The sequence below is a fragment of the Perca fluviatilis genome, chromosome 1 (genome assembly GCF_010015445.1).
Source record: "Perca fluviatilis chromosome 1, GENO_Pfluv_1.0, whole genome shotgun sequence".
Classification (NCBI taxonomy): Eukaryota; Metazoa; Chordata; class Actinopteri; order Perciformes; family Percidae; genus Perca; species Perca fluviatilis.
The window spans coordinates 3,766,661-3,910,839 of NC_053112.1; the positions used below are offsets into that span (position 1 = coordinate 3,766,661).

Sequence of the window (144,179 nt, forward strand, 5' to 3'; positions counted from 1 at the left end):
TTTGGCCTTTTCTTGCTTAGATTTTGTAAAAAGTATCGAGAAATAAACCCAGTAAAATCCATTGACCTTGTGAGTGCAGCAAGCTGACTGACTAGCCTAGGACCTCAAAGTTCTTTTGTACTCAACACAAAGCGTCAGTAAATAAAAGTCTTGAATCCAGAGTTCTTTGTTTGACTGTTTACTTAGGATCTTTACTTTTCTTACAAAATAACTGCAGTTCCATGTAGGTCAAAAGACTGTGTTGCTCCAAAGTCCAGTGGCGTCTGGCTGTTTCACTGGGTTCAATTTATTTTATACTAAATCTAACAGGCAATCAAATTACATTATTCTAGATCACTGGTCAACTGCTTACATTCACATTTCTACGTTCCATTTTGCAACACAGGTTTTCTCAGGTCTTAATAAATTCAAAATATTATTACTTCCATAGAAATGGCTTCAACATATCCCGGTCCCTAATTGACTAGGCCTTAACGTATCAATTATCAACTTAAACTTAAACTTAAACTGAAGCCATTTACACTCCAACATTTCACAATTTCTCAATTCCTTTTAGCAAGAATATTCTTCTCTTCTCAGGAAAGTATTTAAAGGTAAACATTAACTGGTAAGTATTAACAACTAAATACTTTTCACAGACTATTCAAAACTGGTAATTTCTATTCTATTCAATATTCAATCCAGTCTGGTAAGTATTTCTAGTTTATTCAAGTCTTTTTCCTATATCTTCAGTCTTCTCCCTGCAATAAACAAAGTTTAGTTATGGGTCTTTGAATGATGCTAGTCTTTGTCCGAACTTCAGCACTTCGGACAATGCCTTTGGAGTCGGGCATCACCCTCATGATTCTGCCTAACATCCAGGAGTTTCAGTGGCAGGAACAAATCTGCGACGAGGATGACATCTCCAACCTTGAAACTTCTCTTTAGGCCAAGCCATTTTTGCCGTTCTTGCAGAAGCGGTAGGTATTCGTGAATCCACCTTCGCCAGAATAGATCCGCCCGCGGCTCGAGGTCATTGGGGTTATCTGTGTTTTTGGTTAAGGGTCTCCCATTGATGCTCTCAACTTTGCATAGGAGAGTATGTAGTCCATCTTCTAAGAGCTGTTGCTTCACAACAGAGCTTTTCTCACTGAGCGGATTTGACACTCCCAGATGCCGCCGTGGTGGGACACAGCAGGCGGGTTGAAAGTCCATTGCACACCCTTTCTCATCATGACTTCATTGATACGAGACTGATCCAGCTCTGCTAATGCCTCACGCAGCTCTCGTTCAGCGCCGACAAAGTTCGTGCCATTGTCGGAACGAAGGATTGACACTTGGCCTCTTCTGGCTTGAAAACGCCGTATGGCATTAATACATGAATCGGTGTCAAGAGAATGTGCTACTCTTTAATGTTGTTATGCAGCAGTTTCCCTTCCACTTTGTCTTTTTAGTCCACCGTTGCCTGATTCAGTGTCCTCTTCAGCTCATGCTGTACCCCTCTGAGCCTCTCTCTGTCTCCATCCCTGAACGCCTGCTTTTTCGGATTCAGGAGCTGTTTGAAGTTACTGGTAATTCACGGTTTGTTATTAGCAAAGCAGCGTACAGTCTTTACAGGTATCACAGTGTCCCTACAGAAGTTAATGTAGTATGTGATGGTGTCCACCCTCCCATCAATGTCAAGTCCCTCAGAGCATCACTGTCCTCCGGTGACCATTTCCTAAAAGAACAGGTAGTAATTGGCAGCTTCTGTACACAACGTTTGTACGTGGGCTGGGGAAAGACTAAACTATGATCTGATCTGCCAAGTGGTGGTAGGTACAGCACTATAGGCCTCCTTGACATTTGCATAGAACAGATCTTGGGCCCTATCTTGCACTCAGCGCATTTGCCTTTGTACACCGACGCATGTATCATTCCTATTTTGCACCCAGTCGCAGCATTCTTTGTGGCTTGTTGTGTTTTACACAACAGTTCCATGAATCATGGATGTGTTGATGACATAAATGAAGAAATATTAGAGGACTTAAGGAGACGTGATGTTGAACTACGGCGGGATAGAACACTCCGGCGGGATCTGGTCCGGGAGTAATGCGCGATGTGCTCCTGGTGGAGCGGGTGGACAGAGATGGAGTGGGGGGAGGTGGAAGGGGCACAACAGGAGCAGGTGGTGCGTTTGGAGGCCCACGCTCCATGGCTGCAGCAATCCTCTCCAGACTTGAGGAGACGCGTCCTAGAGGCCGCAGCAATATCGCCACCCGGACAAGACGGGCATTACTTTGCCGCATCCTGGACAGCTCCCGCAAATCCGCCGTCATAATAGCAATCCGCCACGGTACAAGCGCGCCTGCTCTTAAAGGGAATGTGAGATGACGCTCTGATTGGTTATTTTCACGTTACGCCCAAACCACACCTAGCTACTTCAGACCAACCCATTTTAGATTTGCGTCGGGCGCAAGACTCATTTATCCCGCCGGAAAGCAGCAACAGCGCCCGAGATCCGCCCACAAAGCTACTTGCGTTTTGCGTTTCACACTTGCGTTTCAGATCCTTAAAATAGGGCCCCTAGTGTATTATTCTCTTGTGTGGGACAGTCCACATACTGCACAAAACCAGTCAGATAGGAGGTGAGGGTAACATGATTAAAATCCCCTGTGATTGCAATAAAAGGGATGCCGGGTCTGTAGTCGAGCAATGGCCTCGTGGATGACGTCACACGCAGCGGCAGCCCCCGCCCTCGCCCTCGAGGGAATGTAAACAACAATGGTAACTACGTGTGAGAACTCCCTCGGAACGTAGCAGGTCTAAGACCGACAGCCAATCAGATCATCTCATACACTGTAACATGACGGGAGTTACACCATCTGCTGTTCACAAACAGAACCAGTCCCCCACCTTTATTCTTGCCTCTTGCCTTCACGTCTGTCAGCTTGCACAGCAGAGAAGCCGGGTAAGTCCACACATGAGTCCGGCATGTTGTTGTTCAGCCAGGTATTGGTAAAACACACTAGACTGCACTCATGATACAGTCGCTGGTTCCTCACGATTGCCTCCAACTCATCGCACTTTAGTACACGATTAGTAAGCGAGTTTACGTTACCCGTGAGGACCGAAGGCAGAAAGGGCTCGTATCTCCACCTCCTAGCTCTTAGCTTAGCCCCGGCTCTACATCCTCGGTACGGCTTCCACAGTACTGTAGTACCAGCAGTTCCTCTCTTGTGTACACTACTCTTCCCAAAGTAGTATTTATCATGTGCCGATCATACAACACAAGGAAACTCACGCAAAAGACAGTATCTTTAAACACCTCTAAAGCTCACTAATAATTTAAAAGTTGTTTCTTGTTTGTTTTCATCTGTACATAAAATGATGGCAATAAATCCTAAATTGTGTTTTAATGTGTGTGACGATTTGTGCCAATGAATCTCCAGGAGATCCCTGCACCCAAACAAGAAAAGACTCTTCAGTATTAAAATAAACCAGATATGAAAATGCTAATTAGTGAGCTCATTTTAGGTCAGAGCCAGGCTATCTGTTTCCAGTCTCTATGCTAAGCTAAGCTAACCTGCTGCTGACTGTAACTTATTAATTGATGGACAGTATATTTGAGTGGTATCGATACTCTCATCTAACTGAGAAAGAAAGCAAATGAGTGTATTTCCCAAAACAATTGCTTGAATGTGACTTTAATATTGGTTGCATGGTTTACTGCTGCGTATGCCTCATTATCTTGCTTTCCTACTTCTGGAAATCTTGCCTGGAAAGTGCTCTATCATTATTACCTATGGCACTAATGCTCTGTAGTTCTCTAACTCTAACTGTATTTATCTTGTCCTTTGTCTCCCTTTATTCCTTCAACAAGGTGATGGGAGATTGTCTTTGGAGGTGAGGCCTGTCCCATTTAACTCATCGATCCCCTCCTCTGGAGACCGCTGGAGACCCTGTACTACAATGCACTCATAGAGTACATACAATTCTTTTTATTCATTTTATTAATAGAGAATGTTTTGAAATGTGAATCTGTATCTGCATTAGATACAGCTGCAGAAGTGTAAGTATGTAATGTGACTGCAGTAGTTTATTAGAACATACAGTGTCTGTTTAGATTTTTGAATGTATATGATTGTATCAGTGGTTCAGGGAAGCCATTGGTTTTCCATTCACTTCTGAATGATATGAAAATATATTAATAGACTCTGCATGATACATTTTTGAATTATGAATTGAATGGCACCCAATGGCAGCCTACAACGGCAGAAAAATACATACAATCAAAGCACACAAGCGTGGTTTAAAAAAAAAAAGATTCCCTGTGATTTAAGGTGTTTGTGATTTGTAATAAATGGGATGAAACAGTGGTTACCAATGTGGCGTGGTGGGAAGTAACTACATTTACTCAAATACCGTACTTTTTGCTACTTCATACTTCTACTCCACTACACTTTGGAAGCAAATATTGTACTTTTCTTCACTACATTTATGTGACACATTATTTACTAGTTACTTTGCAGATTGTTATTATTAATACAAAATATAACTCAACTGGGCGCCTGGGCAGCTCATCTAGTTGAGCGGGCGCCCATATGCAGAGGCTCAGTCCTCGATGTAGAGGCTCAGGGTTCGAGTCCGTCCTGGGACCATTTTTGCATGTCTTCCCCTCTTTCTCCCCGCTGTCCTGTCTATTAAAGGATAACATGCCCCCGAAAAAACTAAAATAAGCTCAACTAATACATTATAATATATTAGTATTGATTTAGCTACCCATCAGTTTATACATTAGTTAAAATTAGCTCCACCTTTACCAGCTGCAGCATTAAAGTGATGAACACATTAATGCATCAATAATTATAATCCAATGATTTAATTTACATACATGTAATTATGAAAAGGGCCATTCTGCACAGTGAGTCCTTTTGGTACTGTAAGTATATGTTGAAACAATACTTATGACTTTTACTTGTAACAGAATATTTACTGTAGTATTGCTAATTTTAGTAAAAGATCTGAGTACTTCTTCCACCACTACCGATATGGGCTTTCGGAACCCCCCCACAAAAAAAATAAAATTACTGCCACACACAAATGTATTAATTTTATTCTGTCTGAAAGGTATGACGAGTTCACATTTCATGTTCACAAGTTCACAAGTGTTGCGAGTTCACATTTCATGGCTATAAAAGGGTCAAAGCCAAAGCGGTTAGGAAAAAGTGTACCTCCTTTCATCTTCCAGAAGAGCTGGTTGAACGGCTAACGTGACGTTACACCCACCGTTCTGCGAGCAAAACAGGGATTCAATACAGCTATGTCCGAGGAGGACAGTTCATGCTTTCACGGCGAAATATTGAAGTTTATTCCCCCCTCATAAATAGGTAATTGAGCACTGATAGGATTATCAGTGACTATGTAACTACATGAAAACAGACCAAATGATGCCTGTTTCTTGTAATACTATTACGAATAGCGTTACTGAAGGCTAGCTCTAGCTCCATAGTTACGTTACTCCAAGCTTCTTCCCTTGTGAACACCTCCGTTCTTCACTCTTCACACACTACGCTCCGTTGTTTTCCTTTTCCTGCTACAACTGAATTCCCACGGGGCTTCAGCGCAAGGCTACAGCCTTCTGTAATGCTAGTTACTTTACAAGAAACAGGCATCATTTGGTCTGTTTCCATGTAGTTACATAGTTTCTGATATGATCATAACCACTACAGTGCTCACTTACCTATTTATGAGGGGGGAATAAACTTCAATATTTCGCCGTGAAAGCATGAACTGTCCTCTGGAGGACCCCCACCAGACCAGCGGGCGCCTGTGGATTGTTGTCGGCAGCGGCAGGCGAGGGAGGCGGGGAGGAAGTAGAAGGATGCCCGGTCGGGGCTGCTAGCCTGGCTAAGGAAACTACCACACAATTCGCCACTGCAGAGACTCATATTCACTAACGACAGCACACAAAATGGATATATATGCTACAATACACATGGAACTGCTGCGTGATGATTATTACCGGAGCCTGGCTGAACACACTCCCTCATCCCAGACGGCAGCTAGCAGCTAAGAGGGTAGGTGAATTTAAACAATGGCTAAGTTGCTAAACGCATCTTGTTGTCATGTAAGGGCCCTGTTCATGTTGCACAGACATTTTAATTGCATTTTGTGTCTGTTAAGAGGCACAAAGACACTCTTTATCTTATGCCCCCATAACTGCCGTTTAGCTGAGTGTGAGCTCTCGGCATTAGCTGCAGCAGCTCCGTGTTGCTAGCACCGATTCGGCTCGTTTTTTTTGCTATTGACAGTACTCATATACATATAGCGATCAAGATTAACGTAAAAATTGCCCGGAGTTCTCCTTTAATGTGATCTGATTTAATCATGTACTGATCCATATGTGATTATTAATCTGTTCTGTGAATGTATAAATTGATCATTATACTCGTTGATTTATGTCGTGTTAAGTAGCTGGGTTAAAACCGTAATTGCTATCTGCTAACTCCTTTCAGGAGTTTTAATTACTGTCTGCGATAGAATCGCGAAAATCAGCTGTGAGCTACTGGAGTGGGTATAGTGACGTTTTCCTCAGCAAAACCAGAAGTCTCAGTCTGTCCTAACTAAACGTTAGCCCAGACCTGAGTAGCTGAGGGGAACTGGGTCATTATCAATAACGGAGATCATAGTGCCTCTTTTCTTCTCCTCTTTCTTCTTACTAACACACACACACACACACATACACACACATACACACACACACACACACACACACACACACGACACAGGCTAGCCGCGCAATTCCCAAGCTAACGCTGTAGCTTCACACGTGGGATCTCCCTACGTTCGTACAGAGCTAAAACAGGAACTAGCTACCAGATCGGCTAAGCGTTCTCGTTGCCTAGCAACCCCCCCCGGCTTCTTCAGCCCTGTCCGCGCACGCAGCACCACTACCGCCCTCTTGAGGCTAAATAGTTTTGTGCAGCTCACAGGAGTAGCCATCTTTGGAGTTGTTTTGGTGTTTAGAACTACACTCCGACACCGCCCCCTCCTTTGTCACTCACTCTCTCTCACACACACACACACACACACAGACACAGACGTGTCCATGACACATGCTGCTTTGTTTTTGCTTTGTTTTTGGTTGCGATATTATAAAAAGGTATATGAGTTTATTATTGAAGGATTATTGTTTAGCTACTGATAATTGTGAAGTTAATAAATCTTATTATACTTAATTAGCAGTTGCTTGTGATTATTTGTGTACTTGTTGTAATAATTGCTGGTCGATCAGGTCCGTGCTTGGATTCACCCCTTCCTTTATTTCCTTTTGAAAGGATTTACACAGAAATGAGACTGTTCCACAGTTTGATTATTGGTCCCTGACTAGCAGGGTGGTGCCCCGTTTTGATTGTTTGTCGATTTGATAAAGTTATTAATAACCATATTCATAACTTTATTAATATTGATAAAACATCTTTGATAATTTGCCAATGATCAAATCTGTACCCTAAGGGAATCCTACACTCCTCCCAAAGTTATCAAAAGGGACGTACTATATGTACTTCCCTATCCTTGTAAGGTAATGTACGAAACACTTCACAAATAACGTTACAGTAATGAACTTCATGAACTCTACAGCTCGTGTGCTGTGTATGGCCACACATGTGCCTTCAAGACGCACACACACACACACACACACACACACACACACACACACACACACACACACACAGCTGCATGCACCGGTCAAGGCCGCAGCTCCTGCCTGTGCTCTTATCTGTCTAGGTGCTTTCCTACACTTTACTGTTTCTCAAAGAAAACTCTTTCTGTCATAAAATGCAAAACAGATCAGTATGTAAGCAAAAGACAGATTAATATATGAGCAAAAACAGATTAATATATAAGCAAGATATATGTTATTTTTTGGGGGGTTTCAACACACACTCTAAGCAATGATATAGTTTGCTTTTCAAAACACATCCATCTAAGTGATTATATGGTTATCTTGTTAATACTGACAACGCTATATATGTTGTAAAGCAAGAAATGACATGGATTCTGCTATTTCTTTGTTTTTGAGTTTTCATCTGGCCTCGCGGACAACAGTAGAGAGTGCTATTTTCCACCCGTAGTCCCTTGGCATGTCAGTAAAACAATAAAAATTCCATGCAAGTGAAATACAAAACATCAAAATATACAATTTTACAACCACATTCACACCTAATTTACAATAAAAACTATAATGTGCTCAATCGTTCCCCCTTCCTAAAACCAAACCCCCCACCCCTTCCCAACAAAGCTATGCAATCAAAATCCTTACCTCTCCCAATACAAACGCACACACACACACACTTCATAAATGTATAAAATTTTGTTGTGACAGTAACCATTTTTTTGTCAAACTCAGACAGGTTTGAGGATGTGTACATGTATTAAGGTGTGTGGTTGAGTGAGTATTCCACTGACTTATGGCCTCAAAAGAGAAGGATTATTTGCCAAATGAATTTTTGAGATTGGGAATACTGCACTCTCCTCTAGTGGCTGACCAAGTAGCTCTTTTTTTACTGAGTTGAGCGTAATACATTTTTTTAGAGGAGGAGCAACAGCATTATGGATGATTTTAAAAAGTAAGTAAACATTCGAATGCATTATCAAATTTTGAAAAATTTAAAATATTGTATTTAGTGATTATTTTGCAGTGGTGATATTGACGTGTTTTTTTTATCATGGATCTTCACCAATCTTATGATGGTTTATTTGTATTTCTTTTAATGTTATTATTTCGGTCTATTTTGATTACATTATTTCTCAATTTTTTTCAACTTTGTACGGGGTGCTTTTGTGCGCCTATTCCCGAAATCCTTAAAATACGTTATTTTGGTGAGTTTTTGAATATGGTAAGCCCCTCAAAAAGGCAATTCATTTGCAGAAATGAACAATGATTCCTTCAGTTTCAACAGGGCCTTCCCCGCTGTCGGTGCTCGGGCCCTAATAATATCTGTAAGTGCACAAATCAACCCAGTACATGAAAAGCATTTGCGAACATCTTCGGAACATTTACAACTTTCAAACGGACATTTGTGAATCCAGTTTTTATCCGTGAATCCAAAAGGCCACACACACACACACACACACACACACACACACACACACACACACACACACACACACACACACACACACACAAAGAAACAGACACACACACACAGAGACACACTCCACTTCCAGGTGTGGATCTAAATTGTTAGTTTTGATACAAGTTTTCTGCCAGTCTGAACTAGTTGGTTATAACAACATCTGGATGTTATAACAACATCTGGATGTTACACACCTGTAGAAATATATTGTGTTAAGAATAGAATGTCTTGGGCTACCTCAAATCTTAATGCCTAATTCTGATTCCAATGTGAACTGTTTGAGGTTTTGAAATGACCCGCATGCACAAAAGACCAATAACAATGACATCAGACGCAGCACGCTGTTGAACTAAAGTTAGGGAGGTCATGGAGGAAGTCAACATTTTCGCTTTTATTTCAACATGTTTGTGTAATGGCAGCTGTAACATTAATGAGCAGGTGCTGAGGAGGAGAAGAATGAAGAGAGAGAAAAATTGGCTATTTTAGGCTTTTGTGGGGTTATGGCTGCAAATTAACTACAGAGGTCTGTGTGACCAGACGACAGATTTGTACGTCAGGACCGCTACGGGCCTCCACCAGAGTTTCCTCTGGCTTCGCCCTCGCACGCGCTCACGCTCCACCTCCCCAACGGTGCGGGCGAGACCCCGAGGGACTTGGGCCACTTTTGCCTGCAGTCTGAACGTAGCCTTGAAGCCTGGGATTTACTAAAGCTTAGCTCAAATCAAAGACAGACAGTGTTCCTAACCATACGTTCAGTTCAGTTTGTCAAGATGGCTGCAGATACTGTCGCTGCGCATGAAATACATTTTCAGTGCTTGTGCAAATACATTTGGGTATTTGGAGTGCCTAACAATCCCAACTGTGAAACAAGACTTTTTGTTGGCTGCCTAGATGATAAAACATGTGATTCAACAAGCTATTCACATTTGGCTCCCCTTCCTCTTTCTCATGCAGGCTCATTAGAAAATATCGCCCCCATCTAAGTATCTCCACCCACAGATCAACCACTAACTATTCCTTTTCATAAGCCAATCAGAGCTGTCAAGTGAGTTGAGATCCCTGACATAAGCCTGACACAGAAACCCGGCTCTGACTAGGAAGTCAGGGGACTCTCCACCTGAAATTCACAAAGAATAAGAGACTATGATCCTGATGCTATGCGCACGACATATATGTGATTTAAGAGATAATTATTGTTTGATTATTAAGGATAATATTTATGTGAAATAGGTATTGTGTGTATACTGATTTAAAGAATGACCACTGTTTGATTGAATAAGGTAGGACAAGTGGTATTTGGGAGAGTGTGTTGACGCAGTGAGGCCAATGTTGAAACAATGGGGCCATGTGGTAAAAATCAGATTATGAATGTACTAAGCTGGAGGTGACATGTATTAGTAAATATAGAGAAATGGATGAGTTGAGATGTGGAAATATACAGGCGGCGTGTGTTGTTAGGGACACACGCTCAGGGATACATAATGACACATACAGAGCACACACACATTTTGAAAGGATAAGAAGGGGCACTTCAGGAAGTATCGGGGTTAGTTCTCCTGCCAGCTTCCGGAGTTCAAGACTTGCTGCTCGATCGACCACATCAGAGCAACTAGTTCTTGGACTTAGAAAAGCAACTCAAGAGACAGAGCAACGAACGAAGCCAACATCGCAGAGGAGGATCTCCTATCACTTACGGCCGACACGGGCGTGTTTGGCAATAGGAGAATTAACCAGCCCCACTCGGCCTAAGGATTACAATTTGGATTTAAAGGAGTACTCTTTCGTTCACCCTGCCAATAGTGACTGTTTTGGATAAGAGATTTTGCGGACTTATGAATTGGGTCGGGAGTTTCACCAAAATCCAGCAGTATGGCAGGCTAGGAAGGACTGTACTGACGAGCACATCCCTTCCCTCTCTCTCTCCCTGCAACACTGGACATTTCACCTCCCAGCTACAAGCCTTTACATCAGGGGTTTGGAATTAAATACATTTTTACTTACGAATAATTGGTTAAGCTAATGACTTTGAAATATATAATTAATCAGTGTTTTGAGAATTAAATGCATTACGCAATTACCTTGCTAAAATCTGCAATAAAGCTATCATTGAAGTTAAAGACTGAATTGTGGACATTGGATTCATGATATCTCACTAAAGCAAGAATTCTTAAGAAGTGTGTGTACAACAACAAAGTTAGGTTCTAATCGGTTGCTCTAGCCATAGAAATCAAACAGACCCTTGGGGCTCACTGTACGAGCCACTAAAGCCAATCCTAGCAAATACCAATTGCCCAGATCATTGAGAGGAGAGCTGCCGTTAACGTGCGTGACTGGTGCTGTACCTGGCCCTGGGGCCATTCGGTCAGGTGCGGTGGTAGTGCAAGCAGGGTAGACGTATGGAGGAAGGCAGTTAAAAGCTAGGCAAGTCTCCTCGTCACCAGCTTAAATAGTCCCTTTAACCTAGTAGGGTAATACCCATAGGCTACAGAGGCTCGGACCCTTTAAACGGAGAGCTGGTCCTGTACCTCCCACGGGGGGTAATTCGGGGGATCTAACAGAGCAGACTGTTTTTTTTGGGAGGGGTGTTAAAGTGACAGGCGCTAAAACGGAGCTTGTTTTGGTTCTTTTTCACACTTGATACTGTCATGGTTCTGGTTTTCAGTTTTAGTTTTTCCTGTTTTATATTTTTCCAGTTCATTTATAGTCAAAGTGATATTTAATTGTGTGCAGGATGTTACTTATTTCTGTCTTTAGTTTAAAGCAGAATGATTCAGTGTTGTTGATCTGTTTGTTATTTTGTTGTGGTTTTCACCAGAGTCTTTTTGCTCTTTTATAGTTTTAAATTTGATACAATTCTTATTTTATTATTATCTTTCTCTATGTAACTGTACTTATTTCTGTTGTGTGAATCAATCAATAAAGCCTTAAACCTTATCTTATCTTTCAGTCACTTTGCTGCAGACCAGATATGACCAACTGAGCAGCAACTACAGCCAGATCCAGAGCAACGTTTCTGGTTAGAAAGGTTTTAAATTACCATAACAAACAGGATCAAACTTCACACTGTCTATAAAAAATCTCAAACTGTCTAACTTTCATCTATTGCTGTTTATCTCAAGACATATCCGTCAAAAACAGTCAGTTTACAGAGCAGCTATGAAACACATAAAGTAAATCACAGTCAGTTACAGGATAAAGTAAAGCAGCTGAAGACCAGAATGAAAGGTGAGGAAGTTTAAAGTCAGTAAACACCTGTATTATACACATTTACATCATATAACATGATTGTGTATTTACCGCTGATTAAACAGTTTCATGCTTTTAAACTGTTTTGCTGATGATGTGAATATTTCTGTTAGAGATTGTCAATTACAAATGAGATGTATAAAGTATTTACAGAGTTAACATCCTGACAGGGAAACATGAAAGAGGCAAGACAGATCTTTAAATAGTGAAACCACATTTGTTTGACTTTAAGAGAAGCTGTGTCCTGACGGATGGAAGAGATCTGGATGCAGTTGTTACTTTAAATCTAATGAGATGAAGATTTGGCCTGAAAGCAGAGCTGACTGTCGGCAGAGAGGAGCAGATCTGGTCGTCATGAACAACGAAGAGGAACAGGTTAGTGTGTTTGTTTCTGAGTGATCTTAGAGAAAAATAAATTCAATGGAAATATTTAAATATGAAATATATCAAAATTTTAAATGTTTGAAAAAACCCTTGAAATGTTAACTGTCTTCTGAGCACTAAAGGGGCAGTTCCTCATGCAATCTCTGTTGATTATAAATGTCTTTCTTCACTTCCCTCCGTTACTAATGTGTGTTTCCTGTCATGCTGTTGAGTCCAGTCCTCAGTGTGTGATGGACCGAGGGATCCCTCTTGTGGCTGGTTGTCAAAGTGACAAAAACTAAAACTACAGTCTGTTTGTCAAGATGTTCCATGTTGTTTGTTTGGTTATATTGAAACTATGGTTGGTTATTTGTGTATGATTAGTGTTTCTGATTCATGCATCATGGGGGGATTTTTTTCTTGCAATATATTTTCTCTTTCCTTCAGATGTAGTCACAAGATGGCTTCACTACAACAGAAATGCTGAACTGTGATCAGAGAAATGATTGTTGTCAACTTCTAGAAGTTTGTCACTGAGCTGAGTAAGGATGGAGAGTACTGGATTGGTCTACGGTATGACTGGATACAAGCAGAATGGAAATGGGAATGGGTCAACGGATCACCGCTGACAGAAACGTGAGACATTTTAAAGGTTTTTGTTTTCATCACAATTCCATCAGTCACTGTTTGTCACTAAAATAAGTGTTTTAAATAGAAGGATGCTGAGTTAAAGCTGCTTTTTCCAATTAGTGTTTGAGAAAGAGAGACGGAGGGAGAGATGGAGGGAGGGGGAGATGGAGGGAGTGAGAGACAGAAGGAGGGAGAGAGAGACAGAGGGAGGGAGACAGACAGAGAGAAACATATATACTGAGAGAGACAGAGAGAGAGACAGACAGAGAGAGACAGAGATAGATAGAGAGAGAGAGACAGAGACAGACAGAGAGACAGAAAGAGAGCGATAGCAAGAGATAGACAGAGAGAGACAGACAGAAAGAGAGAGAGAGATACTGAGGGAGAGAGATACAGAGAGACAGAGAGACAGAGAGAGAGACAGAGAGAGGCAGAGAGACAGAGAGAGAGATAGAGAGAGAGAGAGAGAGAGAGCAAGAGAGAGACAGAGAGGTAGATACTGAGGGCTAGATTTACTAACACTAGCGCAGTTTGCGCTGCGTCCGTTTATGCGAGTTCGGTAATAGCGCACGCTATGCTTCCACATTTTGCGTAGTATTTATCAACCCTGACACCCATCAGGCAATCAGCGTCTTTCTCCGCCCACTATACCGTAAATTGCGCTGTAGCAAAGCGGTACTTGTGCTATGATATGGCTGAGTGCAGACTGCGATATTCCCACTGCTGATGCAATGACTGTTTGAAATGATCCTGATGCCAATATTTGTAATGTAGCGAGGAGTTTAACAACTGCTGGAATGGGATGTGAACGCTGAGTGGGAGATTCAATTTCATCTTTGATTTCTTCCAGTAACTCTAATATTGCATGGCTGCTTGATCTGTAACGCAATACGTATGTTGTGTTTCACTGACAAAGTGTGATTCTTGTGTTTAAAATATTTTCAGCCTCCGCCTATGTCTTCGTCTTGCTCAAATTACTGTTGCCATTTCACCAGCGGCATAAAGGTCTACGAGGAAACTTCGATTGCGGCTGGTTTAGACCTGCTTTTAAGAGGCGGAGAATTTCCCCCGCAGAATAGAGGCGCTCTTACTGACCGTCTTTGTAAATACCACGGAATATATAATTAGGTGCACTTTGCGCTTATCCTCCACCTTTTTGGGTGGAACTCCCACTTTCCCCACGACCCTCCCACGAACGCATATTGAAAGCGCAACTTGTCTCTTCTCGCTCATGTGGCAGACAATCTGCGATTTTACCCAAGTGCGCCCTGTTTGTAAATAGCCCGCATCGGTTACGTCCGTCTTTGCGACCAATTAGCGCCTGGAAACAGGCGCAAACGGCTTGAAATATCTAGCCCTGAGAGAGATACAGAGATTTTTTTTTTAAACAGCTTTATTTGCCGCTCTTTTTCATTCTATTTCAAGCCTCAATAAATTACATCAGAACACATTTTCAAAATAAATAAACTACATGAGCACATCACCAAAGGTCAGTTTCTCTTCTGAGACAGAACAGAGAACCTGGTTAAACCCCCAGACCTGCTGGAACCAGTTCAGGTCTCCAGCAGCTTTATAAAAGCTAAAGTCCACCAGCAGTCTGGATTTGATTGCATTTACACACACACAAGGAGAGCTTCAACATTTAAATCATCCTCCACCTTCCTCCTCCGGCTCACATACATCGCCATTTTGGCCTGACCTAAAACAAAATTCAGAACCTGGCACTTGTGCTTGGGATGGCGACTGTAATTAAAACCACAGACAAAAACCTGTTTGCTGAAAGCTTCCCCACATTTGGTAAAAACAGCAGAAAGACGCTGACATTCAGAAAAACAGTGAAATACTGTCTCTCTGAGTCCACAGAAAGGACATTTGTCCTCAACAGCAGTATTTATAATGGACACAAAAGAGTTCACCGCGATAATCCCATGAAGGATCCTCCACTGCAAGTCTGCATGTGTTTTAGACAGTGGAGGTTTATAGAGAGACCTCCATGCAGGTCTAAAACTCAGATCCAGCCCAAGGTGACTCCTACATTGAGTGTCAGTCCGTCCATTCAGCTTGGTCCTATTCAATGTCTTCACCATAAGACCATAAAAACCTTTTCCTGAGGCATTCTCCAAAGACACAGCCTGCACCGGCTCCAACAAAGGGCACCCACAGGCTTTATAATCTGGGAGCAAAACCAGGGAAGGATACGGGTCATTCTCGTTCGGCAGCAGTGACCCATTACTGAAGGAGTCTAGGAGGGACCATTCATGTCCAGTCAACTTGTGTCTCCAGTACTCCAAAAGTTGCCCTGTGACCCAGACTGACCTGAGACCAAGTCGAGCAGCCAGATGGACGGGGTCGTCCAGCCGAGGCCTAGCCAACTCCACCACCTGACCCAGAGTAGAAATCCTGGCAGTTATCAGCACCCTGGACAGAGATGCTCCTCCCCAGCCAGGATAGTCCAGCACCGTCCCAAACAGCACAGGTTCCTGCAGGAGCCAATGCAGAGAGTCCGCCTGCTCCGCTCTCTGTCTCCTCAGTAAGTCCCACATAATAAGAACACTTCTATAAAAACCCAGCAGAGACAACTTGCTCACGTTGTTGGTGTCCATTAAAAACAAATTAAAATCCAGGCTGAGTCCGTTAAAACGCTGCAGAATACAGCGGGATAAAGGCCTCCACAAAATGTCTATCGGTCCAGTGAGCATCCTCTGCAAAAACTGGAGGCGGAACGCAGCACCTCTACTTGCCAGATGGACCAGTCCTTGCCCTCCCTCCTCTTTAGGAAGGAACAGGACGCTCTGAGGGACCCAGTGCATCCGATCCCAAAAGAAATCCACCAAAAGCCTCTGTACCTGGGACAGGAGAGAGGCCGGGGGGGTCAACGCAGGCCATTCGATGCCACAAGGAAGACGAGACCAAGTTATTTAAAATAAGGACGCGGCCTCGGAAGGACATCTTTGGCAGTAGCCACTTCCATCTATTGAGCCGACCTTTAACAGTCTCCAAAAAATTGTCCCAATTCTTTTGAACATACAGTAGGTCTCATCCCCCAAGAAAACTTTTTCCAGGCTAAAGCACCTGGCAGCCTGAGCCGATCCCCCAAACTCTCCCCCACCATCACAGCCTCACTCTTCCCCCAGTTCACTCTTGCAGATGAAATAAAACCAAAATCTTTAAGAATATCTTTTAAAACATCAATATGTCTTTGTGAGTTTATCAAATCAATTAAATCATCTGCATAAACAGAAAACTTAAAAGAGATAAGACACTGAGGGAAACACACACCATTCAACTTGTTCCTTATGTGGAGCAAAGGCTTGAAGGACAATGAAAATAACATTCCTGAGAGAGAGCAGCCCTGCCTCACCCCCCTCTTGATGTTGAAGGGAGCACCCAGCCTGCCATTTATCTTAAGAACACTCACAATGCCACTGTAGAGAACCTGGATCATGGCTATAAAGCCAGGGTTGAACCCAAAAGCAGCCAGAGTCTGCCACAAGTACTGGTGTTCAACCCGGTCAAAAGCCTCCTGGTCTATGGAAATAAGACCAGTTTCAACAGCCAATGAACTAGAGAAGTCCAAAACATCACAAATTAAACTTACATTGTCACTTATGAGCCTGCCGGGCACACAGTAAGTCTGGTCAGGGTGGATAATGGACGCCATCACTTCCCTCAATCTAAGGGCCAGAGCTTTGGACAGGATTTTATAATCCGTGCATAGCAGCAAGACCGGTCTCCAGTTCTTCAGCTCAAGTAGGTCTCCCTTCTTAGGTAGCAGGGTGATGACGGCCCTCCTGCAGCTCAGAGGAAGTCTACCTTTCAGGACTGTCGTTTAGCACCTCGAGCAGGTCCTGTCCTAAGATGGACCAAAAAGACTTAAAAAAGTCCACAGGAAGGCCATCCATCCCCGGAGCTTTGCCGCTCTGCAAACTTCCCATAGCTGTGGTCAGCTCCTGCATAGTCAACTCTGCTGCCAGCTGGGAGTTATCCTCTGGGCTTACCTGAGGGAGACCACTGAAGAAGCTGCTGTACACATCTGGATTATCTGACCACTCACACTTAAAGAGGTCTCTGTAGAAACCGGCAGCAAACTTCCTGATCTCAGACAAGTCTGAGACGTCAGAGCCGCTACCCGTACGTAAAGAATGAATGATCTTCCTTTGTCCATTTTTCTTCTCCAGCCCAAAGAAGAACTTAGCTGGAGCATCCATCTGTGAGATGTTCATGAACCTTGACCTGACCAGAGCTCCTGTGCTGAAACGCTCAGCAGGTTGGCTATAGCCGACTGTTTAGACTTGAGGGAGACTAAATGCCCTCGATCTCCTGTAGAAGCTGCTAAAGACTGCAACTGTTCTACCTGTCTCTCCAGATCCTTCATTGACCGAGACAACTCCCCAGTGACATTACGAGTGAACTGCTGACAAAGTTGTTTTATCTGAACCTTGCCAAAGTCCCACCACTGCTGAATGCAGGAAACAAAAGGCGCCGCTCTCTCTGTGGGAAGACCAAAACAACTTAAAAGCAGACTTAAAAGCCTGGTCATTCAAAAGAACTGAGTTAAAATGCCAATAGGGCTCTTTTAAACGAACATTTGTTATAAAAACGGAGCAGGAGACAAGACAGTGATCAGAAAAACCCACAGGCTGAATAACACACCTTTTAAAGATATTAAAGTGGTGTTTAAAACAATAGAGGCGATCTAATCTAGCCAGGGATAAATCATTGTCTCTTGAGTGACTCCAGGTGTATTGCCTATGGTCACTATTAAAACCCCTCCACAGGTCAGACAGCTCAGGTGTGTCCACTAGCTGTCTGATCCTGTGGGACGATGCAGGATGAGGTTCAGGATGATTCCTATCTAGGGTTGGATCCACCGTACAGTTAAAATCCCTCCCCAAAAAACATATAATCATCCCCACAAGCTTCAATGGCATCAGATAAAATGTTTAAAAATGCTACCCTATCCACCCCATTGGTTGGCGCGTAGACATTTAAAAACACTAACTTCACCTTTTCATATTGAGCTGTGACTTTCAATAAAACATCTGGCAAAATCTCATCCACATCAAAAGAAACTGGTAAAAAACTCCTGGCAAATAAGACCCCCACCCCTCCACTCAGACTGGACTTATGGCTTAAAATCACCTCCCCATTAAAAGCCCTCCTCCAGTCACATTCAATATCTGTGGTGCTGTGGGTTTCCTGTAAAAACATCACATCCAACTTCCTTATCTCCATGAGTTTAAAAAGAGCAGCTCTTTTAAAATCAGCTCTGGCTCCGTTCAGGTTTAAAATCCTGATGTTAAAATCACACATAGATGGATAGAGAGAAAAAACAACAGTAGAAATACACGACAGTAAGTATAGAAAGAACACGTTTAACATTCATCATCATCTGTGATGAGCTGTGCTTTCACTTTAACTATAAGTTTCCTTAGACGGAAGATTTCCTGATCTGTGAGCACTTCTTCACCAGACTTTCTGGTGAGAGGCCGAGCTGACTGGATGAACAGCCTGAGATCAGGGAAGTGCTCCTCTACTATGGGCAGCCTGGCTCCCTTAGTGCTCTCCAGAAACTTGGACAACCGGGCTGAGTTTGATGGCATGACGCCGAGTCAGCTTCTCAAACTCAGCCGCAGCGGCTAGCGCCACCGGCATTGTGCCAGACAAAGACACGCCACCAGTTACACCACCACCAACCCACCAAAACTCTAAACACACCACTAACTAATACAAATAAATAAAACAGACAAAAATAAAGAGAAAATAGAATAAGATAAACTCAAACACGCTGAAACAAATCAGCACACACTACGCTCTCCACACTCAATCTGCCATTCACTCAGAGAGAGAGAGAGAGACAGAGACAGAGACAGAGACAGACAGACAGACAGACAGACAGACAGACAGACAGAGAAAGAGAGACAGACAGACAGACAGGCAGAGAAAGAGAAAGAGAGACAGACAGACAGGCAGAGAGAGAGAGAGAGATAGAGAGAGAGACAGAGAGAGAGACACAGAGAGAGAGAGAGAGAGAGAGACAGGGAGAGAGAGACACTTCTAGTGAGTTATAAGTGATGATTGACAGGGTAACTTTTGTATGAGTCTATCAATAGTTTTTAGTGAAATGCTGACTAGTAGACCTATTAGATAAACCTGACCATCAGTCCCATGGGTGACGTCTGAAGATGAAGCTGGAGAGACGGGGACCAGAGTCAGCTTTGAAACCACCAACAGAGGAGCTCCCTGTAAACATTATAAATGTATAGTGAAGTCTTAAACCTTAAAGATTTAATATCTGTTAAACTTTCACAGACCTGAAAAGCTGCTGTAGTTTAATGTGTGTGACTGAATCAAAATGTAAAGTCTATATGACCGGCTGCTGGGCTTTTAAAAACAGACACTAGCAGCAGAAACCAAAGAAAGGGCGCCATCTTGGTTAGATATCATAAAACCTGTGATAGCTTGTTTTTTGGGGATGATTCCTGTCTATAAAAACCTTCAATGACTGAAAACAGAGATGTGGGAGCACTGGAAAAGGGTTCATTCTGTCAGTGGCAGCCGTTACAGATTACATCGATTTACAAAGCTCAATCTTAAATTAGTTATTGAAATAATTGTATTAATTTAAGTTTACTTTAAATGAATACCAATCAGGAGTTCCAGCCCTGTTTAATAAAAGGAAGTTTTATTTCTCTGACAGGTTCTGGGCAGCAGGACCGAATTTTACAATGACTTGATGATCTTGCGCGAAAATGGGGGAACATATTAAATAACCAGTAAGGCACAAAAAGATTATGTTCATTGATATGTAGTGAGGTAAGAACTTAATTATCTATACAGGAGTAAGATATTACTACAGGTGGAAATTAGCAATTGTTGCTATAACCTGGCCCAAGACATATTCTCTTGTTTAACAAGTTTAATGTTTATTTGTGCACTGTCCCTGTTTCAAATAAATCAATTTCCATTATTACAGCATGTTTAGATAAATATTTGTACAGTCATTCACATAAATTGTGTACAGCACAGTGGCATCCATTGTTGAACCAATGACCATAGTTACTGATATCTTTAGGTATTAATACAATTGTGTACTAATAAAATGATGTATTATATTGATAAGATACATGATAATGTAGGGAAATCACAATAGTGAGTGTAAAAATTAATAAATAAACACCTCAACAGTATCCAATCAAAACTGTTTTTATACTGAAAAGATCTAAGGTCAATATCAACATTAATCAGAAATGAAGTCACCTGTTTAACATCTTTGAGGCTCTCAGATGCCACGGCTGCTTGACCCTCCGTCTCAGTCGAAATCTTGTGTAGACAAACAAGAAAAATATCATTAAATAACCAAACATAACAAGACTTTGCTTGTTGATTAAGTGAGGTAACAACACAATTATCTATACAGGAGAAATTAAGTCAGTACAGCACCGTGACATTATCTGACAGATGATTGGACAGCAAATGAGTGAGGTTACAGATATGTTGAAATAATAATAAAGACATTTACGTACTATGGTAAATATAATGATATAAATGAGATGGTAATGTAGGGTAATGATGACAGTGAGTATGAAAATAAATATTTGCATACACATCAATACAAAACTTAACAGTACCATACAGTCCTTGCAGTGTATACACCTGACCAGTACATACACACTGAAGACTGTGTATGTACAACATTTATCCCTGAAAATCCATTTTCAATAATCTGACTATGGAGTCACAGTATCTAAATACACTGTCCCCAGAGTGTCTATAAATGACCACTTTAGACATACTGAGGAGTGTGTATCTGTACCCTCCAATACAACCCGGTCTCACGTTGATCTATTGATTCGTGTACAGGGACACGATCTTCTTGTTTATTTCGTGGTGGGCACGCAACAACGGGGAAATGAAACAACAATGGGACGGACCGCCACACGCAGGACGCGATCCCGGTCCCGCGCTTCAACAACGGGATGGTTGTGGTTAGGAAAAGAAGAACGGGAAAAGGAACTCCCCACGCGGGACGCGATTCCCGGTATCCGGGTGAAAGTCTGGTGTTGGTTGACCCATCCCCCAACCAACCTCCTTATGCATATTTTTGGCTTTTCAATACTACCGCCACCGTAATCGTTTGTTGTGCGCGAAGATGCTTCCCATTGAAATACATTAGTTTAAAATTCGTGCTCACCGACATAGCGAAGTGTCCCTGTATACCGAATCAATAGATTAAGTAACGTCACCATTTCACGAACTGCCGTGAGACTGGGCTGTCCAATATCCTGTCAAATCTGTTTTACAACTGAAAAAATCTGATGACCATAACAACATTCAATGGACATTAAGTCACCTGTTTAACATATTTGAGCTGCATGGTGACCCTCTGCCTCAGTCAAATGACTGACAGAAATACAGGTGGCAGTGAAAGTATCTCTCTCTTGGAGCTCTTTAATGGATCAGCTGTGTTACATTAAACTCCATCACTACAATCCCTAACATCAGTCACACCTGTAGATCTTCGCCCACTGCTCCCCTTGGTCTACATTGAGAAAGTGACAGACTGACACTGGTCAAAGTGGAAAACATGTTGAATATTTTGTCATTCTCATCTCCCATTACTAGCGTATAGTGGAGAAGCTTGATCCATGACGCAATGTTGCTGTGTAATAGTGTTTAGACTGCTCTAATACAGAGTTGGCCTCATTTCAAATCGACAAAAACATTTATTTTAACGCTTAATGTTAACAGGAACGTAGGACTAATGATTACCGAAATTTGGGTTGTGTTTGTTTACATAATACAAGTCCCTGTCAACAAGATTTTTTGTAATTTGTTGGGGAAAATTGTTGTGGAAAAAAGAGCACTACCTCATGGGTCTGGGCCACTGCACTGAGTGCAGTGCAGAACAGACAGGAGTTAAATGTCACTTTCATTAAATGAAAATGAAGTGTAGGTCAAGCTGAAATGCACAAATAATTCAACAACAACTGTGTGGTAATGATAGCAGAGAGTTCACAATCAAACTCCTTTGCAGAGAGAGTGTAGCCTGACAAGCCAGCCCTTTCTGTACCTTTGATCTCCATGGCCAGTCAGAGTCTCTATAATTGTAGGTGATCTCTTCCCTGGCCTGATGTCCGTGATGGCAAACAAACAGAGATGAGGCTGTCCTTCATCAGTGATTGTCCCTCATTCTGCTGTTTGCTTCTATGTTGTCATCATTGACAAGTTTCCCTAAGGAGTCATCCTCTTTTGCTGCATCAACACTGAAAGGCAAAAATTGGGATGACAAAATGTAAAAGTAGAATGAAAGAAGCAAACTATGCTGAATGAATAAATAAATCACCACCACAACAATAACTACTACTACAACTACTAAAATTGAGTTTGTATAAAAATTTAGAGTTTGTTTTTCTGAGAAAAAATTAAACTTGCAAAAGATGCTACGAATTAGGTATGACAATTTGCATACCATAGTTTTTTTTAACATTTTAGCGAAATTCAAACATGAAAACCTTCAGAGCATCATGGTTATAACAACATCTGGATGTTACACACTGTTATAACAGCATCTGGGGCCAGTTGTTCAAAGGTAATCTGATCGGATTTTGGTTATCGGATTGGATCAAATCTTGAAAATGGGTTGTTCAAAAGGGAAAGAAGGATTCTGAAATCCGATTAGATTACGGAATCCAATCCTAGTTTTAATCTGGATCAAACCTTCAGTTTGTGTTGTTCAAAACTTGTCAGTAGGATTTGGATAACTTTGATCCAAAAAAGAGGATTATCCTGATCCCAACAGGGGTAGGATTTCAAGGTGGATTCCAGGAAGAAAATGTAGTAAAACTTTAAAATTGGTCAAATAATACATTTGTATCATGTAGTGTATATACTTTTATTTATATTTTGCACTTGACTTGTGTAACCCGTTGTAACAGTGATAAAGTAGATGAAGTAGACATAGGCTACCAATTAAGCTATTCAGTATAGTAAAGTAAAATGAAATAAAAAATAGAAATGATCTTGTCCCCATGTCTAAACGAGAAAGTGAAAGAGCAGAAGCACAGACCGTCCTGGCAGAGGAACAAATCAAGCTGACCAAACTGCACCAAACCAGAGCCAGACTTCAGATCTGCCTCCTAAAAGCAGGGTTTGGAAATGCTGCTCTCTCCTCCTCAGATGAAGAAGAACCCTGAACAGTCTTTATTTTGTTAACTATTGGACATTTAGCCTTTGGTTTGTTTTTTAAGACATTTTCAAATCAAACCAAAGTTTATTTATATTTCACAGATAAAAATCAACAAAGCTTTTACAAGGTACATACAAACATACAATGGGGTAAAGAAAATACAGCATGACATGAGGAGAGGGAGGAGAAAAAAATATCTACAATATATTTGTTAATGTATATTTGTTTCTATTTGTTGTAACTCAGATGAGGGGTCCAAAATAAATTATGAATGGAAGTGGATGGTTATGTTATTTTTATGTTTTGTCTCAAAATAAGAAACACTTACAGTGACCCCATGTTGGCTCTCCTACTTGTTCTTTACACAGCTGGTAGCCCACATTGTGATATGTTGTCCCATTTAGAGCACTGGTAATCCGGATTTGGTAATCTTGAAAACTGTCTATCTGGATCAGGGTGATCCAATCCAATGTTGCTTTGGGAAAACTGGCGTATAAAAGTAAGACGGATTACCTGATCCTGGATAGCAAAAATGGGATTTCCAAATCCAGATAATTTTGATCAAGATTAAATGTTTTGAACAACTGGCCCCTGGATGTTAACACATTGTTATAACATCTTATGTTACACACCGTTATAACAACATCTGGATGTTACACATCGTTATAACAACATCTGGATGTTATACACAGTTATAACAACATCTGGATGTTATACAACGTTATAACAACATCTGGATGTTACACACCGTTATAACAACATTCGGATGTTACACCACCAAGCATAACAACATCTGGATGTTATACACAGTTATAACAACATCTGGATGTTACACATTACATCGTTAATAACATCTGATGTTTAACACAGTTATAACAACATCGATGTTACACTCATTATAACAACATCTGGATGTTACACATCGTTATAACAAACATCTGGAGCGTAACACACTGTTATAACAACATCTGGATTGTTACACTGTTATAACAACATATGTCTCTAATTTTTTTTTCTTTAAAATATTTTTATTTTTTTTTTTTTATTTTTTTTTTTTTTTTTTTTTTTTTTTTTTTTTTTTTTTTTAATAATATATGGATTTTATTTTTTTTTATAATAATTTTTTATTTAAATATATTTTTATAATAATATTTTTATTTTATATAATATTAAAATATTATTTTTTTTTTTGTGTTAAGAATAGAACGTCTTGGTGTCAGAGTTCTAGGCTAGGACCCAAAATGCAGGGAGTGCAGCGCAGTTTGAAATAATAGTAATTTAATAAGAACACAAAGAGACTTACAAACGTAAGCAGGAGTAGGTGAGAAAATCCAGAAACACAGGAACTCGGAAGGAAATCAGGTAAAAATCCAGGGAGAACAAAAACACAGAAATCTAGGAACACGGAAAGACAGCTTACGCATTGGGAATAAAACCACAAGGACCGACCGCATGAAATGACACACGACGAAATGATACACGACAAAATGACACACAAACGAAATGACACACAAACGAAATGACACACGATGAAATGACACAGAAAGCACAGGGACTAAATACACAAATAAACAAGGGATAACACAAGTAGGTGAGACAAAGGCTGGTGAACAGGTGAAAGACATCAGACAATCACAAAGGCGGGAAAACCAAGATAACAGATAAGACATTTGCAGACTTACTGGAGCAAAATGGAACCTGTTTGTCATGATGCATGAGTTGTTTTCTGTTTGCAATATCATTTACTAAAGCTTAGTTAAATTTAACTGAGCGAATCCTGAGTATTATTTTCTGGTCTACCAGTCAACGAACACAGAGGTTGCTTGAGAAATGACCAAGTGGAGTCAGAAAACACTGGCCTTTTGAGCCTGAGCAGAATTGGTCATAGCTTGTTATAACAACCTCCAAATGTGGTTATAACCACAACGTCCTGTTGTGTTCTTTAACCCCAAATGTAGACTTTATATTTCACTGTTCCTGTTTTCTATCAGATCGTTTATAGATCTTCATCATCTTTTTTCTGTGCTCCTCTGCTCTGTTGTCCATCTCTGATCTGCTCTGTGTGTTACTAGCTGTGCATGTAGCAGAGCTAACTCTTTATTCCATCCAGCTTAACGTCAGGTAATTATCACAGACTCTGGTTATGTGTCAGTAAGGAAGATGGTCTATCATCTCTTGTGTTTGTTTTTACTGAACAAAAAAATGTAACACCCTAAACTTCCCTTTTTCTAACAAACAGAACAAAATAATAACAAGAGGCATGTGTGAAAGCACCCATGCACTGATACTGTGTCGGTATTTCCCTCTTTTACTTAACTGAAATATACTTTTATAAGTTTTATCTGAAGGGTTTTACTATAATTGATTCCCAAACGATTGAATGCTTAAATCTGAGTCAACTTTTTAGGTTAAGTGGGACTTTTTCCTTACAGTAACAATTTATTAGTGTGTGTACCTGTCTGAAGTGGTTTGTGCTGCAGCCACTTCCTGTGTTAAATGAGTGCTCAACACAAACATAGACAGTTCCTAACCATACGTTCAGTTCAGTTTGTCAAGATGGCTGCAGATACTGTCGCCAAGGCCCCACGTCCTGAGCTTGGAATGTGGAGATATAAGAGAAACGAAGAGAACAGTGGGGAGGAAGAGGAGAATCGGTTGGGTGATTTTAGAGGATGAAGAGCATCAATCTGATCCTCAGGCCACAAAGAGCCAGTAAGTCTGAAATGATGATTGTTGTAAAGCGGAAGTGCAAATCTCAGTTTCTGTGAGGCTTTATTTAAACTAGACATTGAGTGTCAATTCACAATTAATCAATCCACCATTACTTACCATTCACTGTGAGTGTTTAGCAGTGTCTTGGTGATTAATCTGGTGCCTCGTAGTCATTATTCTTATCGGTCAAACTTTTAACAAACAGTAAAACATGTTCTGGATGTATTTTGTCTCTGTAGACCAAGCAGCCCTGTAGCCAGCAACAGAAGGGCTTCCGAGCTACTGCAGTGACTCTGGGAGGGGTTTATCTTCTGCTATTGGCTGGACTCTTCACTTGCTGTGAGTAATTATGTTTAATACAAACTGTCATATCTAACGGAGAAATATCATGAAATACATTTTCAGTGCTTGTGCAAATATGTTTGGTATTTGGAGTGCCTACTCAATCCCAACTGTGAAATGAGATCCAGTCAGGTTTTTCTGTAGGCTGCCTAGATCACAAAACATGCGATTCAACAAGATATTCACATTTGACTCCCCTTCCTCTTTTCTCATGCAGGCTCATTAGAAAATACCGCCTCCCCAATCTAAGTATCTCCACCCACGGCTTTTAATCCACTAACTATTATCCCTATTCATAGCTTTCAATCAGAGCAGACTGTTTTTTTTTGGGAGGGGTGGTTAAAGTGACAGGTGCTAAACTGGAGCTCTTTGTTTCTTGACTCCTTTCACTATTTGATACTGTCATGGTTGTGGTTTTTATGGATTATTTTTGTAGGGACTTTAATTCCAAGCAAAACTCAAGTATTCAAACAAAACAATTTTTCAACCCTGAAAGCAAAAATTGTCACCCTCAAAGGTAAAACTTAAAACTTGCTAAAACAAAAACATTTGTGTAGTAGTAAAGTATTGGTATTCTTTATTGTTTGATATTATGTCCCTTTTGTTTACAGTTCCCTCTGCTTCTTCTAAATTATCAGTCTTTGCTCTTCCATCACGTTTGTGCAGTTTTGCTCCTCAGCTTCGCGCTTGCGCCTAAAGTCTCTTTGGTTTGCAATTCTGACACAAACATCCTCGCGGGCGGGTCTTACAGGGTTGCCGTCCCCATTGGCTACATGACTTTTTGAGTGAGTTGGAGGACAGCTCAGTGCCTGCCTGCCCCCCTGACGCTTCAAGTGCAGCTAACGTTAGACTCTGAGGACACACAAACCACCTCCACGGTGGACTCCTACAAGATTAATAAAGTGTAAGTATTGATCATATATATTGTCTCGTGATCTACGTTAAAAAAGCATGGTTAATAGGATGTTTGTTGTCTAGTTGTGTTGGTCTGCTAGATAGCTAGTGAAAACCGTTTAAGCTAGCATTTAACCTTAGCTAACTGCTAACGTTACCTAAAACTTGTAGCGCTATGTTACTGGAGCTAATTTTGCCATGAGCTCAGCAGAGAAAAACAATTTGGCCATCGCACCCTAACTGGAATGATACAATCTCCTAAGCTGCACCTCTGGCTCTGCTGTGATCAGCTGTTCAGTTATAAGTGTGTTATGTGTGTGTATGTGTGCGTGCTATAGGCATTGGTGTGAACTGTGCTGGGGACAGAGACGCATTCGGAAGTGCATTTGCAGAAGTGCTGGGTACAATGACACGTCATGTTTTAAAAGCTGCTGTCCTGTAGCTTACTAATGAATAAAAACTAGGTTTAATGTACCTAAACAGTGATCAGTGATTACCAAATTTCTCTCATAATGCTCCTCCTTTTTAGAAAGCTGTCAAAATCCAAACCCAAAGTCCATTGTATGGGCGTTTTCTACGACGATGGCGTTAGTGCTTCACATTTTCTGGCCCAGGCTGACTGTGGAGTTGACTCACACGGTTCTCATGAGCTCCATAGGGTCCTAGCGTGGCTGAGCGTGGTTTTAATGTGCGAAACAGCCTGTCCAGCACCACATCCCTGGTCTCGATTTTATTGATAGGCTCCAGTGGTTAAGGAGGACCATATGAGAGAGTAATGTGGTGATCACGGATCGCTGGATTAGGCAACGTTAAACCGCCCTCAGCCTTCCATCGGTCAATACAGTGGGGACAGATGTCATAACCAAATCTGATAGGTAAAGCACTCCAACCCGCAAAAATCAAATACTGTGGTTATATGTGTGTTTGTGTGTGTAATATGTGTGTTTGTGTGTGTAATATGTGTTTGTGTGTGTATGTGTGTTATATGTGTTTGTGTGTGTTTGTTTTGTGTGTGTGGGTTATATGTGTGTTGTGTGTTTATGTGGTTTGTGTGTGGGGTGTTTATGTGTGGTTTGTGTGTGTTATGTTAGTGTGTGTTGGTTGTTGTGTGTTTGTGTGTGGTTTATGTGTGTTTGTATGTAAGTGTTGTGTGGGTGTTATATGTAGTTTGTGTATGTATATGTGTTTAGTTTATATTGTGTGTTAGTGGGTTTGTGGTATATGTGGTTTTGTGTAATATGTGTTTGTGTGTGTTATATGTGTGTTTGTGTTATTGTTTGTGTATGTGTGTGTTATATGTGTGTGTGTGTAATGGTATATGTTGGTGTAAGTGTGGTGTGTGTGTGTGTTTTATAGTGTGTTGTTATATGTGTGTGTGTGTGTGTTATATGTGTGTTATATGTGTGTGTTGTGTGTGTTATATATGTGTTATATGTGTGTGTGTGTGTGTGTGTTATATGTGTTATATGTGTGTGTGTGTGTTATATGTGTGTTATATGTGTGTGTTAGTGTGTTATATGTATATGTGTGTTTTGTGTGTTATATTTTTGTTATATGTGTTTGTGTGTGTTATATATGTGTTATATGTGTGGTGTGTGTGTTTTGTGTGTGTATATGTGTGATATGTGTATTATATGTATATATATATGTGTATATGTGTGTTATATATGTGTTATATGTGTGTGTGTGTGTGTTATATGTGTGTTATATGTGTGGTCATGTGTGTTATATATGTGTTATATATATATATATATATATATATATGTGTTATATGTGTGTGTGTGTGTTATATATGTGTTATATGTGTGTGTGTGTGTGTTATATGTGTGTTATATGTGTGATGTGTGTTATATATGTTATATGTATGTTGTGTGTGTTATATATGTGTTATATGTGTGTGTGTGTGTTATATATGTGTTATATGTGTGTGTGTGTGTGTTATATGTGTGTTATATGTGTGGTCATGTGTGTTATATGTGTGTTATATGTGTGTTATATGTGTGTTATATTTGTGTGTGTGTGTTTATGTGTGTTATATGTGTGTGTGTGTGTGTATTATTGTTATGGGTGTTTATGTGTGTGTGTGTTATATGTGTGTTATATGTGTGTTGTGTGATATGTGTGTTTTATGTGTGTTATATGTGTGTTATATGGGTTATATGTGTGTTTGTGTGTTATATGTGTGTTATATATTATATGTGTGTTTGTGTGTGTTATATGTGTGTTGTTGTGTTTGTGTTTATGTGTGTTATATGTGTGTTTGTGTGTGTTATATGTGTGTTTGTGTGTGTGTGTGTATGTGTGTGTTTCTGTGTGTAATATGTGTGTTTTGTGTGTTATATGTGTGTTATATATGTGTTTGTGTGTGTTATATGTGTGTTTGTGTGTGTGTGTGTATGTGTGTTTCTGTGTGTAATATGTGTGTTTGTGTGTGTTATATGTGTGTTATATGTGTTATATGTGTGTTTGTGTGTGTTATATGTGTGTATTTCTGTGTGTTTGTGTGTCTTCAGGTTGCCAGGAAGTCGGTCCTGGATCAGCTGAACCACATCCTGTTCTCTGATGATCAGATTCCTGATTACATCATCCTGATCAACACCACAGACTGGCAGGGACAGGTCTGTCTGTCTGTCTGTCTTCCTGTCTGTCTGCCTGTCTGCCTGTCTGTTTGTCTGTCTTTTGTCTCTCTGCCTGTCTTGCTCTTTCTGTGTCTGTCGTCTGTCTGTCTTTCTGTCTGTCGCTGCTTCTGTCTGCCTGCCTGCAGCCTGTCTCTTCTCTCTCTCTCTGCCTCGTTCTCTGTCTCTCTCTGTCTCTTTTTCCTCTCTGTCTCTCTCCTGTCTCTCTCCCTCTCCCTCCTCTCCCTCTCTTCCCTCTCTCTCCGTCTCCCGTTCTCCGTCCTTCTCTCTCTCCTGTCCGTCTGTCTCCCCCCTTCCCTGTCGGACCCTGCCATCCTGTCGTGTCCAGTAGCCCGTCATCGCTTGTCCGAGCCTATTGATCACGCCATCAGCGAGACTGGTTCCAGCTTGATGAAACCAGGCAGTTCGAGAATCAACAGCTGATGAAATCAACAGCTGATGAAATCAACAGCTGATGGAATCAACAGTGATTGAAATAACAAGCATATTGAAATCAACAGCTGATGAAATCAACAGCTGATGAAATCAACAGCTGATGAAATCAACAGCTGATGGAATCAACAGCTGATGAAATCAACAGCTGATGGAATCAACAGCTGATGGAATCAACAGCTGATGAAATCAACAGCTGATGGAATCAACAGCTGATGAAATCAACAGCTGATGGAATCAACAGCTGATGGAATCAACAGCTGATGAAATCAACAGCTGCGTAGAGTTGCACTTTTAAAAAGAGCCCCCAACCCGCTTCCTTACCATGGTGGTCCTCTCCTTACTTCCTGCTCTGCTCCCGTCAGAACTACCACGACCACTAGAGGGCGCCGCCACTACAACCATAGCTGTAGGTCAGGATGAAGCTGGAACCAATGGTTTACAGGAGGACGGTCCATCTGTCTTCTTCTTTATATCATCAAACACTTTCTGTGTTTTGATTGGTTGACCCAAATGAATCGCACCGGTTCTTATCCTTTTATTGTCTCTATTTTTGAAGTTTCTGTTGCGTTTACTCATTTTTTTCGTCACTTTTTATTCGCTGTTGTTATCGCTTTTTTGATTTGAGGTTTCTTTGACGAGCCAGATGTCTGAGTGTGTGTGTTCCCAGATGTCTGAGTGTGTAATGTGTGTGTTCCCAGATTCGTTTGTGTGAATGTGTGTATTGTGTGTCCCAAGAGTGGTAATGTGTGTGTTCAATGCTGTGTGTTGTGTGCAGGTGTGTGGGGGTGTTGTGTGTGTTCCATGTTGAGTGTATGTGTGTGTTCCCAAGGATGGTAATGTGTGGTTCCCAAGTGAGTGGTAATTGTGTGTCAGCTGAGTGTGTTTGTGTGTGTTCCCAAGCTGGAGTGTGTTGTGTGTGTGTTCCCAGATGTCTGAGTGTGTTGTGTGTGTTCCCAGATGTCTGATGTGTAATGTGTGTTCCCAGATGTCTGAGTGTGTAATGTTGTGTTCCCAGATGTCTGATGTGTTGTGTGTGTTCCAGATGTCTGGTGTGTAATGTGTGTGTTCCCAATGAGTGTAGGTGTCTAGATTCGAGTGTGTAACGGGTGTGTTCCCAGATGTCTGAGTGTGTAATTGTGTGTTCCCAGATGTCTGAGTGTGTTGTGTGTGTGTTAGTGTACTGGGCGGTGTTGGTGTAGCTGGTGTGTTGTGTGTGTGTTCCCAGATGTCTGAGTGTAACGTGTGTGTGTTCCCAGAGCTGAGGTGTAATGTGTGTTCCCAATCATGGGTCCAGCTGAGTGTAATGTGTGTGTTCCCAATGTCTGAGTGTGTAATTGGGTTCCCAATGTCTGAGTGTGTAATGTGTGTGTTCCAGTGGTGTAATGTGTGTGTCCAAGCTGGTGTGTATGTGTGTTCAGATGCTGAGGTGTGTAATGTGTGTGTTCCAATGCTGGTGGTAATGTGTGTGTTCCAGCTGAGTGTGTAGTGTGTGTTCCTGGTGTAATGTGTGTTCCCAAGCTGGTGTGTATGTGTGTGTTAGCTATGTGTAATGTGTGTTCCCAGATGTCTGAGTGTGTAATGTGTGTGTTCCCAGATGTCTGAGTGTGTTGTGTGTGTTCCCAGATGTCTGGAGTGTGTAATGTTTGTGTTCAATGTCTGAGTGTGTAATGTGTGTGTTCCAGGGTGTATTGTGTGTTCCAGATGCTGAGTGTGTGTTCCGTGATGTCTGGGTGTATTGTGTTCCCAATGTCTGGAGTGTGTAATTGTGTTCAATGCTGAGTGTGTAACGTGTGTGTGTTCCCAGATGTCTGAGTGTGTTGTGTGTTCCAGATGTCTGAGTGTGTTGTGTGTTCCCAGATGTCTGAGTGTTTGTGTGTGTTCCCAATCTGAGTGTGTATGTGTGTTCCAGATGTTGAGTGTGTAACGTGTGTGTTCCCAGAGTCTGAGTGTGTTGTGTGTGTTCCAATTTGAGTGTGTAACGTTGGTTCCCATTCTAGTGTGTTGTGTGTGTGTTCCAATAGTTGTTTGTGTGTGTGTTCCAATGTGGTGTGTGTGTGTGTTCCAGATGTCTGAGTGTGTTGTGTGTGTCCCCAGAGTCTGAGTGTGTTGTGTGTGTGTTCCCAGATCTGAGTGTGTTGTGTGTGTTCCCAGATGTCTGAGTGTGTAACGTGTGTGTTCCCAGATGTCTGAGTGTGTTGTGTGTGTGTTCCCAGATGTCTGAGTATGTTGTGTGTGTGTTCCCAGATGTCTGAGTATGTTGTGTGTGTGTTCCCAGATGTCTGAGTGTGTAACGTGTGTGTGTTCCAATGTTGAGTATGTTGTGTGTGTTCCCAAGTCTGATGTGTTGTGTGGTTCCCAACGAGTGTGTATGTGTGTGTTCCCAATGTCTGAGTGTAATGTGTGTGTTCCAGATGTCTGAGTGTTGTGTGTGTTCCCAGATGTCTGAGTGTGTAATGTTGTGTCCAATGGATGTGTAATGTGTTGTTCCAGGCTGATGTGTAATGTTGTGTTCAGATGCGGTGTGTGTGCAATGTGGTGTGTTGTGTGTCCGATGTGTTGAGTGTGTGTGTTCCCAGATGTCTGAGTGTGTAACGTGTGTGTTCCCAGATTCTGAGTGTGTAATGTGTGTTCCAGATGTCTGAGGTGTGTTGTGTGTGTTCCCAGATCTGAGTGTGTTGTGTGTGCAGATGTCTGAGTGTAACGTGTGTTCCCAGATGTCTGAGTGTAACGTGTGTGTTCCCAGATGTCTGAGTGTGTAACGTGTGTCAATTGAGTGGTAATGTGTGTGTCAATGTCTGAGTGTGTTGTGTGTGTGTTCCAATCTGTGTGTTTGTGTTCCCAATGTCTGAGTGTAACGTGTGTTCCCAAGCTGAGTGTGTAATGTGTGTGTTCCCAGATGTCTGGGTGTGTATGTGTGTGTGTTCCAATGCTGAGTGTGTTGTGTGTGTGTTCCCAATGTCTGAGTGTGTTGTGTGTTCCCAGATGTTGAGTGTAATGGTGTGTAATGTCTGGGTGTAATGTGTGTGTAATGTTGAGTGTGTAAGGGTGGTTCAATGTTGAGTGTGTAATGTGTTGTGTGTTCCCAGATGTCTGAGTATGTTGTGTGTGCCAATGTCTGAGTGTAATGTGTGTCCAATGTCTGGAGTGTTGTGTGTGTGTCCAATTCTGAGTATGTTGTGTGTGTGTCCAGATGTTGAGTGTGTAATGTGTGTTCCCAGATGTCTGAGTGTGTTGTGTGTGTTCAGAGCTGAGTGTGTTTGTGTGTGTTCCCAACTGAGTGTATTGTGTGTGTTCCCAGATGTCTGAGTTGTTGTGTGTGTTCCCAATTCTGAGTGTGTAACGGTGTGTTCAGAGTCTGGAGTGTGTTGTGTGTGTTCCCAGATGTCTGAGTGTGTTGTGTGTGTTCCCAGATGTCTGAGTGTGTTGTGTGTGTTCCCAGATGTCTGAGTGTTGTGTTCAGATGTCTGAGGTGTGTGTGTTCCGAGATGTCTGGAGTGTGTTGTGGTGTTCCCAGATGTCTGAGTGTGTTGTGTGTGTTCCCAGATGTTCGAGTGTGTTGTGTGTGTTCCCAGATGTCTGAGTGTGTTGTGTGTGTGTTCCCAGATGTCTGAGTGTGTAACGTGTGTCCCCAATGCTGAGTGTGTTGTGTGTGTTCCAGATGCTGAGTGTAACGTGTGTGCAATCTGGTTGTACTGTGTGTCAATGCTGAGTATGTTGTGTGTGTTCCAATGTTGAGTGTATTGTGTGTTCAATGCTGAGTGTAACGTTGTGTGTGTTCCAATCTGAGTGTGTTGTTGTGTGTTCCCAAGAGTGTGTAACTGTGTGTCCCAGATGCTGAGTGTTGTGTGTGTTCCCAACTGAGTGTAACGTTGTGTTCCCAGATGTCTGAGATTGTGTGGTCAATGAGTGTGTTGTGTGTGTGTTCAATGCTGATGTGTGTGTGTGTTCCCAATGTCTGATGTGTTGTGTGTGTTCCAATGTCCGGAGTGTGTAATGTGTGTGTTCCCAAGTTGATGTGTATGTGTGTTCCCAACGAGTGTGTATGTGTGTGTTCCCAGATGTCTGGTGTGTTGTGTGTGTTCCAGATGTTGAGTGTAGTGTGTGTTCCCAGATGTCTTGTGATGTGTGGAGTGGTTGTGTGTGTGTTCCCAGATGTCTGAGTGTATTGTGTGTGTTCCCAGATGTCTGAGTGTGTTGTGTGTGTCCCAGATCTGAGTGTGTTGTGTTGTTAATGTTGAGTGTGTTGTGTGTTCCCAGATGTCTGAGTGTGTTGTGTGTTCCCAGATGTCTGAGTGTGTTGTGTGTGTTCCCAGATGTCTGAGTGTGTTGTGTGTTCCCAGATGTCTGAGTGTTTTGTGTTCCCAGATGTCTGAGTGTGTTGTGTGTTCCCATGCTGAGTGTGTTGTGTGTGTTCCCATGTCTGAGTGTGTTGTGTGTGTGTTCCAGATGTCTGAGTGTGTTGTGTGTGTTCCAGATGTCTGAGTGTGTTGTGTGTGTTCCCAGATGTCTGGAGTGTGTTGTGTGTGTTCCCAGATGCTGGTGTGTTGTGTGTGTTCCCAGCTGAGTGGTATGTGTGTGTTCCTGATTGAGTGTGTGTTGGTCCCAGATGTCTGGAGTGTGTTGTGTGTGTTCAGATGCAGTGTGTTGTGTGTTAATGGAGTGTGTAAGTGTGTTAGGTGTTGTGTCGATTCTGAGTGTGTTGTGTGTTCCCAGATGTCTGAGTGTGTAATGTGTGTGTTCCCAGATGTCTGAGTGTGTTGTGTGTGTTCCCAGATGTCTGAGTGTGTAACGTGTGTGTTCCCAGATGTCTGAGTGTGTTGTGTGTGTTCCCAGATGTCTGAGTGTGTAATGTGTGTGTTCCCAGATGTCTGAGTGTGTAATGTGTGTGTTCCCAGATGTCTGAGTGTGTGTGTGTGTTCCCAGATGTCTGAGTGTGTAATGTGTGTGTTCCCAAGTTGAGGTGTAATGTGTCCAGATGTCTGAGTGTAATGTGTGTCCAATGTCGAGGTTGTGCCCAGATGTCTGGTGTGTAATGTGTGATGTCTGAGTATGTTGTGTGTCCCAGATGTCTGAGTGTGTAATGTGTGTGTGAGTGTAATGTGTGTTCCCAGATGTCTGAGTGATGTTGTGTGTGTTCCCAGATGTCTGAGTGTGTAATGTGTGTGTTCCCAGATGTCTGAGTGTGTAATGTGTGTGTTCCCAGATGTCTGAGTGTGTAATGTGTGTGTGTTCCCAGATGTCTGAGTGTGTAATGTGTGTGTGTTCCCAGATGTCTGAGTATGTTGTGTGTGTTCCCAGATGTCTGAGTGTGTTGTGTGTGTTCCCAGATGTCTGAGTGTGTTGTGTGTGTGTTCCCAGATGTCTGAGTGTGTTGTGTGTGTTCCCAGATGTCTGAGTGTGTTGTGTGTGTGTTCCCAGATGTCTGAGTGTGTTGTGTGTGTTCCCAGATGTCTGAGTGTGTAACGTGTGTGTTCCCAGATGTCTGAGTGTGTAATGTGTGTGTTCCCAGATGTCTGAGTGTGTAATGTGTGTGTTCCCAGATGTCTGAGTGTGTAATGTGTGTTCCCAGATGTCTGAGTGTGTTGTGTGTGTGTTCCCAGATGTCTGAGTGTGTTGTGTGTTCCCAGATGTCTGAGTGTGTAATGTGTGTGTTCCCAGATGTCTGAGTGTGTAATGTGTGTGTTCCCAGATGTCTGAGTGTGTAATGTGTGTGTTCCCAGCTGTAACTGTAACTCCCAGACGCCGCCGCCGGTGAAGGTGGTGCTGGGCGGAGACCAGAGCTACCTGAGCACCGTCCTCGGCTGCTTCGTGGAGCAGCTGGCCAGCAAGACGCCTGATTGGCTGAGCTACTTCCGCTTCCTCATCCTCCCCATCGGTACGCATGCACTCAAAGACACACACATGGACACACACACACACACACACACACACACACACACACACACACACACACACACACACACACACACACACACACACATTATATGAAAATGTATGGCTTACACTTTATTTAAAGGGTGTGTATAAGTGTCAGGGACCAAGCAGTAAGACAACGAGGAAAAAACAGGATAAAAAACAGATGTGAACTCAACAAAACTGACCTCCTGAATGAGAGAAAAGGGAACATGTATACTAACTGGGCCACACCAAATAACACACAGGGGAAAACCAAATGGACATAATTGCAACTAATACAAATAAACCCAACCTAAACCTAAATCCCCCCTCCAGCATGGCATCTGATGGTACGGCCCAATTGGCAGGCCATAGTATATAACAGTCCTTCACCCTTGGCCATGCCTTTTCTGCACCGGGAAGGCCCTCACCACCAGCATGGTAACAAAGACAGAAAATAAGGATTAATACAACAAAAACTTTACAATGTAGAAAAGACTGCATTCCATTTAAACCATATAAAGCTAAAGGAAATAAAGATGGATTATGAATTAACCAAACAGTGCAATGTGTTTGTTTTAATGTTGAAATTGTTTGGGGTGTGGCTGACTGCACACTAAATTAATATATGCTGGCTGTGTAACCTGTGTGGCTTAGGCCATCACAGTAAGACACCATCATAATTAAATAGACACTATCAATGCAAAGTGAGCATTGTTTCAGATGTTTGTTATGACAACTATACATTAACCTGACAACATAACATAAAATCAATATGTCACAGCAGGCCCAATAACATGTGACGTGTGACGTGTGACATCACTTGTCACCACAACGTAAACAACAAATCCTTTCCACCCTCATCGTCTGACCTGTAAACCAGCTCGCTGCCAGCCTTCCCATGATGCTTTGTGTGCTTATGTCCTCGCCAGGAGCCCACCCGCTGGCCAAGTACCTGGCCGCCCTGGACAGTAAATTCAGCGCCCTGTTCATGGACGCCAGCTGGAGGGAGCTGTTTGGCCGCCTGGAGCCCCCGCCACTCGGTAAGACCGATCCAAACTAATGACGCTGACTGTTATTTACATCGGGCGTACCAAACATGCAGAGTCTTCAGCAACATCAGATGATCTTCATACTGAACAGGCTGTTAGTCGTTGTGTTTTACATCTGTATTACATTACGTATTATTACTAGTGCCGTAACGCAAACTCATTCCAACGCCGTCAATTTATTTATCGCAGGATTAACCTTCTTTTTGGCCTTTGTAGTTTTTTTCACATGCTGTTGGAACAACTAGTAACGTTAGAAAAACTACAACTACCACACCGGATCTAGCTAGACCGGAAACACAACAACAGGCACGCCGCACACACTGGTTTGGGCTCGCCAGCCGGCCAACGAGTAGCCGGCTAACGTTACGGTTTGAGTGGATGGCGAGCACGAGACGCCGAAATGGACTGTGTCTGATTACAGATGTGTGTCTGATTACAGATGTGTGTCTGATTACAGATGTGTGTCTGATTACAGATGTGTGTCTGATTACAGATGTGTCTCTGATTACAGATGTGTGTCTGATTACAGATGTGTCTGATTGCAGATGTGTCTCTGATTACAGATGTGTGTCTGATTGCAGATGTGTCTCTGATTGCAGATGTGTGTCTGATTGCAGATGTGTGTCTGATTACAGATGTGTGTCTGATTACAGATGTGTGTCTGATTGCAGATGTGTCTCTGATTACAGATGTGTCTCTGATTGCAGATGTGTGTCTGATTACAGATGTGTGTCTGATTACAGATGTGTCTGATTACAGATGTGTCTGATTACAGATGTGTCTGATTGCAGATGTGTCTCTGATTACAGATGTGTGTCTGATTACAGATGTGTGTCTGATTACAGATGTGTGTCTGATTACAGATGTGTGTCTGATTACAGATGTGTCTGATTGCAGATGTGTGTCTGATTACAGATGTGTGTCTGATTACAGATGTGTCTGATTGCAGATGTGTGTCTGATTACAGATGTGTCTCTGATTACAGATGTGTGTCTGATTACAGATGTGTCTGATTGCAGATGTGTGTCTGATTACAGATGTGTCTCTGATTACAGATGTGTGTCTGATTACAGATGTGTCTGATTGCAGATGTGTCTCTGATTACAGATGTGTGTCTGATTGCAGATGTGTCTCTGATTACAGATGTGTGTCTGATTGCAGATGTGTCTCTGATTGCAGATGTGTGTCTGATTGCAGATGTGTCTCTGATTGCAGATGTGTGTCTGATTACAGATGTGTGTCTGATTACAGATGTGTGTCTGATTAAAGATGTGTCTGATTAAAGATGTGTGTCTGATTACAGATGTGTGTCTGATTACAGATGTGTGTCTGATTACAGATGTGTGTCTGATTACAGATGTGTGTCTGATTAAAGATGTGTCTGATTAAAGATGTGTGTCTGATTACAGATGTGTGTCTGATTAAAGATGTGTCTGATTACAGATGTGTGTCTGATTACAGATGTGTGTCTGATTACAGATGTGTGTCTGATTAAAGATGTGTCTGATTACAGATGTGTGTCTGATTACAGATGTGTCTCTGATTACAGATGTTGTGGGTGTAGCCGGGCGAGTGTCTCAGTATCTGAGCGGAGCGTCCGTGTCTCACCTGTGTCCGATCTCAGAGGCGATGCTGACCTGCAAACACAAGAGGTACTTTAATGATTACCTCGTTACCTCGTTACCTCGTTACGTTAGGCTTCCTGTGTAACAGCGGCAAAAGCGTTGAAAAAAATGCACAAAAGCCCTGACCATGTGTCCTGTAGGGTCACGGTACAGCCCGGTTCACAGAGTTCTCGCTCAGTACTGGACCAGTTTCAAAGATTCCTGTTCACATTAGAAAAAAAACCTCGGAAAAAGTGACATAAAACTTTGGACAAATCGATAAAAATGCTTCTTTCCAAACAATTTAGGGAGACAGTGAGAACCGAGTGATTCATCTGTTGTTGTTTTTCTTAATTTTGGCCAAAGAAGATGTCAAAAGAAACAATTAAATCACAGAAAAAGGAGATTTATTTTGGGTCCAGGTTGAAACAAACATAGTTCCCCTTTAATATTTCTGACTAAACATCTGTTTTACTGCTTGTTGTCATGTTGTCTTGTTGTCATGTTGTCATGTTGTCTTGTTGTCATGTTGTCATGTTGTCTTGTTGTCTTGTTGTTTTGTCCTGTGCAGCCCCGACGACGACTCCTGCCAGAAGTTTGTTCCTTTCATCGGGGTAAGAAACGTGTCCAGTACTCTGACTACAGTGTAAATATATAGAAACGTGTCCAGTACTCTGACTACAGTGTAAATATATAGAAACGTGTCAGTACTCTGACTACAGTGTAAATATATAGAAACGTGTCAGTACTCTGACTACAGTGTAAATATATAGAAACGTGTCCAGTACTCTGACTACAGTATAAATATATAGAAACGTGTCAGTACTCTGACTACAGTGTAAATATATAGAAACGTGTCCAGTACTCTGACTACAGTGTAAATATATAGAAACGTGTCTGTACTCTGACTACAGTATAAATACAGTACAGGCCAAAAGTTTGGACACACTTTCTCATTCAATGCGTTTCCTTTTTATTTTCATGACTATTTACATTGTAGATTCTCACTGAAGGCATCAAAACTATGAATGAACACATATGGAATTATGTACTTAACAAAAAAGTGTGAAATAACTGAAAACATGTCTTATATTTTAGATTCTTCAAAGTAGCCACCCTTTGCTTTTTTTTATTAATCAGGGAAAAACTTCCACTAATTAACCCTGACAAAGCACACCTGTGAAGTGAAAACCATTTCAGGTGACTACCTCATGAAGCTCATTGAGAGAACACCAAGGGTTTGCAGAGTTATCAAAAAAAGCAAAGGGTGGCTACTTTGAAGAATCTAAAATATAAGACATGTTTTCAGTTATTTCACAATTTTTTGTTAAGTACATAATTCCATATGTGTTCAATCATAGTTTTGATGCCTTCGAATGAGAATTGTAAATAGTCATGAAAATAAAAAACGCAATGAATGAAATAATCAAACTTTATTTCTTCACTAATATATAGAAACGTGTCCAGTACTCTGACTACAGTGTAAATATATAGAAACGTGTCAGTACTCTGACTACAGTGTAAATATATAGAAACGTGTCAGTACTCTGACTACAGTGTAAATATATAGAAACGTGTCCAGTATTGCTAGACTACAGTGATATAATATATAGAAACGTGTCCAGTACTCTGACTACAGTATAAATATATAGAAACGTGTCCAGTACTCTGACTACAGTGTAAATATATAGAAACGTGTCCAGTACTCTGACTACAGTGTAAATATATAGAAACGTGTCCAGTACTCTGACTACAGTGTAAATATATAGAAACGTGTCAGTACTCTGACTACAGTGTAAATATATAGAAACGTGTCCAGTACTCTGACTACAGTGTAAATATATAGAAACGTGTCCAGTACTCTGACTACAGTGTAAATATATAGAAACGTGTCCAGTACTCTGACTACAGTATAAATATATAGAAACGTGTCCAGTACTCTGACTACAGTATAAATATATAGAAACGTGTCCAGTACTCTGACTACAGTATAAATATATAGAAACGTGTCCAGTACTCTGACTACAGTGTAAATATATAGAAACGTGTCCAGTACTCTGACTACAGTATAAATATATAGAAACGTGTCCAGTACTCTGACTACAGTGTAAATACTGCTTTAGTATTGTTGGGGTTTCCCTCCTCTGTGTCCCCCCTATTGGGACAGTGTGTCTGACTCCAATAAAAGACCTTCAGTATACATCCCCGAGCATTCGTTACATTTGGTATTACATTGATCCAAGAGCCAAATAAGACGACTTTCTTTTCAGTTGCTGGCCCCCAGCTGTGCCCCCTGACACCAGAGGTGCTCCTTCAATTGTGATATTCAAAGCCAGGCTCAAAACTCACCTTTTTCACTGGCCTTCCCGGCATTTTAATTGTCTTATCCTGCTATGTTTGTAATTAAGTGTTTGTCTTTTGATGTAGTTTTAGCCTAAATCACTGATTTGTAAGTGTATTTTATTTTTATTTTATCACCCTGTGGCTAACGCGCTAATGTACAGCACTTTGGTCAGCGCGAGCTGTTTTTAAATGTGCAATAGAAATAAACTTTACTTACTTACTTACTTACTTACTATAAGATAAAGTCAAATACATTTGTTTGATCAGTCAAGCGTCAAAATTACAATACACAGATCTGTGGGATCACAAAGCAGAGACTACGTTTCCCTAGCAACAGACAAAAACCCAGAGCTGGTCCACGTATCTCTAGACCGTCAGACCTCATCTCTTAACCGTTCTGTAGACTCGCCGTTCCCGACCTGTCGAGCGCCAGTGTGACTTCACGGGAGCGCCGTAACTGTTTATACTGGCGCGTGGTGGTCGCGACACTAGCTGCAGTCTTCTCCTAAACAGAGGGGGCGCTAATGAGCAAAGGCTACCGACTTTGCTCTTTCTACGGACTAGAAGAAGAAGAAAAGGTAAACAACGGCAGAACTGGCAGCAGCATTGACGTCAATGCTTTGATCTGATTGGATGAGCTACTTGGTGGGATCGAGCCTTTCATTCACCATAACAGAACCCATCTTAACCAGTAAGGTTACCAGAGAGACCTGCAGTCACTCTGAGAGTCCTGGCAGCACGCTGTCCTCCAGCTCGTTGACCTCTGGTCGCGCACTTGTCTTCCCGTCGACCACGAACATGTTGGTCGATTTTTTTTTAATGCTTTTGGTGCTTTTTTAAATGTTTTTGTTAACACTTTGTTTTAATTCATGGTCAATAAACTTAATTTAATTGACATTATACCTCATTTGAGATATAATTGAGTTTGAAAAAAAAGCAGAAATTATGAATTATTTTGACTAATGGTTAAGATCAGAGGATGTTGAGTGGATCACAGATTGGTTGATGTCAAAGTGTGGTCAGGATACTGTATTTAACAAGAGTACAACAACCAAAAATGGAAGTAGTCATTCATTTTACCTGAGAAGAACGTGGTATGGGTTCCATACAACATATATCCATGCACCCAACTTATTTCTGGGCAATTTGGTTGTAAGAAACCGATACCTCTGATATAAAAAACTTTGAAAACAGGTCAAATTTAGCCCAAGGACATCACAAGGGTTAAATCCTGGCGCGCCAGCGAGATCTGAGTCATTTTGACGTCACATTGGCGCGCGACAGGTCAGGAACGTCGACTGTAAAGAGGCCTTTAACTCTGATGAACAGAAGGTGCATTGTGTATCAGACAGATGAGCAGAAAAACAGGAAAGACAGTTAGGAAGTTGCACCAGACAGAGGCCTCAACCCGAGCATGTGTTGTGTGAAGATAGCAGGAAGACGCCTCCCTGTGAGGAGAGAATAAAAACACAGAGACAGCTCAGATCGAAGCTCACTGGGACAGAGGCTGTGGTGGACCGAGCTGTCTGTTGCTAGGGAAACTTAGACTCTGTTTGTGAACCCACAGCTGTGTTATAACTCTTATGCTGGACTCAGTAAACTTTACTTTCCTTATTTTGGGCCTGTCTTTCAGACAAATTCCCACTACAATGTATACAATGTATTTTATCTTTGTGTTGTCAGATGGTGAATGTCGGCATCGTGGAGCAGAAACTCCACTACTCCACCTCTGGTACATTATTCATCTTCTTATCTTTCTCTGTATTCAACTCTAATAACTCTATTTTAGTATTTTCTTCCCTTAATCTTTGTGGGAAAGAACAAAGAAAGATTAAAGGCTCTGACACACCAACCGGATGGCCGACCGTTGGCAGAAAAGCCAGTCGGAGCGATCAGTCGGCTCCCCGAGGTCCAAAAAGTGCCTCAGAACACACCGAAGAGGCGCCGACATGAGCGTACGTTCTGCGAAGTAGGGCGTGCAGTTGCTGAATTTGTTTTTGTTGATTTGATCGACAACAAAGGTCAGTTTGAGAGACTTTCGTCAGATTTTGAGAGGCGTTCGTCTCGCTCATCCCGCTCCTCATTTCGGGTAAGTGCTTTAACATACCGTAAAACTTCAAATAATAGCCCGGGCTTCTATTTACCCAAATCGCCGAAATGCACCGGCTTGTATTTGAGACAGGCGTCTATAAGAGACAGGCCTTTAATTGAGATGCTTTGCCCGCATGCTGTGGATCCACTCACACTCGCTCACCTCCAGCTCTTCACTGACCTTCTTCCTCCCTCCACCTCGCAGTCCGGCCCTTCTGTCGTCTTCCTCGGACAGACGCTGCAGTTCTGCTTTATGTTTAGGACGCCATTCTCTCTTAGGATCAATCCAGAAACGTCTTGCCGCTGCTTCTCCCGAATTTTGTTCGGCAAATTTGACAACTGTCAGCTTAAATGTCAAATCATACTTTTTTCTCTTTGTCTCCATGGTGGCATTGAGAGAATTAAGAAAAACTGAAGACTAAAAGAAAGTTCGTTAACCTGTTTGTTATGTTGCCATGGTGATGAGTCGTTTATGAACGGTTGCGTCTGTCAGGTGAAATCAAATCAAAACATAAGAACAAACGATCTGACGGGTTTTAAAGATCCAATACAATTACCCGCTACGAACCGGGCCCTATTTACCCATTTCCCCTCTATTATCCCGCGTTAGCGAGTTGGGTTTCGCTTTTTTCGGTCACGGTCCGCTATTCAAGGGTGCACTCTTTCCAGTGGTCCGGTTCCGCTCCGGTCCATCGGCCGTCATAAACCGACTCCCTCCATTGCTGTTCCTGCGGGTTCCGGGCTTCCAGTCCACCGGCCGTCCACGTCCCGGGTTGGTGTGGCCTTCTTTTTCTCCTCCACAGCTTCATTGTTCCGGCTTTTGTCTTTATTACTGTAATCTTTCTATTTTGTTTTTTTCTTCTTCGTCTTGTCTCTGTCGGCTGGCGGCCACATCACACTGGGATCTCCCTCCATGTCGGGCCCTTCCCCCTCCACCAGTTCCATTTACAGCGGCCCTTTCCTTTCAAGCTTCCACTGTCCGTGTCTCTCTCCCGGCGTGTCGTCCATCGTTCGTCCGGTATTCGGTATTTTGTGTGTTGATTTTCTATTTATTTTGTGTTATCCTTTATTTGCGTCCTTATGTTTCCATTGGCCGTTGTTGCCGTTTGTTTGGGACCGTTCTTTGTCCCTTTTCTTTCTTTTTCCATTTTCTTTCGCCTTTCCTGCGTTCGGGCTTCCTTGCTCTTGGGGCGGTCCGTCTTCTGTGTGTTTTATTTTTGTGTCTCCTTATTCCTCCTCCTTCCCTTGTCTCCTTTCCTCCTCCTTCCCTTGTCTCCTTTCCTTTGTCTCCTTTCCTCCTCCTCCTTCCCTTGTCTCCTTCCCTTTTCTCCTTTCCTTTGTCTACTTTCCTTCTCCTCCCTTCCTCCTCCTTCCCTTGTCTCCTTCCCTTTTCTCCTTTCCTTTGTCTCCTTTCCTTCTCCTCCCTTCCTCCTCCTTTCCTTCTCCTCTCCTCCTTCCTCCACCCCTCCTTCTCCTTCCCTTGTCTCCTTCCTTGTCTCCTTTCCTTCTCCTCCCTTCCTCCTCCTTCCCTTGTCTCCTTTCCTTCTCCTCCCTTCCTCCTCCTTCCCTTGTCTCCTTTCCTTTGTCTCCTTTCCCTCTCCTCCCTTCCTCCTCCTTTCCTTGTCTCCTTTCCTTCTCCTCCCTTCCTCCTCCCTTGTCTCCTTCCCTTTTCTCCTTTCCTCCTTCCTCCTTCCTTGTCTCCTTTCCTTCTCCTCCCTTCCTCCTCCTTTCCTTGTCTCCTTTCCTTTCTCCTTCCTTCCTTTTTCCTTTCCTTTCTCCTTTTCTCCTTTCCTCCTTCCTTGTCTCCTTCCTTGTCTTGTCTCTTCCTTTCCTTCCTTCCTCCTTGTCTCCTTCCTCCTTTCCTTTCTCCTCCTTCCTTGTCTCTCCTTCCTCTTTCTCCTTCTTCTCTCCTTCCTTTCCTCCTCCTTTCCTTGTCTCCTTCTCCTCCTTCCTCCTCCTTGTCTCCCTTCCTTTGTCTCCTTTTCCTTCCTTCTCTTTTCCTCCTCTCCTCCTTCCTTGTCCTTGTCTCCTTTCTCCTTTCCTCCTTTCCTTGTCTCCTTCCTCCTCCTTTCCTTCTCCTTCCTTCCTTGTCTCCTTTCCTTGTCCTCCTCCTTTCCTTCCTCCTTCCTCCTTCTCCTTCCTTCCTTGCTCCTTCCCTTTCCTTCTCTCCACCTTTCTCGTTCTTCCTTCCTTGTCTCCTTTCTCTCCTCCTTCCTTCTCCATTCTTCCTCTCCTTCCTTCTCTCTCCTCCTTTCTTGTCTCTCCTTCTCCTTCCTCCTTCCTCCATTCCTCTCTCCTCCTTCCTTCCTTCCTTGTCTCCTTTCCTTTTCCTCTCCTCCATCCTTCTCCACTTCCTCCTTCTCCCTCCTCCTCCTCCTTCCCCCTTGTCCTCTTCCCCTCCTTCTCCTCTTCTTCCTTCTCTGCTTGGTTATAGACTATCATTCAGGCTGATATTTTCAAAATAAAGGCTTTTATTCTCTAATAAGACATGATTCGTCTGTCTCATTTCCTCCCTAACCAGCGGAGTGGGGGAGGCGGCCGGTCTGCAGGTGGACTACTGGACCCAGGGAGGAGGAGGAGGAGGAGGCGAGAGGAAGATGAAGAGCAGTCTGAAGAGCCGCTGCCTTCAGGTGTCGAGGATCAGCGGAGGAGAGCAGCTGAGCATCACCGTGGTAACCAAAGAGAAGAACAAGAAAGGTCTGGTGGATGAGAGTTCATTAGATATTTCATCTTATTCATTTTTACAGGAGTGCAGTCATTACAGATTATTGACGATGATGATGATGATGGTGATGATGGTGATGATGGTGATGATGATGATGATGATGATGGTGATGATGATGATGATGATGATGATGATGGTGATGGTGGTGATGATGATGGTGATGATGATGATGGTGATGATGGTGATGATGATGGTGATGGTGATGATGGTGATGATGATGATGATGATGGTGATGGTGATGATGGTGATGATGATGATGATGATGATGGTGATGGTGATGATGATGATAGTGATGATGGTGATGATGATGATGATGATGATGGTGGTGATGATGGTGATGGTGATGGTGATGATGATGATGGTGATGATGATGATGATGGTGATGATGATGATGGTGATGATGATGGTGATGATGATGATGGTGATGGTGATGATGATGATGATGGTGATGGTGGTGATGATGATGATGATGATGATGATGATGATGATGATGATGGTGATGATGATGATGATGATGATGATGATGGTGATGATGATGATGATGATGATGATGATGATGATGGTGATGATGATGGTGATGATGATGATGATGATGATGGTGATGGTGATGATGATGATGGTGATGATGATGATGATGGTGATGATAGTGATGGTGATGATGATGGTGATGATGATGATGGTGGTGATGATGGTGATGGTGATGGTGATGATGATGATGGTGATGATGATGATGATGGTGATGATAGTGATGGTGATGATGATGGTGATGATGATGATGGTGATGATGATGGTGATGATGATGATGGTGGTGATGATAGTGATGATAGTGATGATGGTGATGGTGATGAAGGTGTTTGTGTCAGTCATGTTCCTCAGTAAGAAGATGAAGGAGAAAGAGGCGGAGTCGAGGAGTCAGCTGATCGAAGGAATCAACAGACTGATCTGCACCTCCAAACACCAGCACACACTGAGAGGTACACACACACACACACACACACACACACACACACACACACACACACACACCATTTACAGTGTGTCCTGTGTGTGTCTCAGTCTCTATAGACGGTGTCGAGTGGAACGACGTCAAGTTCTTCCAGCTCGCCGCTCAGTGGCCGACCCACGTCAAGCACTTCCCCGTGGGGCTCTTCGGCTACAGCAAGCCCTGACCCCCGGGTCATGTGACCCCCGAGTCATGTGACCCCCGAGTCATGTGACCCCCGAGTCATGTGACCCCCGAGTCATGTGACCCCCGAGTCACATGACCATCCCTCTAAAGTTGGACTGCTCTGCATCACACAGAGACACAGACTCAGATGTAGAAACATATTTACGCTCTGCCATCCTTTAGGTAGCTCGCCATCAGAACTCCTGTCCCAGAAACCCCTGAGAGGGACTCTTGAGTTCTGGATGTTATTTTTATAAAGCTGTGGGCACAGGCGCCGATCCAGTGGGTGCTCCGGAGCTCGAGCACCCACTGGTGTGCCAGACTGCCAGCAGGCTCCATTCATCTAAAATTAAACATAGCAGTCGGTGCTGAGTGGAGCGTCTGTCACAGTGTGATTGGTTATGTCGCTGTCAGTCCCCGGCTCCATATCCCATCCACCAATCACAGCGTCTCTCGGATGAAAACGCCTCTTCAGTGCCCCCTCCATCCCGCACTACAGTGCGTGCATGTGCATGAGGTAACCAGAGTGAGACTAAAATGGACAGATTTGTAATTAAAAAAGCAAAGCCTAATGATGCCAGTGCATCGACGTCCACCAGTGCCCTGTCAGAAGCAGATAACAGTGAAGAGAGGAGCTATTTTTTTTTCTAATTTCCCACGAAGCTGATCGTGGTTACGTGTCAGTTAAACTTCTCATCTCTAGGGTCGGGCATCGTTTAGATTTTAACGATTCTGATTCCAATTCCGGTTCTTATCGATTCTCGATTCTCGATTCTTTGAGTGGTGGAGTTGAAACGGGTTAGATGCTTATTTCACAAATAAGGGGAAAGTTTTATTTTGATTCATAGGTGGGTCGCAGTTTTACAGCTTTTACAACGCAAAATAAAGCCACACTAGAGCTCCGCTTACTGTGCTGCACGGCTGCAACACAACAAGCGCCTGGCTGCTACGGAAACCAAAACTTGCGTATATTAAATTTGGAACCTATGATCAGATTTGAAACCAAATCCTCCAAACGATTCCAATATGCCCAACCCTACTCATCTCCAGTCCTGTCTGTCTCTGTGAGAAGCAGCGCTGTCCTGAGCTGAAAGACTACTTTACTCTTTATTATCCAGTTAATAGTCGTGTGTGTTTGCTTCGGCCGCTGTCCATTCCCTAAGGTTCTGAAATGGAAACAATTTTTGACAACTTTTTTTTTAAAAGGTGCGTGCGCCCGTGAGCACCCACGGAGGACCACATAAATCGGCGCCTGTGGCTGTGGGTGTTTTTGTCCCGTTGCTCTGCTCGCAGATCTGAACCCCCGGCTCTCTGGAGCGCTGTGCGCCGCTGGTTCCTGGAGAAGGAACATGTCGGATATTACTACAGACAGTCCTGTAATGTTGTGTTGCAACGTGTGTTATATAAAGTGTTTTATGTATTATTATCAGCTGGAGCGTGCAGTCCGTATGCTGGAAGAAGTATTCAGATCCTTTACTTCAGTAAAAGTACTAATACCACTCTGTAAAAATACTCTGTTACAAGCTAAGGTCCTGCATTGGAAATGTTCCTTCAGTCAAAGTGTGTAAGTATCATCAGGAAAATGTTTTTAAAGTATTAAAACATTGTAGATTTTGGAAAGGATCCAACCAGTTGTGTGTTTCATGGTCTACACACACACACACACACACACACACACACACACACACACACACACACACACACACACACACACACACACACACACACACACGGACAGACACACACACACACACACGGACAGACACACACACACACGGACAGACACACACACACACACACACACACACACACACACACACACACGGACAGACACACACACACACACACACACGATCTCAGCTGACTTGTAGTCGTTATATTGTCGACTACTTTACTTTCGAATCAAACATCAGATTTATAAACTACATGTAACTAGTAACTAAAGTAACTAGTAACTAAAGCTGGAACAGATGAATGTAGTGGAGTAACTAAAGTAACTAGTAACTAAAGCTGGAACAGGTGAATGTAGTGGAGTAACTAAAGTAACTAGTAACTAAAGCTGGAACAGATGAATGTAGCAGAGTAACTAAAGTAACTAGTAACTAAAGCTGGAACAGGTGAATGTAGCGGAGTAACTAAAGTAACTAGTAACTAAAGCTGTAACAGATGAATGTAGCGGAGTAACTAAAGTAACTAGTAACTAAAGCTGGAACAGATGAATGTAGCAGAGTAACTAAAGTAACTAGTAACTAAAGCTGGAACAGGTGAATGTAGTGGAGTAACTAAAGTAACTAGTAACTAAAGCTGGAACAGATGAATGTAGCGGAGTAACTAAAGTAACTAGTAACTAAAGTTGGAACAGATGAATGTAGTGGAGTAACTAAAGTAACTAGTAACTAAAGCTGGAACAGATGAATGTAGTGGAGTAACTAAAGTAACTAGTAACTAAAGCTGTAACAGATGAATGTAGCGGAGTAACTAAAGTAACTAATAACTAAAGCTGGAACAGATGAATGTAGCGGAGTAACTAAAGTAACTAGTAACTAAAGTAACTAGTAACTAAAGCTGTAACAGATGAATGTAGTGGAGTAACTAAAGTAACTAGTAACTAAAGCTGGAACAGATGAATGTAGCGGAGTAACTAAAGTAACTAGTAACTAAAGCTGTAACAGATGAATGTAGCGGAGTAACTAAAGTAACTAGTAACTAAAGCTGGAACAGATGAATGTAGTGGAGTAACTAAAGTAACTAGTAACTAAAGCTGGAACAGATCAATGTAGAGGAGTAACTAAAGTAACTAGTAACTAAAGCTGGAACAGATCAATGTAGCGGAGTAACTAAAGTAACTAGTAACTAAAGCTGGAACAGATCAATGTAGGGAGTAGCAAAAGTAACTAGTAACTAAAGCTGGAACAGATGAATGTAGTGGAGTAACTAAAGTAACTAGTAACTAAAGCTGGAACAGATGAATGTAGGAAGTAACTAAAGTAACTAGTAACTAAAGCTGGAACAGATGAATGTAGTGGAGTAACTAAAGTAACTAGTAACTAAAGCTGGAACAGATGAATGTAGCGGAGTAACTAAAGTAACTAGTAACTAAAGCTGGAACAGATGAATGTAGTGGAGTAACTAAAGTAACTAGTAACTAAAGCTGTAACAGATGAATGTAGCGGAGTAACTAAAGTAACTAGTAACTAAAGCTGGAACAGATGAATGTAGCGGAGTAACTAAAGTAACTAGTAACTAAAGCTGTAACAGATGAATGTAGCGGAGTGACTAAAGTAACTAGTAACTAAAGCTGGAACAGATGAATGTAGCGGAGTAACTAAAGTAACTAGTAACTAAAGCTGTAACAGATGAATGTAGCAGAGTAACTAAAGTAACTAGTAACTAAAGCTGGAACAGATGAATGTAGTGGAGTAACTAAAGTAACTAGTAACTAAAGCTGGAACAGATGAATGTAGCGGAGTAACTAAAGTAACTAGTAACTAAAGCTGGAACAGATGAATGTAGCGGAGTGACTAAAGTAACTAGTAACTAAAGCTGGAACAGATGAATGTAGCGGAGTAACTAAAGTAACTAGTAACTAAAGCTGGAACAGATGAATGTAGTGGAGTAACTAAAGTAACTAGTAACTAAAGCTGGGACAGATGAATGTAGCGGAGTAACTAAAGTAACTAGTAACTAAAGCTGGAACAGATGAATGTAGTGGAGTAAAAAGTACAATATTTCTCTCTGAAATGTAGCGGAGTAGAAGTAGAAAGTGAAATGAAAAGAAAAGACTCAAGTAAAGTACAAGTACCTCAACATTTGGACTGAAGGAGAGTACTGCAGTACATGTACTTACAGTAGTTACATTCCAGCGCTGCTCACTCAGACATGCACAGATATAATTTCTTAAACCCTTCAGGAGTCTCTGTTTCGAAGACTTTAAAGACGTTTAATGGCTTCAACACCAAACTCTGGGTCCTCCTACTCTTCGTTGCTTATTTTATTTTTTAATAAATGAACTTTACATTTCAAACTGAGTGCAGATATTCATTGAGGTGCAAACCCAACTGCTCCAGTCACCCGTAACATCAACAGTCCTGCAGGTTTTTTATCAACTCCTTCTCACTCCCAGCGCGCCAAACACCGGCGCAGTTAGTTAAAACGTCTCCGTCAGCGTCTCATGCAGCAACCTGTTCTCACTCCAAACGTCTGGACAGCGGCTGTCAGCGGCTGAAGCAACGGAAAAAGCGCCGTTCAGCGTGTTTGTAGAACGTACCGGGGGAGAGCAGCAGCTACACGGGCTTTAGAGAGCAGGATGTTAGGCCGGTTACACACTGGCTGCGTGGCGGCTACGTGGAATTTTCTATGTCTTCACACACCAGGAAGGTGTCTGACGCGGCGCTGCTGCTGCTAGCCTTGTCTGGACACATGGATGTTTCCCATTGATTACTGCACTCAGGCAGTAGTATACTTCATGTTAAGCATAAACATATTCTGATCTGATTACAGCAGAGACAACGTCGGCAGTATTGACGGCAACATAGGCTCCAGAATATTTCCTTCTGTACTGACAGGTGCAATATTATTATCGATTTTCTTTTTTTTATTACATTTATATCAAAACCTCGAGACTTTCAAACATCAACATGTCATTTATTAATATGTATGGAAACGCTTCGTGTGGAAAATAGGCGTCCGTCCTAACATGCACGTGTTTTCGAAGCGCCTGAGGCGTGCGCGCCACGCAGCCAGTGTGTAAGCTCTAACCTGTTACCATGGGAGCCGAAATAAAAACAGACACGCCACGCAGCTGACACGCTCGCGCCACGCAGCCAGCGTGCAACCGGCCTTTGGGGAAAATACCGCCATGGTCGACGGGAAGACAACACAAGGGTTAAAATATTATGGTATTGTCTTGAAGTATTTCTCCAGAGTCCACCGTTTGGGGGAGATCAAACCTGTCTCGTGGCCGGGTTGGTTCAGTGGGTAGAGCAGGCGCACATATACTTGGCGGTTTATGCCTCGACGCAAAGGCCCAGGGTTCGAATCCGACCTGTGATGATTTCCTGCATGTCTTCCCCCCCCCTCTCTCCTTTCTCACCTAGCTGTCCTGTCAAATTAAGGCGGAAAAGCCCCAAAAAATGTAACTCGCTATCATGGCGATGGGGTTTGGTCGCTGTGTCACAGGTGCTACCCAGTCAGCAGAGACTTGTGTAAACTCGTGGTAATAAAAAGGCAGTGGACCTGCCAAAATACAACAAACCACGTTCCAGCCAATCACCGACAAGATGGCTGGGGGAGGGGGTGGGGGCTAGTGACGGTTAGTCATGACAGTTACGGAAACGTGGGGGGAGGGGCGAGCTTGCTCTGTTTTGTTTTGAATTTACTTGGACCGTGAACAGAAGTGACGTCATGGTGCACCTTTAACTAATGTGAATCACTAAAGGAGATGATAAAATGAAAGCAAATTTAAACTACGCTCTCTCAGTGTTTCTGTAAGCCCGCCCCTGAAGCTATACTGCCGCTTCAAGTCGCTCTGCAGCAGACGCTAACGCTACAGAAACGACAGGAAATGAGTCAGATGAGGTCTGATGCTGTACGCGGTAACGCTACAAAAAGAAGTACGGGGCTGCCCGCTCTGGGAGGGAAAAATCACAGATGACTTCGCGTAAACATACACGGCACTTTGTATATTTGTATTAGGGGTTCACATTCGTATCGCAATTTAAGCTCTACCGATTCAAAAACGATTCATAGAATTACAAATATCTAATTGCGATTATTTTGACTGATATTGCGATTGAAATATGATTCACGATACAGGAGGGAATGATCGATTTTGTATCATTATTCTCATTTTCATTGAAAATTCTTAACATTGAAAGAAATTAAAATGATTATAGTGTGATTTTAGGGAGGATCTGTACCAAACAAAGATGTTTTCTGTAGTCTAGAATTAGATTTGTAGTCCGGGACATCTCTGCAGCTCCACAATACTTCATTCAGAATGACACAGATTTTGCCATTAACAAATGTTGCGCCCCCTGCGATTTGGATATTGCACTAGTCCATATACAAAAATGGCATACGACTTGGTGTGTCATACATATGCCACTTGTTGAGATCAGTCTGGTATACTCACTACAAAAAAGTAGACTACACCACCGAGGAGTTGGGAGTGAGAATGGGTTGTTTTTAAAGTTCTACAGCATGAGCTGCCTCCTCCATCACAACTGTGGTTCAAAGTCCTTGCACGACAAACGTAAAGTGGTTCACGTTATATATTGCTAAAAGGTACAGATGAAGGATTTACGATACATGTAAATGTCTTTAAATGTTCGAGAGGTCTGTGAGGATGAAGAAAGTCCAGTCTTGGATGTTCACCAGCACGTAGCGGCCGGAGAACAGTCCAATAAGTGTACCAGAGGAAGTCGAGAAGAAGTTTCAGGAGTCTTGGTTCCACAATAACTTTAGATATCCATCTGGACTGCCAAGAACACGTCGAATCTGTCTGTAACCTTTGGGAGCTTTAGAAACCCATCAAAGATGTTTTTAACCTGTTAAAGTCTCTCTACACCTTTTTCACAAATAACAAATAGCATTACAGGGAAATTCAGGCACCGAGAAAACCTTGTTATACCTTTTCTAAACCCTAAAGGCGCTGACACACCGAGCCGATTATCGTCCGTCGGACTCGAGTCTGTTCGATGTGTTCCGTGCCGTCATCAGTCGGAGGAGCCGTCGGCCTTCATTTTGGCCGATTTGACTTGTTGAAGCGGCCAGTGGGCGGTCGGACTCAATGGCCAATCTGATTGGTGGAGTGCTAGCCCTTGACTAGCCAATCAGTGCACGAGCTGACAACGCCAGTATCTTCTTATGACTAGCCATCATGTTTTCTTCCGTTCAGCGAGTAATGACAACAACGATCCTTCTTGACTACTATCACCTCTCTCTGATGAAAACGAGGACTGACGACAGCGTGCTCTGTGTTTACGAGGACTATAGAGATGTTCCGTCATTTCCGGTTTTCATTTTTTGGGTGACAATACAGATTAGCGCAGCCTGTTATGGAGACGTATTATGTCTAGCGCACGCGCAGAAGGGAAGGTACGCTCAAGTCGGCGTCGCTTTGGTGTGCTCTGAGGCACTTTTTGGACCTCGGGGAGCTGACTGATCTGTCCGACTGCCTATTCTGCCGACAGTCGGCCGTCGGGTTGGTGTGTCAGAGCCTTTAGAAAAAGTATGAGAACCTGGCACATTTTGAAGACCCTACTGGAATCGTTAGACATCCTGAAACTCTCAGGAACCTGTTACAACTTTTAGACATCTGTTTAAACCTTAAGGCAAAAAACAGAAAGCGTAGGAATCTGTCAGAACCCAGCAGAACCCTTACAAGTTTATCCAACCATTTAAAAAAAATGACAGGAACCGGTCACATTTCGCAGGAATCTATTGGGATCTGAAGGAATGCATCAGGACGGTGAAGCTGAGAATCGTCTTTTGGCATCTTTAGAAACCCATCAAAGATGTTTTGAACATGAAATCATTATACAGAGTCCAGCAGAATATTTATCTGCAAACAAACTATTAGAATTATTAGTTCATCCAACATTTCAGAAACCTGTCAGGACGCTGTTAGACAAATGACTAACTCTAATTATAGGAATCCGTATTGGTACCTTTTACAAACCCATCAGAAGTGTTTGTTAAGAAACTGTCAGAACAAGCATCAGCAACCTGCAGCTCTGGATCCACAGTAATGGTTATTTTTTAACATTTTAAATTTAATTCATTATTGTTGTAGGCCTGAAGGGATTCTTGCATTCAGCATTTTTAGGCTACAAAACATATCACTCAACCAAAATATGCATCATAGCCTCCGTACGTCTGCAGCCCGGCAACTTATTCTCCATGGAACAACTGTGGATTACAAATGCAAAATAAAGAAAAGGCTTGGAAGCAAAATGCAGAATTTAAAAGTGCGTAGACAGATTAATTCGCTTTCAGCTGGGGATAAAAGAAAGAGAGAGATTTCTGAACTTCTGCAGAAAACAGAGCAGACTTTTTTGGGATCAAATTTACTGCAATTTAGGAGGGCATTAAGGCATTGAAAGCCGTTCACAGACAGTGAATACATGAAAAGAATCATTAACTAGCATATCAAAGCATCTATTCTTAGGCTTAAAAAACTAAACTGAGAAAAAGTATGTGCCCACTCTCTGCAAAGACCGTCAAAAACAGGGCCGTAAAAACGGCAACAAACAACAACACAAGTAATGTTGATAGGCTCACTTAGACTTAAACAGACTTTTAGAAAACCTGGAGAGGATATGCTAAGTTACTGCAAACTTAAAGGGTAATGTTTTTTCTACCTGAACCCTATTTTCCCATATTTTTGTGTCTGAAAGGACCGTCATCTGGCGATGCCTGTACCCGGCTCACAGTCACTTTCTGGCGGCTAATCCCACAAATCCCCCCCCAGCAAATCGCACCCTGCGTTCATCCAACATTTCAGACACCTGTTACAACCTTTAGACAAATAACATTATAGGAACCCGTATTGGTACCTTTTAGAAACCCATCAGAACTGCTCATCAAGAAACTGTTGAACCTTTCTGGACACATCAGAAGCAGAACTTTTAGAAACCCTTTACGTGACAGTATGCCTCCAACGAGGAGAAGACAATGTACATTAACCAGAGGCTAAAGAACAGGCAGGTGGTGAGGATTTTGGGGACCCTGGGTCCGCCCAGTTCCCCGCCAATCTCGGGCCTGCGGCGGTAGATGAGGACGCCGATGCAGATGAAGGCAAAGATGGTGAAGAGTGTGACGGAGAAGGCCAGCGTGCCCGGGTCCACCCTGAATTCGTCACCCTTGAAGTAGTGGTAGATGGCGGCGATGGACCAGGCCACGCCGATGCCCAGGAAGACATTAACGGCGTTACTGCCCGTCACGTTCCCGATGGAGGCGTCGGCGTATTGGTCCTGGATGGCTGCCACCTTACTGGCAAAGGTGTCTAAAGGGAGAGAGAAAGTTGAGAGGAGACGCTAAGTTTAAGATGCATTAAAAACTACAAACTTAAAGTGATGGTTCGGAGTAATTTCACCCTAGGGTCCTTTGCACCGTGACCTCGAGCCAAACACCCCCCCAGAAGCTTTTTTCACCTGGCTCTAACATTGGGAGTGTTAGCGTAGAGTAGCGTTATCAGCTGAATAGCTTAGCGCAGGGGCTAATGGATCCAGTGATGTATCTTGTAAGTTACCCCACTAATAATGCCCGAAATGATACCAAACGTCTACACTAGTACAAATAGGTTATGCACTCATAAAACAATGGATTGTAAAGTTTGTAAGTACACCAGACGTTTATGAACACAACCTTTATTTTTCAACCTTTACCCTATTTTCCCATGCTTTTGGTGTCTTAAGTGACTAAGAATCTTTGAAACTGGTCCAGTATTGAGCGAGGATTCAAACCAGTTTAGTACTGTGCCAGTAAGGTCAACCAACAATAGTACTTTGGAGTGTTAGTATCTGAAAACATTGATAAAAGTTTTCTGACAGGATTATGTTTTTGAGCTTGTCAGCGGCGAACTTTTAGTAGATGCAGACTGAAAGTGAACATTTTTCCTATAGGGTTACATTGCAGCTTGTTTCTCGCTTACTACTGAAACAGTTTTTAATGATTGTTGTTCCCATCAGTCAATTAGACACAAAAAATGGGAAAATAGGTTGAAAATACCAAATGTATGTAATCCATTGCACTGTAATTTGCTGTGAAGCGGGATAGGTTTGTGTCAGACCTGGTACAGATGTGCCCAAAGCTACGAACACTACAGCGGTGACGGAGTCTTTGAGGCCCACGGTGCAGCCGAAATGTGACGCCAGGTCACCGATGACTGCCGTCAACATGCCGATGACAGAGATGGAGACGAAGAAGCAGGCCCAGCCGTTCCAGTAGTCGGTGGGAGGAACAAAGGCGAACAGAAGCTTCCAGAAGACGGTCAGGAAGTGCATGACGTAATCAAAACAGGATGGCAGCTTCTCCTCGCCACATTCATCATCATCATCGTCACCTGGGAGGAAAAGAGGGGCAACAATTCATATCTAAAGCTTATTCAGGTTAATTTCTGAAGACGTTCAACTTTTATTTCTATGTAAGACAATAATGAAGCCTGTTTTTTTTGCCACACTTTTTGTTAATACACTGCATATATCTATATTATTATTAGTACTATTATAATGTCAATGCTACTACATTGCACATATCTGTACATGTTGTTCATACATTGATCATATTACATAGCCATACTTATTCTGCTGTTATAAGGTAACTGCTAATACACTGCACATAATTATATTTAATTTATATTACTCTAAACCACCATCTGTAAACCAACTGTATACTACTGTCTACACTGCACTATAGTTCTCCTGTCTATACTTTTATATCACATTGCACTTTTCTGCTCTTTTTGCACTTCTGGTTGGATGCAAACTGCATTTCGTTGTCTTTGTACTTGTACTCTGCACAATGACATAAAGTTGAATCTAATCTAATCTAATCTTTAACCTCTCTTCATTCTTACTACCCACAGACTGTAAAAAAAATAATGGATGAAGCTTCCTTGTCTGACTTTTTTCTTGAAGTATTGAAGTAGTACGACGAATTATAAATTTGTTCTTGTTCTTGTTCTTCTTGTAACATTTTTTCTCTCTAAATAATTATTACAACTTTTTAAGTTATCCAGACCCTTGTGCAAAGATTACACATAATACAATATCCTACCATCACCCGTCAGGAATATTTTACAACTTTTAGACGTCTATCTAAACCTTAGGACAGAAAACGTAAGAACCTGTCAGAACCAAGCAGAACCTGTAGAAGTTTATCCAACGATTTAGAAAACTGTCAGGAACCAATCACATCATGCAAAAATGTACTGGGATCTGAAAGAAGACTTCAAAACAGCAGTCCATGAACCAATGGGTGACGTAACGGACGCTATCCAGTATTTTCTTCATTCTATGGTACTAACCCTGGCACTACAAGCTATAAGGTCCCGACCTGAAGGGTTCAGGTCCGGTTCTTACCGGAGCTGACCGTGATGGCTTCCATGAACTGCTCTCTCCAGCTGTTTGTCCCGATCACCAGGGCCAGGTTGGTCTTCTTCAGGAGTTTATCCACGGTGCTCTGAAACACAGACGGCCAATCAAAACATGCTCCTGCTGATCTTTCTACAAAACCTCCTATCAGTATGATCACATATCTGATGATCAATCTGAGAACGCATGTTACGCTGTACGTGTTTATTCCGTTGTGTTTTAACTGTGACTAAATAAAACAAAAATGGATCCCACCTTGAACTCATACGACTCCTCTATGACGACCTCCAGTTTGACGTGCTCGCCCAACATCGGTCTGCCCATCTCTGCGATCCGCCTCTCCTCTTCCTCCTTCTTTGACAAAACTGCCTCACTGTCCTCTTCTGAGAGAGAAAGAGAGAGAGAGAGAGCGAGAAACAGACATAATTGAGGACAGAAGATGAAAACTCAAGACCGAAATGGAGTTTGATCCTTTAACCTCATATTATGAAGTATCAGTTGTGTCAGCAGTTCATGTTGGTGAGCTAAACCTGAAGCTAGTAATTTATGTTTGTTCTATCATTTGTTGTTTACACTGCCAAATGGATAAATAAATAGTATGTCGGAAAAAGTCATAAAAAGTCATAGTATAGTATGTCGAAAAAAAGTCATAAAAAAAGGCAGTGTGTCTGTGGATTTGAACCAACAACCTCCCAGATTTGCTTCTTTATCCTCTAGGCCACCACTCCCTCTGGAAATAGTAAAGTATCACTTGAGTCAGGAGCTCATCTTGGTGAGCTTAACCATGAAGCTAGTAAATCACGTTTCTTCTATTATGTGTTGTTTACCCTGACAATCGGACACAGACACCCAACCATAAAGTCATGGTATAGTATTTAAAAAAATTCATACAAAGTCATAAAAAGTCCTAGAAAGTCATAGCATAGTCTTGTCGAAAATGTCATAAAAAAGATTATGTTTCGATTTGTATTTGACTTTGAGTGTTGGACCTTACCTTACTGCTCCTTTTAAAAGGATTAAACACTCAAACTCAAATCTACATTATCTACAGCATCTTATCTTGCTGAGCTATGTGTGAAGCTTTTAACTGGTTCAAAGTTGTATTTATAGGTCACATTCCTGAGGACAGAAGATGAAAACTTGAAGATAAAAGTGGGGTTAGATCCTCTCACTTCAGATCATGAAGAATCAGTTGAGTCTGCAGCTCATTTTGGGAAGCTAATCCTGAACCTTGTGATTTACATGTTTATTCTATCATTTGTTTTTTACACTGGCAAACTGACACAGACAAAGTCATAGTATGTCGTAAAAAGTCACAGTATAGAATATCTAAAAAAATCTTGAAAAATCATAGTATAGTATTTCGAACAAAGTCATAAAAGTCAGTGATGAACTTGAGGAAGGACAGATGGACGAGGATGGACAGGTGGTGGACATATAGACAGATGGTTGGATGGACAGGTGGTGGACATATAGACTGATGGGTGGATGGACTGAAGGACGTACCTGTGATGTTGATGATGGCAGAGGGGGCAGGGTGGTCTCGTCCCTGGACCTTCCTGTAGACGTCTCTGCCTGAACAGGGGAACAAAAACAGATTCTATTGAAACCACAATATGGAAAAATATATAAAAGAACTAACTACAGGTTTTTGAAACACCAGCATTAGTTTGGACAGAATCTGTGCGTTTGTGCTTTTAGGAGACTGTCCTTTCCTGAAAAACGCCAGACAGAGAGACAGACAGACAGAGAGACAGACATGCAGACATGCAGACGGAAAGACAGAGAGAGCATGGTCAGTGAGAGGAGATAATTTCCCATCAGCACATCTGCATGTGTGATGTTATTAATGCACGTGTGATGTTACTAATGCGTGCAGTCAGGACGCGCGATGTTGGTGGTAGAGTTCAGGAACCCGACTCGTAGTTGGGACCCATTGGGTTTGAAGTGTGTTTTGTGTGTAGAGCTTCAGGTTTGAGTTGGATTATCTTTAGTCTGGATCAACGGATGGACATTTCCAGGACAGTGTCCTGGGACATCGTCCCTCCTCCTCCACTCTTGGTGTGTTGCCATTTTTAAAATCACTTTGCTTCGAGAAACAACAATAAACAAAAGCAGTAAAAGTTGCGGAAAAAGCACCAACGGTGTCAAAAAAAGCCGCAAAAACTATGAAAAGCAGTTGTAACTTAGAAAAAAGCCCCAAACGCGTCAAAAAAAGAGCCAAAAATGTTATAAAACCCACAAAAAGTGTCTAAAAAAGTGCCAAAAGGATGTCCGTCTTTACCCCTCTTCTTCTGGCATCACGTAACCAGCTGGCAGTCACCTAATTTCGTAGGATATCTTACGAATTGTTGTGCATACATTTTCGTACGATATCTTACAAACCCATTGATGAAAGTGCGTTGATTTCAAGTCATTTTATAACTTGAATCAGCGTCCACAGCGTGATGAATGAGAAGTTTCACTGTGACGTTAAAGTTAAAATTAAAGTTAAAATTGTTGCTTTAAATCAGGGGTGTCAAACTCAACTTCACTAAGGGCAACATTGGTAAAAGAGAATCATGTCCGGAGACAGACATGTTTAGTTTATTGACATGCTTTTATTTCATTGAAAAGTCCAAAATCTTTGACTGTATTACGGCGTGTCTCATATAGTCTTCTCACTTAGTTTGGGCGACATAAAGCCCTAAATAAGTTCCTCGGCCAACATAGAATTTAGCAAATCAAGCACAACAATGATTACATTTTTAAAAGCAGGCTATCACACAGCAACATGACATCATGACTTTGCGTAAACTTACACACCCACTTTCTTAAAGCCAAGTGGCGAGCTATCTGCGTGTATGTCTACGCTGTACACAGCAGACGTAAACATACACGCCACTTTGGCGCGTTATCGCCACTTACCGTGTTATTGCGAGAAGAAAGCTACGGTTGGGTTTAGGAAACGTGACACCCGGGTTGGGTTTAGGAAAAGAAGAACGGGGTTGGCTTTAGTAAAACCACAAAGCAACGGTTGAGTTTAGGAAACATTACACCCGGGACCCGATCTCCGGTCTCCTGGGTTAAAGTCCTGTGTTGTTTGACCCATCCTCCACCCCCCCGATCAACCTCCCTACGGGGCGATTCGCCCTTTCATACTACTCGCTACGGTGTCAATTCACACGCAATCGCAAGGTAATATAAGTCAATGGAGGCCAAATGGCGTTGATAAACACGCTAAAAAGCGAGTATGCGTCTTGATAACACGCCAATAATGGCATACGAACTGGCGTGTCATACATACACCACTTCATGAGATCAGTCTGCACACAGCCGACTCCCAGCAACCTGTTCCACAGCCTGAAAATGAAAACTCTACTGCTTCGTCTGGGGGAATTTCTGTGTCTGCAAATCTGCCAAATTGTTGCATGATTGCAAGTTGAAAAACAGTTTCCTATCTCTTTGGTTTGGTGCACAACTGGGGGGGAGGGGGCAATATTTATAGTGAACCTAAACTGAATTTGAAGCGTAATTTGCGAGGGGCCGAGTTCGGCCCGTGGGCCTTGAGTTTGACACGTGTTTTAAAGCAAATGTTTACCCCATGAGAGGTGTCTTACCATACAGCTGTTTCTCTGGGAGGAAGCCAAAAATAATAAACAAACTCATTAATGAAACGAATAGGAAATATTCCAGTATAATATCATACAAATAAGTCAGTGTAAAGAAAGGGTTTGGGGTTAACTTACCTGTTTTCACAAATCCACCTAAGATGTCAGGAAATAAGAAACAAGAAGACAAGATTTGTTGCGATTTTTCAGACGTTCTTCATTTAATTGATACAAATATTGAGAGAAAGCATCCAATGTTGGCAGAGACATAATGAAGTAAGACAGAAACAGTCAGCTGGACATAAAAGGGATAAGTCAGGGTATCATTGGATAGTCTATTCATTTTTCATCTAACATGCCTTTATCCTGACACATTTACCTTTTTCTTCCGGTCCACCTGTCTTGATTTCTTTCTTCAAAAGGAAAACCAGAACAATTCATTTCAACCTGATCTCACAGAATTCCGTGAAATTAACACGGCCCCTTAAGGAAAAGGTCGTGGGTGGGCTTACGTTTCCATGACACATGGGACAACAACGGGACGGTTGGGTTTAGGAAAAGAAGAACGGGACAGTTGGGTTTAGGTAAAGAAGAACGGGACAGTTGGGTTTAGGTAAAGAAGAACGGGACAGTTGGGTTTTAGGAAAAGAAGAACGGGACAGTTGGGTTTAGGTAAAGAAGAACGGGACAGTTGGGTTTAGATAAAGAAGAACGGGACAGTTGGGTTTAGGTAAAGAAGAACGGGACAGTTGGGTTTAGGTAAAGAAGAACGGGACAGTTGGGTTTAGGTAAAGAAGAACGGGACAGTTGGGTTTAGGTAAAGAAGAACGGGACAGTTGGGTTTAAAGAAGAACGGGACAGTTGGGTTTAGGTAAAGAAGAACGGGACAGTTGGGTTTAGATAAAGAAGAACGGGACAGTTGGGTTTAGGTAAAGAAGAACGGACAGTTGGGTTTAGGTAAAGAAGAACGGGACAGTTGGGTTTAGGAAAAGAAGAACGGGACAGTTGGGTTTAGGTAAAGAAGAACGGACGGTTGGGTTTAGGTAAAGAAGAACGGGACAGTTGGGTTTAGGTAAAGAAGAACGGACGGTTGGGTTTAGGAAACGTGACACGTGGGACATGATCCTCGGTCTCCGGGGTGAAAGTCCTGTTGTTTGACCCATCCACCCCCCCCAACCAACCTCCCTATACGGATTTTAGGGCTTTCATACTACTCGCTACCGTAGTCGCTCCTAATGCTACAACATCTTCTCATGACTTTACTTTGGCACTGTTTTCCGTGGCGGCCACATCGCATTACACGTAATGTGATTTGGCCGCCATGGAAAACAGTTCGTGATCATTCACGGAACTCTGTGAAACCAGGCTGGTAAATTTGCAAAAGGTGGTTTTCTTGTGTTTTCATTTGGAAACTTAAAACATATATAAAGAATTGTACACAGACTTTGTCATTCTTTAACCAAAAAGGAATAATGATAAAATAAATTCCTTGTGCTTGCAAAAACTATAACGGACGAATGAAGGAATGATACACAAATTTGTTTTTGATTGTTGTTTTTAATTTCTGACACCAGAAACGTTTTTTCATTTCCAAACAACAAACAAATACATGTTTTTCATTTCCTGATTGCAAATGAAGTACGGATTATCCAATGATACCCTGATGGGGAAACGTTCAAGCAGCTTACCGACTTCCTGAAGCAACACAGCTGAAGAGAAGAAACATACGAAAGAAAAATCAGAAAAACAAGACGTTCAAAAGAGGAGCTTGTGATGATGCCGACCCAAGTTAATTTTGGTTGTTCTTATTTTAAATCTACTCAACATATAAGCAATCATTTGCAGCTGAAAATAGTTTAATTATAGATCAGAATAACTGAAAACAAACCTGTATGTTAACAGGCAGCCGTGAACCAAGCTGTAATGTAACCCTACAGGACTAATGTTCAGCATCAGGTAGAGTCCACTAAAAGTTCTGTTGTTGTTGCTGCTGACAGACTCAGATTATTATTCTAAGTGTCTGACAACATTATAGAAAGGATCCCTACAGAGATAGACCTTTTAGTTAAAGAGTAAGATCCTTTTAGTTTAACATGAAACAGCCCCAAAATCACCATCACCAAACTCACCAGACGCCATGTAAATAATCAGGACTTTTAGCGTGTATAGAGCCAGGATATCTCCACCAGACTCCATGTAAATAATCAGGACTTTTAGCGTGTATAGAGCCAGCATATCTCCACCAGACTCCATGTAAATAATCAGGACTTTTAGCGTGTATAGAGCCAGCATATCTCCACCAGACTCCATGTAAATAATCAGGACTTTTAGCGTGTATAGAGCCAGCATATCTCCACCAGACTCCATGTAAATAATCAGGATATTTAGCGTGTATAGAGCCAGCATATCTCCACCAGACTCCATGTAAATAATCAGGGCTTTTAGTGTGTATAGAGCCAGCATATCTCCACCAGACTCCATGTAAATAATCAGGACTTTTAGCGTGTATAGAGCCAGCATATTTCCACCAGACTCCATGTAAATAATCAGGACTTTTAGCGTGTATAGAGCCAGCATATTTCCACCAGACTCCATGTAAATAATCAGGACTTTTAGCGTGTATAGAGCCAGCATATTTCCACCAGACTCCATGTAAATAATCAGGGCTTTTAGTGTGTATAGAGCCAGCATATCTCCACCAGACTCCATGTAAATAATCAGGACTTTTAGCGTGTATAGAGCCAGCATATCTCCACCAGACTCTATGTAAATAATCAGGATATTTAGTGTGTATAGAGCCAGCATATCTCCACCAGACTCCATGTAAATAATCAGGACTTTTAGCGTGTATAGAGACAGCATATCTCCACATGTAAATGGGTAAATTAAGTTTTTTTTTCAACCAAACCAGAGTGGTGATTGTTGGAACAGTGGAAAGATGAACAAAGATGGCTTTTGATAGTTTTATTTAGTTTCTGTCCACTTGATTTAAAAGTAATGAATGAAAGGTAAAATACATAGTCTATTATCACATTTAGTGGATGGTAACTGACGGTGCACAATTGCTAATAAATTTACATTGCAGCTTGTTTTTTTGCTGAATTCTAGACTAATTTCAAAGATTGTTCACATAAGACACAAAGACATGGGAACATAGGGTCCAGGTTAGAAAAAACAAAGTTACCTTTAAGGTCAGACTCATTACAAATAAAACTTCTACAAACAACTGTGTCCTAAACTTTACATCAATGAACATCAATAAGGAAAACATTTTGGACTGTAAGAAAACACACCAGTGTGTTAAAACCTGTAAATACAGTTAATTTGTTAAAGTCAAAGTTAGGAATCCTGGAGGATGTTTAGTGGTAGTGGTAATCCAGAGACAGGCAGGTTTAATACGACGGATGTAAACACAAAAGGCTACATGCTACCATGAGTACATGTGTTTTTATATACTTGTTTTATACATTTCAGCTGTATTTCTCTTTCAAGCTATATATTTGCTTGTGCACTGAAACAGTTTAAAGGGAAAACAAAGTTTTGAGATCTGCTTGCATGTGACTTGGGACTTGTTTGGGACTTGCACATGTGTGACATACTCCCATCTCTGGTTCAAACCCAACAGAACCAGCCCTAACCTCGCTCCTTAACCAACTGTTCCCAACCAGTCCAATCCAAACTAGTCCTGACTAGGGTTGGGTACCAAAACCCGGGTTCCACTATGGAAATGGTTCCTACGCTAGGAATCGGACTGGATTAGAAAGCAAATTTCAGTTCCACTTAACGTGTGGACTGAAATAGTTTCCCTCTGTCGCTCCAAAACGAACGTAAAAATATCACCCTTTCTCTGTAGTCTACCGTTAGCTAGCTACCGTAAATGTAGGCTACTTTTAAAATGACATATTTTCCCTCTGGGCTCACCAAAATGGACGAAAAGCATATTAACCATTCACTGCACGCAGGGGCATCGGACTGGGGGGAAAAGGGGGACTGAGTACCCAGGGCCCTCATGTGAGGAGGGTCCAAAAAAATGCTAAAATGAATAGCTGTGGATGCGGGGAGGGGCCTATAGAAAATGCCTTTCTACAGGGCCCAGAATTTTGTGCTATGCCCCTGACTGCATGTGATCGCTAGTAAACATATTACATATTTTTTTCAGTTTTTCAAGAATCGGAAATCGGAATCGTTTTAAAAGTACTGGTTCGGCATCGGAATCTTAAAAATCCAAACGATACCCAACCCTAGTTCTGACCAGTCGAAAAAAGAACATAAACGCAGCAAAAAGTGACTAAAACGTCGAAAAAGGGACAATAAGCAACTTGAAGGCACCGCGACAGCGACAGGAGTAAACTGAAGCAGGAAAACAACACGGTCTCACGGCAGTTGGTGAAATGGTCACGCCTTTTTAAAATGTATTGATTCGTGTACTGGACACGATTATTTTGGTTTTTTTAGAACAGGGAAAGGACACGCCACACACCGACATGACCCGCGGTCTCTGGGGGACACACAACAACAACGGGATGGTTATGTTTAGGGAAAGAAGAACAGGGAAATAAAAAGCCACACGGGGGACACAATCCCCGGTCTAAAGGATTATTAGGAACACCGCACTAATACCGTGTTTGACCCTATCCTATCAATGGGCCAACATTTCTAAAGAATGCTTCCAGCACCTTGTTGAATCAATGACCCAAAGAATTAAGGCAGTTCTGAAGGAGAAAGGGATCCCCCACACCATTACACCCCCACCAGCAGCCAGCCTGATCCATGTTCTCATTCTGGTTACGCCAAATTCTGACTCTACCATCTGAATGTCTCTACAGAAATCGAGACTCATCAGACCAGGCAACATTTTTCCAGTCTTCAACTGTCCAATTTTGGTGAGCTCGTGCAAATTGTAGCCTCATGTTCCTATTGTTAGTGGAGATGAGCGGTACCCGGTGGGGTCTTCTGCTGGTGTAGCCCATCCGCCTCAAGGTTGTTCGTGTTGTGGCTTCACAAATGCTTTGCTGCATACCTCGGTGGTAACGAGTGGTTATTTGAGTCAAAGTTGATCTTCTATCAGCTGGAATCAGTCGGCCCATTCTCCTCTGACCTCATCAGATCAGCATCAACGAGGCATTTTAACCCCCCAGGACTGCAGCATCCTGGATGTCTTTCCTTTTTCAGACCATTCTTTGTAAACCCTAGAAATGGTTGTGGGTGAGAATCCCAATAACTGAGCAGACCAGCCCGTCTGGCACCAACAACCATGCCACGCTCAAAGTTGCTTAGATCACCTTTCGTTCCCATTCTGACATTCAGTTTGGAGTTCAGGAGATTGTCTAGACCTGGACCACACCCCTAAATGCATTGAAGCAGCTGCCATGTGATTGGTTGATTAGATAATTTCATTAATGTGAAATTTAACAGGTTTTCCTAATAATCCTTTAGGTGGGTGTATGCTTCCGATTTAAATACATTATATTAAAATTCGTGGTCACCACACGAAAAAAACGACATAATCGTGTCCTGTTCACGAATCAATAGATAAAATAACGTGACCACTTCACGAACTGCCGTGAGACTGAGTTGCGGGAAAAATAGAGCCTCAGAGAAGATGAAGTAAAGGTCAAAGGTCAGAGAGAGACTCAGGTGCGTGTTCACACCTGTCCATCTCGTGTGGTTCCAACACGGCTCCTGCAGCTCTACGTAGAAGCGGGCCTGCTTATCGTACTCCTCACGGTCAATTATTCTAACGGATATGAGCTTCCTGCAGAGCACACAGAAAACACACAACAGACGGAGAGGAGGGGGAGGGGTTAGTTCACCAACACACACACACACACACACTCAGACACACACACTTTTTCCCCGTGAGGTCTTAAGGTGAGTTTGAATCCACAGAGGTTAATGGTCATTAGAGATGCAGGGTTATAAGAGGGGGCGGGGTTACACGATGGGTTGTAGGAGGGGGCCGGGTTAGATGGGTGGTTAGATCAAGGGGGTAAGTCTCTCTCCACAACCCGTAGCTCATATGGCGCCATTTTGATGCTACCAAGCCATCACCTCCCGTTAGCATCCCATTGACTCCCATTCATTTTGGCGCCACTTTGACAGAGAATAACTTTACATCTGAAGAGTTTAAAGACTCTATTTGTCCGTTGTTTATTTCTAAAGAAACACGACAATGTATAAAAGGCTCCATTACCTTGTAGCTCACGTTATGGCTCCGTAGCAGACGCTTTTATAACAATAGGCTAACGATTGGGTCATAACCACGAGACTTACTGTCACACAGTAGAGGAATTACCGTATAGTACAGGAGAAGCTCACAGGCAGTTTGGACTTCCATTATCTGTTTAGGTTTAATGACTAATGTTAACTAGCATGTTAGTGATCAGTAATTAGCCTGTGCCTATGTTATCTCCTTACATATACCTACGCTCTCCGTCTCTGTAAGATTGGGAATGATTGAGATTTCTCTCGGCACAGCTACCAGAAGACTTACAACTTTTAGAGGGGGGGGGGGTTACAGCACAGGAAGGTGTGGGGTTGTTTGGGGGGAGAAGAATGAGGGCCCCTTCCATCTTTCCTTCACTCATCTCCAGCAGCCGAGGCTCTCCCATCTCTAGGAAGAAGTTCTTGTTTTTCTCATATTCTTCATCGTCTATTATATTGATGAGAATAGTTTTGCTGAAACAGAAAGAAGAGAGACAGAAAGGTTGCAGAAGGAGGAGAAGTGAGCAGAAGTGTGAGGCGTGATGAAGAGAAGATGATGTCAGAGACAGAGTGCAGGACACAAACTAAACATTACATCAAAGAAGGAAAATTTGTCCTAAAGGTCCTAAAAAGTCATAAAACTGTCAAACTGTACGATCAACTTTTAGAAGAATACTGTATTTAGTTTTCTCTCTTATTATAATCTGATGTCGCTGAGAGTCACTGTATGGTAACACCGGCTACAGGGTGGTGCTAGTGTCGGTATCTGACCCTAAGAAGCCACAGACGCCGATTTATGTGGTCCTCCGTGGGTGCTCATGGGCGCACGCCCCTTTTAAAAAAAAGTAGTCAAAAAATGTTTGCATTTCAGAACCTTAGGGAATGGACAGCGGCCAACATGAACACACACGACTATTAACTGGATAATAAAGAGTAAAATAGTCTTTCAACTCAGGACAGCGCCACTTCTCACAAATACAGATAGGATTGGAGATGAGAAAATTAACTGACACGTAACCGCGATCACCTTCGTGGGAAATTAAGAATCAATGCCACCAACATATCCAATCACACTATGACAGACACTCCACTCAGCACCAACTGCAATGTTTAATTTTAAATGAATGGAGCCTACTGGCAGTCTGGCACACATGGGTGCTCGAGCTCCGGAGCACCCACAGTATCGGCGCCTATATGCTGAGAGCCGCTGACCGAGCATCAGGATTTTAGGAGTTGGGAGTGAGGACGGGTTGTTGAGACCTGCAGTGAAACCTTGTTTACAGCTGGAGAAGATGGTTAGAAAGATGAGTTTCCTGTTTGATTTGATGGCTCAGATGATTGGATGATGCAACACCAAGAAACCAGATGACACAGTTAGATTGTTGGAGGCTTCAGGCTGCAGCTGCCCTCATTGGACAGACCCACGCTCTGTGTGTGTGTGTGTGTGTGTGTGTGTGTGTGTGTGTGTGTGTGTGTGTATGTGTGTGTGTGTGTGTGTGTGTGTGTGTGTGTGTGTGTGTGTGTGTGAGAGAGTGTGTGTGTGTGTGTGCCGGCAGCGTGGAAACAGAAGACAGCCTTCATCCACTTCCATGTTTATTTAATATGTAGAGATTGGTGGTTTTGGACTTTTTTTTACTCGTCACAGTTTTCAGAACCTTTCAGCATAACAATCATATAATAATAATAATAATAATAATAATAATAATATATCTTCATTTAGGATGATAGGAAAAGTCCTGCAGTTAAAGTTTTTCATGCAGCAACTCATGCTAATAAATGTTTATAGACATCGGAAATGTTTATAACATACATCATATACTGATGGACGGTTGTGAATGATAAAAAAAAATACAAAAATCCACAGCATTTGTCTCCATATCCCAGAATAGACACAGGTGCAGGCAGACCACACACAGCGCTGACAGCCCGTGGAGAGAGAATTGGCAACGCAACACTAGTGCCAAGAAGTTTGAGTGTTTCAGGCTACATCGCTACTGCTACGTTCTAGATGAGATCTTGCAGATAAAACCACAAAAAAAGGGAGTTATCTCCAGTTTGTATGACATCTTCTCAGCCTATTCTTGCCCTTTTCTCAGTATTAAAAAATATCATTGGGGGAAATGATCTAGGTTTTGAGTGATTTTGGTGACTGGAAGTCGGTATTAAAGCAAGTCCACACATCCTCCATTTGCTCTAGGCACAGAGCCATACAGCCTAAAAGTCCCATGGCATGAAAATGTCACTTTATGAGGTTTTTTTAACATTAATGTGAGTTCCCCAAACCTGTCTATGGTCCCCCAGTGGCTAGAAATGGTGATAGGTGTAAACCGAGGCCTGGGTATCCTGCTCTGCCTTTGAGAAAATGAAAGCTCAGATGGGCCGATCTGGAATCTTCCTTTTATGGATGTGCCATAACTTTCTTAAATTAAATGAAGAAAAAACTGAGGTGGTTGTTTTTGGAGCAAAAGAAGAACGATTAAAGGTCAGCACTCAGCTTCAAACGACAATGTTAAAAACAACAGACAAAGCCAGAAATCTTGGTGTAGTCATGGACTCAGACCTGAATTTTAAAAGCCACATTAAGACAATTACAAAATCAGCCTATTATCACCTTAAAAATATATCAAGGGTTAAAGGACTTATGTCTCAGCAGGATTTGGAAAAACTTGTCCATGCTTTTATCTTCAGTAGACTTGACTACTGTAACGGTGTCTTTACAGGTCTCCCCAAAAAATCAATCAGACAGCTGCAGCTGATTCAGAACGCTGCTGCCCGAGTCCTCACTAAGACCAAGAAAGTGGATCACATCACTCCAGTACTGAAGTCTACACTGGCTTCCAGTGCCTCAAAGAATTGATTTCAAAATACTTTTGCTAGTTTATAAATCACTAAATGGTTTAGGGCCGGATTACATTTCTGATCTGCTACTACACTATGACCCACCCAGACCTCTCAGGTGGTCTGGGACAGGTCTACTAGACTATGACCCACCCAGACCTCTCAGGTGGTCTGGGACAGGTCTACTACACTATGACCCACCCAGACCTCTCAGGTGGTCTGGGACAGGTCTGCTACACTATGACCCACCCAGACCTCTCAGGTGGTCTGGGACAGGTCTGCTACACTATGACCCACCCAGACCTCTCAGGTGGTCTGGGACAGGTCTACTTGTTGTCCCCAGAGTCAGAACTAAACAGGGGGAAGCAGTGTTCAGTTTTTATGCTCCACATATCTGGAATAAACTCCCAGAAAACTGCAGGTCCGCTGCAACTCTCAGTTCTTTTAAATCAAGACTGAAGACCTATCTTTTTAATGTTGCCTTTCTTTAAATAACCTATTTTTATCTTTCTTTCTTTAAAATTCTTATACATAAGACATTTAAAAGCAGCAAAAAAGGTCATAAGGAGCGAGGTTACCTCCCCTTTCTCTGCTTTGCCCGCCCAGAGAATTTAGCCCACCCATGAGAGAGAGAGAGAGACATCATGGCTTTCAAACGAGCAAAGTGGCAGTTGGTTAAGGCCACACCCCCACCCTCCACCTTGCCCCCCCTCTCTCCCTCCTCAATATCTACGGACACAGAAATGGCACATCCTAAGGAAAGCTCATTGTGGGACTGGCTCTAGTGGCTGTAATTCTGCACCAAGGCTGAATTTTGGGAAAGAGACTTCAGATACAGTATTAGGGGACCACTAAAGGTGTATATATAAAGAGATTTCAGATACAGTATTAGGGGACCACTGAGGTCTATATAAAAGAGATTTCAGATACAGTATTAGGGACCACTAAGGTCTATATAAAAGAACAAGACCTTCAGATACAGTATTAGGGGACCACTAAGGTCTATTAAAAGAGACTTCAGATACAGTATTAGGGGACCACTAAGGTCTATATAAAAGAGACTTCAGATACAGTATTAGGGGACCACTAAGGTCCTATATAAAAGAGACTTCAGATACAGTATTAGGGGGCCCACTAAGGTCTATATAAAAGAGACTTCAGATACAGTATTAGGGGACCACTAAGGTCTATATAAAAGAGACTTCAGATACAGTATTAGAGGACCACTAAGGTCTATATAAAAGAGACTTCAGATACAGTATTAGGGGACCACTAAGGTCTATATAAAAGAGACTTCAGATACAGTATTAGGGGACCACTAAGGTCTATATAAAAGAGACTTCAGATACAGTATTAAGGGACCACTAAGGTCTATATAAAAGAGACTTCAGATACAGTATTTGGGGACCACTAAGGTCTATATAAAAGAGACTTCAGATACAGTATTAGGGGGACACTAAGGCTTATCCTGATTTAACTCCGAACTGTAACAGACGTAAATCAAATATAGGTTCTCTTATTCATAGCTTCTGGTCCTGTCCAATACTGTCCTCCTACTGGACATTTTCCCATGTTTACTGGATTAAAGATCTTTTGCAGTTTCTCCCAGTGGTGTAGTCTACGTGATACACAGGTATACACAGTATACCCACTAAGAAAGCTCCAGGATTTCCATATACCCACTTAAAAATGTCCAATGACACGTAACAACATACTTTCCATTATATTTTTGATATATTTTGAATTGTCATCTGGGTCTTCCTTATTCACATCGGCTAAATAAAGGGATTTCCACCATAAATTGGTGCATAAAAGTGTGTCCGAATGCAGGAAATTAAGTTGTTGATGCTCAAAACTTCCCTTGGGGAGGAGACCCAGACCCCCCACTATGATATGCCCCCTCCTCCCAGGCAGATTCTGGCCAATATACAGGTATATATACAGTACAGTATACCCACTACAAGACATTAGACTACACCACTGGTTTCTCCATCTAGAAAAAGTAAAGTACACCATTAGAGGTTCAACCAACAAGTTGTATCTCCTATGGCAACCATTTCTATCTTATGTGGACAGACAGGACAGAGGTGTAGACTGTACACACTCAACAAAGCCTGGACTCATCTGCTGTTAGGTTGATTCTTCTTCTCTTTGTTTTTCTGTTTTTCTTTTGTCTTCCTTGGCTGATTATTTCCATTGTTTAGTTTTCTGTATTTACCCTCATTTATCTTGTTATAATAAGTTTTACTTTCCCTGTTGCTGCAAAGGTCAACAACTTTGTTCTTCCTCCGGTTTGAATTGTCTGTTTATAAATCATAAAGTAGCTTACATAATTCAGTGTTACATCTTTTTAGCCAACTTCATAACTTATTACCACTAGTTTTACACTTCTTTATGGAATTGATTGTGGATAAACCACATTTACATGCAATTATGCCTAATTCTTTTAGTAAAATAAACAGAAATGAGGAATTATCTTGACTAATAGTTAAGGTCAGAGAAAGATATGTTTATGAATGATCACAGATTTTCACCTGGGTAGACCATCAGAGTAGTGATCATTGTGGAACCATCCATTACTTTTGAGAAATTGGGTTGAAAAGAAAGCCATAGTAACTGATACAGGAACTTTGAAAACGGTCAAATGTGACCCCAAGGACAACAGGAGGGTTAAATGAAATTGCAAAAGAGTCATTAAGGGAGAGATTGTTGCAGCGAAAATGTACCTGAAAACCTAAACTGGGAGCTCAAAGACGCTCAAAAACCAATCCACAGAGCTGCAGAGAGCCAGATTCACTTCACTGTAACACAGAGGGATTTGATTTAACGTTAATATAGAAAACAGATTAGTCTAAACGCCACAGCGAGTACAAGAGCCCAGTTAGAGCTCCTGCACACTGGATGCGTGGCGTGAGCTTGTCAGCTGCGTGGCAGGTTAGAGCGTGCACACTGCCTGCATGACACAGGCGTGGCTCGAGCCGCCCCAAAAACACGTGCATGCTAGAAATAGGACCGACGCCTATTTTTCACGCCACACGCAAGCGTGTTGGAAGCGCTTGCAGACAAACTAGAATAGGAAAAGATGTTTATATGTCATTTAGACACGAATACATTTAATAAATGACATGTTGATGTTTGAAAGTCTCGAGATTTTGATATAAATGCAGATATATAAATGTAATTTATAATTTATAACAATTATTGATTTTCAAATATTGCACCTGTCAATCCAGAAGGAAATATTCTGCAGCCTATTCTGCCGTCAATACTGCCGATGTTGTCTTTGCTGTAATCAGATCAGAATATGTTTATGTTTATATTTATGTCCAGACAAGGCTAGCAGCAGCAGTGACATAGAAAATGCCACGCATTCAATGACATGCCACGCTCACGCCACGCAGCCAGTGTGCAGGAGGCCAGTTAGTTAATAATCTGTTTAGTTTGATCTCGTAATCCTCCTGTTGTCCTCATGTCAAATTTTATTTTAACCCATTTTCAAAGTATCAGAAATTTGGGTTTCTTTCAACCTAATTGCCCCAAAATAACACGGATGGTTCCCTACAACGCTCTTCGCAACTACAATGAAAGATCAGTTCACTACTTTTATGGAATTTTGGTGTTTTATTCAATTTTATAGCATTTGGAAAAAGGGACAAAAATGTCGAAAAAATCTTCAAAAATGCAGGATCTTTTTTTTTTTTTTTAAAGCGCCAAAAAAATACAGCCTAAAACATCGGAAAAGGTGACAATGTTTGAAAAGTTTGAAACAAAAAGTTGCGATGGGAAGACAACACACTCGCTGCCTCCTCGTCTTCATTTTGGGACACTTTAAACCAGTGTTTCTCAAATGAGGGTACGTGTCCCTCTAGGGGTACTCTGGAGGACTGCAGGGGGTACGTGTCCCTCTAGGGGTACTCTGGAGGACTGCAGGGGGTACGTGTCCCTCTAGGGGTACTCTGGAGGACTGCAGGGGGTAACGTGTCCCCCTAGGGGTACTCTGGAGGACTGCAGGGGGTACGTGTCCCTCTAGGGGTACTCTGGAGGACTGCAGGGGGTACGTGTCCCTCTAGGGGTACTCTGGAGGACTGCAGGGGGTACGTGAGGTTTTTTGCAAAATGTTTTTCAGTTACAAGGCTGTAGTTAATTCTACTGTCTTTTTTCAAAGTTTTTGTCACTGTTTTTGAAGTTCGTCACCTTTTTTCAAGGTTTTGTCATTTGTTTTGTCATTCTTGCCTTTCTCCCTCACTTTTTTCTACTGTCTTTAGTTTTTGTCTCTTTTTTCGAAGTTTGTCGTTTATTTGAGGTTTTTGTCCCTTTTGTCGTCCTAGTGTTGCCTTCCTTCTTTCTACTGTGTTTTTTTTCCGAAGTTTTTATTGCTATTTTGGACCTATTCTTGCCTTTCTTCCTTCTTTCTACTGTTTTCCAGGTCCAAGGCTGTTGTTTAGTAAATCTATTGCTGACATCATCGCTGTATTCTTCCTCTTTATAGAGACTTTTATTTTCTACCAAAAATGATTTGCGCTGGTTAGTGGGTACATGGCTAAAAACACTGTTCAAAGGGGGAACATTAGTGAAAACAGCTTGAGAACCACTGCTTTAGATGTTTAATTATGACCACAAATGTCCTCCGTAGAGGGGGAACAGAGAGGAGTTGATGTGAAGGGTGTGTTGGTGTTGGAGACGTGGCGGTTGGCCAGCGGCGACCTCCCGCGTGCTCGGCCGCGGTCTCATCTGTCTGCTTTACGAGCCGGGCCGCGGACGCTGAGCAGATCCTGCTGCTGCTCAACACTCGCCGGCCTAATAAGGAAGAGAGCTGCGTGATGTTTATCTGCCCGACACGCCGGCACGACAAAACACATCTGACACAGCGAGCTGGGAGTCTTTCCGCTCCGCTCGCACTCAGCGGACAGGACAGCTTCCCAGAGTCAGAGGCCTGCAGCCCGTCAACAAACAGCCCAATAAAACTACCCTAAAGAACAATCTGTAATACTTTATAACAAACATAGGCCTGCAGGGGATATGTCCCCCCCCCACCCCCCAATGTTTAGAAGAGGTAGATTTGTCCCTTTTAAAAAATATGAAACCCACTCCCTAAAAAGAGTTGTATAAATAACCGTGCTGCAGCTCAAAACATGTTCAGAAAACAAGAAGTGTGTTTACTAAAGAACACAACTGGAAGTGAAAAATGAAGATAGATTTATGGACAGATTTTTTGTTGAGATGGACATGATTCCTAAAAAACCCATCCAGAAACACAGTTTTAAATATGCAGAAAGTTTTGATCAATATGGGAGAATAATAGCATATAATTTCCTTTACATGAATAAAGACATTAGCACCACAACTTGATGCAGGAGAAAGCATAAATTATTGCATAAAAATTCACCCAAATGCAGGAAATTTAGTGTTTGACGCTCAAAAGTTTATGGGGAATGACCCCTCTGGGTTCTCTACATTGTTGGTGGTGAATATCAGCACACAGCAGCTTTTAGACACGTTTCTATTGTTTGCTAGCAGATGGAATAAAAGAGGAGGAAACCTTCACGCAGTACTAGTCAATGGGGAGCAGAGAGTGGTTCTCCCCTCTGGTGAGGGCGGGACTTAAATGCTCTGTCTTAATGTGGGTGTTTTTGGGGGGGAGGACAGTCTCCTAATGCCTCATCTCTTCTTGGGATGTTTTACTGCACCAACACATGAAGAGAAGTGTGAGGATCGGCTCTGCTGCTTTAACACAGTCACATAAAACCAATTAGACAATTAGAAATGAAGGTTTCCCCCTAATACCAGACTGTAATAACTCCTATCACAGTGACTGGCCCTGCTGTTGTTGGGCAGATGACTCAGTCAGAACATGATCGGTCTATATAAGGCTTCCAGCAGCGTCCTCGTTGATAAACGGAGTCACTGACAGACCGGGGCACCTTTTTTCCATTTCAGCACGCCGTTTGCTTTCCTTCACAGCCACCGGCCGTGTTTATGCTCTGGAAATAAACGTGTTGTGATTACATTCCTGCTGCCCGCCTGCAGACATGGAAAGGGTGCCTGCAGCCGCTATGAGAGGCATGTGAACCTGTGGAGGTGAGGCTGCTGGTGGAACATGGGAGGTCATAAATCCCTGTTCAATAGAGATTAACAGTGTGGATCAGGAAGTCAAAATCCCGTTCATTTCCTCCATAAGGATTTAGATTATCAGCCTGCTGGCCCTATTTTAACGATCTAAACTCACGGTGTGAAGCGCCTGGCGCAGGTGTGTTTAGGGCGTGTCCAAATCCACTTTTGCTAGTTTGATGGAGGTAAAAAGGGTCCGTGCGCCTGGTTCTAAAGGGTTGTATGTAGTGTCTTCATTAATCAGAGGTGTGTTTTGGGTGTAACATGCAATCAACCAATCAGAGATCATTTCCCATTCCCTTTAAAAGCCAGGCGCGTTTGGACCTTGGAGCATTGCTGTTATGATGGAGGATTTACACCCTAATATTTTTATTTGTAATCTTCTGCATGTGTGTGTGTGTGTGTGTGTGTGTGTGTGTGTGTGTGTGTGTGTGTGTGTGTGTGTAACAAGCATAGTGTGCGCGCGCTGTGCACGAGCCTAGGAGCATTTTACTAATGCTCTGTTAAAATAACAATGAAATGCTGCGTTATTGACTTTAGACCAGGTTTTTGTTGGTCAATGGTGCGATCACTTTCCGCTGCCTCAAGATAGCAATACTCCCAGAATGCACCTGAACACACCTCCCTGTAAGACCAGCAAACCCAGAATGCACCTGAAGACACCTCCCTGTAAGACCGGCACGCCCATGGGCCACAGATGGGTGCAGGTGCATTTGTTATTTATACAATGTGGGCGCTGGACGGGAAATTGATGACTGCGTCAGTCTTAAACTAGCAAAGACACTTGGGTTGGGCTTTGCGCTGCACCGGGTGCAAGATAGGGCCCATAATGTCTAAGCCAAGGCCGCCCAATTTGGGGCCCGCGGACCAGGTACGGCATTTGACATGCTCATGCTTATTCTCCTCTTATTTTTAAAGTACTGTAAAACCCTGTTTCCGGTAGTAAAATTCCCGTTCATTGTCACCATAAGGGTTTAGATTATCAGCCATAATGTCTAGACCAGAGGTGGCCAAATTTGTTCATATGAAGGGCCAGAAAGGCAGCGGGACAAAATAAATGTTGATGTTGAAGAATACCACAATTCTTGGATTTCATCATAGATAATTCTTACTTATTTAATTTAAAGGGGAAGTTTACCAGCACTGTGCTTTACATTGCCGTAAAACTCAATTTAAGTAGTTTTCAGCTGCACGAAATGTACGTTTCGCTGTCATTACGGTTAGGATTTTACAGCGCTTTCTAAATGAAAAGGAGAATAAGCGCGAGTATGTCAAATGCCATGGCAGCTTAAACAAATGGAGGACAATCCACCTCGGATGATTTAGACAGTGGGCTGTCCAATTAACAACAACCAAACATACATTTTTTGCAGCTAAAAACTACTTAATGACTTTTACGTCAATGTAAAGCACAGTGCTGGTAAACTTCCCTATTAAATTGAATACAGTACAGGCCAAAAGTTTGGACACACCTTCTCATTCAATGTGTTTCTTTATTTTCATGACTATTTACATTGTAGATTCTCACTGAAGGCATCAAAACTATGAATGAACACATATGGAATTATGTACTTAACAAAAAAGTGTGAAATAACTGAAAACATGTCTTATATTTTAGATTCTTCAAAGTAGCCACCCTTTGCTTTTTTTGATAACTCTGCAAACCCTTGGTGTTCTCTCAATGAGCTTCATGAGGTAGTCACCTGAAATGGTTTTACCTTCACAGGTGTTCCTTGTCAGGGTTAATTAGTGGAAGTTTTTCACTTATTAATAAAAAAGCAAAGGGTGGCTACTTTGAAGAATCTAAAATATAAGACATGTTTTAAGTTATTTCACACTTTTTTGTTAAGTACATAATTCCATATGTGTTCATTCATAGTTTTGATGCCTTCAGTGAGAATCTACAATGTAAATAGTCATGAAAATAAAAAGGAAACTTGAATGAGAAGGTGTGTCCAAACTTTTGGCCTGTACTGTATGTCAGTCAGAAAGTGTGTAAAATAAAAATATTCTCTCTGTCAAACTACAGATACAGTATGACGCCAGAGACAGACAGACAGACAGACAGACAGGTGAAGCAAAGAGGAAACAGCCAATCAGAGGGATCATCCAACAAGTTTATATATATAACCAGCCTCAGAACATTTGCAGATGTGTGATCAAAATAATGACAAAGTGTTTCAAAGGTAAAAGTATTTAAAGGTCAAAGCAGATTATCAGATAGAAAAAGCAGAGGTAAAAGGTCTAATAGCTCAGATATTTAATTTACCGTCTATATGTCTGAATGCTCTTTGATGCTTTTAGCTCGTATTTATTCATTATTTGTATATTTTTATATAGAAATGTCTAATCTTTAGATATACTTGATACACTGAGATTTGTCAAAATAACTTCTTGTTTTTAATGTGTGTTTTAAAGGAGCCATGCACATAATTTCATTCGAGCTTTACATATTTCTGTGTTTTGCTGAATGACAATAAAAGGAATCTTGAATCTTAAATCTTGATATTGGTTTTTCTGACATCAACAATGACTCTAATACCTAAAATGCTTTGGAGAGAAATCAGGGAACCGTGCATCATTCACACACGCAAAAAGGGAGGTATGAGACAAGAACATCTCTGTTCTTACAGGCACACTATTTACATGTTCCCTTAAAGGTGCTCTAAGCGATGTTGGGTGACCTGCCTTGTAGTTGACAATCAAATTATTGTCAAACAAAGAGATCTAGAGGCAGCTAGAGGATAGTGAGGAGATGTTTTCTGTATGTGACTAAAATTGTTGTAGCCTAAAAAACGTGTGACATTGCTTAGAGCACCTTTAAGAGTACAGTATTGTTTTTAAAAGGCCAGAACTGTACATTTTGACTAATATAAGTGTACAAAATGAAAGAAAAGGGAAGGGTAACTCTCCTGCAACAAACATTAGGAACACAATAGTACGTCTATTTTTGAGCAGAGAAGATTTGTACTTACGAGATGTCATCGTTGTCAAACTCCAGGACTCCGTATGTGTCCTCAAAGTCCTCGCCGCCTCCTTTCGCCGTCCCCTCCGTGGTTTTGTACGGCACTGCCACGACGCCGCGAGCTCCCGCCGTCCGGATTACCTTCACCTCCATCACCCCGATGCTCTCGCTCACCGTCACAACCGGCTCCTCGAACGTAAAGATCCCCGCGTGGTCGTCATCGAAGATGGTGACGGTGGCCGTGCACGGCAGCCCTAAACCCGCCAGGACGTCCACGTGGTTGGCCTCTCGCTCGCCGGAGCCGGCGCCCTCCGACACGACGTGCACATTGCTGAGGTGAACCAGGAAGTGCTCGTCCTCCTCAAAGATGTCATCGTCGATGATGTCGATGCGGATTTCCTTTTCCATCTCTCCCGGCTTGAAGACTACCGTTCCTTCGGTAAAGCGGTAATCCGATCCGGCGTTTGCGGTGCCGTCTTCGGTCCGGTAATCCACCGAGACAGACCTCGTCAGGTCTCCGCCACGGCGCACCACGTTCAGCGCCACGCTGCCGCAGTTCTCCAGACACTGGTAGCTACCGGGGTCAAAGAACACCTTGGAGGAAAAGTCGTTGACCGAAACCTCGGTGCAGATATCGTGCTGCGTGGCTTTCTTGGCTTGGTCGGAGGCGTGCTTCTTCAAAACATTTCCCGCTCCCGTCATGATCCTCGTCGCCTGACAGCGGTAGAAAGCCCGACTTTTCTGTTGCTGGTTTAAAACTTGGTAGTTGGCGAGCTCCATCAACTGCTCCATCTCTTTCTCGGGATGTTTCTGTTTCAGATCCTTCAGGATCCGGGCGACTTCTCTGCGAGCCTCCTCTTCGTCCGGCTCCTCTTCTCCGTGGGAGTTGAGCATTCTCCCGTCCATTTCGACGTCAACTTTTGAGGGAAGCTCCGGCTCTCCCTCCGTTTCAATAATCATCCCCTTCTGCTTCCCCGCTCGGTACCGTTTGTACATGTACTTGTAGAAGAGAAGTCTGCGATCGGCCACATAAGCTAATCCGACACAAATGGGGAAGAAGAAGAGCGTGAGCAGGCCCTCCCATATCTCAACAACGCCGGGAGAAATCACGGCGAGGATCAGATAGAGCCACGTGTACGCGAACACGCTCCACGTGGCGGTGACGAAGAAAACCCTCAGGTGCTTCACCTTCCTGGTCTCTCCGTCGGGAATGACCGAAACACAAAGCCCGATGATGACAAACATGTTGAAGGCGGCGCTTCCCACGATGGTGTTCGGGCCGAGCTCGCCGGCTTCGAAGCCGTGGCCGCAAACCTCCACGACGGACAGCAGGATTTCTGGCGCGGAGGAACCCAGCGCCATCAGGGTCAGGTTGGACACCGTCTCGTTCCAGATTCGAACCGTCGTGGTGACCTTCTCCCCGTTGGGTTTCGTGACGGTGATCTGTCTCTCCTGGGAAGTGATGACCTCGATGGACGACATGAAGCGGTCGGCGATAATGGAGACGCCCAGGAACATGTACGCCAACCCCACGAAGTAAATAATGGCTCTGGCGATGCGGTCGGGGAAGGGCGGGTTTTCCGGCTCCCATACCGGCAGGACGACACCGTCAACGCAGCCGGCGTTTTCTCCTCCGCATTTGGAGTGGTTTCTGAGCGTGCTGTTGGACGTGAGCGCCGGAGGAGAGCCTCCCGCCGCGGAATATGGAAGCTGAGTTGAGATGATGGACAAAAGGAAAAGCAGATGAAGGGCAGGGAGCAGCGACAAAGTCCCGGCTGGGCTCATGGTGAGATCCCTTAAACCTGCAAGACACAGAAGGAGACTTTAGGTTTCTGTCGGATTGTTCAAGTCAAGGTTGTGGTTAGAAGGGATACAGCCGGGATACGCCCGGAAATTACGCAAAATGAGCCATGAGCACTGAGCGAGTGTTTGCTAACACTAGCAGCTAAAGTGAGGTTTACGACTAGCTTAATGCAAACCAATGTTGCTGATAGCTACATTTAGATTTTGGTTAAGCCCTATGGTACCAATCCCATGCATGACATATCTCAATTTTATTAAGGTAAAATAACAACTGGTAAATATAAGGTAGCATGCACAATAAATGACAAGAAGCTGGAAAACATAACTTATGCAATAACTCTGGTTTACCATGGAATGATTAATATATTTTGTTTTCCCATTAACTGTTCATGTTAGCTGTGCTGTCACACACATAAAGGCTATAGTTACATCTGTTGGGTGACATGGAAGCTGTAATTACAGGGTCACATCTCTCTCTCTTTAAAGGTCTGTGCTAAGTGGCTCTACCATATTTAAATCCAAAATGTGAATGTAATTTCAACAGCAGCACAACCTTACTGCACAATAGTTGTCTTATCTGATGCCATCACTAGCCTGATTTAAGAATTGAATTTAGGCTGCTATATTTAACAGTGAGTTCATTTCATTCAGGTGTGAGGATGGTGGATCAGGAAAGGCAGGGGATGGCAACAGGCAGGTCTAACATTAGGTGGAAGTGTAGGGGGAGCCACTTGATACCAACAGATTAAGATTCATTTTAATTTTAATTCCAGTATGGTTTGAAGTTCTGTGGTCAACAGAACTTCAAACCATACTGGACATTTAGCTTTCCATCTCTGTCTGCACTATTGTTTTCCTCAAAAAGGATGGAGAGCTACTCACCACTCAAATCACATCAACCAGGGGTGATGATTAGGTTGCCAATTGTCACAATTTGGATTCCAAGGGCAACCGTTAATGTTGAGCCCTGATATATCTCTAGGTATGGTGAAAGGTATGTGATGATGTGGGGGGGCTATTTTAATTCCAAAGGCCAAGGGAACTTTATCAGGATGCATAGTATCCTGATCCATGAAATAACTGGCCTTTATAATAAACATCTGCCTGCCTCTATGGGAATCTAACATAGGGGTGTACTGACTTATGCCCCCTGTATTTTAAGGAAGAACATTTATTTATTTACTATAAATTATTCATTCACAAAGAAAATTGGTGTCCTTAAAGGTTGGATTTTTCCTAATTTTTTAAAATTAAGATCAATTTCCAAAAGATGATCTTTTATTCCTCTTTTTAGTCAACTGTAGCGTGTGTGTATTCACTTATACTGAGCACTCTGTATATATATATATACAGTACAGGCCAAAAGTTTGGACACACCTTCTCATTCAATGTGTTTCCTTTTTATTTTCATGACTATTTACATTGTAGATTCTCACTGAAGGCATCAAAACTATGAATGAACACATATGGAATTATGTACTTAACAAAAAAGTGTGAAATAACTGAAAACATGTCTTATATTTTAGATTCTTCAAAGTAGCCACCCTTTGCTTTTTTTGATAACTCTGCAAACCCTTGGTGTTCTCTCAATGAGCTTCATGAGGTAGTCACCTGAAATGGTTTTACCTTCACAGGTGTGCTTTGTCAGGGTTCATTAGTGGAATTATTTCCCTTATTAATAAAAAGCAAAGGGTGGCTACTTTGAAGAATCTAAAATATAAGACATGTTTTAAGTTATTTCACACTTTTTGTTAAGATATAATTCCATATGTGTTCATTCATAGTTTTGATGCCTTCAGTGAGAATCTACAATGTAAATAGTCATGAAAATAAAAAGGAAACGCATTGAATGAGAAGGTGTGTCCAAACTTTTGGCCTGTACTGTATATATATGTATATATATAAATATATGTATGTATATATATATATATATGTATATATATATATATATATATATATATATATGTATACATATTATTATTTCTAAATTATGGTAGACCTACAGTGGCTGATATACCATACATGATGATGTCCGGCACACTTATTTATATATTTTTTTGGATGCATATCCCTCTGACACTGGGTAGTTCCGCCCCTGCTCTTGTTATTAAATATGATGCTTTATCATTTATCCAAAAATATATTTTTCATTTAACTGATAATAACACAATCGTTTCTCAGAGTCACGTTTACAAACTCAGTAAACATTAGTTTTACTATAACATCACCATATACTGCCATACTAAAATATATATTAATATATATAAATCACAGTGTTACTGTACAGAAGAAGAAAATCATGAACCTACCGTCACTCAAACCGTCTCGGAATCAAAAACAATAACAAACGCTTTTTTATCAGAATCTCCAGAAATACGTCAGAAGAGTTTTTAAACAATAAAATCTGTCAGAAGATGAGACGAGAAGCAGGAACGACAACGGAGTGATCCAAAGACACACTGCTGCCTGCTCTACTTCATCACACTCCTCCTCCTTCTCCTCCTCTCTCTCCCTCTCTCTCCCTCTCTCTCCCTCTCTGTCTCTCTCTCTCTCTCTCTCTTCCTCTCTGTCTCCCTCTCTCTCTCTCCCTCTCTCCCTCCCTCTCTCTCCCTCTCTCTCTCTCCCTCCCTCTGTGTCTCTCTCCCTCTTACTCTCTTCTCTCTCTCTGTCGACACCATCTGAATCCTTTTTGGATTACATTTTATCTCCAAACTAAATGATAACTTTACATCTTTATGGTTACAGTTGAGCTCTGCCAGACAGAAAGAGGAGAGAATATTTTAAGGATAGATTGTGTGAGACAGTCCTCAAAGTATCTTAGTTACAGTTTTTTCCGATTGCTAAACGACAGTGGGCACAACTGGAGTCACATGTGCAAAACTCAAACTACAGTCTGCACTACCTACAGTCACCTGAACTAAACAGTTCACATCACCTGCAAAACTCATTCAAAGCAACACAACTCTTAACACACGTCTCAAACAGTATGCACAGGCCTCACTGAGATAACACACACACACACACACACACACACACACACTGAGATAACACACACTGTCTCTCAGAACACACTGAGGGTAAAAACACTAGCATCAAACACCAATACACAAATACTAACTTTTTCATCTTTACAGTTTGAACAATTTGAGTGACTTGACACTACTCAACAGTTTATTTAAGGAAAAAATATAGATTGTATAGCATACCAATTTTTACATAAGGTAAACAAGAAGGAATGAAAATCAGCAGTTTTCTTCAATAAAGTATTTTGTCTCTAGTAATTTATGGAATTACTGGGGGGAAAAAACTAAAGGTACATACGTAACAGTACCAACGAATAGTGTGACTAATCCTGCCTCTCTCCAGCATCATGTGGCAAGTTCTCTTCATCACATTGGATGTCTTCATCATCTCTAAATACAAATGAATGTGGTGTTTCTATTGCTTTCACCTCCATTACTTTCTGAAAAACAGTAAGAACACAGTTTTACTACTGTAAAGATATTGTGTTTTTCACTTTTTTTTATAGCTGTGTATATAACCTCAGACATCTGACCTGGACATATTGGTATCTTTGCTCTTTTACCCGTTTCTCTCAAACGGTACAGTTTATAATTGTTTCATTCTTATTTGGTGCTTGTATACAAAAAAAGTCTTTCTGATCTTTCTCTGTATAAATACCATATATGTTCACTAACTAGTCTAAAACTAGACACCTGCTTAGGCTTTCAGCTAAAATTGCAATCAGCAGTGTTTGATAGGCACCAGACTGAAATCTATTCTGTTTTGAATGTGTGGTTAACAGTGTTGACAGCAGTGTGTTAGCATTTGAACAAAGTGCTGTAAATCTACAGTGTTGTGCACGTTGTGGTTAAAGTCATGGGATAAGTGTGTAGAGTTTTGAAAACTGTGTTCAAGCGATGAGAAACGAACTAGAGTCTGGTCCACGTGAACTGCTGCTGTGCAGACTGTAGTTAGAGTTTTGCACATGTGACTCCACTTGTGCCCACTGTCGTTTAGCAATCGAAAAAAACTGTAAATCATGTATCATCTCACAATGTCATGATGGCTTATATACAGACAGCTGTCTTGATCATTTTAAAGATGCAGCGTTATCTAATGCTAAGACATCAACACGCGCACATACAGACGAAGTGGAGTAATATAAATGCTTCCTTTCCACTACTCTGACACAAGACAGTTTGACACAAGGACAGTCTGTCGTTTCTGGACACTTTCAACTCTTTTTAGACACTTTTTTACTCCAGTTTCCAAAATCATTTTTCTTTACTTTTAATACTTTAAAGTGATGGTTTGGAGTAATTTCACCCTAGGCTGCTTTGCACCATGACCTGGAGCCAAACACCCCCCATGAGCTTTTTTTTGTTTGTGGTTACAAACTTTCTAATGCCTCATTTTATAAGTACAGAAACTATTTGTACTAGTGTAGAAGTTTGGTATCATTCTGGGCATTATTAGTGGGGTACTTTACAAGATACAAACGTGGATCCATTAGCACCTGCACTAAGCTGACCAGCTGATAACGCTAACTCGACAAATGTTATGAAATTACTCCGAACCATCACTTTAAGTATATTTTGAATGCAGGGGTTTTACTGTGTGTGATATTAGTACTTTTAATGCAGTAAAGGATCTGAAAACTTTGGGAAATCTGCCTCAACACTACATTATTAACACAATCAACACCAGCTCCCTCCTACAAAAAACTGCGAAAAAAAATACAAAAAACATCTGGGTGTCAAATGTGCTCTACATCTGGGTGTAAATGTGCTCTACATCTGGGTGTAAATGTGCTCTACATCTGAGTGTAAATGTGCTCTACATCTGGGTGTAAATGTGCTCTACATCTGGGTGTAAATCTGCTCCACATCTGGGTGTAAATCCGCTCTACATCTGGGTGTAAATCTGCTCCTTTTTGTCCTCTCTGGGCGCCTGTACTCACCTCTGGTCCTGATGCAGCAGCAGCAGAGAGTGCTGTCAGGAGGCAGCGCTGCGTCCGATAACTGCTCTAAATTTAACAGAAGCAGGCTTTGTTCTAAACATGGCCGTGTATCTGCGTGGGAGCGGCTGCTTATCGCTGCTCGGCCAGCGGGCCATGGCCATACAAGGCTCTGCAGGGCCCGGGGCCGTCCAGCAGCTCCTCGGCCCCGCCGACACCTGGGGGAGATAACGGCTAACGGCTAACGGGGACACCGGAATGCTGGGATAAGTGTCCACACACACACACACACACACACACACACACACACACACACACACACACACACACACACACACACACGCACACACAGACAGGTTTGTGGCACTATCTTTGTGGGGACTTGTCATTGACATAATGCATTCCCTAGCCCCTTACCCTAACCTTAACCATCACAACTAAATGCCTAACCTTAACCCTTACCCTCACCAGCATTTTGACCCCACAAGTATACTGGACTCCCGGTTTTTGGACCCCATGAATATAGTTAAACAAGAACACACACACACACACACACACACAGTGTGCAACCTTGAGGGATTTTCCACTCGGAGAAGGTGACATCCAGAGAGACTCGAGCGGAGAGACTGGTTGCAGCAGGAAAGAGGGAAACTTCAAACCATGCCAGGACCAGAATGTTTTAGTCTGAAACAATGAGACAAACACACACATCAGTAGTTTGTTGATGCAGCCGGTGCTGTCAGCCACACTACCATATCACTAGTTTGTTCCTACCCTCTAAAATGACCCACAGGAGCCTTTTCATCCTCATAGAAATATGTCAAAAAGTAACAAAAAAGTCAAATAAAGCGACAAAAACGTCAGAAAGGTGACAAAAATGTCAACAAAAAGCAACAAAAGGCTCAAATAGAGCGACAAAAAAATAAGAAACAGCAACAAAAACAGCCTCAACTCAACTTTGGATTCAACATTTTGGACACAAACACACAATTTCCTGCATTCTGTTGAATTCTTCTGCAACAATTTGGGCCTTTTCTACATCAACTTACGGTGCTAATGTGTAAAGGAAATTATAACAGGTCTTTAGGAGGGGGTTGCACTGTCCAGTTTCTATAATTGGGGGGTAAATTAAACCTATGATATGTACACTCTTCATCCTCACAGAGACACACTCAACTCAGGTACGTCACACACAGGTACAAAATATCAAGTATATGACAGGTATCTGTCCTAATATCTCAACCAGACAAGGTTGCGCTCACGGTTTGAAACATGTTGTTAGCGGTGTGAAACGCTCACTAATCCAAGTGCTGGTAATAATTTAGGATAGCGGTGTGAACTAGCATTAGTGATATCCAACAAGAACCCACATATATAACACATGACCAAACCAAACATTTTAAACTACTATACATGGGGGCTAGCTCTGTTCTGGTCTGTCCTCTGGACACTATAGAGGAGGTGGGGGATAGGAGGATGTTAGCCAGGCTGGCTAACATCCCCCCCCACATGAGACAGTGAGTTCCCTGAGCAGCTCCTTTAGCAGCAGACTGCTGCAACCTCAGTGCTACCGCAGGTCCTTCATTCCAGCAGCCGTCAGACTCTTTAATATAACATCATAATGTAGCACTGCTCGCTGTCTCTGCAATATGAGCCATCACTGGACAATATTCTGCACTATGCATATTTATCTATTTATCACTGTTTGTCATCTCCAACTGTGCAATATGTCATCTCTATTCATCTGTATATCTGTTTATATAAGGTTGTTTATTGTGTACATATGTTTGTTTTATTACTATTATTATTATAACTAATTATATTTTTCTATTTCTTATACTTTATGTATATTTTTTCTCCTATGTCTACTTGATGTGTATTTGTGTTATTCTGATGTGTGAACATTTTTTCCTTTTGAGCTGCTGTAGCACAGGAGTTTCCCCAGTGTGGGATTAATAAAGTCTATCTTATCTTATAATAATCTTACATCGAATAAAACATGCACCTTGTTCATTTTCACACACACTTACTAACAGCTGAAATGCAGACAGATAAAATTGTGTCGCTTTCGCCTCCAAGGCCACCGAAAGCTGTCGGAGCCCAGATCAAGCTCCCATAATGCAATTTGAAATGAAAACAAACAGAAATACAACCATAGATATGTTTGATATCTATGAATACAACTGTGAATCAAGTTCTATGGACAATTTCTGTTCAAATATACGGTCTGTACAACTGTTGAAAAGATATGTCTGAGAATAGTGGCTTTGGTGATCCTCTGAGTTATCCACTGTGAGGGAAATATGTCTCAACTGCTGGACGGGTTGTTCTTTGTGAACGTTTGGTTATCTGGCACCATCATGAGGACAAAGTCTGTCTCATACTTTGGTTTATATATCAAATAGTTTATTTGCAATAAGGATTATATCCAGATAGATCAGCTGCAGACTCTTTGGACACGGTTACAGCTGATATGCTTATATATTTTTTTGCAGATTCAGAAAAACACAGCCAGAGAAAATCTCCCTCATTGAGAGTTGATGATAATAAAGCAGCAGAGAGGTGATGACTGATTATCACCACTCACATTCCTCCATGCTCTTTATTTTTAGTGTGTGTGTGTGTCTGTGTGGATATGTGTATGTGTATCATTTACTCTCTAACCGGGAGGTTTTACAAAGAATATGTTAGATTATTTCCTCTCTAACTGGGAGGTTTTATAAAGAATATGTTAGATCATTTCCTCTCTAACTGGGAGGTTTTATAAAGAATATGTTATATAGTTTCCTCTCTAACTGGGAGCTTTTGGGACTGATTGGTGGGATTGCTGTTGACAAAGTCCACATGGTGATACACTGGTAAGAGCCAATAAGGTTTAACCATATATCAGCTCATTTAAAATAAATAAATATCTATACGTTACTGTATTGTGTCAACAGATAACTTCATTTAACCCTCCTATTGTCCTTGGGTCAAATTTGACCCGTTTTTTAAAAGTTTCTACATCAGAAATTTGGGATGGTTCCATACAACAAGTTCCTTGCAAGTTAATCGAAGGATCAGTTCACTACTTTATTGAATTTTTTGGGGGGTTTCCTCCCAAAAAACGGTTTCAAAACAGTATCCTAAAACAAAGAAAAAATTTGACAAAACACAAGAAATTGATATAATTTCATATAAATAAGGTTTCTTGACCATGAATTCAAAACAATAAGAGGTAAAACTAGTGGTAATATATTGGTGTGAGTGGTGTGTACAGTATACCGGACGGTAGTGTAAAAAAAACTAAGAAAATGTTGAAAAGAAAGTGTCAAAATAGTGTCAAAAAGCGAAACGTAAAGTTTAAAACTAAATTTGGGATTCTTTCAACCAAACTGCCCAAAAAACAACATGGATGGTTCCCTTCAACACTATTAGCAAGTAAAATGAAGGACCACTTTTGAAGAAAAAAACAAAAATGGTTTCAAAACCTCATCCTGACTAAACTTTACGTCTGTGGTTATCCATCAACATATGTTCCTTTGGTCTGAACTATTAGTCAGAAATAATTCATAATTTCGCTTATTAACTGAAAAGAAACTGAATGAGGTCTACTGGCAATGGCTTCCCAAGGATAAGTGTAAAACTAGTGGTGGTAGTGGAAAAAAGTCTCAAATGTCTATAAAAAAGGCAAAAACGTCAAAATTGAAGAAACAAACGACAAAAAGCGTTGACCCAGGAGTGTATGGTCGACAGGAAGACAACACAAGGGTTAAATGTGTTATTTTATGTGTGAGAGCTTTCAGGCGAAGTGATTCAGCTCTTTATTTCTCTGTGTTCAGCCGGCGAACGCCAGCTGATGCCAGAGCTGCAGGACAGGATACAGACAGTCAGCAGAAAGGGAAGCTCCACTACATTCAAATCACCTCTAACACAAGATTTCACAAAAATCTTCATTGTCTGTTCATGAAAAACTCATGAAAAGACAATGGAGATTTTTGACGAGTCACTTTTTTCAGAAGGACCTGGAGTCAGTTTCATTCTTCAGTACAGGTGACCTGGTACTAAACCCACCATGTAACCAAGCTCTGTTGTAAAACCTAGACAAAAATAAGCTCAAGCTATTACAGGGTTGGTTATGACGTGAGATAACGCACCGGTATCAGATCGGTACTCCGTATCAGCTGATACATAAATTCAGATTATGGGATTGGGAAGGACGAAATGGTATCGGACCATCTCGAGCTATACAGTTACAGTGCCCTCCACAATTATTGGCACCCCTGTTTAAGATGGGGTCATGGACTTCTAAAAATTCTCCTTTTTTTTAAACAACATAGAACCCAAATGCAAAAAAACAACAAGACAGCACTTAATCTCCTTCTATAACATTTCACAAGATTGGAGAACACAGAGAGAGGGATCTTTGACCATTCTTCTTTGCACAATCTTTCTAGATCATCCAGAGTCCTGGGTCCTCTCTCATGCACTCTCCTCTTTAGCTCACCCCACAGGTTTCCGATTGGGTTGAGGTCTGGGGACTGAGATGGCCATGGGAGGACCTTGAGTTTGTGACTGCTGAACCATTTTTGTGTAGATTTTGCCACATGTTTAGGATCATTATCCTGCTGAAAGACCCAGTGACGACCCATCTTCAGCTTTCTGGCAGAGGCCATCAGGTTTTTATTTAAAATGTCCTGGTAGTTCAAAGCATTCATAATGCCATGGACCCTAACAAGGTTCCCAGGGCCTTTGGAAGAGAAACAGCCCCAAAACATCACAGATCCTCCACCATACTTCACGGTGGTGAAGGTGCTTTTCGGCATACTCATCTTTTGTTCTACGCCAGACACACTTAGAGTGTTTGTTGCCAAAAAGCTCAATCTTAGTCTCATCTGACCAAAGCACACAATCCCAGTTGAAGTCCCAGTGCCGCTTAGCAAACTCCAGACGTTTACGTTTGTGAGTGTTAGTGAGAAAAGGCTTTTTCCTTGCATGCCTCCCAAACAGCTTGTTGGCGTGTAGAGAGCGTTTTTTTTGAGACTTCGTGACCCCAAGATGCCACTCTTTGATGCAATTCTGTGACAGTGAGCTTAGGACTTTTTTTTACTTCTCTTACCATCCTCCTCACTGTGCATTGTGGCAAGATAAACTTGGGACCTCTTCCAGCCTTGTTTGTCACTGTTCCAGTTGTTTTAAACTTCTTAATGATTCCTCTGACTGTAGATACGGGCAAGTTAAGGCCAGTGGCTATTTTCTTGTAGCCATTGCCTGACTTACGAAGGTCGACACACATCTGCCTTACTTGAATTGTGTGTTCTCTTGTCTTTGCCATGTTGACAAATGGGTAAGAGAATTAGGACTCTGTGTCACGTCATATTTATACCCCAGGGAAACAGGAAGTCATGAATTACTATTTAAAAGTTCCTAGATACCCTGACCAACTTAAGCAACTACAGAAAAATATATTTAAAAAAAAATCTATTAAAAATTTCGTTCAGCTGAATTGTGGGAGGTGCCAATAATTGTGCGACACATGATTTCAAGTTTTCTTTTTCTAAATCACGATTTTTTTTTTTACCACCAAAGTAATGTACTTAAATAAAAGGTTGGATTTTTCTCTTTTTTTGCATTTGAGTTATATGTTGTTTAAATAAAAAGGAGAATTTTTAGAAGTCCATGACCCCATCTTAAGCAGGGGTGCCAGTAATTGTGGAGGGCACTGTATATATCTGTCCCAAGAGTCCTGACCCAGAGCGTCTAAATACACCGTTTCCTCTATGCTGATTTTGTAGTGGCGGCACGCCAATGCAAAATTTCTACAGCCACGGTATCAGAAATAGGGCAGACGCACAATGTAGTCACGGTTTGCTTTTTAAATGACCCTACCATTGGCTGCTGCTCACACATATATATATATTTTTTTAAGTTTATTTGAATAAAGACAAGTATGTTACATAAACTCATGTTACATACTACAACATTTTAGCCGAAGCTAATTCTCAATGTCCGTCCCTAGGGTTACAACATTGGTACAGTTATATATCTGTAGCTTGAAAAGTGCTGCATAGTCAGAGTTTCATTAGAAGTGATGATGTAAAAGCTGGGTGTCCCAGGCTGGATGGAGGCAGAGGTCACTGTATATGTACTGTATATATGACATGACGCGGCTCACTGCATCCTCCACAAACAGCCTGCAGAGTTAAACTCGTCAAACGCGCTCACTGTGATTTGTCGTTGGTGGCACGCTGCCTGAAGCGACGCAGTTTGTCCTCAGTGCTCTTGCCTTTTGTCCCTTTGAATTTGTCACATTCAGATGCCGATTCAAACTCAATTTAAATCCACTGTGTAGAGTTTTTATATTACTTTGATGGCGATACTGTTTGCTGCAGTAAAGTGAAACAATCCCTCTAAAAAATGAGATAAAAAAGATGTACAAATAACTCTAACCATTCAGCTGAAATGAATATGAGGCTTCAGCAGTCTGTGTTAGACTTAAACATTATCTTAACGTGTGTTAAAAGGCTGCAATTTGGAAAGATACTCACTTAAATAGTCCAAATAAAGCTCAGCGTGAGTTAATTCAGGAAGACTACTATGCTTTACATTTCTCTCTCTCCCAACCAATCAGCTGCATCTGTCAGCTGAACGTGGGCATTTACTCTTTCAGGTAACCCAACCAGATTTTGTGACAATCTCTGTGAGCATACAAACTTTAAATCTGCTCTTTGCTGCTGTCAGTTGTCCTCAGCTGTGAAATGTAACTAAGTACATTTACTCAAGTAAAATGTTGAGGGACTTGTACTTTACTTTGAGTCTTTTCTTTTCATTCCACTTTCTACTTCTACTCCGCAACATTTCAGAGAGAGATATTGGACTTTTTACTCCGCTACATTCATCTGTTACAGCTTTAGTTACTAGTTACTTTAGTTACTCCACTACATTCATCTGTTACAGCTTTAGTTACTAGTTACTTTAGTTACTCCACTACATTCATCTGTTACAGCTTTAGTTACTAGTTACTTTAGTTACTCCGCTACATTCATCTGTTACAGCTTTAGTTACTAGTTACTTTAGTTACTCCGCTACATTCATCTGTTAAAGCTTAAGTTACTTTAGTTACTCCACTACATTCATCTGTTACATCTTTAGTTACTAGTTACTTTACACATTATAACTACAAGTCCAGCTGAGATGATGAGACCATTAAACACACAACTAGTTGGATCCTTTACACTTTCTACAATGGTTTCATACTTAATACTACATTTTACTGATGACACACACTTTTACTGAAGGGACATTTACAATGCAGGACTTTTACTGTAACAGAGTATTTTTACAGTGTGGTATTAGTACTTTTACTGCAGTCAAGTATCCGATTCACCTCAAGTTGTCATCATTCCCCACTCATGGATACCGTTACATAACGATGATTGTTTTGTGAGAGAACTTTCACGGTTAGGTTCATAAATTCACCCTGTCTGTGTTGCAAGTCGCCTAGGAACAACAACGCAGTTGCTTGGCGGTTATTCCCTGCGCAAATTTGAAATGAACAAATGTGAATCACTAAAGTAGCTAGATATATGAAACGAAAGCAAATTTAAACTCCACTCTCTCAGTGAGTTGGTAAGCCCGACCCTGAAGCTACTGCCACTTCGAGTGACTCTGCAGCAGACGTTAACGTTACAGAAACTACAGGAAACGAGCCAGATGAGGGCGATGCTGTACGCGGTAACGTTACAAAAAACCCTAAAAAAATTACAGTATATTCACTACAACAAACTAGAAAACACCACTGCTCTAAACCCCTTTATAATTTAACATTGTTATGGAGTCTTCATTTCCCAAAGGGAACACATGTATATACAATTCAGTGAAAAAAAGAATTCGGTCCGCACCAAGCGGCCGAAATTTGGTACGATCAAAAGAGGTAGTCTCAGTCCAGCTCAAAACTTTACCATAGTCCGGTTTGTTTATAGTGTGAAAGCATTTTTTGGATGGTTTGGACTTTCGGACCAAATACAGGAAGCTCTGGCAGGATATCATCATGTTATAAGAGCGGGGAAGTTCCTCAGAGAGAGAGTGAGCTCAGAGCTGAGTGCGTACCTCAGAGAGAGTGTGGCGGTGTCAGCGCTCAGAGCAGACAGCTGTCGGCTATCAGAGCTGAGAATACAACCGCACTTTACTTAACAAGTGGTAGTAAATGTAGAGCGTACGTTTCTGTTTGTCTCTGGTTAAATGCTGCAGAAAAAAACTCTTATGAGTTGGGAGCCAGTCAGAAACAATAAACACAACCGCAATAATCTAATTTTTTTTCTTTTTTGTCCCTTTGTTACCAATTGTTCCCTTTTCCGCTTTTTCTGACAAATAAGAATATATGTGTCTCCTAGGACCTGTTTTGTCAGAATTCTTCCCGTCAGTCCATGGGACAAACTGGCGTACTTTGGGACATTTGGGAAGGACTTACCACACATTAGATGTCATTTATCTGGTACTTTTATCCAAAGCAACTTCCAATTAAGTGCTTTCAACTCTGAAGGTGCAAACTCTAGACAACAAGTAGTAAGTACAAGTACATTAGCTTTAAATAAGCAAAACTACAAAGAGCAATATGAAAGTGCTGCTGTAAATATATATATATATATCTTTTATCTGAGGTGCAGTTGGTAGAGATGTGTTTTTAGCCTTTGGTGAAAGATGCGTAGCCTTTCGGCGTCCTGATGTCGATAGGGAGCTCATTCCACAATTTAGGAGCCAGGACAGCAAACAGTCGGGTTTTCGTTGAGAGATAGTTGTCCCTCGCTGTGAGTGGGCAGCAAGCAGGTTGGCTGATGCAGAGCGGAGTGTGCAGGCTGGGGTTCAGGGTTGGACCATGTATGCTGATCCGTTCGTGGCCCTGTATGCAAGTACTAGTGTCTTGAAGCGGATGCGGGCCACAATTGGTAACCAGTGAAGAGAGCGGAGGAGCGGTGTAGTGTGAGAGAATGATGTTGAAGACAAGTCTAGTCAGACTTTTGGGGAGACTTTTGCCATTTGGATCAGGACAGTGGAAAAGACCAAATGCCCTATTAAAACACATTCTTAATGTCTCACAATGCTAGGGAAAGCTACATATGTGGGTCAAATTCATCCCAAATGTCCTTCTCCAACTGGGAATACCAGGGGGGATGGTTGGGTCCCCTGTTGGAGCTGTTGCCCCCCGCCACCCGACCCCGGATAAGCGGATAAAGAGGGATGGATGGATGGTTGGGATGTATGTATGGGTACTCTTTGCTATGGAGTTTGAGTCAAGACCCTTATACCAAGTAGGCCAAGTTTCAGTGAAGATCTGGGTTCATGACCTTTTAAAATGTAGCTAAAGACTTGCAACCTTTTTAGTATTTGACTAAATTTAGTGGTCCTGGGTCCATGCCAAGGATCCCAAAATGAGATGGATATTTGGGAAGAATTTTCCCATTTGCGTCAGGACACTTGGGAAGACCTAACTTCCCAAGTAGTTGACAATGACAATGGTTTATTACATTTCTTTTGTAACGTAGCCCAGTGTTTTAAACTCAATTTAAATTTCAGGACATTGTTTCTTTCTCTTCATTCATGAATCAAAACATTTTAACTTATTACATTCATTATAATCAGAATAAAAGTGATTCAACATGCCTTTCTTTACATAATCACAGAAAACATTTGTAGTGGAAGTTTCCTTTGCAGCAGGGGGGAAGAGTTTAGAGTTTTTAGTACATTTGAAACAAATAAGACAGACTGAGACTAAAACCAAGTTGGGTTTTTGTATTTTAATAAAAATATATATATTTGAAAATAGGAGAAACATGATTCCACAAAAGGCCGCAGCCAAGTGTGGAGTCAGTTCCTCAAATGAGTGAACAAGAACATTAGGCTTAAATGCATCTTCAGAGTGACAGCACACACGCACTTGGCTTGGTATGACGCTACAATTTTTACATGCAATCTGATACACATGAAGACAATCAAGGAATACAAGAGACATCTTGGAGACATTTAACCTCCTCCTCCCTGTACGACTTTCACCCCCCTGTTACATCTAAACTGGCATGAGAAAACTAGAGATAGTTTTTTAGGGTGACGTTGTAGCCCTTATCTGTTCAGACAAACAGTGCTCACATAATGTTCCAGACTGGATGCCTCACAAAGTTAGAATCAAAATCTACATGTGGGAATGAGATAAACTCTTTCAGCTTTTGTGAGAGAATTAAAGTACAAATAAAACATAAAAAATATAAGGAATTATGCTTAAATGTAATTTTCCCATTACATTCATCTCATTTTCACAATTATGATGTAATAATAATATAAATTAAACTTTTTTTAATGACAGATGAGATTAAAAGCTCAATGAGCCAGACAGAAAGCCATCTCATCATTTCGTTTATTTATTTATTCAAAAGTTGAAACAGCTGCAGAGGACGCAAACATTTGTCTGCAACAAATTTGACACTTTTGATCTGAAGTCTTCAGTGTTTCTCTCCATTTTGAATGTTGCAGAATATTTCAGTATTTGTGGATCTGCTGTCTCCTGCTGTTCACTCTACAGGCTCACACTCTGATTGGATGCTAGCTGGAAGCAAAACCATCTAAACCACATGTGTCAAACTCAAGGCCCGCGGGCCAAATCCGGCCCCTTGCAGAATATAATCCGGCCCACATATCAATTTCGGTTCACAATAGATTTTGGCCCACCTATAGTTGTGCGCCAAAACCAAAAACATGGGAAAGTGTTTTTTTTAACTGCAGTTACGCAACACTCAAAAGCAGAATTTGGCAGATTTGCTGACTTTGAGACTCAGAAATTCCATATTTATGCCGAAAGATTGTTGTAAAAACATTTGCTTGATTTGCTACATTCTATGATGGCTAAGAAACATTTTTGCTGACTTATGTAGGGATTTATGTAGACAAAAATGCAAGAAAAAGTATTAAAAAAAAAAGTTAGAAAAGGTGACAAAAAAATGTGAAAAAAGGCGACAATTTAAATAAAAAGGCGACAAAAACGTCTGAGAAAGCCATAAAGAAGTTGGGGGGAAAAAACATACAAAAATGACTACAGCACTACAGCGATGTCAAAATAGTGAGGTGAAGTAATACAGTCAAAGATATTTGACATTTTCAATGAAACAAAAGCACGTCAATAAACTCTCTACGTCTGGCCCTCGGTGTGATTCTCTTTTTCCAGTGTGGCCCTCTGGGAAAATGAGTTTGACACACGTGATCTAAACCAATGGAGAGCAGCTTTCTGAAGAAAACATTAGCCCTCATTTACGAAATGAACGTACGACAGAAAACAAGCGTGAAACCGGCGTAAGTCGGTGTGGACTTGAGGTGCAGCATTTAATCAGTTTAACAGGAGAACAACTCATCACTTGATCACTCATCAGCAATGGTAGATCATGCGTTCTCCCTCAGGCTCTGACTCATGAAAAAAACACGAGTAAAATAAAAGAACCTGCATAAACTCCGCTACCGTGTGTCTATTTAAATAAAGGTACATCTACATGTAGGTCTAAGTGATTGCAAAATAAGCCTGTATATTACTATTAGGACTATAGCATACATATGTCAATCATGTATAAATTAAATAAACTTCAGCTGGAGTCTGATTTACTATGGCAACACTGTTGACTGCATCAGTGATCTCTTTCCATTCCGCATTCTTTCTACAGCCTTTAATACCAGTTTTCAGGCTGCCAAAAAGTACACACGTTACTGTAAATGAACCTGAGCTATCAGGATTTCAATCTCCACCTCTGAAAAGTGTCGCTTCTCAGTCGGATTATGTCTCGCCATGTCGTAAATTGTAGGGGCGAGGCCTCAGAACTGAGAATATATAGGGGCGTGATATTTAAATAACGATCGTTTCCAGCTGCTGCATTTATCAATGTACGACCATTCTTATGCTCTGATTAGTGTGATATGAACGTTTCATGAATCACACGTGAAGCCTGTCGTAAGATCTCTGCACTCATATCTGCGCTGGTTTCTACGTTAGGTTGATAAATGAGGGCCATTGTGATCACCAACAGTATTACAGTGGAGCTCATTCTAATGACTTTAAAACCTGTTTGGCAGCATGTGAATTTCACCAATACATTTTATCATTGTCCATAATAATCCACCATTTATTTAAAAAAAAAATTATAATCTGAAACTGCAAAGTAACTAAAGTGTCAAATAAAAGTAGTAAAAGGTTTCCCAGAAATGGTCCCAAAACGTGATTTGAAAACATTTTTTACATTCAGTGATTTCTTGTAATTTTGTGTCTGTATAATTTACAAAGAGATTTTTTGTGTTGGTCAGCAGTGTGAGTGTTTCTGTGCACAGGAGACTCTCCGTCCTACAGAGAACACAGAGACACTGAGGAACCATGTGACCCAAACCTAAACCCAATCCTAAACCCTAACCCTAACCCAAACCCAGGATAAAGAGGTTCAATGAATGTGGTGTTGAAGGTGGGGAGGTGGATCAGTGAGTCAGAGGAGACTTCATAGAAGGACAGAGAGCCAGCAGGACAGTCCACATACAATGCTACTCTGTTAGAGACAGGGTAGGAGTAGCGGTGTGTTTCTCTTTTATTGTGACAGACAGAGTAACCACCATCAGAGCAGAACAGACTCCAGGACTGATCATTATATCCAAACCTGCAGTCTTCACTGTATCCTCTTCTGCCGATTCCTCTGTAACTCACTGATATATAAACCCCTCCTCTCCTCTCGACCTCCCAGTAACAGCGACCAGTCAGACCATCTCTACACAGCAACTGCCACCAGTGGTCAAACCTCTCTGGATGATCAGGATATGGCTGATCCTCATTCACACGTGTCACCTTCCTGTTGTTGTCAGACAGTTTGAGGTATCTATTCACTGTGTTTGTGTCCAGTGTGAGTTCACAGGAATCTGACGGAGACAACGAGACACAACACAGAAGCTGTTTATCATCTAGGTCAGTTTATCTTTTGGTAATTCAAGTTTCATTTCATAAACTGGTATTAAAAAACTAAAAACAAATGATTATTTGATTTTCATTTTAAAATACAAAATTTGAAAATGTAATACAAGGAGTTTTTTCCTTTTCATGGTCAAAAGGGGATGAGAGAAATTTTAAATATGCTTTGATTTTCATTTTCTGTTTCATATAACAAAAGACAAAATCACCAGAAAACAAACAAAAAACGGCCTGTTTTTTTCATATTCAGAAACCGGATGTTGACATTTCCAATGCAAGAGCGCCAGTGTACCAGTGTTGCTTTCAGCACAGGCTAACATAGAACATACTGTAAATATTAATATTTACAGTCTATGCTTTGGAACCCTACTCTGATGATGCTTGAGCGGACTTTTATTTCAAAAGGTCATATTTATTTATTTCCCTCTCCCTGCTTCCCTCCGACTCTCCGTTTCTTAGTTCCGGCATTATGCAACACAACCCCACACAAATTGCAAAAAGTCTCCTCTATAACATAAACAATCCTAAGAAACCCGAGTAGCGGAAAGTATTGAAAAATACTGAAATCAGTAGGCCTAATCAATGCCGTTGAGTTTGCTGATCTGGTGGAGAGTCACAGGCGGTTCGGGATCAGACCACGGGGATCAGACCTCCGGTGCTGGGTCTAATATTAGCTGCTGCCGTTTTCTTCAAGTAGCAGCTAGCTAGCAGCTAGCCATCAGCCCGTTGTGATCGTAGGTTGCGCTAGCTAACATTAGCTGGGTATCAGACGAATCTGCCGAGCCCGTGTTTTATTCATGGATGTATTAAAGGGGTGATAGAATGCAAAACCGATTTTACCCTGTCATAGTTGAATAATGACAGTTCGGTGGGTAAATAGGACATACATAGAAGCTCCCACTGTCAGCCCTTTACTATGAAAATTTAATATTTTGAAACTGCCGCTGAAAACGGGCGAATCCCAACAAACCTGGAAGTTGACGTCAACCTCCCAAAAACCGGAACCTTTGTCAGCCCATGGGTGTATTAAGAGAACGGTCACGCCCCAACATTTACATAAGCTACACAACTGACCTGAGATCAGGTAGTCTTCCGAATCTAGGTCACGCAGATCTCTGCTATTCCACTACAAAATTCACTTCTGAAACTTTTCTATGCGAGAAATCAACTATGTATGATATGGGCCATTTCACGAAAATGGATGGCTAATTGCAAATTTTGTCCAACTGTGTGTCGGAATTCAGCTGCCGGTGCTGCCTGTGTTGCTGCCTCGCCGCTAGGGGTGGGAGATATTGACAAAAATTAATATCTCGATATTTATTTTCAATATCTCGATATCGATATTCAGACGATATTTTTGAAATCCTTCTAGAAGTTAAAAGAAGCCCTGTTCGGAGGCTATTTCAGTGGTTCTCTTGGGAAAATGTACAAGCAAGATGAAATCATAACAATAAACAAAGGGCTCTGTTCTGTAACATATTGCACACAACCATGTCCTTATTGGAAGCAGTCCTGGAGCTGGGACAGGGCCAGGTCAGACTAGGTTCTGATAGTCCTTCTACTTGGCTGTATAATCCTTCTGACCGGGATTTATGCTGGGATCACGAGTTGGATGTGATCTGACTGGCCCAGGTGAGGGAGAGGTGCAGTTCTGTGTGCTTTTTTGATGTTAGAGTATACATGGTCTAGTGTGTTCTTCCCTCTAGTAACACAATCTACATGCTGGGAGAAAGCTGGAGGGGAACAGACTTTAAGGACGCCTTGTTAAAGTCCCTGCGTATCCCGTATCCAGGTGATCATCCTCGCAGTTTGTTCACTATGGTTAGCAGTGAACCAAACTTTTGCTAACGTTAGCATCGGGGGCTATGTAGACGGCAGTGTGCTGTTTTCATAGTAAATAAAATGGTCAGTATATTACCAATAGGGCTCCAGGTCAGGTGAGCCGTGCTGGGCAACGATCCTGCAGTTGGTACTCCATTCATTGTGCACAAAAATGCAGTCCTCCGCCTCTAGTCGGGCCGGAGTTATTTTCTCATTCTGCCGGTAGATAGCTAGCTCGGCGTGCTAGCGCCGACAACAAGCTGGAGGGCTCCGTCGGGATGTTATGAGCCGCCTGGAAGGCTCTCGTAACGGCTGTGTTGTATCGTAGTCCTGTATTGATTAGTTCAGTGTGGCTGTACGTACTTGTATAAATATACACCGAGAGGAGAGCCGCTGCACGATCGCGCACCGCCATCTTTGTTGACATGAGTGAACGTCATAACGCGCAAGGTAAGAACTAGTAGCAGCTTACTCTCGTGCGGGACGATCGTGATTTTGTACAAAAAAATACAGTCAAACAAACCCCTACAGTATTAAAATCGCTACATATAATTGTTTAGAAGGTTATAGTGTGAGCTATTTGTTTTCTCTTTAACTTCCTTCAGCTCTTTTCATGTTTGGGGGGTCGGATTGTACAAATTATGAAATATTCGATATCCCAATTTTGCATATCGTCCAGACAACAATTTGGATATTATCGTCTAAACGATATATCGCCCACCTCTACTCGCTGCCCGACCTGCCTTCCTTCACACACCCCGGCCTGCTCTGAGGTACTTGGAGCTCCGTCACGACTGGCAGCCGACAGCACTCCATACCCGTGCAAAGTCACCGGTTTTTAGATAATGGACTACTAAACGCTGGTGCTCTGACAGAGCTCCAGGGCCTGCAGCTCCCCTCTTCCTGCTAGCTAAGCAGGCCGGGCGGCGAGGCAGCACCGGCAGCTGAACTCCGACTCACAGTCTTACCAAATTTGCAATTAGCCATCAATTTTCGTAAAACGGCCCATATTTGAGCTTTATATTGTTGATTTCTCGCTTAAAAAAGTATCAGAAGTGAATTTAATAACGAAATAGCCCGATAAACAATGTATAACTTTGCAGTGTCTGAAATATGAGAGTCTCCCATGTGTTTCTATGTAGTTTGCTCAAACCAATCAGCGCGTAGCTCATTCTGAATATTCATGAGCATACCATATTTGGAAGAAAAGCTCTTGTTCCAAATAGAGCCATATTCACAGGGTAGTTAAGGGCCTAATAAAATATCATTCGGGCAATTTTCAGCCCAACCAATGTTACATACCCCATTAGGAGACCTTAAGGAACAGTGTAAAATACCCTATATAATCATTCTATCACCCCTTTAAGGTTATATTTCCTTTGGCAGATAGTGATATATATATGCTTTGCTGCATAACTCGGTTGTAACGAGTGGTTATTTAAGTCAAAGTTGATCCTCTATCAGTTTGACTCACTCGGCCCATTCTCCTCTGACATTTAGCATCAACAAGGTATTTTTGCCCCCCAGGACTGCAGCACACTGGATGTTTTTCCTTTTTCAGACCATTCTTTGTAAACCCTAGAAATGGTTGTGCGTGAAAATCCCAGTAACTGAGCAGATTGTGAAATACTCAGACCAGCCCGTCTGGCACCAACAACCATGCCACGCTCAAAGTTGAATAGATCAATATTCTTTCCCATTCTGACATTGAGCATAGGCGGCACTAGACTATATTTAGGGGTGCTGAAGCACCCCAAAAATCATCTCAGCACCCCTGAAAAATAGTCATTATCATTGGGATTTTGTGAAATCGTTTAGTGCACAAACGTTATTACTTTTGCAAACCTGATTTTAGCGATGGAATAGGATAAATGACGACAGACTCAGCTCAGTTGTAGCTAAAGTAAACAACCTATCTGCGATACCCTGAACGAGGGCGCCTCAGTCAGCCTACTGTTTAGTTTGCGCAGATAACTTTGGGGAACGGTCGTCAGAGTATGGCTACTTTCAACCACTGAAAAGGTATGGCTAATGGAGTGAAAATGTTAATCTAATCGAATTAACACGTTAAGTAGGCTACAGGTTAGGGCTGGGCGATATGGCCTAAAAATAAAATCCGGATTTGGATGTAGGACACTAGAAAAGTACAAATGCCAAATGTAAAATAACAAATGTTACGCCAAATGTCACTGGATTTTTATACTAATACAAGTTTTTTTAATTATATTGTTTTATTATTATTCCTTTTCTTTTGATGTATTATTTTAGGGTGGAACTTCCCTTTAACATATTCATACACTGTGAAGAAACAGCAGAGATCACTTTATATTTCACTTTATAATTCTTTCTTTCTCTTCATTACTGAATCAAAATCTTCCAATTTACTGCATTCATTATAATCTGAATAAAAGGGATTTAACAAGCCTTTCTTTAGAATTATAAGTATTAAACTCAAACTGTAAGTCATTTCTTTCCAAGTAGCCTGACCCAAATTGAAAACAGTTTCCCAAATGTCCCCAAAGGCCAAGTTTCAGTGAAAATCTAAGTTAATAAATATAACTAAATGGTCCTTAGGACTTAAAAGAAATGGCAACCTTTTCAGTATCAAACATGGTATTCTGTAGAATATGTGACCACATTTTGGTGGTCCTGGGTCCATGCCAAGGATCCCAAAACGGGATGGATATTTCGGTCAGGACACTTGAAAAGACCTAACTTCCCAAGTAGTTGACAAGGCAATAATAAATTTCTTTTGTAACGTAGCCTCATGCTTTAAACCTGACAAGCAAGACAAATTTAAGAAATACAACAAAACATAAACACAGTGGTGCTCAGACTGATATACAGTAACTATCATTGTATTTTAGGGTGGAACTTCCCTTTAACATATTCATATGCTGGGACAGCAAACAGCAGGGAAATGATCACTTTATATTTCAGGATAATGTTTATTTCTCTTCATTACTGAATCAAAAACGTTCAACTTATTACATTCATTATAATCAGAATAAAAGTGATTTAACAAGCCTTTCTTTACAGATTCACAGAAACATCATCTCACTTTAACAATTATCAGATTAAACTCAAACTGTAAATCATTTGTCTAGCTATACAGTGTTTTTAATAATACAGACATCAGATGAGATTAAAAGCTCAGACAGAAAGCAATCTAATCATTTCCTTTATTTATGTATTTAAAAGTTTAAACAGCTGCACAGGACGCAAACATTTTTCAGCAAAACATTTTTTAATGCAACACTTCTGATCTTTAGTCTTCAGTGTTTTTTTTATTTTTTATAATTCAGTATTTGGGGATCTGCTGCCTCCTGCTGTTCACTCTGCAGGCTCACACTGAATGGCTGCCAGCTGGAAGCAAAACCATCTAAACCAATGGAGAGCAGCTTTCTGAAGCAAACATTATACTAAAGTAAGAGATGGTTTACCCCAACTCAAAAGTTATTTCATGTCTGTGTGCCTCTTTAGGAGACTAGCTGCATGTCCTGAGTGGATTGATTCCAACGGGAGAAGTGAACGTGAACACAGATTTTGAGCGATTCTTTCACCCCGTAATCACCAAACAGGAGCCATTCTTCAAAAAGCTTCATATCTCTACACTAAAATGTTATGTTTGAGATGGATATTATAAAAGTAATTGTGTGCACATCCCACCTTCTGGCAGGTGCAGGACAAATGAAAGTACTTAAAAAAATGTAACAACGCAACGCAAGACTGCTTAAACTAGACACATCAGGAGAAAATTTACTTTGTTTGAGAAAAATTACTTAACTATACAAATATAACTTTTCCATCCATCCAACATTCACTACACTTTCAAACGAGGCCACGCCCCTTTAGGAGACAGGAAGTGGGTACCGTTTCAGACCATTGGCGCTGTGTCTGATAAGCTATCTTTAGTTAGAGATAATCTTTGCTCAAGTTTTTAAACAAATGTAGTAAAGACTTTCACAGAAGCACCTCAAAAACCTGAAAGGAAACATATTTAAAGGTTTTTAATTTCAAACCACAGCTGTGCAGTGAGTCATCCTATATAGGCGGTGGGCCGAGGAGAGATTTCGTGTTTTCAGACGATCTGTGGTGATGGATAACCCAGTTTTTTATATGTAACCGCTACGCTTTTCAACAAAGCAAATAAAAATTGTTGCCACTCACATACTTTGTCTATAACTATAATATCGGTAACTTCCTCCAGGTTATTTTCCCGGCGAATGAAGCAGGCAGCTACGTCTGTGGTCCGACATTCATGACGTACTTGTTGCCTTCATCCAATAGCGTGGGTAGGAAAGCGTCGGTGTTGGTGACGCGTTTGTCAACAACTGGCTGTTACCATAGAAACGTTTAGCGTACCCGTAAAACTGTGAACGGCTAGAGTGAGCGTCTGCCATTGAAGTCTCTGATAGTTTATGTACACGATCTTGTACCTTTTCCTCTCTTTTTTTTGCCGTTTTCAAAATATTTTTTTGCACCGAGTGAGTTATGCTCACTATTCATCTTGTAGCTGGTTGGCTCGGTTCCAGACTTACCTCTTCAAATTAAATTTGCTGCCGCTAGGGTGCGTCTAGATTTCTAGGCTAATGAATGGGGAAAAATACTTCCTGAACCAGAGCCGATAAAAAGTGGGCGGTCACTGTTGAGCTCTATATACTGGAAAGAAATGGCAAAACATGAAGTGCAATGAACAATGAAGTGCTGCATGCATATATTTGAGGGAAGTGGACCCACCATTCCCTTCACAGACATAAGTTGGGAGAAATTCATTAAATCAGTGTTTCTGTGGAAAGACCTCGAGTCTAGAGAAAGTATTATAGCAGAAGAGGCAATACAGGCATACCAGTTACAAAGCCAGGAACCTACAAACCAGTTAGTCAAACCAGCTAACACTGGCTACCACAGGGAGTGCTACAGCCATTTCACAAATATCACCAAGATAAAACGAGCACAGCGGAGAAAAGAGAAGGCAGTATTAGTTGAAGAAACTGCAAAGGAAGGTTTGTATTATTATAATATTGTATAGACAGGTGGTGCAGTATAAATAGTTTGACATACAGTGCAGTGATAGTTTTTTATTGATCCCAAAAAAAATTAGTGTTGCAGCAGCAAAATATCAGACACAGCACACATACAGAATATACATTAAATAATAGGATACAATATACATGACATAATAGAATACAAGTTGGGAATACAAGTACAGCTGTTTCACTAGTATTGATAAAGATGTGTAGATAGTAGTATACAGTTAGGAAAGTAGTATGGTTTACAGTAATATAAATTACATATAAATGTGTGTATTAGTATATTAGCAGTAGCCTTATAAGAATAAATATGGATAAGCAATATGAACAATGTATGAACATGTACAGATATGTGCAATGTAGTAGCAGTAACATAAGAATAGTACAAATAATATAGATATATGTAGTGTATAAACAGCAATATAATAAAAACACCCTGCCAAAATGTACCCTTCCAATTATAGCAAAATGGTCCCCATGTTAAGGGAACAGGTGGAACCAATATATGGAGCATGAGGTTTCCCCTGCTGAATGTTACAAACCATTTTTCTTTAATCAGTGATGTGAGAGAAGGGTGCAGAATCTAAATCTATTGTTTTGCACTTTTTTAGTGGTAGAGGCAGAGGATGGTCAGGCAACTCCAGTGAAAACACGGGCTCTGAGGTCTTACACCAGTGACCTCTACACATCCAAGCGTGCCCCACACCTGCTTCCAGTACAATGCATTATTTGCAAACATGAGAAGTACAAGGTTCAGACACACAGCAGGAAAAGGATAAAAGAAAAACTAACACTGTGTGAAACACTCCATGCCGGGAAATTGCTTCTCGCTGCTGAAGGCAGAAGGGATGAGTCTCTCCTTCTCCATATCCAAGACAGGGACTTGGTGGCTAGTGAAGCACGGTATCACTTCACCTGCTATCGAGATTATACCCGGTACCTGACCACACACAAAATTGAGAGAAAAGAAACGAACATATATGAAAATGGATACAAGCACTTCTGCAAAACAGTCATTGAGGAGAGGCTGTTAAAACACCGTGAAGTGCTTCGACTGTCAAAGCTGAATTTGCTTTTCAAAAAAACTGTGGAAGAAACAGAGGGAGTGAACATTGCAGCTTATAAGGCAAACTCACTAAAAGCAAGACTTCACAAGTCTCATCCCTTCTTGAAATTCCAGAAGGCATCCACAACCTACCTTGTATATGTGGACAATCTGTCAGCTGATGAGATTGTGCATGAAGTTGCTGTCTCCTCTGCTTCCTCCTCATCTGAAGAAAGTGAAGGAGAAATGACAAGTCAAGGAGATATTGAAAATGCCACCATCAACACTGATGATTCTCGGCTGTTATATCATGCAGCAATGACACTTAAAGAAATCATTCAAAACACATCAAAAAGATCACCAAAGCTTCCATGGCCTCCCACAGCAGGTGACCTAACACTGGAAAATGCCCTGAGTGTAGTGCCTCACCAACTTTTTAATTTCATTGCATGGACATCAGGAATGTCATCACAACCATCAGATGAACGTGTTGCTGTCACTTCAGAGGACAGCAGAAAGATAGTGTCCACTTGTCAGGACATTATTACCCTGGCAACCAGAGGACGGTGGCTCATGCCAAAACAGTGCTCACTTGCAATGGCAGTTCGGCATATGACTGGCTCGGCACAGCTTATAGGGTTGTTAAATTGTCTGGGTCACTGCTCATCCAATACCCAGGTCCTTGAGCATGATACTGCCCTTGATCTCCAGCAGGACCAATACAGATATGCTCAAACAACCAGTAGAAGAATTGATGCTGCATTCTTTTTACTGAAAGTACCTGAGGCCCAGGGCAAAGTCCTTCCTGGATGGACAGGGTTTAATGTCATGTTGAAGGAAGAGACCGTCCTACCATCTACACACGTTGGCTACCTACCAGTGATTGACGCCAGCCCGACTGATCTCAACACTGTCCACACTATCCTGAGCCACTCCATTGCCATTGCTGACACTTTGGAACAACGAGAAGTTGTTTTGGTTATGGATCAAGCCATATATGCCAAGGCCCAAGAGATCCGTTGGCAAACAAATTCTTACTCCGAGAGAATTGTAGTGAGGATGGGAGAGTTCCACACAGCAATGGCATATCTGTCATGCATAGGAAAGTTGTATGGTGATGCTGGCTTTCAGGACATCTTGATTGAGTCTGACCTGGTGGCCGCGAGGCTCAATCGATGGAGTGATCTCCGGCCATCACTACAACAGGAGCATACGGGCTCACAAGCTCCTGATGGAAGCACTCCAGAAACTGGTGGGCATACTTGGACACACTCACACAAGAACAAAATGCAGCTGCTTTAAAAGTGGCAACAGATCTGCAGGAGTGTTTTCCCTGTGAAGAGTTCAAGGTCATGCTAACATCAGACACATTTCAGCAGTTACTGCAAGGTTATGAAGAATTTGTGGTGAAAAACAACTGCAACCACACATTCGCATTTTGGAGCACATACCTTGACATGATGGAAGATTTGCTTCTTTTCATCAGGGCAACAAGAGAGGGGAACTGGGCTCTCCATTTGTCCACAGTGCGAAGTATGCTGCCCTGGTTTTTTGCCTGTGACAAAGTAAATTATGCCAGGTATTTGACGGCATATTGGGCTGAAATGACCAACCTGGAAGACACACACCCTTCAGCACACCAGCAGCTTCTTTCAGGGGACTTTGTGGCACAAAGACATCAAAGTCATGGTTTTGCCGGCACCGCATGTGATCAAGTCATTGAGCAAACAGCCAATCGTGACTCAAAGACAAAGGGAGGCATCAGTGGGTTCTCTCTGAACAAAGGTGCAGTTCACCGCTGGACCCTAACACAACATGAGCGGGCAGCAATCACTTTTGAATGCAAAACAATGGCAGGAAAGTGCCCGGTAGGACATCTTAACTCTGAGCTAGACAACACCAGAATGCAGAGAGATCAGGCTGATGTGATGAACATTTTGACCACTATCCAAAATATGGTTAATCCTTTTGACCCATTGCTGGATGGAGAATCTCTTTGTCACATCTCTTCTGGCCAACATGCATCAGACAATGTTGCCACAGACTTACTAGGGGCTAAACAAAGAGGTGTAAAGGCACTCACTGAATTCTGTGAAGAAAGGATCATCAATGGCGAAGCATCATTCCATGACCCTATAAACAAAATGAAAATCAAAACATTCAAAGACACTGGCCAAAGTACAGTCACAAAAATTAGAGGAAAAGAAATCACCCTAACATCAAATCGCAACTTGTTTGCAAGGCTAATTGTTGTGGGCAGCGTTAGGCAAATTAACATTGATGAAATGCTCACTTACAGTTTGGGTCCTTTTCCACAGTCAATTTCCAACTTTGATGGCTCTCTGGTCAAAACTAACAAAGCTAAGCTGATGCACATCTTGCTCGATGAGATCAACCCACCTGATACAGTGAGTGACATTCCTGATGGCTCAGTTTGGATTTGGGATGCAATGGCTCTGGTGCAACAACTAAAGCCACAGCCAACATTTGGGTTGTATGCTGATCATGTACTGAGGACATTGGTTCAATCAGCTAAGGCAACTAAGTCAACAGAGATTCATTTTGTATGCGACACATACAGCGACCTGAGCATCAAAAATGCTGAGCATAGTCGACGTGCAGAACAGGGCTACCAAAAAATCAAAATCTATGGAGATGACCAAAAAACCCCAAAGCAGTGGAAAAAATTCCTGGCATGTGGCCAAAATAAAGAAAACTTACTGGAGTATTTCTTCCAAAATTGGAGCTCATCTGCAAAGAATATAATTGGCAATATAACCGTCATTGTTGCACATGGAAGCAAGTGTCATGCAATTAAGGTGAATATGAGCTATACTGGCCTTGAGATACTGGAACTCAAAGACCTAGAGACAAGTCAAGAGGAGGCAGACACCAGAATGATGCTGCATGCAGCCCATGCAGCCAAATACAGCCATGACCTGGTAATCAAGAGCCCAGACACGGATGTCTTTGTGCTGGCTCTAGCTTTCTGTAGCCACATTGATGGCCACCTCCATTTCCATACTGCCAAGGGGAGAAACACACACATTACTGACATTACCAAGCTACATGCCCATCTTGGCGAAGACAAATGTGATGCCCTTGTGGGTCTGCATGCCTTTTCTGGATGTGACACTGTGAGCGCTCTGCATAAGGTTGGGAAAGCAAAAGCATACAAAAACTAAGTTCAAAACAGAATACATCGCTATGTTTAGAGAACTAGGAACAAATTTCACCCCATCACCACAACTATGTGAGGCTCTGGAAGCTTACGCGTGACCTATATGATCAGAAGGACTGCCAAGATGTCAATATTGCGAGGGCTAAACTGTTCAAATCAGGTAAATGTTCTGAGAGAGACTTACCTCCAAACAAAGACTCCTTGCATAAACACATCCAGCGGGCAAGCTATCAGGCTGCGGTACACAGGAGGAGTCTTGAGTGTATGCCAGACATTCCTCCTCCTGTAAATCATGGCTGGAAGATGGTAGGAGATTTCTATGGAGTGGACTGGATGACACTTCCGCCAGCTCCAGAGGCCATACTGGAACTTGTGCACTGCTCGTGTAAAAAAACAAATTGTGTTAAGGGTAGATGCACATGTAAACTGCACGAGCTGCCATGTACAAACCTCTGTCAGTGTGTAAACTGTGACAATAAGCCACTTGAAGATGACTAGGGCACATGGCTTGATCCTGGCTCTTTGGGGATTGGTGCGTGTGTGTGCAGGATACCTAGGGCTCGGTTTACAACTATCGGGGGGAAACTCAAAAGTGAAAAAGGGAAACTCAAAGTGAAATTTTCATGCCATGGGACCTTTAAGATTGACTACGACGCTCTGATTGTAATGCTCTGAATTTAGTCTGGTGGTGTCTGGTCTCATCCTCGCACACATGCATGCACTCTTTCTCACCACAACTGCTGAAGCAGACCTGAAGGATGTGTGGTAGCCTGTAAATAATGACCCCTTACTGGTTTTGACATACCACCACGTGTATGTCTGTGTATGTTGGCTACTCCTGCAGAAGTAAATCTGTATAACATGTTTATGTACATTATAACTCTGCTCTGTTTTGATAGCCTATGTTATTTGATAGTTAAACTTATAATCTTTCTATTACATGCAGTTCTAACGTGTTTGGTTGATTGTAGTTTATTTGAGCTCTTAGCTCTCTGTTTAGAATATTGTCTGCTTACTGACCCTTACACGTTACATCAGATGTATCTGATAATTAAATATGTCTTCAACATCAACAGGTTCACGTTTACCTTGAGTTTTTGGCGAACGTTTGCAAACAGTCTGAGGTAATTATCCGCGAACATACAGTGGAGCTGTAGCCTATGTTAGTTGGATGAAGTGTTACCATTACAATTAAATGTTGACACCAAATCGTTCAAATTTAAGTGTTCAGAGAAATCATCTTCACCATGAAGGTTCGCCACTGTTTGCCAAATTTTAACGCACCTCAGCTTACGTTAAATAACGTTAGATGAGAGTCAAACGTGCTAACGTTGGGTACAGTGCATGATGCTAGCTACTGCTAGTTAGCTAGCTAGCTAGTTAGCTGAAAGTACCTTACTTAAAACGACACTAACGAGACGCTTACATACGTTTGAACAACGCAGTGTACAAAACAAACGTTTTATATAGATATCATATTATAATTAAATGAATACTTACAGTCAACCACTCAAAGAATGTCCATGGCGATGGTAAATGCGCTGCCGCCGTAGTATAGCTGCTGCTTGTGTATATAAACGTGTCTGACGCTGGTATAATACCCCGTCTAAATACGCTACATCTGATTGGTTAAAAATAATTCTAAATCAGTATCTTGCCGCGCTATTGGCTCGACTAATATAGTAGGCAACCGCGTTTGCCTGTATATTTACGGTCGTGCACTATGATTTTCGGGGAAAATGTGCAACAAACGGGAGTGGCAACAGTTGTCATATCGTTGAGAATAAAACAATCGTCCCAACTTTACAAATCCAGGTTCTCCCTCCATGGGGATCATCCATTTCGAAAAGTAAAGCAGATACGGAACCTCGGCCCACCGTCTAATATGGTAAAACTTTATTATAACCATTGCTAATAAATTGTACATTGCTAGATAACTAAACGTAAGTTAATACTTATTATTAGTAAACATTATAAATCATCATTTCATTGTTTGTTGACAGTAAATTAACTATTAACCATAAACTTAAACTGGTCCAGAATTCAGCTGCCCGCATCATAACTCGAACCCCCTCCATCCACCACATCACTCCTGTCCTCCAACAGCTCCACTGGCTCCCGGTCCAGTTCCGTATCCAATTCAAAGTCCTCCTGTTTACATTCAAAGCCATCCACAACTCCCCCCCATATTTGTCTGATCTCCTCCAGGTTCCCACTCCCTCCTCCATACACCTGTCTGTCCCCTCTGCCCATCTCACCATCACAGGAAGCAGAACATTCAGCCGCTCTGCTCCCCGTCTCTGGAATTCATTACCGACCTAACTCAGAAACATCAATTCATTCCCCATTTAAAATTGCAAGTCAACACACATCTGTTTAAAACTGCCTATTCCACTTGATGTCAATTGCTCTGCCTCTTTCTGTTGTTTCTATTGTTGTTTTTTTCTTTTTTTGTATGTCTTATGTATCCTTGTACGATGTCCTTGAGTGCAGAGAAAGGCGCCTTTAAATAAAATGTATTATTATTATTAACTCAAATTGAACTATCAATTTACCATTGATTAGTGGCGGTTATTATAAAGTGTATATATTAGTGACTCCTTTAATGTATTGTTCTCTTGTAATTTGGAGTTTGATTTACAAAGAGATTGTTTGTGTTGGTCAGCAGTGTGAGTGTTTCTTTGCACAGGAGACTCTCCGTCCTACAGAGAACACAGAGACACTGAACCAGGCCACCCTAACCAGAATCCAGGATAAAGAGGTTCAGCGAATGTGGCGTTGAAGGTGTAGAGGTGAATCAGCATGTCAGAGGATACTCTGTAGAAGGACAGAGTCCCAGCAGGATAGTCCACATACACTCCTACTCTATCAGAGACAGGGGAGGAGGAGAGGTGTGTTTCTCTGTTACTGTGACAGACAGAGTAACCACCATCAGAGCAGAACAGACTCCAGGGCTGACCATTCCATCCAAACACACAGTCTTCACTGTGTCCTTTCCTCTTGATTCCTCTGTAAGTCACTGATGAGGAGGAGAGAGGGAGGACTGTTTGTATGTTATTGTGCCAGACAGAGTAACCTTCCTCATCAGAGCAGAACAGACTCCAGGACTGATCATTCCCTCCAAACCTGCAGTCTTCACTACCTCCTCTCCTCCCGATTCCTCTGTAACTCACTGCTACACGAACCTCTCCACTCCTCTCGACCTCCCAGTAACAGCGACCAGTCAGACCATCTCTACACAGCAGCTGCCACCAGTAGTCAAACCTCTCTGGATGATCAGGATATGGCTGCCTCCCTCTCTCTGCTGTCACCTTCCTGTTGTTGTCAGACAGTTTGAGGTCTGTGCTCACTGTGTTTGTGTCCAGTGTGAGTTCACAGGCCCCTGATGGAGAGAATGACACACAACACAGCAGCAGTTTATCATCTAAAACACCTGATGGTTTATTTGTTTCTTTATTAACAGACTGAATGTTAATTAGATCAAAACTTCACAATGAAACATCTCTTTGGATTAACGAGAATAGAATACAGATACACAAGCTACAATTTCAACTTCCTTCTGTTTTTAAATGTTTCTATGTAAAAAAAATTGTTATTCACACAAAAATAAAATAAAAGTTAAAACAAAACAGACTATAGTGTAATCACTCTCCTGTCTTTGGTCATCACCATATCTTATTTAATCTCTTTCAGCTGAAATCAGCTGTTTGAAATTATCACGTTATTGTGTTGTAAATAATCTGCTAAAATGTCAACTACTGTATATCAAAGATTTTTGAGCATCTTGTGTATGAACAGGTGGAGTATAATCTCATCAGGCATGATCTATTATATGAGCTCCAGTCTGGTTTTAGAGGTGCATATTCTACTGACAACTGTCTCATTCACCTCTTCGACTATGTGTGTCAGAATTTTGAGCAACAGAATTATGTTGGTATGCTACTACTTGACCTGCAAAAAGCATTTGATACTGTGAACCACAATATTTAGATTTCTAAATTAAAGAGCATGGGTTTTAGTAACTTAGCACTCATATGGTTCACTTCTTACCTAACAGATATGACACAAGTCTCTGATGTTGAGAGGACGCTCTCTGATCCACAGAGTATAACATGCGGGGTGCCCCAAGGTTCGATCCTGGGACCCCTGTTATTTTTAGTATACATAAATGACATATCAGCTGCGGTACGGTGCAAGCTGCTATTATATGCTGATGATTCTGCTTTACTTGTCCCAGGGTGTAATGTAAAATACATTGAAAATACTCTTGGCATAGAGCTTGAGTCTGCCAACCAGTGGCTGGTAGAAAATAAGCTCTCTATGCATCTGGGAAAGACTGAATCAATATTGGTCATGCCCCCAAATATTTATGCTCTAATGTAACTATGGTGCACACACAGCATAGTCATAATACTAGGGTAAGCATCCGCTCCTGCATAGCTCCTAGAGCTAATAATGCAAATAAAAATTATTTCTTTTACACTGGTATCATGGCATGGAATAGCTTGCCTACTGCTACAAAACTCCTATCATCACGAGGGATTTTTAAAAGACAAGTCAAGCAGCTTTTATGGAAAAATGTGAATATTTATTGATAAACTGGATAGTTTTTACAGCAGTTTTGTTTCTTATTTATTTTTGTTTTATGTGATGTAATTTTTCCCCGTCCTTAATACTGTATGTCTTTTTAGTCTGAGTTTGTCTGCTTCTTGTCTATTGTTTCCTGTGTGTAACAAGGACCGTTCTGGAAATAAGTATTTTACTTTAGCATGTCATCCATTTGGATTACTGTTTGATTTACTTGATCCAGAAATAAATCAATCATCCAATTAATCAATCAACTGGGAACTATATTCTCAGAAGGTGAAGCACTGCTACACAAATCACAACATGTAAAAAGGAAAATGTTGGCGGTACTTATTGGGAGCATTAGGCTAGATGGAGCCGGTTGCCTCCAGCATCTGTGCTAAGCTAGGCTAGCAGTGGGTGTGTCAGACAGAGTTACGACACACACGGAAATGAGAAGGGTATGTATGGACTTATCTAACTCTGGGGGATACGGTGACTAAGCTAAAATCACAATAAATTGGCGTTCCTTTAAATTATGGAAAAATTATCCACAGTTTGTGACTTTTGTTTCTCTGTGTGAAACGTTTTGACAATGTGACTTACGTTTTAACTGATGCTTGTTAGCAATTGGAAAAAAATACTTAAATACTAATCCCCCTGTAAGATGTTGTGCCTTGGTTTTATGAATCAAAGTGAAAGCACACTCACACTTCCTTGGACCAGGTTTCAGCCTCTGCTCTCCACAATAATCCAGTCTGGAGGAAGAAACAAAGTCAGAATGAATCTTCAGAAGCTTTCTCATCTCTCATTTTCAAAATATATCAAACATCTCAGGTTTCTAAGGTCAAAGATTAACTCTGAACATCAACATAATCGAGATGTCCTCAAAGTGATCCAATAACAATGTAAGTTATTAATAGGACTTGAGTCTTAGTGGGGACGAGATTCTCAGCACATCAGTTACTGTCTTCACTGTTATCACCAGGGCTGCTGGTACACAGTGTGAACCAACAGTGAGCTCTGCATGTCTGTTCATACATTGTGTCCAGTCTGCAGTGTGGATCCTCCCGTCTAGCTGAAAGCAGCTTCACTCCTGAGTCTCCTGGATGATTGTAGCTCAGGTCCAGCACTCTCAGATGGGAGGGGCTGACACTCAGCGCTGAGGCCAGAGAAGTACAGCCTTCCTCTGTGATCAGACAGCCTGACAAACTGGACACACAAACAAACACGCACATACACACACACAGAAAATGACTTGAATTTACAATAATAATGAATTCATTTTCCTCATGTCTTTCATCAGTGTACATTTCCTAATTTTTATCTTTTTTAACATACATTGACTTGTATATCAAGCAAAATTTAAATGGTTATTTGTTTAACAGAAACTGGATCCTGACCTGAGAGTCTCCAGTTTACAGTGTTGACTCTTTAGTCCAGCAGAGAGCAGCTTCACTCCTGAATCCTTCAGGTCGTTTTTACTCAGGTCAAGCTCTCTCAGGTTACAGGACTCTAAACTGAGAACTGAGGACATATCTTCACAGCTTCTCTCTGACAGGTTACAGCCACTCAGCCTAAAAATATGTACAGAACAGTAAAATAAACATTTCTATCTCTATTTGATATTACTTACACTTATATTTAGATAGGCATTACTTTTATCAAAGAAAAATGGTTAACTGACGGAAGAAAAATGAAAACAATGTGTGACATATCTAGTTCCCCCTTTACAGGTTTATTATTCCTGACCTGAGAGTCTCCAGTTTACAGTGTTGACTCTTTAGTCCAGCAGAGACCACCTTCACTCCTGAATCCTTCAGGTCGTTGTTACTCAGGTCCAGCTCTCTCAGACTACAGAACTCTAAGCTGAGAACTGAGGACAGAGCTTCACAGCTTCTCTCTGACAGGTGACAGACACTCAGCCTAAAATATGAACAGAACATAAGTGCAAAAATGTTTATCTGTATTTGATATGACTTATACTTATATTTAGGTAGTTACCACGAAAAGAAAAATGACAACACATTGTGAAAGATTTGGGTCACCCTTTACTCAATCATCTTATTATCACCACCAAGTCAACCGGCTGTTTCCTGGACTCTCTCAAAGAAGCGAGAGTGACCCTTCTCCAAAAGAAAGCCACACTCAACCTGTCTGAAGTTAGCAATAACAGACCGGTCTCTCTTCTTCTGTTTTCTCCAAAACACTCAAATGTGCTATCTCCAACCAACTCTCTTCTCATCTTCACCAGAACAACCTTCTTGATCCCAACAATTTTTGTTTCAAGGCAGGCCACTCAAGTAAAACTGCCCTCATTCCTGTCACTGAGCGGCTTGAAACTGCTGTGGTCATCCTTCTGGACATTTCTGCTGCATTTGAAACAGTAAACCACCAGAACCTCATCTTCACCCTTCAGGATCTGCGTCTCAGTTTCTGCACACTCTCTGATTACATCTTACCTCAAAGACTGCACCTACCCGGTAACTTTGAGATAATCTGTGTCCTGGGCCCCCTAACTAATCAATTTGTTGACTACATCTTGATTATTAGTTGACTAAAACATTAATTTGTTAAGAACAAACCTACACGTCTGATACAGTTAGTATCTTCAGTAATCTGTGCACTTACAGAGCTTTTTTGGAGGCTTTGACCACTGGCAACAGCCTCAGAAGAACATCCTCTGAAGCAGAGTATTTCTTCAGGTCAAACACATCCAGATCGTTACCTGATGACAGTAAGATGAAGCCCAGAGCTGACCACTGAGCAGGAGACAGTTTATCTGTGGAGAGACTTCCTGAACTCAGGTACTGTTGGATCTCCTCCACTAGAGAACGATCATTCAGTTCGTTCAGACAATGAAAAAGATTGATCCTTCTCTCTGGAGACAGATCCTCACTGATCTTCTTCTTGATGTAGTTGACTGTTTCCTGATTGGTCTGTGAACTACTTCCTGTCTGAGCCAGCACGTCTTTGAGGAGATCCTGATTGGTCTGCATTGGGCTTCTTTTTTTCATCAGACCTCGTAGGTTTTTGTGATTGGTCTCCACTGAAAGACCCAAGAGAAAGCGGAGGAACAAGTCCAGGTGTCCGTTTGGACTCTGTAAGGCCTTGTCAATAGCAAACCTATGGACCTTAGACATCATAGATTTTTTGCTGAAAACCATTCGCCCTTGTACACAAAAACCTTGCTCAAACATGACATTCTTGTTCCTGTTAATGACTGCGCTCTCTATGTGAAGAGCAGCTAGAAACTCCTGAACACTCAGATGGGCGAAGCTAAACATCTTGTCTTCCTCATTCTTCCTCCCACGCTCCTCTTTGAAGATCTCTGTGAACACTCCTGAGCACTTCGAAGCTCCATTGACGTCAATGCCACTCTCTTTGAGATCTTTCTCGTAGAAGATCAGGTTGCCTCTTTCCAACTGATGGTAAGCCAGTTTTGCTAATGACTCAATGTACTGAATGCACTCTTCTGGGTCATACTTCTCTTTTGTCTGATGAATTTGATAAACCAGGAATTCTGCGTACATCACAGTTAGGGTCTTGGGCAGCTCTTGTCCCTCTCTGGTTTTCATCACTTCCTCCAGAACTATAGCACTGATCCAGCAAAAGACTGGGATGTGGCACATGATGTGGAGGCTGCGTGACTTCTTGATGTGGGTGATGATTCTGTCGGCCTGCTCCTCATTTCTGAACCTCTTCTTGAAGTACTCCTCCTTCTGTTGGTCAGTGAACCCTCTGACCTCCGTCATGATGTCTACAAAATCAGAATGGATCTGATTGGCTGCTGCAGGTCGTGTCGTTATCCAGAGACGAGCAGAGGGAAGCAGTTTCTTCTTGATGAGGTTCATCAGCAGCTTGTCCACTGAGGTCGGCACTGTCACATCAATTTCAACTGCCTTGTTTTCATTGGTGGAGCAGTCCAGATCAAGGCGACTCTCATCCAGTCCATCCAAAACAAACAGAAGTTTGAATTCACTCTTGTCATAGTTGGTGTTTCCTGATGACTGCAGAGCTGTAAAGATGTGATTGAGAGCTTCTTTCGTGATGTCTTTGGTCTGCCAGATACATTCATGAATGAGCTCTGCAAAACAAATTTTTTTCCACTTCTTTAAATTCAGCTGACGGAAGGTGAAGGGCAAAACGAGATCGACATCTTGATTGGTTACTCTGTTACACCAGTCCAATACAAATTTGTGCACAAGAAACGTTTTTCCAATTCCTGCGATTCCATTGGTCAGTACTGTTCTTATGGGCCTGTCTTTTCCAGAGGGGTGTTTGAACATGTCACAAGGTTTAATTGTTGTCTCTGTATCTGTTGGATTGACCGCCTTAAACTGCATGACCTCATGCTGTGTGTTGATGTGTATGTCACCAGTAGCTCTGATGTACAGATGTGTGTAGATATCATCCAGAGGTTGTTCATCCTTCTTCTGTGTCCATCCCTCTTGTGCACACATAAACCCATCCTGAAGGTGTGTTTGAAGACGGCCTTGGTAAAATGAGATGTGTTGTGGATTTGGTACTGGAACAATTCCATCTGTGTGACATAAATAATAAAAAAACAACAACAACCTAGAATTAGGCGGTATATAGAAAGATTCATCCATTCTCACATGCATCAGTAAACACATGCAACTGAATATTTTGGTGGAACAACTTGTATGTCGACTGTAAACATTTACGACAGGTAGCTGCCCAGTACAACCACAGTGCTGCACTCATGACCATTGACCAACAGCTGGCATTGCTGACATCTACTAGTTAAAGGGGACATATTATGCTCTCCTGTATTTTCTGTCATATCTACAATGTTATAATGACGGATTTTCAAATAATGAGGCTAACGTATTTTAGAGAAATCCTGTGAGCTACTGTTTTGAACGCTCCAGTTTAAAAAAAATGTGCTACTCTGAGCTAAGTGTTATGCAACTCTAAGCCGGACTTCTATGATTGGTCATCTGCTCCAGGTAGGAACTACTGATGTATTTTTTTAGACACTGAAGGATCAGAACTAGACACAAAACCAATAGGGCTTGTAAATAATGAGGAGGCAGTGTGGAGGCTTGTCAAAATGAACCATCATTTGGCAGTGACATGTGTTATATACAGTATGTTCTACTATTACTGCAGTAGCTTTTGGTGCATGTGATGCATCAGCCCATCTCAGTACTTGTGTGAATTGATACCCAAGTGTATTGCTTCTCAGTCAGTGTTCTGCACAAACCAACTTTCCATTCAGTAACGGTATTGTTGACTACCAAGAACAGAGTGGCCACAGCTGGAAAGACAACGGACTGCCAGGAGAGATGGCAACCTACGAAACAGCTGGCAAAAAGATTCCCCCAGGGGTGAGCGAGAGGGGAGGATAAGCACCCCAGCCAGATGGACCAAAAGAATGATGATGAATGGCAATGGAAATAAGACAATTACGATTTGTGATTGAAGCAAAGTTTGCAAGAACCTGGGTGGACTAATGATACACCAGGTCAAAATGGAACGCATACAGACCGTTTGAGTGTCACAGCACACAGAAGCAACTCCTGGTGAGACGCAGGAGAAGCCAGACCCGGAGTCAACCCATAGTGCTCGGAACCTCCAGGTGACACGAGCGTCAGCCCCACGCATTTCAGAACATCGTCTGGTCAAGTAACCTCAAGCTAGCAAGGAGAAGAGTGGCTCCAGTTTAACAAAGACGCTGATTCAATCCTAGAAGCAACAGCCAATGGGGAAAGCCTCCAAGCACCTTCAAGCGATGATCACCATCATTGTCTTTCTAGCAGTAGAGAGATTTGGAAATAGAAATAAAATGGATAGAAATGACATTTCCCTTCAAATCAACATAGCAGAATGGTCAAAGTGGCAGCAATTTTTAATTTCAAGTCACGGACGTGAGGTTTTGGAGTAACAGATAAATGAGCAGTGGAGAAGTAACATTACAAGACAGAGAGACAGCCACTAAATGAGTCAAATAAACGTAATGCTTCATCCAGACAAAGCACATTGCTATCGCCACAAGAGCTTCATTTGGCATGTTTTCTGTGATTGATGTGGTGAGGGTTTAAGGTGGAGTTAGCAAGCTAACTTTAGCCAACTAAAAAGTCATCCACCGGCTGTCCGACTTGACCGAGGATTTTTGTCATGCACCCAGCTGCTGCCGCCTGCTCTCCTCGACTTTACAGGTGAGGCGCAGTTAATGTCTCCTGAGCTGCGTCAGGCGTCTCTCCTCCCAGCGAGTTGCTACAGTTTAAGGGACCACTGACGCATATTGTCACCTTGACAATTAACAACAATCGCCATTTTGTTGTATACCAATCAAATGACCATGGCAAACAGTTCAATGGCCTTTCTATCCATTTTATTTCTAGGGATTTTGTCTGGAGGAAAGGAAAGGAGCAAAGGTCCCATTCATCATGAGCAAGTGAATGACCAAGATCCTCCAGCTCAGGAAGGAGCTGAAGAGCCTGAAGTGACAGTAAAAAGAAGCGAGTGAAGAGGAGAGGAGCCCTTTCTGGGAGCTGTGCCACATCCTTCACAAAATATTCACTACCTTGACAAGAGCTGAGTGGTATCGCAGAGACAGGAAGGAGAGGGCCACTATACGGACTTCAATTTGCAGCAGACTCTTCCAAATCTGAGATTGACAGCTACCTTAGAGACACCTTTTGTGATGCAAAAAGGAAGAAAGATCTTGGTCAATTCAAGTCTTTGATTAATCCACCTTCACCAACCATCTTGAAGCAGATTCAGGAGGCGGTCAAAAAGGTACTAGCCCCCGGACCGAGCAGGGTACCCTAAAAAGTGTACAAGAAATGCCCCCCTACAACCATAACTGCCCAGGGCTATTCCACAGCCTCTGGATGATCCTAAAGGTCATCTGGAAGAGGGGTAAGGTTGCTCATTAGTGGGGGTGTGCTGAAGGGGTGTGGTTTCCGAAGGAGGAGAATTCAGAGAACTTTGACCAGTTCAGAACCATTTTGCTGCTCAGTGTTGTAGGAGAGCTATTCTTCAGCATTGTGTCAAGGCACCTGATAGGTTTCCTCCTAGGGAATGCGTACATCGACACCTCGTGCAGAAAGGTAAGATTCCAGAGGTACCGGGATGTCTGGAGCACACAGGTGTGGTCACGCAGCTGACACAAGAAGCCAGACAGAACAAGGGGGAACTGTGGTTGGACCTCACAAACGACTACAGCTAGATAACCAACAAGCTTGTTGAGGTGGCTCTTAAACAGCACCACGGCACAGGCATGTTTTGAGAACTCATACTGGACTACTACAACAACTTTCGTTTGAGGGTCTCCTCCAGAACAATATCAGAGTGGATAAGGCTCAATAAGTGCATGATCACTGGATGTACACTTTCAGTGATCCTCTCTGAGCGAGCGACCAATCAAGAGCTGGACACATGGGGCGACCTCTAGCTCACCCAGTAGAGTCTGCGCTTGAGGGCTTCCAGAGAAGAGTGAGCAGGTTCCCAAGAAGGTTGTTGGGTCTTCCTCAAGGCCTGAGCAACTCCGCCCTGTACGAAAAGAACAACATCCTGAAGCTCCCTTATTAGCAGCCTAAATGAAAAGTTCAGGGTGACTCGTACAAGTGAGGTCCTGCAATACGAGGAATCAAGCAACCCTAAAATATCCCATGCCAACATCCTGGTCAGAACAGGTCAAAAGTGGAAGGCAGCAGAGGCTCAGTCGAGACACAGCTCACTGGTGGACACAGAGACACATGGAAAGGCTGGCCTTTGTAGTAGCAGAAAAAACATGCTACAACAAGGCGAAGGGGAAACATAGAAGGGCCATGATCTAAGGGGAGGTTAGAGCATTTATTCGATGCCACTTGGATGGATGGAATATAGCAGCAAGGAGCCTGGGCAAGATGGAGGCAAGCAGTGGAGCTAAAGGTGACATAAGCTCTGGAGGGCAGAGCCCCAACGCATCAAGTTCTTGATTCATGTGAATCCATGGGAAAGTCAAGTCACCCGCATGCCCTCAGTCAAACCATTTCAACCTTTCATTAAAGCAGGTGGGAAGAAACAGCTTTAAGGACATCCCCCTCCGTTCTGCTCTCAACTTGGCAGGACTGGGAAATGAAAGTTGACCTGGGGAAGCAACTCTATTTTCCAGTAAATGTTGCTGTCACACCTTGAGGCAAGACATGGTGCTGCTCTCCGAAGCCTCAAAGCATTTGTAATTATTTTAGAACCTATAGTCCCTTGGAAAGAATACATCAAGGAATCTAACAAGATGAAAAGAGGCAAATACACCCAGCTGGTGGAGCAGTGCCGCCGCGAGAGAGGTGGGAGCCGATGATGCCGAGATGAACTTGAGGAAGCTGTTATGATGAGATGCTCATCTCTATCCAACACACAGTTCATGGCTGATCCTCCGTTAGCTTTACACTGAGTCCCATGTTTGTGTGCTGACAGCAACCTACTCCAAATGGCTTTATTGTTCCCAATTTGTACAGATTTTATTTGCATGCAGAAGAAAACCCCTTTACCTTCAGAATAAAATCTGGTGATTTTGTCTCATTACAAATGCTTTGCACAGCACATCTGATGTACAGTGGCTTCAAAAAATATTTAAATATTCAAATATAAGAAAGACGTTTTGACAAAATTCGTACACACACACACGACAAAGACAATCCCACTTTAATAATCTTTTGCTAATGTACTTTTAGTTTCTTCAAAACCACTGGCATCCACTGAAACAGAAATAATGTAATTATTACCATCCACTTTTTATTTGATTGATCCAATTTGCATTAAAATGCACACTCCTCCCTGTCAGACTCACTCTGTCAGTAGTACTTCAGTCTTGTTATGTTTAATTAGCAGACACACACACACAATACCTTTGGTTTTGGGAGAAACGGCTTTCGTCCCATCTGTCCTGTCAGGAGATGTGACTGAAACACAAACATGCAACAGCTCTTGAGAAATGCAAAATAATTGAAGGAATTTCGTTAAATACAGTTTAAGCATGTACATAGTTAAACATAAATAAGGCTCATTGGAAACATTACCAAATGTGTTGCTGACATTAAGCGTTATGTTTCCTCCCACTTGAACGTCTGCAAACTGAGGTGAGCTGACGACACTTCCATACTGGGCAGTGACTGCTGTGCTTCCTTCTCCCCTCTGAGTTTCAGCTGATAGAATAGAATAGAATGCCTTTTATTGTCATTATACACATATACAATGAGATTGAAGCAACTCCTTTTCCAGTGTCAACAATGGAAAAAAATAAGTAGTGCAAAAGATAAAAGGGGTGGGAGCGGGGGTAAGGTGCACAGTTATGGGACACTATATAATATATAAAAAATAGAAAGATGAATATAAAAATGGTTTGTATAGGCTACAGTGGAATATGCAGTGTGAAATAATGATATAGCACAGTAATGAAGTTTGAACCCACGCCGCTGCAGGACTCAGCCAACATAGGGCGAACGCTCTTACTGGGTGAACTAGAGGCCGCCCCAGCGTAAGAGTGCTCTTGAGTGTGTGTAGATTTTGTTCTTAGCTAAGAACAAATCCAAGATGAGAAAACATTAGTGAATGTCAGAATAAAAAGTGCATAAGTGGGGTTTAAGAACAAATTTCTTCGTAAGAACAGTTGGTGAATGAGGCCCATTAAGCCTAACCTAAACAGTTATTGCTAATACCATTTTTCAAACAGTACGCTGACGGAATGTAGGTTATGTAGGTTTTCGTATGTTTTTCATGTAGGCTAGGCTAGCCATTGGCGATATGGTTACTGTGACGGGGCGCATGCTGCCGTCACGGTAGCGATGCTCTCAAAGACGTGTTTGGTTAGCGGGTCAATATGCTCTGTTACTTATCATACTGGTTTCAAATCATCTGTTAAACTAGCCATTCATCAAATTCCTTTGTTTAGTCTTTGTGGCTTACCGGCATCTGCTCTCTTTTGTTTTAGTGTTGACGAACTGACCGAAGAGCCGGTTCATTAACCCGACTCGTGTCACTGAGCCGGGAGAATCGAGTGCCATACGTCAATGAAGCGACTCACTACTGTTTTTTTCTTTTACTTCATTCGTGCCGTTGGCATTATATATATGTCAATGGTTGTGTAGCTGGTAGAGTAGTCGTGAGCAGGTGCAGACACTCAGAATGAGTCAAAGATGACGTAAAAAAGATGGGCCCACAGGCAAAACAAACAATTATCAAAACTAAAATTAAAGAAAAAATACTTTCACAAAAAATAAAAATTCAAAAAATTCAAAAATTGTTAAATGATACAAAGATACAGCTGTATATAAGTTGACTTTTCCAAACTAGTCACCAGAGCCTTCCACAGACTTACGTCCTCCCTCCTCTAGCTCTCTTGAGCAACGCAAACAGCCAGCCTATAAAGAGCTGTAGCGCGCCCCTGGAATTGGAACATACCAACAACACTACAATACAGGGGTGGCTCAGGCGAGTAGACAATAAAAGCTAAAAACAGCCAAAATTAATAGATCTATTAGTTTAGAAATTTACCGAAGATTAATTATATGATTCAACAAAACATTTCACAAAGCCACAAGATACCTTGACGGCCAATAAAATAATTACTCATAATAGCGTCATTTAAACTCGCCGATCGCAGCAAACTTTCCTTTATAAACAAAATAGTAATGGGACAACCGACTCTTTTACGGGAGTCGGTTCAACCAGACGGTCGTTGGTTGGCCTACCGAGTTAATAGATTTGGTTACCAGTTCCCGTGCCTTGCCCGCCAGTGATCCGTTTAACATAACTATCAAGATAACATTACGTGTATTTGTATGTGATATAAGCATAATACTTTCCCCTTGGTAACGTAGCATATGAATTTCCATGAACACAATTCTAAAATGCACGAGACATAAAGGCTTCTGCTATCGGTTGATAACTCAAACTTGCCGAGAACCTAGACACCCGTTTGATCACATGACTCATGCATTAGGCACGGTTACGGTCTTGTTCAGTAGTCTGGTGCCTCCTGGTGACAGCCTACCTATCACGTAACAAACATTTAACTTAACATAACTCCTAAAATAACATGACGTGCATTTGTATGTGATATCCATCAATAATGTAATCTATTAATTTGTATGTACACAATCATCTAAGATGCACAAGAAATAAAGGCTTCTGCTAATGGTTGATAACTCCAACTTGCCGAGAACCTAGACACCCGTTTGAATATAGACTCATGCAGTACCCTCGGTTACGGTCCTTAGGGTCTTGTTCAGTAGCCTGGTGCGCGGTCTCCTTGTGACAGCCTAGCCTAGCTACCACGTAGCAACATTCACTTCTCTAACATTTAACTTAACGTAACTACCAAGATAACATGACGTGTATTTGTATGTGATGTACTGTACTTCCCCATCGATAATGTGTGAATTGCCGTGAACACAATCCTCTAAGATGCACCAGAAACAAGGCTTGGCTAATAACTTGCCGAGAACCAAGACACCGTTTGATTACATTAGACTAGAGCGGGCCCGCCGGTTGCACGGTTACATTAGACTCAAGCGGCCGGCCGGTCGCACGGTTACATTAGACCCGAGCGGCCGGCCGGTCGCACGGTTACATTAGACTCGAGCGGCCGGCCGGTCGCACGGTTACATTAGACTCGAGCGGCCGGCCGGTCGCACGGTTACATTAGACTCGAGCGGGCCAGCCGGTTGCACGGTTACATTCGGTCTCCTTCGGCATAGGGTCTAGGTAGCTCATTTCCTGATTGATTCTACCACCACCACTTCAGTCCAGTGGAGGCACTAATGAGCTAGATTACTACACACACAGTAGCAGAAGAATACCTCAACAGTTACTCACAGCTGATGTAGCCAGTGCATTTATTTATTAATTTTGAACGGTAAACAGTCAGTTTAGTCCTGTTGTAGGCTCCTTTAGTAGGTGTCCTACAACACTTTTTTATGGACACCCTGCAGCCAATCAGAATCAAGTATTCACCCAGACCGTAGTATAAGGAGTAATAATGATCTGTACATATACAGAAAATTATATTTGGACGAGCGAAAGAACTACAACACCACAGAATTTAAAGGGCCCATTGATATATGGGGAAATATCTGGAAATGAGATGAAGACTTTAACAAATGCTGAGTAGAATGAGTTCAGACTAATGCAGCTTTATTGACACAACAAACAAACAAACTTTCATAAAAGGGAGAACAGTTGACATGCACCAAATGTATATGCCAAGGTTTCTCTCCAAGAAAGGGAGATAACCATGTGTACATACTCCTAAGAGCATGCACCCATAGTGTCTCTACAAACAAATACTTTTTGTCCTCACACAATCCAAGCTATGTATTTCAGTGGAACAGTTTACTTCCAAACTTTTATGGCCGATGCTCCTAATAGATAATAGACATTCCCATCTATTCCTATCCTCAGACTAACCTTCTTGTGTAGTACCCTACATACAAGATATGAAATACACTTGAAACATGTATGCTGAAATATCCAACCTATCACCCATATTATGAAAAAAAAACACTTTTTCTGGGATTTGGGGTGTTATTTTGTGTCTCTGGTGCTTGGAAAAGAAACCATCCATGCTGTGCGATACGGTTTCTGTATGTACCCTGCCTTCAGTCTCCGGGTGAGCTGCTCAAAATCTGCACGGCTTTCTACGTCACTAGCCGAAACGAGGGGGCAAACCGCTAGCATGCTAGCGCTAGCTACTGAGCATGTGCGACTGCCAACAAAGATGGTAAAAAAAAGTGATGTCTCACTCCGTAGCTAAAACAGAGACCTGAACACAAGGTGAAAATATAGGAGCTAAAGCAATGTGCAGTACAACGAAAATATGGTGTTTGTTGAAAATTAAACCATGTAAACCTATTCTGGTACAACCTTAAAATACAATTATGAACCTGAAAATTAGCATAATATGTCTGCTTTAAAAAAATAGATTTCAATGAGCATTAGAGGCATTACATGGACGTAGGGAAATGTAAGACCCGTTTCAAATGATTTAAGACCTAGAAAACAATACTTCAGTGAATTTAAGACTTTTTAAAGCAACAGCAAAGCACTTTTTCCGCTTCAGTCCCCCTAGAAGTTGGAAGCGGAATTACCCATTACCGCTGTCATATGTCTCATTCGAACTACAGATCCGCTACCCGATCTGGTAAACTTGCATAGTGCGGTTATAAACGATAGAGGGCTGCAAAGCGAATGTAGAAGTGACATTCACCCTGTTATGAGTTGATGAACCACTGAAAAGATTTTGGAAACATTATGTTAAGGTTCAAAAGAATCTTTGGTGTTGCTTTAAGGCCTAAAGTTTTGAATTAGAATTTTTTTTTTGACTTTTTAAGACCCCACAGAAACCGTGATGGTAGAAATGTGACAAACTTCAAATGCTTTGCACAGCACATCTAACGTTTAATAATCTGTTGTTAAAGTACCTTTTGCGTGAGGAGAGGAAGCTCCTCTGTTCCCTGAAGTTCCTTCAACATTCACTGAAACAGAAAATCATGTGATTACTACTGTTTTATACTTGATTGAGTAACCCATGAATGTTTTTATCAAAGGAGTCTGGTGGCTTTGAAGAGAGCAGAGATAACGGCTTCAGTTCTCTGTCGTAAAGGGCCGTCTGACAGCAAGTTAAAGGGATGAAAATATTCTAAAATAGCCTACACTTAAACCGATGCCGATGTTTTTATGGGTCTAAAATGCGTTTAGCTGCTGCCATCGTGCACAGCAGGACATTGGTTAGCTTCTGTGTCAGTACTCCTGCCTGCTTCACCAAACTGAAATCTACTGGAGCTAACACACTGACTATGGAGAAGTAGCTCAGACAACCACACCGATAAAACCTCTCAACTGTCCCTTTAACAAACACTGATGAGTCTCCTCTCTTTAATGTGGAACTCTCTGCTGACAGATCCATCAGTCTGCAGTGATATGACTCAGAATATTACTGGAAGTGCTGCAGGTATTTTACAGGATGTAAAGGCAAGGGCGTAAATCTGATCTAACAGTAGGGGCGGACAATAAACATAAAATTTCTGAAGAGCAATTTTTGAAGGGGACACAAATAATACAGCCACAATTATACTCGTAGAAGACATGCGTACACTGAGGAAAGCCTTAATACCATCATTAGTGTAGCATGGAGACTGTACCATTATCCTTCTTTTCACTGTTTCTCTTGATTCAATAAAAAAGATCTTGCGTCCTCCACATAAATATTAGGTTATGTCTGGGACAGAGGATATATACTTAACTGATCAGCCACTTAATTTCATATTGAGCAAAAAACAACTGTAGATCTCCAAAATTAACCCTAATATAAGTTCACACACATAACGTAACGCTTATCGCCGTGGTAACGTTAGTTGTAGTGGGTGCATTTCTATCCAACAAGCTAGGTAACGTTACACTATATTACACTAACATAGAGAACTTTTTTGTCATGACTAATTCATTAATTACTCAGCATCATTTCTATATGAGAACAGAAAAACTTAATCTGATGTTTAATGTGAATAAGACAGCTTTGAACCGTCTACTTACTACATTCCTGTCACTACCGATGTGACTGTCACCGTGAGTGTAGCGCAGATCCTAAAGCATGCAGTGGACCAAACCAGAGGCAAGGGAGGGGGGACTCAAAATGTTTCTAAACTTAAAAAGCACTTTTTGGGGTTTGTATTGTTTTACTGCTTACACAGATATTTAAGTGTACATCATTATGTTATTTACAATACTCATTGTTTTAATGATATTTCTAGGGGGGGGACAACCCTTAGATGGGGGGGGTCGTGACCCCCCCGACCCCCCTGGGATTTACACCCTTGTGTAAAGGTCTGAAATGAACTGATAATTACTTGATCCAGCAGGCATCTGAATGCTATAGATGAATGCATCAACAACATTGTTAGAACGTGTACAGAACATGATGCAATGTTAAAGGAATATGCCACCGTTTGTTGAACTAGGGCTTATCATGGTCTACCCTGGCTGTAGATAGGTGGGCCAACGCATTTTTTGTCTCAGTGCAAGTAATTGGGTTATTTTTTTGTCTTTTGTTGGCTCACTTTTACTCACAACATGCTAACCGGCAACAAAGGATTCCATTCACTACGCTAAGCTAACTAGTGGCGGCCATGCTGGTGTTGCCCCGGACTAAAACAATGCATGCACAAAAAATGCGTTGGCCCACCTATCTACAGCTAGGGGAGACCGTGATAAGTCCCATTTCAACAAACGGTGGTGTATCCCTTTAAAGCTGGGACTATGATGACTTACTGAGTCTCTGCAGGAAGCTGTCCTTTAAACACTAAAGGTGGATCCATGGACCGGTGGCTCTTGATGGACACACAGCTGGGTTCAGGTTCAGGAGAGTCTGGTATCTGCTGTTGCTCTGGGCTTCAACACAAAGCACACACACACACACACACCTCATAATGTTGTGAATTTTATCATGAACATCAAGGGTTTAGTTTGGAAGAAATTGCTGAATTTGTTTACACTGCTGTATCCAGTAAACTGTTTTATTACAAAAAGTTTGGTGTCAACAGAGCCAAAACAATGTGGGAGGAGATAGGTTCAAGAAGTGTTGCAGTTTTTGCAAAAAGAAGAGTGATGGACTTCAAAACTGCTACTGGGTAAAAGCAGATTATAGTTTCTCCTCTATTGGGGCTACAGTTTGACATAAGTTGTGACGTTGCAGTATGTATGGTGGATTTGTTATGATTTTCTTGTACATATATAAAATTATATACAACTCCTCGCCACCTATCAAACTGTCTTGAGACGGGAGAAAGTGCAAACCAAGGCAGTAAAAGAATGAAATGACTGATGTTGTTTGTTCAAATGCTGCCTTTTGTAGAGATATGATTATTCCCTGCAAACAAGTAAAGATATACCCTAATAATAAACCATGGGTGAATAGGTCTATAAAAGATAGTATACAGAAAAAAGGCAAGCTCATAAGCAAGGAACTGCCTCTGATCTACATGTAGCCACCAAGGAGCTTAAAGTTGAGATATCTAAAGCAAAACAAAGATATAAGTCTAAACTTGAAAAAAGGATGGCGGAAAACAACCATCGAAAAACTTCACACAGATATTTAAAGGAGAATTCTGGTCGATTTCAACCCGTAGCTCTGTTGTTTGTAAATTAGGAGTACTGTCAGTAGCGAGAAAAACAAAACCAATCGATGCCGCCTACACCGTGTTATCCTCCTGCTAGAGTTAGCACCCAACAGGCTTAAACAGGGCTTGAACGGGGAAAGTTTTAAACATGTTTTTAGCCTCTAAACATGTTAAAAATGCCATTACAAGTGCTTAGCTATGTGCAGTTATTCCTTCCGAGGGAACACAGCGAATTTGACTGCAGCAGATGTGACAGAAAGGCATACAAGTTTTGTTAATCCATACCTCTGTTGATTTACTGTTTTCCGGTGAAGTCAACACTAGTCGATTGCCGATCTCATACAATCCAATATTCCAAAATGTGTTTTTTCCACAAAAAAACGATTTGCCGAGGTTCTCTCCATAGTAATGAGTATGTATCAACAGGCTGTAACCTGACACCCCAGTGGAGCCAGCAGAGCTGCAGTTCCAGAGTTCAACAGCTATCGTGCATGCTCATAGGTAACCTTCAGCTTCAGTAGTTCAGTGATTTAAGCTGGGGCTTGACCACAAAGAGCTTTAAAAATGAACAACAGAATCTTAAAATGTATTCTAAAGCAAACCAGTAGCCAATGAAGGGATGCAAGAATAGGTGTAATGAGGTCTCGTTTACGAGTTAGGGAGTCGAGCGGCAGCATTTTCAACCATTTGTAATCTGGAGAGGGAGGCCTGGTTAATACCTACATATAAAGCATTACAGTAATCCAGTCGAGATAAAAGCACGTATAACCCCCTCAAAATCAATGAAAGATAAAAATCGCTTCAGTTTGGTAAGCACCCTGAGTTGAAAGATCCGTCTTAACACCAAGGTGAGTTACCATGGACATGACATAGGGTGTCAGGGGACCCAGGTCCAATTGGGAGGCGCCAAGAGAACTGCAGGGTCTAAATATCATGACCTCGGTTTTCATTAAAATGTAAAACGTTTAAAGCCATCCAGGCTTTAATGTCATATAAACAATCTAATCATCTTTTTAGGGAATTGTCACCTTTACTTTTAATAGGCAAGTGGATATTTGAATCATCTGCATAACAATATAAACTGGTGTTATGTCTCTTTAAGATGGATCCTAGGGGAAGCAAATGAAGTGAGAAGAGAATCAGCGCCAAAGGACTCCACATGTCAGAGGGTGAAGTAGAGCCACCAAAACCAACTTTAAACACTCTCTGATAAATATGATATAATGTAGTTCCTTTAATCTCCACGGTGTGCTCAAGATGAGAGATAAGAACACTGTGGTCGACATTGTCAAATGCAGCTGTGAGATCAAAAAAGCATAAGGATTGCAGAATCTCCAGAGTCTGTTGAGATTAAAAAATCATTAAAAACTTGTATTAGTGCAGACTCTGTGCTATGAAATGCTTTAAAGCCAGACTGGAACACCTCAAGGATACCATGCAGATCTAAAAAAGATTGTAACTGCACGATAATTGCCTTCTCTAAAATCTTAGACAAAAAGGAAGTTTAGAGATCGGACGATAATTTTCAAGAACTAAGGTGTCCAGATTTGGCTTTTTGATAAGGGGCTGCACCACTGCCTCTTTAAAACAATTTGGCACATAACGAGAAGTAAGACTGCTATTAATGATTGCTTGGATGTTTGTTCCAATAGTGTGCCACACCTCTTTAAAAAGACGAGGTGGGACAATAATAGTAGGACAAATTTAAGGTTTAAAATGTGTAACAATATCATTAAGGGCCAAGAGGGATACAGGCTCAAACTTAATGAAGACTGCTGCACACACTGTGGAGATGGAAGGTTCAAAGGCTGGAAGTGAAATGCTTACAAACTGGACACAGACCGTAAGGGTGAACGGAGTTATGTCTGGTCAGCTTTGCTGTTCCACAGGCTCACCACAGGGGTGCGTAATTTCAACCCTCCTGTTCATCCTATATACAACCATGTGTCAGAGCAAATATGTAAATAGGACCATCATTAAGTATGCAGACGACTCTGTCATAGTGAGCCTGCTCCATAAAAATGACAGAGGCCATGGACCAATAATTGAAGACTTTGTCATGTGGTGGGAGGAGTCACACCTTCAATTGAACATATCCAAAATATGTACACTGATTTTGGTAAAACTCCAGGATATGAGGCCAAAACTATAAATGGTCAATTAGTGGATCAATTTATTGACGCTAAATTAAATTTCCAGGAGAATTGTGAAACTGTTCGTAAAAAAAGGACAACAGCGTCTATTCTGCTTGAGAAAAAACTGGTGAGTCCCTGCTGCACCCCACATCCCTGTATGCTACACAACTACAGCGGATAGCTATGGCCATCCTAGAAGATAGCCTACACCCTTTTAATAGGGAATTCCAGTATCTCCCCTCTTTCAGTTTTTCTTTTCTCTCAGATGTTTTGTACATATTTGTGTCTCACTGCTGAGATTCCAGAAAGTCATCTGCAGTTTGAGTCCCAACATGGCCGCTGTATGACAGCTGTGGTGATTAAAATGGAGGCCTATCTGTTTCATCAAGAGGCGTTTGAGACAACTGATACTGTGTAGGCGGCGTCTAACATGTGACCCAGGTGTGCTGGTTTCCCCTGATCAGACAGGTTGGTCCTGTTAGCTGTGTCTCTGTTACTAATTATAGTCTCAACTATTGTTTCCTGTCAGCTTCAGACTGCGCTCAACAGAGAGGAAAGAATTCATTCTCACTACCATGTTTCTCAAAAGCTGGGTTGAACCAGCAATGTTTGTTAATTTTAGAACCAATTAAATCATGGTTTAACTTTAAATCATGTTGTAGAGCTGGACGATTATTCAAAAAGTATTTGAAATCCCTTTAAAAACAAAGCACCGCCTGTGTAGTCATCCAACATGGAGGAGAACTCAAACTCTGAGTTAACTTAGCAACAGGAGCAGCTTAGCAACAGGAGCAACTTGTCTCCGCTGTTTTAATACATTCTGGCCTCATTAAAGATGTCACCCAATTAGTAACTTCAGCTGACAAAAGGTAAAATGTTCAATTAATCACGAGTTTTATTCTAAGCCATAACATCCAGCACTATCATGTTGCCCCAAACTTTAAAACTAGCTTAAATGAAAAAAGATTACATTTAAACCTCTCTTTGAACATAAGTTGTAGGGACAGACTCATTTTGAAACCAGAGTGCAAAAACATAAGTGAGTGATAGATATTTAGGAAAGTGAGCCGTCTTCTTACCAAGTTGTAAAGTTTCTCAATCCACAGCCCGGCTAAACAACTTTTCCATTCTGCATAACATCCCAGCTTCTCTCGCTGTAGAAGTGAAGAACAAGTTAGGTTAGTCCAAACTGACGGGGCAACTTGTTGAATAATCTGGATTTTATCACTTGCTATCTGATATCATTAAAGGCAGTCTGGGCACCAGTTGAGAATAAAAGAGGGAGCGGCTCCTGAGGTTGGACTTTGACTTCTGCTCCTTTTATGAGAGCCGTGAAGTTAATATTAACTAACCTGCTCTTTTTCCTCCATGCTTTAATGTTGAAATTAATTTTCCTCACCGTGTCTGTTTGAATAGTTACTAGTTACTTTAGTTACTCCACTACATTCATCTGTTCCAGCTTTAGTAATAGTTACTTTAGTTACTCCGCTACATTCATCTGTTACAGCTTTAGTTACTAGTTACTTTAGTTACTCTGCTACATTCATCTGTTAAAGCTTTAGTTACTAGTTACTTTAGTTACTCCTCCACATTCATCTGTTCCAGCTTTAGTTACTAGTTACTTTAGTTACTCCACTACATTCATCTGTTACAGCTTTAGTTACTAGTTACTTTAGTTACTCCGCTACATTCATCTGTTACAGCTTTAGTTACTAGTTACTTTAGTTACTCCACTACATCTATCTGTTCCAGCTTTAGTTACTAGTTACTTTAGTTACTCCACTACATTCATCTGTTACAGCTTTAGTTACTAGATACTTAACACATTAAGATTTCTGCACACAGAACACATGTAGTTTATAAAATCTGATTTATTTTATTTTAGTACTGCAGCCAGATAGAGGTAGGAAAAAGGAGGAGGAGGTGGAAGAACAATATAATGGCTACAAGGCCAGCTGAGATGATGAGACCATTAAACACACAACTGGTTGGATCCTTTACACACACTACAATGGTTTAATACTTTAACTACTTAACTAACTAGCTTACTTTTCAGAGCTATATGAAGGAATGCTTCATGAGAACTCACACTCGCACACACACACACACACACACACACACACACACACACACACACACACACACACACAAACACACACACACACACACACAAAGACACAGACACACACACACACACGTTACACAGGACAGGTATTAATCTTCCAGTGAAGCTACGTGACAGACGAGTGATCAGAATCAAAATATGAGAAGATAAAGACGTTTCTATTGTTCAGCTCTAACGTCAGGAGACGCCAGCAGTCTGAAGACGAGGAATGCTGCAGGATACACACACACACATATACACACATATACACACACACACCCAGCGGCACGTAGTTTATAAATCTGATGTTTGATTCTAAAGTAAACTAGTCAACAATATAACGACTACAAGTCAGCTGAGATGATGAGACTATTAAACACACAACTGGTTGGATCATTTACACACACTCTCCTGATTTTTCCATTTTCACAGTATTTTTACAGTGTGGTATTGGTACTTTTACTGCAGTAAAGGATCTGAATACTTCTTCCAGCGCTGCATGTCAGGAGATGAGCTTCAGTAAATAATGCTCCAAAAGTTAAGTTCAATTTAGGCAAGACAAAAACTGGCCTGGCCATTGTTAACGGGGTGACCTCTGCCCCCCAGATACCTGAATGTAAATGGGTTACCAACGAGTCTACTCTTTACCGGCACCACCTCTTTATGATAATCTCATGCAGGTTTTCTCATGCAGTGTTATTTCAACTATTCTGAATTTGTGTATTTTGTCGAAGACACATTCAGCCTCAACAAAACCCTGCTGTCCTACCTGAAGAAAACAAACTGTCCCAGCCTATCACAGATCAGCTCCACAAAGGCGACACCCTCTTTGCTCATATTAGGATTTCCTGGCTCCAGTAACTGCCAGACAAACTGCAGGTTTGAACTTGTCTCTTCAGAAACCTGTGGGTGTGTTTTCATTCAGTCTGTAGTTCAGAATTAAAAGACTGCTCTGCTGTCCACCAATCCAAACCAACACTCATTCACACTTTGGATACACACACCTGCAAATCAAAAACACCTCTCTGAGGAGTACAACACAGGCCCCACCTCCCCAACATGGATTCTCCTAAAATTGGGCCTCATTCACCAATAGTTTTCTCTTAAATATGTTCTTAAGAAGGTTTCTAAGAAAAGTTTACGCCGGATTCATGACGTGTCCTTAAACAGCAGATTTGTTCGCATCTGTGTTCTTAGGATTGATGAATCCCACGTCTTCGTAACTGAAATCGCGTGCCAGTTGTTCCTAATTAGCATAAGAAAACGCCCCAAAAATTCCCATATAATGACATGACACTTCCTGTGCACCTCCTGGGAGACAGGTTGTCGGAACTTGTCGGAGCCACGGTGGAGGAAGTACTGAATCTCAGTACTTAAATAAAAGTACAAATAACCAGAGACATATTTACTTTATTTACTTTGGCTTTTAAGAAAAGTTCCTATCCTAACCATGAAAACGGAAATATGTTGTTAGAATCGGAATGCGGTTGGTTTTATTCATGGATGTATTTCATTTTCTTTAACCATGCAAGTAAGCAAATAAAGTGTGTGAAGCAGCGCAAATGGGGAGATATGAAAAGGTCCAGCCAAATAAATAAGATATGAACGCGTCTACGCAGCCTGGTGGAGGAGTAAACGACGCTGTGGAGAGAAATAGATGGCAACTTTGATTTAAAAACGGGAATAATGAAAAAACAAACATTTTCATTTTCACTTTTACCGGAGGCTGTATTACCGAGGGTCAGCGGCGCTGCGCCCGGGCTCTGGAGCACCGGAGCCGGCTTGGATCAGCGGTGCCCCATATATACAGTATCTACGGCAACCAAACTTTACTGGTGAGACAAACGTGTGACGGTCAGGAAGACGTTTTGGCAGAGGGGGGAAACTGATCAGAAAATGTAACGGAACATTGTAGAAATGTAGTGGAGTAGAAAGTATAGATAATTTCTGCAAAATGTAACGAAGTAAAAGTCAAAAGTAGGCTATGCACTATTGAGTCTACTTAAGTAAAGTACAGATACGTGAAAAATACTCACAAGCCCCCGGATAAGCTACGTTGGAGTTTACCCCGGTGGACGAGAGGGTCGCCTCCCTACGCCTGCGGGTTGTGGGGGGGGGAAACTCTGACTGTTGTTTGTGCATATGCACCAAACAGGAGTTTGGAGTATTCGGCCTTCTTGGAGACCTTGAGTGGAGTCCTGCATGGGGCTCCAGTGGAGGACTGCATTGTTCTGCTGGGGGACTTCAACGCACACGTGGGCAATGATGGAGACACCTGGAGAGGCGTGATTGGGAGGAACGGCCTCCCTGATCTAAACCAGAGTGGTTGTTTGTTGTTGGACTTCTGTGCTAGTCATGGATTGTCTATAACAAACACCATGTTCGAACATAGGGATACTCATAAGTGTACTTGGTACCAGAGCACCCTAGGCTAAAGGTCAATGATCGATTTTATAATCGTTTCATCTGATCTGAGGCCGTATGTTTTGGACACTCGGGTGAAGACAGGGGCGGAGCTGTCAACTGATCACCATCTGGTGGTGAGTTGGGTCAGGGGGTGGGGGAAGACTCTGGACAGACCTGGTAAGCCCAAACGGGTAGTGTGGGTAAATTGGGAACGTCTGGAGGAGGCCCCTGTCCGACAGACTTTTAACTCACACCTCCGGCGGAGCTTTTCGTGCATCCCTGTGGAGGCTGGGGGCATTGAATCCGAGTGGACAATGTTCAAAGTTTCCCTTGCTGTAGCTGCGGCGAGGAGCTGTGGTCTTAGGGTCTTAGGCAGGCCCGGATTGGCTAATCGGGAGCACCGGGAGAATTCCCGGTGGGCCGGTCTGGTTGTTTGGTTGTGAGGGCCGGTGTTCAGGTATGGCACTGGGTTGAAATCATAGTTGAATATTATGGATGCTGTCCCTATGCTGCCTGCACTCGCAGCCCACTTTTTGTATTTACAGTATTTATTTTTTCTTGCAGCCCACCGTTCTCTTCATTCATGCAGCCCACTCGCAGAGTGCAGCCTGGTTTATGATGACCTATTTACGTTCGGAGTCCTCCGACGGCAGCACTTTGCTAAAAAAAAAAAAAAAAAAAATACGTTATCGTACACAAGTCACTGGTGCTTGTTGGAGGATGCCACCGCGAGCAGAAAGAAGCTTTTTTAAACGGGTAGTAGAAAGCGCAAAACGGCACTGAAAAGGCGTCAATTTAAAAAAGGAGAGCTCTAGAAAGTGACGCGGCCAGATGGACTTTTTGTATTTTTAGCAAATCGCCAAATGAAGACGTTGAGACGGGTAAGCTAAGTTAGTTAGGAGACGTGACTGCAAACCAGCGTTTATGTTTATGAATCAAACTTGTTGTTGTAGCTCCTCAGCAGCAGCAGCTACTATTCCAGTTTGCTGCTAACAGTGACAATGAAGAGCCAGTAAGGTTACCAAGCAGCAGCTATATGAGCCCAGAACTCCAGTTTGGGCAGCTAGGGTTGCTCATTGACTGAATATTATAAGAATTAATAAGAGTGTGGTGTTGACCTGCTCTATATGAAAAATGCCCTGGGATAATTAATGATGCCAGATGATTCGGCACTACCATAATGACACTGACTTGACTTGATCAGAAAGCTTTGTAAAAAGGAGAGATTTGTGCTGAGAATTATGACAATTTATAAAATGTGATTTAGTACTACTACTGTAAGCTGTTGTATCACAGTGTGTGCAAACAAGCAAACATGATCAGATTAGCTACAATATAATCACTTTTTATGCCCAATTATTACTTGTGACCCATTATGAAAGTTGTATGAAATATTCAAAGGAAAAAATAGATGTCATTAGAAAGTGCAATACAATGTATCTTGTTCTTTATGTAATCTGTGATTACTTATTTGCACAGAAACATATTCTGATATTGTTCAACATCATTGGGTTGTTAATTTTTCTAATAAATCTACATTGTGAAGCAACACTTGGAAATAGTGATATTTTGCAAATACACCGAATTACAAGGATGTAGAGAACAGGGCGCTATTGCAGACTTATATACTAAGGTTTTGATTACATTTTTTTAATATAGTCATTCGTGAAGTAAAGTGGGCCGGTCTAAGGCATGAAAATCCAGGGCTGAAAATGAGTGCCAATCCGGCCCTGGTCTTAGGTGCCTCAAAGGGCGGTAACCCACGAACACCGTGGTGGACACCGGTGGTCAGGGAAGCCATCCGACTGAAGAAGGAGTCTTTCCGGGATATGTTATCCCAAAGGACTCCGGAGGCGGTTGCAGGGTACCGAAGGGCCTGAAGGGCTGCAGCCTCTGCCGTGAAAGAGGCAAAGCAGCGGGTGTGGGAGAAGTTTGGAGAAGACATGGAGAAGGACTTTCGGTCGGCACCAAGGTGCTTCTGGAAAACTGTTCGCCACCTCAGGAGGGGGAAGCGGGGAACCATCCAAGCTATGTACAGTAAGGATGGGACACTGTTGACCTCAACTGAGGAGGTAATAGGGCGGTGGAAGGAGCACTTTGAGGAACTCCTGAATCCGACTAATACGCCCTCTATGTTAGAGGCAGAGCTGGAGGATGATGGGCGATCTTTGTCAATTTCCCAGGCGGAAGTCGCTGATGTAGTCAAACAACTCCACAGTGGCAAAGCCCCTGGGATTGATGAGATCCATCCAGAAATGCTCAAGGCTCTGGGTGTGGAGGGGCTGTCCTGGTTGACACGCCTCTTCAACATTGCGTGGAAGTCTGGGACAGTGCCAAAGGAGTGGCAGACCGGGGTGGTGGTTCCCCTTTTTAAAAAGGAGGACCAGAGGGTGTGTGCCAATTATAGGGGTATCACACTTCTCAGCCTCCCTGGTAAAGTCTACTCCAAGGTGCTGGAAAGGAGGGTTCGGCCGATAGTCGAACTTCGGGTTGAAGAGGAACAATGCGGATTCCGTCCTGGTCGTGGAACAACGGACCAGCTCTTCACTCTCGCAAGGATCCTGGAGGGAGCCTGGGAGTATGCCCAACCAGTCTACATGTGTTTTGTGGATCTGGAAAAGGCGTATGACCGGGTCCCCCGGGAGATACTGTGGGAGGTGCTACGGGAGTATGGGGTGAGGGGGTCTCTTCTCAGGGCCATCCAATCTCTGTACGACCAAAGCGAGAGCTGTGTCCGGGTTTTCGGCAGTAAGTCAGACTCCTTTCAGGTGAGGGTTGACCTCCGCCAGGGCTGCACTTTGTCACCAATCATGTTTGTAACATTTATGGACAGGATATCAAGGCGTAGTCGGGGTGGGAGGGGTTGCGGTTCGGTGGGCTGGGGATCTCATCGCTACTCTTTGCAGATGATGTGGTCCTGATGGCATCATCGGCCTGCGACCTTCAGCATTTACTGGATCGGTTCGCAGCCGAGAGTGAAGCGGTTGGGATGAGGATCAGCACCTCGAAATCTGAGGCCATGGTTCTCAGCAGGAAACCGATGGAGTGCCTACTCCAGGTAAGGAATGAGTCCTTACACCAAGTGAAGGAGTTCAAGTTCTTTGGGGTTTTGTTCGCGAGTGAGGGGACAATGGAGCGGGAGATTGGTCGGAGAATCGGCGCAGCAGGTGTGGTATTACATTCAGTTTATCGCACCGTTGTGACGAAAAGAGAGCTGAGCCAGAAGGCAAAGCTCTCGATCTACCGGTCAGTTTTCGTTCCTACCCTCACCTATGGTCATGAAGGCTGGGTCATGACCGAAAGAACGAGATCCAGGGTACAAGCGGCCAAAATGGGTTTCCTCAGGAGGGGCTGGCGTCTCCCTTAGAGATAGGGTGAGAAGCTCAGTCATCCGTGAGGAGCTCGGAGTAGAGCTGCTCCTTCGCGTCGAAAGGAGCCAGTTAAGGTGTTCGGGCATCTGGTGAGGATGCCCCCTGGGCGCCTCCCTAGGGAGGTGTTCGAGGCACATCCAGCTGGGAGGAGGCCTCGGGGAAGACCCAGGTCTAGGTGGAGGGATTATATCTCCAACCTGGCCTGGGAACGCCTCGGGATCCCCCAGTCGGAGCTGGTTAATGTTGCTCGGGAAAGGGAAGTTTGGGGTCCCCTGCTGGAGCTGCTCCCCCCGCGACCAGATACCGGATAAGCGGACAAAGATGGATGGATGAACATATAAAGGCTCACTTTGGTGAAAAAGTCACAAATCACAGAATAATAAGTGAATATTCAGATCTACAAACAGTAAACACCAGTGTTAACATATATTATGAATTCCCCAAATATAAGGAGCGACAGCAGAGTTTCTTCATCAAAGGTGTGTAATGTTACCTGTCAGGCTGCTCACCTGTTAAAGTCCCGTCCAGATGAGGTGAGAGAGACGTCCTCCTCCTCGTCCGTCTGCAGACTCTGAGAGACGCTGCTGCTGTCTATGTTCATCACTTCCTCCCACCTTTGAATCCAAACCTAGAAATGTCAGTCTGACGTCAGAGCAGAGGGCCGGTCTGAGCTGTAGTTCAGCCAATCAGAAGCAGCTGGCAGCGTTCCAAAAGCTGTCAGTCAGCACTCTGATGGCAGCTGGAGACACTGACACAACTCCAAAGAGTCCAAACTGCTGGAAGACTGAAGCCCCAAAAGAAGAAGAAACACAACAACAGGTTCATTATTAAATGATGGAGGAAGAACAGTCTATAAACTCATGACAGCAAACTAAAACGTACAGTGGCCCAGCTGGGTCAACACTAATGTGGACGCTCACTTCTGTTCTCATTTCCGTTATATTTGTGTTGTGGCTTTTGCATTTCTCTTGAACCATCGTACAATCTGCATCAACAGAGAGTGGTGGAAACTAACCAACAGATATCTGACATACATCTACAGTCAAACTGTCTCTTTATTAATATTAATTCAATAACAACATCATCAATGTTTGGTGGCTGAGTTCAAAGGATTACTTTACATTTTCCAAGTCTTAATATATAAATATATATTTGAAAGCCCCTTCCTGTGGGCGCCTGGCACCTGGAGATGTCTCTCTACACTGCTCCGAGACTCTGTTGTGTGTTTGATGTGTTGGGGGGGTAGAGCTGAGAGACACAAGAACTGGACGCTGGGTTCAGGATTGTGGCTGAGACCTTTATCTGGTTTGTATTGTCTCACAGTGAATGCTGGCTTCAGCATCCTTTATGGAGTAGTGCAAAATACACTTTCTTTCTTAAAATTAAATCCACAACACAATCTAAAGTTGAAAATAATACATAGTTTATGAATTATTAAATAAAGTATTAAGTCAACTTAAATACTGATGCTCTGAAACACTTTTACATCAGTAAATAAATTAATCTAATTTGCATTGCTTTTCACCACAAACTTAGATTGATGCTTAAATAAATTCAATGTGTGAACAAATTAACTTAACAGGTGGTTTTAAATGGATATTTTCAATAATTTAGGCCACCCGCACCAGTTAAGCTGCTTACCTTTATGGAGTAGTGGAAAATACAGTTTGAAAAACAACCTACAGGCACCAAACTGGAAACCTATGGTGTCCTATAAAGGGATGTCTATTACTCTCGCTGTAATAGACATAACAACAGTGCCTCCTGGTGGTCTCCTCATGACCTGACATGTATGCTGATAGTTGGTGGCTGGAATCGTTCCTCCGGTCCATACTGACGGGGAAGTGATCCAGGGAGCTGATATGTAATTATTTAGACTTTTAACTGTTTTAAACTGTTTATGGTTTAAGCTTCATTTATTGACAGTGTTTAACATGCAGATGTAGTTCAAGTTCATTTATTTATGTAGCACATGTAAACAGCCGCTAGACAGACCAAAGTGCTTTACAGAGCTAGCATAAAAAAACAACATAAAACCAGCAAGACAGAGCGTAAAACACATATTAAAAACAACAAGGTTAAAAGCAACCTTAAAACACTGACTCAAATATACAAAAGGACAACTCAAAATAGGAAATCAATATGCTAATGAGAATAAGTAGGTTTTTACCAACAACTTGAAGATAGCGAGGTTGATGTAGTCTCTTTATGCTACACAAGAAAAACAATCAAAGCGTTTGATGAATTCTGACGGTCTAAACACAAAGTGTTGTACCAAAACGCTTAAGTCATGAAATCTTTCAGGAAATTGAATCCCCATAAATACTTACAGGACACTTCGGAAGAAAACAAAATGCCTTTTTTTTTCTTTTCTTTTTTGGCGCATTTCCGCTATTACTCCCAAAGGGCGGCACTTCACACAAATGTGTGCCCCCATGATGT

At 41.9% G+C, this 144,179-nt stretch overlaps 3 protein-coding genes and 2 long non-coding RNA genes across 5 annotated transcripts; 2 read left to right on the forward strand and 3 right to left on the reverse strand.

The window, feature by feature from the left end:
• Window positions 1–12,047: 12,047 nt before the first annotated feature.
• LOC120569364 lies at window positions 12,048–13,343 on the forward strand. Its single transcript, XR_005640872.1, has 3 exons — window positions 12,048–12,117; window positions 12,580–12,722; window positions 13,158–13,343. It is a non-coding gene; the product is annotated as an uncharacterized LOC120569364 (long non-coding RNA).
• A 12,742-nt stretch (window positions 13,344–26,085) lies between these two features.
• On the forward strand, window positions 26,086–47,910 carry LOC120562910 (phosphofurin acidic cluster sorting protein 1-like). The gene is made up of 11 exons (XM_039806858.1): window positions 26,086–26,183; window positions 29,966–30,131; window positions 36,246–36,423; window positions 37,376–37,486; window positions 39,045–39,147; window positions 39,671–39,713; window positions 43,126–43,174; window positions 44,924–45,011; window positions 46,049–46,230; window positions 47,122–47,232; window positions 47,315–47,910. The coding sequence occupies exons 1-11, from the start codon at window positions 26,086–26,088 to the stop codon at window positions 47,425–47,427; spliced, it is 1,242 nt and encodes a 413-aa protein (XP_039662792.1). The 3' UTR covers window positions 47,428–47,910.
• Window positions 47,911–55,319: 7,409 nt separating this feature from the next.
• slc8a1a (solute carrier family 8 member 1a) lies at window positions 55,320–87,137 on the reverse strand. The gene is made up of 10 exons (XM_039807111.1): window positions 86,994–87,137; window positions 80,238–82,029; window positions 67,764–67,867; window positions 63,801–63,821; window positions 62,251–62,268; window positions 60,029–60,097; window positions 58,778–58,905; window positions 58,511–58,610; window positions 57,220–57,492; window positions 55,320–56,433 (listed from the first exon to the last, which is right to left on the reverse strand). The coding sequence occupies exons 2-10, from the start codon at window positions 82,010–82,012 to the stop codon at window positions 56,057–56,059; spliced, it is 2,865 nt and encodes a 954-aa protein (XP_039663045.1). The 5' UTR covers window positions 82,013–82,029; window positions 86,994–87,137; the 3' UTR covers window positions 55,320–56,056.
• A 19,746-nt stretch (window positions 87,138–106,883) lies between these two features.
• LOC120568407 lies at window positions 106,884–109,918 on the reverse strand. Its single transcript, XR_005640721.1, has 3 exons — window positions 109,299–109,918; window positions 108,001–108,073; window positions 106,884–107,742 (listed from the first exon to the last, which is right to left on the reverse strand). It is a non-coding gene; the product is annotated as an uncharacterized LOC120568407 (long non-coding RNA).
• Window positions 109,919–113,226: 3,308 nt separating this feature from the next.
• On the reverse strand, window positions 113,227–135,087 carry LOC120568258 (NLR family CARD domain-containing protein 3-like). Its single transcript, XM_039815652.1, has 10 exons — window positions 134,936–135,087; window positions 130,874–130,993; window positions 129,028–129,081; window positions 124,627–124,752; window positions 124,456–124,509; window positions 118,226–120,137; window positions 117,347–117,520; window positions 116,636–116,806; window positions 116,306–116,352; window positions 113,227–114,410 (listed from the first exon to the last, which is right to left on the reverse strand). Coding segments are annotated over exons 2-10 (3,219 nt in total). The 5' UTR covers window positions 130,875–130,993; window positions 134,936–135,087; the 3' UTR covers window positions 113,227–113,730.
• Window positions 135,088–144,179: the final 9,092 nt, after the last annotated feature.

Excerpts from the sequence above, each read along its gene's own strand:
- LOC120562910 (XM_039806858.1), top strand. The coding sequence starts at position 26,086 with ATGGCTGCAGATACTGTCGCCAAGGCCCCACGTCCTGAGCTTGGAATG. Across the intron at positions 43,175-44,923 it reads ACTCCACTACTCCACCTCTG|TTCTCCTTTCCTTTGTCTCC; the intron begins GTACATTATTCA and ends TCTCCTTCCCTT. Across the intron at positions 45,012-46,048 it reads TCCACCCCTCCTTCTCCTTC|AACCAGCGGAGTGGGGGAGG; the intron begins CCTTGTCTCCTT and ends CATTTCCTCCCT.
- LOC120568258 (XM_039815652.1), bottom strand. Across the intron at positions 116,353-116,635 it reads CACTGCAGACTGGACACAAT|ACTGGATTATTGTGGAGAGC; the intron begins GTATGAACAGAC and ends TTCTTCCTCCAG. Across the intron at positions 114,411-116,305 it reads GAAACCTGGTCCAAGGAAGT|GGGCCTGTGAACTCACACTG; the intron begins GTGAGTGTGCTT and ends TCTCTCCATCAG.
- slc8a1a (XM_039807111.1), bottom strand. The coding sequence starts at position 82,012 with ATGAGCCCAGCCGGGACTTTGTCGCTGCTCCCTGCCCTTCATCTGCTT. Across the intron at positions 63,822-67,763 it reads GAACCACACGAGATGGACAG|CTGTGTTGCTTCAGGAAGTC; the intron begins GTGTGAACACGC and ends TCTTCTCTTCAG. Across the intron at positions 58,906-60,028 it reads TGCCATCATCAACATCACAG|AAGAGGACAGTGAGGCAGTT; the intron begins GTACGTCCTTCA and ends TTTCTCTCTCAG.